Source organism: Xenia sp. Carnegie-2017, unplaced genomic scaffold, assembly GCF_021976095.1.
Source record: "Xenia sp. Carnegie-2017 unplaced genomic scaffold, XeniaSp_v1 HiC_scaffold_14, whole genome shotgun sequence".
NCBI classification, from domain to species: domain Eukaryota; kingdom Metazoa; phylum Cnidaria; class Anthozoa; order Malacalcyonacea; family Xeniidae; genus Xenia; species Xenia sp. Carnegie-2017.
Genome location: NW_025813447.1, coordinates 5,669,859 through 5,798,135, shown reverse-complemented (window position 1 = coordinate 5,798,135; position 128,277 = coordinate 5,669,859). Strand labels below are relative to the sequence as shown.

The following is a 128,277-nucleotide window of genomic DNA, read 5'->3' as shown; positions in this document are numbered from 1 at the left end:
GGGAGCATCCTGGCAAAAAAGTTATGGGCAGATGGGTTATGGTCTTGGTGGTTTATTTCGTAGATTGGCTAGAGCTGCAATACCTTTGGCAAAACCGGCGCAAAGCTCTAGGTAATATTGCCCTCGATACAGGTGCAAAAGTTTTTCGTTGGATTCTTTATGTTTCTGTTCTTCATAAGAAGTTTTGCAGTAACAAATTCTTATGATAAGTCATCTGCTCTAGATTCCAATGCTGTTATTAAGCCACTGTACGAATCAAGTAAACTACAAAGGAGTGTCGCCACTTGATCTTCCTCAGAAACAGACTCACCCAATGCTTCCAACTGACTTGCAATATCCTTCATCTTGTTGAGATGTTCGGTCATGGAATCATTAAGACCCATACTTGTAGTGAAATATTTCTTTCGCAAGAATAACTTATTGGCCAAAGATTTGACTTCATAATGACTTTCTAATTTCGCCCAAGCATCTTTTGCAGTACGCGCTGATCGAACGAGAGATAGCTGTTCATCGCCAAAAGACAAACATATTGTTGCAAATGCCTTCCTTTCCCGCTTTTGATATTGTTGACGTTGAGTAACAGTAGTTCCTTCACCATTAGGTTCTACCTCATCGACAATAACTATTTGCCAGAGATCCTTCTCTCCAAGTATCATCTGCATCTTAAACTGCCAAAGGTGAAAGTTTTGGCCATTGAAATTTTCGATCTGTGTAAATGCTACGTCATTTCCCGAAGTCGCAATATTCAATATTTCGCACTTATGTAAGTTACATTCTCATGAAATCGCGATATCTCATATAGTTTCCGTATTTGCCGTCATCAACAGAAACTCAAACGCTCCTGGGCCCATAACCTGTTAAATTATTCGAGATTCGGCATTAACGTTCGGATAATATGTGAAATATTATGATTTTTATTGTGGAACAAAATAACAACTTACGTTTAAGCAACAACGATATTACAATAACAAGTTCTGAATGCCACTTCATCTGACATGTGTCGTCTCTACTTAATTATGTTTTTCGCGTGATGTTTATATCTCAACAATTATTCCTTAAACTTTCTGATATTTTCGTTACTTCATTCGATAACTTCCATTCTTCCTTTGTTTGCTTTTTGATTGCGCTGCGTAATAATCGTTTGCGTATCGCAAAGCTATCTTGGTTGTTGACATTTGGTAGTGGAAAGCAGAGAAACTTTGGATAAACGCCGAGTGAAAGACAATCTTTGAGAAACATAACATCTAGCTCTGCTTTCCTTTGTTTGGTTTGAAGCTTTTCAAACTTTCGTAATTCTGATAAGGAAACCTTTCCTTCGTATTTTTGTGCAACGACTGTTAAGGAAGCTTCTAAAGAAAGACTCGATTAACTACAAAGTTTATAATGATATCTTCCCCACAGGTTCTAAACCCTCACGCTTCCATGACTTACCGAAACTTCACAAGAAACGAGACCCAGAACAATCGCCTCCACTACGACCGATAGTTTCTTTAATTATCTATACAATTATAACTCGTACAATGTTATGGGCAGATGGGTTATGGTCTTGGTGGTTTATTTCATAGATTGGCTAGAGCTGCAATACCTTTGGCAAAAACCGGCGCAAAAGCTCTAGGTAAAATTGCCCTCGATACAGATGCAAAAGTTTTGGGCGATGTTATCTCAGGGAAATGTTTTAAAAAGGCTGCAAAATCTCGTGTTAATGAAGCAGCAAAGGAAACAGGGAAAAAAGGTGTAAACCGTATGCAACAGTTTGCTCAAACAGGATGAGGAAAACCCAGAAGAAACAGGCAAAAAACAGATAAAAAGGGAAAAGCATCGTCTTCTCATGTCATTTACCATTCATCCAAGAGACATAAAGCAGCTAAAGAAGCAGAAGATATTTTCGGTTAAACATGGAGCTCGTTCATCCAAAATCAGCGGAATGTACAAAAAGTGAACTTGGTATATTTTTCGTACCCGCAACACAAACCAGTTTGGAAAAGGGGCTATGGATAGACCATCCACCGGTCTCTAGTGTATCTGAAAGCGGTCCGATTACTTTTTAGTGCCAGGTACAGAAGATTATGTTGACTTGTCTAACACAATATTGATGGTCAGAGAAAAAGCAACGAAAGCCGACGGTGTAAATCTCGACGATGGCGCAATTTCTTGGTGTTTTTCCAGCCAATCGTTTACCTAAAGTAATCAAAAGCTATCTGAATGCCGAATGGGCTTATAGCAAACACCGATATCAGCGGAAACCTGGAAGTCATTGGGTTGCATTTTACTTTCCGTCTGAACGAAAAGCCGAATTTTTCGACAGCTATGGCCAATCACCTGAGATTTATCATAAATTCTTTAGACACTATTTGAAAAATTATGATTGGGATTTTAATACACGCAAATTACAAAGTATTGGGACCGATATATGTGGATAATATTGTATATTTTACCTAAGCCTAAGAGTGCGAGGCCATAGTATGAGTACAATTGTAGGCATGTTTGATGGTAATACTGTTGAAAACGATAAGAAGGTATCGAATTTTGTTAAAAACATATTCAAATAGAAACTAGTGTAATCCCTAATGATGAAAATCAGTATAACAGATTTGATAAGGCATCTGTTATATACCAATATTATTCCAACAAGAATTATGAACAATCAAAGCCTCCACATCATTCTATTGTCACAAATAACGTTAGAAACCTTGGATCGTGTCTCAGTACCAAAAGCAATGCAACATCCAATATACTTCGTTTATCGTGCAAATGCAAAAGAAGTAATGGTCCACGACCTTCAAGATAGAATTTCGAAAAATATCAGACAGTTGGAGCATGATTAGGTTGTAAATATTCATCATTATTATAAATTGACATTGAAAATGTGATCGACATGGTTAACTACTTTTTAAATGTAACGTTATTTTCATCTTCAGACATTTCAATGTCGTGTATAAATGTTTTATCATATTGGTTCTCTGATTCGAAATCCATATCTTCCTCGTCGTAAGTTTCCAATAAACTAACATCGTTTGCGTTTTCATCATTCTCAAAAATCATGTCACCGTCATCGCCATTCTTAACAACATCATTATACACCAAAACGTCTTCCATTTCTTCATCATTACATGTCTCATCGTTAGCTTTGTCATCAACACTGCTATGATTTACTTTACACCCTAGTGCAGTGGGCTGTAGCATTGTATAAAGTATTGAATCAGGAAGACTTATAATGTGATTTACAGACGGACTAGCAGAGTTAGACGCTGGTGACCAATAATATCCGTATGGTATTGTGTTTTCACCAGAGTTGACAATTATTCTTTTGTTGTAGACGATCTGATACTGCTTTACTTCTTTCTTGTTGACAAGCCTACGGGTCCGTTTTTCTCGTGTTATTTTACTGTTATTTACAACATCTATTTTATCTTTCTTATTTTCGACATCTGAACGTGCATAGTTACATGTCATTTCATACATAGAATCAAAATTAAGAATTAGGCTATGTTTAAATTTCAAAGTAAAACCTCTTATCTTACAATGTTTTTTCCCATGCAAATCTTATAATGTAACTACATACCCCATGTTCTTGAGTGATTTCGCTTGTTAAATTACCCAGGTAATCCCTTAAGAGTTGGATTCCCCGGTTTATTTATATAAATACAGCTAACGGTATCTACGTTAGATATAATTATGCTGCAACAGATCCATCACATTGTAAAGTTCTAATCTAGCCCATGCAGTTTTTTAAAATTCCTATGAAGATATTTTCTAGTTTAATTCCTACTTCATAATCATGCTTTATCTTAAAGGCAATTTCGACTAAATCATCATTCAAGATGCAGAGATTGTGCATTTCAATGTCGGCTCCGTTCAAACGTCTGTAGAAATGTAGAGGATCATTAATGAATTCTGTATTTAGTCTATTGCCTTTTTGACAAAATTTACCCCACAAGCTGTTAAGACAAAGCTTAGCCAGTGCTCTTAAGCGTGGATTGTAGTCTATTTTATCATGCCTTAACAGTATTCCCTCGTTTTCATAATAGTCGGCCACGTATTTCTGTCTGTCCTCAGGAGTTTGTATAGGACTCGGAAATCCTGAACTCTCTTGCTTTATACGGAGAAAATAATTCACATAATCCGAAAACAAATCTGAGCTTGTGTTTTCAAAGCGCCAAATTTCAAAATTTCAATAACCTTATATCCTTTTTCAATAGCTTTCAACACTTCAACTGTGGTAAAAGTACCCCAAAAAGCACGCTCATTTTTCGAATGAGTACACACTGAAGAGTTTTGTACAACACACTGTTTACATAGAGGAAAAAAGAGTTCGTCCTTTATTCGTGCAGGTAAAATTGGAAGATACAAATTTCTGGGTGCTAAAACTTTGCATTTTATTAGTCCGAAATTATTCGAAATTTTTTCAAAATTCTCGCGAATAATAGTTGGATGACCTATAGGATAAACTTTTTTGTTGTTAACGTAAGGATACAATTATGTAAAATCAAAATATTCAATTGTTTATTCTTGTTGTTCCTAAAAAGCTTAAACCCATTGACTCTGCCACCAAAAAACGCATCGCGTGGTTTCATGTCTTCCGTTTCCTTAAGTTTGCAACAGTCATGTTCCCAAATCGTCTTAACTTCGTAACCCAATTGTAAAAGTCTATTTTGTCGTCTAGTTGTTTCATCAAATACGTCCGCCATCTGTTTTTCATTAAAAAAGGGAGGATCATTTCTTAAATCGTAACAAGATGGGCATGCATGATAGAGACAGCCATTAAAAGAAAATATAGTGTTTGTTTCTTCACAAAAGCCGTCGACATAGTACACTTTACGTAATTCCGGATCTTCAATTTTTTTTCTCCGCCATTGAGAGTTTGTGTTGTATTTTGCAGTTAGTTTGTGCAGATACAAGTTTAAGCCACACGATTGAGCTTTGAGAGAAGGGTTTATTTGATTTTCGATACATATTTTTCGGTACGATTCCGATTGTGTTTGGTTGAAGTTATTTTGACAGATAAATTGCCATTACGGCTGCTGCAATGGTACAATAACAGAATGGATCAACTTTAGTCTCTGCGAGAAATAAATCCCTAATTTTAAACTACATAAACGCAGTATGGTAACGTTTTGAGAGCAGTATTTAGCCATTTCCTTTTGGAAATCAAAGACAAAGTTATTTTTCTTTCGTTCTTAATGCCACGAAATCAATTTAGTGCGATCTTTTTTGAACTTTGATTCAGGACTGTAATATTTAATATCAGCTATTGGGCCAACATAATTTTGATTTTCTATTGTATTAAACAAAAACAGAAAGTCGCCTTTGGAAAATTTTGTTTCATCGAGTCCAAATGTTTTAGGAAATTTTGATAAAGGCATTTGCAAAAAGTTCAGCGAGTCAATTAAACGGATTTTATAATCTTTTACTGTAAGTTGCACAATTTTCTGTCCCGAATTAATATCATGTATATCAGCAGTCGGTCTGTATTCAATTAACTATCTCTGAATGAAAACACCGTCAAATGCCTAAACATTATGGGCCTTATTTCGTATAGTGATAATTGACTTTTTAACTAAGCTGTCTTTGCTATAGTAGTATAAGACATGGGGGTATCAGCGCAAAAAAGGCCATGTTTCAAAGGGGAACCAACGCAAAAGGCCATGTAAACAAAGCTGCGCAAAAAAGTCATTGTTTCAAAGTAGTGGGAAAAGGCCATGTTTCAAAGGGATACCAACGCAAAAGGCCATATAAACAAAGCTGTGCAAAAAGCCCATGTTTTCAAAGTAGTGGGGAAAAAAGGGGGTAAAAATCTCGAGGTTACAATCTATCGTTTAAAAATATGGAATCTATATGTTTTTGAAATATATAGATGCGTTTAAATTTTACAAGCAGTCTTTACAAATAAATGTTAACATAGCATCGTTTCGGAGGGGCTCGGCAGCGCAGATCACGAAGTGATCGAGCAGGGGATGGAGCCCCGAGAATCCTCAGCGACGGTGGGTGATTCACGAAGTGAATCAGGAGCGAACCCGTAGTGTCCGAAGGACGACAGACATAACACATGCTCTTTACAAAATTTAGAATCTATATGTTTTTTGAAATATATAGGTGCGTTTTAATGTTACAAGCAGTCTTTACAAATAAATGTTAACAAAGCATCTTTTCGGAGGAAATTCGGCAGCGCAGATCACGAAGTGATCGAGCAGGGGAATGGAATTTCCGAGAATCCTAGGGCTCGGCGGGGAAAATTTTCACGAAGTGAAAATTCGGAGCCCGAAGTAGTATTCGATGAATTCGAAGAATTCGAGAATGGCAGAGGCTTAACATATGCTCTTTTAAAAAATATGGAATCTATATGTTTTTTAATTTGTCTGTCAAGCGCGTGTCTTAGTGCATGTTTTTTTTAATAATGGTTGTTTAATGTAACCAGCACATGTAAATATCAGCGCATGTTTTTTAATTTAATGTTTTATATAATTTTTGTTATAAGTGTTTTTTACTAATTGTTTCAGGATTTTGAATTTTTTTGTATATCGCTTTTGTATTAATTACTTATTACAAACATGAGGATTATTCTTCATCTTAAGTTTTAGATTGATAGTTATCTTTAATAAATTCTTTTAATTTTTCGATTTCATCATTTACAAATTTTTTAGTTGCTAGAATATTATCTTCTATAGTAGCCCCAAAATTTTGTGAAAAACCATTAGATGTCATAGATAATGTAGATTGATGTTGTGAATAAACTTGTATTTTCGTTAATCCATTAAATGCTTTAAGCCATTCATTATAACCTAGTGAAGCTGTAGATTTTTTTGGTTCAATAATAATATAAATATAGTTGAAATCATCATCAACACAGTATACATAATATAAATCTAGTAATGCATTAACTATCTTTTTTTTAATATCATTTGTTAGTTTAATGATAAATTTTTTTTTAATCTTATCTACCATAATATCTAATTTAATTGTTTTAGATTTATCAGATGGATTTATAAATAGAAGTGTAAATTCAATAAATTTAATATTATTAAAAATAATTCTGATAATAGTTTGTAGGCTATTAGAATTTGTGTTATAATTTAATTGATTACTATGGTATACTATTTTACCATTTACTCTGCTATCAATCTCAGTTTTACTATAGTGGTTATTAAATTTATTATCAACTTGAGTTTTACTAAAGTGGTCATTAAATTTATTATCAACTTGAGTTTTACTATAGTGGTCATTAAATTTATTATCAACTTGAGTTTTATTATAGTGGTCATTAAATTTATTATTAACTTGTGTTTTAGTAAAGTGGTCATTAAATTTATTATCAACTTGAGTTTTACTATAGTGGTCATTAAATTTATTATTAACTTGTGTTTTAGTAAAGTGGTCATTAAATTTATTATCAACTTGAGTTTTACTATAGTGGTCATTAAATTTATTATTAACTTGTGTTTTAGTAAAGTGGTCATTAAATTTATTATTAACTTGATTTTTAGTATAATAGTTATCTGATAGATGTGTTTTATCTACAGATCCTTGTATATTTACATTAATATCTGTTTTATCATGCCCATAAAATAAGCTCATTTATATTATTCCTCAGATTTTATATCCTGTTTATTATTTTTATGTTTGTAAACATGTTTAACGGTTGTTATACCACCAGATAAAAACCCTAAAAGAGGTAAAAATGGTGATACTTTTTCTACTAAACTGTACACATCTCGTTTTAAAAGGTCGTCTGATTTAAGCTGTTTTGTTAATTCTTTGGGATCTTCAATAGCATCAAACCCTTTTAATATATCTGAAAATTTTGATATAACTAAATCAGTTAAAAACTCATTAGCTTTTTGTAATCGTTTTTTCTCGTATTCAGTGTACAATTTATCAATAATTTTTTGACTACATTTTTTAATGTAAGCAACTGACTTGTCTAAATCACCATCTTCAGCTAGTTTAAGTAGTTGATCTCTTTTATTAAAACCCTCTTGCAGTTTATCTTGTATATTTTCATCACATACCGCGTCTTTGATAATATCATTTGCGGAATCAATATCATTAATTATATCATCAATTGTTTCAGGCTCTTTACGCTTTGGCATATATATATATAACACATGTTTTATTGCAGAATAACTATTTTCCATTGGTATGGGTATACAAGTTGGATTTCTAAATGTGCATACTTATTATTTTTCAATTTTTTGGTTATTTCTTCTATATCATCTTTTTCAACACCATAAAGATAATCATCAAATTTGGTTTTCATATCATTGCGGTTTGTATTATAAAATGTAACTAAATAACTTATATTTTCGCGATAAGGTTTAGAAATACTAGTCAATTGCTGTGTCACCACAATAGTAAAAAGCCCATAATGACGAGCACTGAATGCTAAACGAACTAATTCAGAAGTCCTATTTTTAATATCTAAGCAACTTGCACAGTCATCAAGTATAATAAGACTATTGGTGCCTTTATATACATCACTAACATATTTTAAAACAATATCTACCTGATCTTGGTCACATTCTACCTTAATTAAATCAGAATCATTTATATATTTCCATTCTTGATAGGTTTTATTATATGATAGCGTTGGACATAATAAAATAATATAATCAAAATGTCTATTAAAGTTTTCTTCTAACATTTTGAGAAGGTAATAACTTTTGCCACAATTTGTCATGCCTAAAATAATCATATTAAAAGGTGTATTCATTTATATATTACTGGTTATTTTAGTATTGAATACTTTGTAAATCATTATTTACAAATTGAACAAGAGTATCACTAATAACATAGATGTGACAGTTTAAATCTTTTGTATATGCTCTTTTTTTAGCTTCAAGCAAAATGCCGTTCTGAGTATTAATAATTTTTTTATTGTTACCAGCAATATTTTTTTCTTGAAAGGTGCGTAGATCGATAACTAATGCAAATTTATCCTTATAAAATTTTTCAATTGTCATGAAGCAATCTATCGGAATAGTTCTATCAAAAAATCTTCTTGCTTCTTCATAAAATTGTTTTTTATTCATACCTTGGGCGAAAATCGTATTAGGAACTCCCTCTATAGTTATTGAAACTGTATCAATGTTTGGGAATATAAATTTTTCACTATCACTAATTGAATTTTCTGTGAATAGATGTACAATACCTTTCATGCTTTTGCGAGGGACATTTACGTTTATATTCTGTAATATACTTGACTTATCCCATTTTTCCTTTTTTAAGAGGGTTATATGTTCATAAAATAGACTCCTTCCTATAGCATATAGATTTGTCACCTCATCTGAAATTTCTTGATTTTCAATAGTTTGATATTCAAGCTGAATATTATCTAATTCATAATTACCTATAGATTGACCGCTTTGTGCGATAAGGACTTGATCACTCGGGGGTAATGTTATTATGTATTGAGGGTTATTATTCATATTGAAAGGGCAATACAAACCGTGGTCTTGAATAATATTATCAATATTAATTTTCTGTCGTGTACCATAAATATCATACATTAATTTATCTTCTACTTTTTGTGAATCTCTACTTGTTTCACCACTATCATCCTTTGAAATGAGTTTTCGTAAATTTTGGCTACTAATACCATATTCAATAAGACCTTGTCGATTACTTTTGGGTAACCACAGTTGTTTGTATATACTTATAACATTATGATTATTACAGTCATATAGTGTTTCACCAGCGACTTTAATTTGTAGTCTAAGTAGTATAGTACATGGGGGTAGGGGATCAAAAAAAGTTTACTTTTTTTTATCCCATACGCCCCATGTACTATACTACATATAACCTTGGGTAAAAACTATCTTTATAACAACGTAAAATAAGACCATGGTTCAAAGACGTCCCTCTGGTAAAAGGTCATGTAAAAAAGCTGTGTAAAAAATAGTCATTGTTTCAAAGGGGGTAAAAATCTCGAGGTTACAATTAATCGTTTAAAAACGGTCTTTACAAACAAATGTTAAGAAAGCATCGGTTCGGAGGGGACTCGGCAGCACAGATCACGAAGTGATCGAGCAGGGGAATGGAGTCCCCGAGAATTCTGGAACCCAGGTGGGGAAAATTTTTCACGAAGTGAAAAATTCGGGGTTCCCCCGTAGATTCGATGAATATTCGAAGAATATTCGAGAATAACAGAGGCTTAAAAAATGCTCTTCAAAAAACCGTCTTTAATAATCAAGTGTTAATAATCAAGTGTTATTAAAATATCAGTATCAGCGATAGCTGGTTTTGTAGCGGCGCGCGTGTCTTAGTGCATGTTTTTAACAATGGTTGTTTAATGTAGATAGCACATTTCATCAGCGCATGTATAATAATACAATGTTTTATAAATATCAGTAGCAGCGCGCTTTACAGTCTACGTGGTATATTTGGCAGACTAGTGGCCTTTAACAATGGTCTTAAAACTCAGCGCGTGGTAGAAATATTCTTTAATAATCAAGTGTTAATAAAGCATCTTTTTAAATCGTTGTTAGGGGTGAAGAATTTCAGGCAACTAAGCCTGAAATTTTGAGCGCAACAATGTCATAGATGCTCTTTAAAAAACTATGGAATCTATATGTTTTTTTAATTTGTCTGTCAAGCGTGTGTCACATGTACATGTTTAACAATGTTTTATATAATTTTTGTTAAAAGTGTTTTTACTAATTGTTTCAGGATTTTGAATTGATAAGATAATGACCATAAGCATAACTTTTACATCCATTAGCTAATATATACCGTTTATCATCAAAACAGCTGAGTGATACTTTATTAATTTCATAACTATTAAGTTGATGGTTCACACTTCTGATAGTTTTCATTGTATGATGTATTTGTTTCTTTTCAAATAGTGTTTGTTTATAGTCTTCATGTTTTATTTCGTTTTTAATAATATTTTTCTTAATTCCTTTAGCTTTTTTATCTCCTTTATTATTATCTTTAATATAACTATACATCTTGCTTCTTAAACCAATGAATTCTTTAACTAATATTCCAACGGCTTCGTCTTTCATTTTACCAATAACCTTTTTATTAGTCTTATCATGATATTGTGAATTTTCTGGGTAATCACTAAAATCAAATTTATCTTTATCAGCCCAAAAATCTTTATAAGCATCTTCAGTTTCTATTTCATAACAGAGAGAATCGGTATCAGTGAATAATAATTTAGCTTTATCACCATACCGCTTTTTGATATAATTGTAATGAAAATCATACATCAACGTTTTACTCAAATCTAATATACACATACCCACATATGCAGGTCTGTTAAGGGTTAGTGTTTCTTTGATCTTATGCACAGCCACAAGGTTCTCATTGAATATTTTACTACTTACATAAGTAGGTTTTGAAGTCAACTTTAATAATTTATTTTTATTAGTTACTAGTCTAACATCTACTCTTTTTCGTAAGTTTTCCATAGTTTTACCAAATACCGAATTATTCATTAATTTGAAGAAGTCTTTTTCAAAAGAATTTTTTGCATTAGTTCTTTTTTGAGTATTAAAGTCTATGTATTTTTTCAACCATGGAGATTGATTAAATTCGAGTACTCTATGTACTTTTTTTAATTTTAACCCGAGATCTAAGTATAATTGAAGATTTCTATAATGTAGCACATACTTCTCTTTATTTTGTAATGTAGGTATTAACTTATTAACTAAACCTGTTGATATATTGTAATTAGAAGCAATTGTCTTACAATATTTTGATAACATATCACTAGTGACCTTAATTTTTTCGGGTGCTAATGGATAATCGTTATGTAAATTATGTAGTTCTTCAGTGTATTCTAAATCAACTTCTAAAATTAGACCTTTTTTATTATCTTCTTTATATGTGGCTAAATTTATGTTGTTAATCTGTTTATCAGTTAACCATTTGAAACCGCTAGTAGGTAGGTATTGTGACATAGCCCATCCATATAAATTGTTTGCGTCAAGATACATTATATATTTTGATGGTTTATTCTTATCAAATGTTTCCATATACTTGTTATTAGCTTTACCATATCGATTAGAAATATAAGAAACACCTCCTCTCATACCTTTTTCAATAAATTGAAACATATCAATATCTGTCATTAATTCTAATTTAATATCTGTCATTTTAAGCATAGCATCCCAAGACAACCCGGGTGATGTAAAATAATGACATGGGTCTAAGTTATAGTATTCAAGACATGTTGTTCGAAAATTTTCGAATACATCTGTTAATAATAAAACGTCTGATTTCAGATACAGGTCGTGATAATCACCCATGTTTTTGAGATTGAATGTATTCCACACTTTTTGTGCATGGTTATAAGAATCATCTGAGATATTTTCATTAGTAAGAATACTATAAAAGTCTTTTTTTGAAGGCAACCCCTTATCAAACTTTTTAAAGCTATCCATATAATCATATGGGTATATACCTTTTTTAGTCATTAAATTAAGTTTTTCACCTTTAAACTGCTTAGAGGTGTATTTAAACGATTCTTTAGGTAGGTTACTAACAAGCTTTTCTAAACTAGAGCTCATAAATTGAAAACTATCAAGAAATGTTAAATGGTTACCTAACATGAAAGCCATATATTTTTCCATGTTATTAGGTATAGCATTTATATTCATATGCGTTTCCTCACCTTTTTTGTTTTTGTATGTATGCTTATTAACAATAGCTCCGATCTCTTGCATTATGAAGTGACTGTCATACCCACGTAGATTGTGAAATATTACTGGGATCTTTAATTTATCAGAGTCTATTCTAAGTTTTAAGTTACAATCTTGATGTGCCGAGCCTCTGTATTTGCCAGTGATATGACAATGGTCTCGAACTCGAATATCTTTGTTAGTATATTTTTTGTTACAGATGTGACATTCATCGGCTTTTTTAAATTCTTTTTCATCATCAGAGGTCATTTTTAATGGTTTATTAAAGTGGGTTTTCATAATATTTTTACAATATTTAACTTCTTTTAACATAGCTTCCATAAATTTGTAAACAGCCTTTTCACCTCTATATAGTTGAATTTGTTTAGTAAATTGATCATCATAGCAACAAACAACTTTATATCCATAGCTGCAGTCTGTGTGCTTCTGATAGGCTTCAGTATATGAGTTACCATTATCTTGTTGACAACCAGATATCTTTTCTGTAATAGCTTCAAAATCAGCATATATAACAAACGGAACAGCTTGTTGTTTATGAAAGTTGTTGAATTTAACTATGTTGTTATTTTTATCAGGCATTTTTATTGATTGTATACCATTTATTAATATACAGTTTTCTATGTGGTTATTTAATATTTTTTCAGAACTAAAACATTGTAAGCAGCGCATACAAAAATGTTTTCTTTCTTTATGTTTTGTATGATTATACATAAATGCATTAAAATTTTTTATTAGAATATAATGTTTGTTTTCATTATCAGTTATCAATAGTAGTTCCATATGGTTTTCAAATTTTTCTTTTGAAATGTATAATGGATATGGTTGTTTATCTTCATATCCGAAAACGTTAATGTTAATTCTATTTTGCTTTTCGATTTTATTATAATGTTTAACAGTCACTGGAAATTCAACCCCAGTGTAGTTTAACTTGTTAATATATTCCTTATCAGATTTTTTAATCCTTTGTGGGTATTTATTTTGTGGGTTAATATGTCTAATATGGCACCACATAAAACATTTATTGTCTTTATTTTTCATATTTATCAAACCCTTTTTAGAGTTTTTAAGTTCTTGGGGTAAGTTAATGTATGAAGACCCTTGCAATGGTTTGTATTTAACAACATTAAGATAATGATTATCTATAGAGCGAATAACCCATCCAGAACCTTCTTGTGTAAATTTACTAATCTTATTTAATATATTTTGTTCTGAAATTTGTAGTGATTCAGTAATATTTTCATTATTAGTAATTGTTAAAGCTTGACTGTTGAAATAAGCTGTTTTGTTGAATGATCAACATTACCGTTATATTTTATTTTAAATTTTCAAATGTTACCTTAAGCGTTTCAATAAATTTTAATCCTTTCATTGTTGTTAATATTTCTTTAATATAATATGTAAGATACTTTCTTGTGCTTTGCATTTGTATTAATGGTGCTTTATTGTTAATAATGCTTATTTCATATGATTTAGTGTATCCTTTATAGCATTGTTTGTTACTCTTATTTTAACTCTAGGTGTTGGTACTGGTTTCTTATTTTTATTCTCATACTCTTTAACCATTTCTTTAACACTCTTTCTTGGTTTTGGGACTGGTGTTAATACTTTGATTAATTCGTTTTTTCTAAGTTCATAATAACCTTTAACCTTTTTTTCTTTAGCAATAACTTTTAACTGAGGTACAGTCATTTGTTTGATATTGGATTGTGATAGTACTTTTTGTACTGGTTTGGAAATTGAAGTATTATTACCTTCAACCCACGGCTTTTGATTTAATATTAAATTAATTAAATCGTCTTTAGTCAACTTTTGAAGTTCATCTTTTTTCATATTAGGCATACTATATAAAATACTCATATCTTTAAGTACTTTATGTTTTGTTTTATCTTTATTCATCTTATGCATATTATATAATATAGGTTTGTCTTTAAGTACCTTTCGATTTAAATAATCTCTATTCATATATATACTATATATTTTATTTTATTTTTTTAAACGCACTAATTTTAATTATAGAAATAAATCTATATTTAAAACTTTTTATAAAAATAATTAAATTAATCTATTTAACATTTTTAGTTTTATTTTTTTAAATATTCTTTTAATTCAGATTTTTATGTAATAAATTTGGTAACATATTTGGCATTAAACCATATTCATAATAAGGATTGAACCCTTTCATATGTAACCATATACACTGATTTAATTGTGCACGAATAACAGGATCATCTAAACTTTCTTGTACAGTAGTATCATAATAATACAATAGTTCTTTTTTATGATTATCAGTTTTAAATCTCAATAACCTTAAATTTTTATTATGTTCAACTAATTTTAGACCATATTCAATTGCTTCAGATATTAAGGTATGTTTAAATGTTTCAAAATCTTTACATTTTTTATATCCTGTAGAATCAGGTGGATAATGTAATAATTTTGTTGGTAAAGCATCAACTAGTATATATAAATCAAATTTACATAATAAATAATGGTCTAAAAAGTCAAAAACCCACCCAGATGATATCAATGTTATTAATATCATCTTTTGTCTTTAAGTCTTTTAAGTTTTTTCTATTTTCTATCATATATAATTACTATATATTTAAATTTTTTTTTGTTAAACGCACCTAATTTTTTGAATTTATTAAATGTTTTCTAGTTTTAAGATGTAAAGTTTTATATGCTAAACTATATGTTTTATTACATAAATCACAATGCCATGGTTTTGAGAGCATATATAATGTCCTATGTTGTTTGATTTGTTCTTTAGTATAAATTTTTGGTCTTCCTCGTATTGGTTTATCTGAACACATATATACTAATACTATATATTTTATTTTTTAAATAGTTATTTAATGCGTTTAAGATAGATTCTAATAATACCAGAAGCAGTTATATAAGGACCATATTCATATAAATCAAATTTTATAACATAAACATCTGTATCTATATTGTTGATTTCATACTTAAAATAACAATCATCCCATCCATGATATTTATTAAACAAAGCTTCAGTGATATGTGTAAACTGTGGTATATAAAAATCACTACTAATAGTATATATATTAGGTATATAAAAATCACTACTAATAGTATATATATTAGATGGTTTAAATGTATTTAGTATAATCGGTTCATAATCAATATTCATTGCACACATAATATGTAAAATTTTTGTTATATTTTCAACATTATATCTATTTTTTGAAAAAGATAACCATTCATTTGTATTCAATTCATAATATTTAGTTATATATCTATCAATATCGTCTTTATAATAAAGTTCGTACTTTAATGATTTAATATACATGTTTTTATCTTTCATAATTTCATCTAATAAATCTAAATTAATTTCATGTCCTTTAAATTTATATACATCTGTGTTTTTTATAACTTTAACCATTCTATATAATTACTATATATATTATTTTTTTTAAGATGCGTTTATATTATCCTTTGTTTTATACAATGTTTTTTCAAAATCCTTCAAAACAACTTCTATATTAGAACTAGTTTTTTTACAACATAGAATAAAATTTCTAATCTTTTTTAATAGATCTTTAAGATTCATATATAATTATAAAGGTTTTATTTCTTTGACTGGGCCCAGTTGTTATAATAAGTACAGTTAATGTCTTTATCCCACTCAAGGATTTTACATACTTCACCAAACAATCTATTATCAAAAACTATTTTTGTCTTACTATTTTTCATATCTTTAACAATGTGTTTTAATGCTATACCCCTTCTACTAGCTAAACGTATTATATAATAGTTATACATACTAATATTCTTTTTATTAATTAATTTATGTTTAATCATAGTACTAACAACCTTTATAAAATCACTAGTCAATGTCTCAACATATTGAAAAGTTACACACAATCTAATTTTATTATAAAACCATTTCTTTCTTGAATGAACTGATCGTTGATATTTATAAATCTCTGGTATCCATTCATTAACTATTTTATATGAGTGAACAGAACCACAGTTCTTACAAACATTCCTTGTATTATCTGAAATAATTTCTTGATTTTTGCAGCATAAGTATGTCTTAACAGAACTATTAATATAATTATCACATATCTTTTTATCACAAAAGCAACAATTTACGTAACCAAAAAACTCTTCTAACTCTTTATGAATCAATTTATTACAATACATATACTAATACTATATATTTTATTTTTTAAGTAATTTTATATAATAAATATCCAGATATAACACCAATCCCTACCATTGTAATAGATTCATATTTTTTCATATTCTTCGATCTTTTATAAAAGTCATCTAACTGTGGTTCTCTATGAAATGTTAACCCGTTGTAATGTATCGTTTTTACTTTTCTAAGCGTATCTGAAGCTTTATTCGTAAGTTCTATATCATTATTAGCATATTGAAGTTCTTGTCTTAGCTGTTGAATTTTATCATGCTGTTTAACTTCATTTTCATAGAATTCCTCTTTAGCCTTAGATAGGTCCTCGAGAGCCTTATTGTGTCTTTTAATTTCCTCAGCATAACCGTTTTTATCCAGTTTATGAAATAGCCATCCTGCTAGACTAAATCCTAGGCCATTAACAACAGCTCCAAAAGCTGTTCCAATTCCACTAGTAATAACACTTGTCATATATATTTATACAGATTTAACTGGATTTTCAGGAATCCATTTTTTATCTTGAGCATATTTAACTAATATTGTTGATGCTACAATAGCAATAGCTAGTTTTGCAAAATCTTTGATATTGTTTGTGTCTGTTAATTTTTGACCTAGTAGTTTTCTAGACGTCATAGAAAGACCTACAGCAGTTGTTGTCACAAGCACTGCATCAAAAGCCTCATTCATAAATTGTTTCTTAGTCATAGTATTACTCATATATAATAGGAAATATTTTATTCAAATGAGTCTAAATTATATTGTTTATTTTTTTGTATCAAAACATGTTTTTCACTAGTTGTTTCTTCTCTTGCTTTATCGTTTGTTAATTTTTCCTGTCTCTTATCATTTTTCCTTGTATAATAGAGGCTAGCAATAGCAGTTAATACTCCAATAGTTCCAAATACAAATCCATAATTAATATTAATATTCCAGCTATTATCCTCAATTTTCTTTTTATTTTCTAATTCAATCCTATCTCTCATCTTTTTTTCTTTAGCAGATTTAGAAATAACAGCAAGACGTTTACCAGCTTCGACTCTAATAGGGTCTTTCTCTTTCTTAACTGTAGTAATTTTTAGATTTTCTTCAGACATGTTATATAATACTGTAGATTTTGTTCACAGATAATCTTATAGATAACTCACAGATAACTCACAGATCATTTATATTTTTTGTTATATTTACTCACCATATTATCTATAGTAGTACAATTGTCTGTTATAATTTCATCGACAACTTTTACGTCTGATAGAAATATCACTGGATCATAAGCTAATCCTCTTAAATAAGATCTGATAGTTATAAGTATTTTATCATATAATTTATAAGCAAATTTACACATTTCTAAGTTATTATTAATCTTACTCTTAACCATATAACCTTGAACTAAAGCACCTAAGCCACTAAGGGTGCCTATAACTATCGGGTTCACGGTTATACTACCAGCAATAGCACCAGTCGAGACTAGAAAAATACTCCCCATGTTTAATGATAGTCTAATTTTCTTTAATTTATTATACTTCCATTTATAACAGGTATACATTTTGTGGTAGTACAAATACAACTTTTTCAGCTTTTGAAATTCCTCTTGACTCAACTCACTCGAAATATGATTAAAATCTAGAACTTTTTTCATATTATATTATAAAACATATTTAACTAATATGAATGATGATAGCGTTGATATACTGAGTAAAGCAATCATATCTGTTTGATGAGGATTATTTACTATCATTTTTGTATGTTTATGTACTACTGGTTTTTTATGAACTTCATCTAGGGTATCTAGGTGTTGTGATGGTGTATTATCTTGATGTACTTTTTTCGGTTCTTCCGTTTTAACTCCATAATAATTTATTTTAGAATTAACACCGAATTGTATATTTTTATTAGCTAATGTTAAAATATTATTATACCCATCAATTTTTTTATCTAATATAATCATACGGCTGGGTATTAAAATCATACCAGGGCTGATTGCCATATTCAAAATAACATTCGTGTTTTTTATAGCTTTCCTCATGTTAGATATAAATACAGTTGTATCATTCTGTACTATAGTATCCTCTAATAATTTCCTAAAAACGTTTTGTGTTTGCATGCTCTTAGCTCTATGATTAACTATTGACCATTTTGTATTTGCTTGAGCTCCAAGAATTGTATAAACAAAGCTTTCAATAGACTCTTGCAAAAGAATTTTTCCGACTAATGTAATACCTTCAGAATGATATGCAATGAAGCTCCTATAATCAGTAGTTGAATATTGAAAATTAACATAATACCCATCATTGTTTTTATCAAATTTTAAAATACCTTTATAAGGTATATGCTTTTTCAATTCCGTAAAGTCATATTTGTCTAATAACGATGGATGCTTCATAAATTTTTTGATCTGATAATACAAATGATATTTAACAAGGCTTTGTATAATTCTACTTTTATCAAAATTTAAATGATTAAGCCCGATACCGCATAAAAAACTAGCAACATAAGCCCCACAAATCATAGCATAGTACGCTTCTTGTTTATAATTTAAATGATTTTTAATATTGTATCTTATACCAGTAGGTTGTTCTTTTTTACTTTTAATTTCACTTGACCATATGGCTGTTATAGGTGGTAAACTACTCATAAAATAATCATTTTCAGTTACATATAATCTGAAGTTACAGATATCGACATTTACCGGCCTTTGAAATGTAGGTTTTACAATAAACTTTGAGGTCCATCTATGTAACATATGATCAAAATAATCCTGACTATGACCTTCATCACCATTAACAGCTGCTATTAGATTTGAAAACAAAGGTGTTTTAGTTGTTTCTAAATATATTTTTGGCCATGTTGGTACATTTTTTAAATCATCGCCTAATTTTATAGCATTTTCTTTGATTTGCTTGTCTGACATATAATATAAGCTATGTTATATATGAAGTTCACTGTTTTTATAGACGGAGATCGTAAAAAAATTGACTTACAAGAAAGTATAGTAACAACTAACTATTCATATTTATATATCAAAAAAGCTTATATGTATTGGGAATATAAAAATATAAAATTAAATAATACTTTAGCTTTTACAATAGGCGCTACAAAATATAATATAGATGCTGGTTACTGGACTTTTAAAATGCTTAAAACGTTTCTTGAGTCTGTTAAAGTAAAGCTTGAGATGGTAGAAAACAACGGAACTTGTAAAATAACTAATAATAATGACGAGGTATTAGTATTGTCTGATACTCTTATTAAAATGTTAGGTTTTAATGATAGTATAAAAACTATTAAAAAAGGTATCGTACAAAATGGTGTTTCTAAAGTGGATATAAACATAGGATTAAAGTTTTTGCAAATTTCTTCTAATATTGTAAATTCAAGTTATAATTATAACCCTGAAGGGAAAAAAAGTAATATAGCTTTATCTTTACCAGTGATAACAATACAGTCGTTATTTGGCACTGTATACGAATACAACGATATTGAAAGTAAAATTACAATTATAAAAGGAGCTTTTAACGAGCTAATATTTAATATATTAGATCAAGATGGTAATCCTGTTAATGTAGGTAGTATTCTATTGGAATGTTATCTTGAGTAAGTTAAATGGATGAAGACATTAAAACTGAACAAAGTTTAAGAAATATTTGTTATAATCCTAATACAGGGTATCAATCAGCAGAACGATTGTATCAAAAAGCATTAGAAGAAGGTATAGATGTTAGTAGAAAACAGGTTAAAGAATGGTTAATATCTCAAGATACATACACTAGATATAAACCTATTATTAGGAGGCATAAATTCAGACAAACAAGAGTAAACTATCTTGGTGAACAAATACAAATGGATTTAGTTGATATGGGTTCTTATAAGTATAAAAACAATGGTTATTATTGGATATTAACAGCCGTTGAAATATTAAGTAGATATGCATTTAGTATTCCTGTTTATAGGAAAGACACAAATAATATGACAAAAGCTGTTGCAAAACTATTAAGTCAATTTAAAGATAGATTTAATGACTACCCATTACTAGCTCAATTTGATGATGGTAAAGAATTTTATAATGTAGGTGTCAAATCATTATTAGAGAAACATGGAATTAAGTACTTTTCTACTAAAAATGATAAAAAAGCTGCGATTGTCGAACGATTTAACAGAACGCTTAAAACATCTATGTGGAAATATTTTTACAGTAAAGGAACATATAAATGGATTTATATATTAGATGATTTAGTATATAATTATAACAATACAAAACACAGTACAATCTTGATGAAATGATGAATGAAGATGGAATATGTGAACCATTACCTAAGATTAAAATTGGTGATATGGTTAGAATATATTTACAAAGGTTATGAAGCAAATTTTACAGAAGAGTTGTTTAAAGTGACTAAAGTTATTAGAGGAGACCGAATTTATATGAGATAGAAGATTTAGAAGGAGAGCCTATAATTGGTAAATTTTATGAAGAGGAACTATCAGTTGTTAATAAGAAAGATGATGTTTATAGAGTTGAAAAGATATTAAAACGTAAGAAGGTTAAAGGTAAAAAGATGGTTTTAGTTAAATGGTTAGGTTATGATAATAAACATAACAGTTGGATTCCTGAAAGTGAAATACAAAATATAGAGTAATCTATATAATGGCAGAAGGAGGTTTTGATTATATTGAATTAGAAGATAATAAGCAAGAAGATAATAACAATAATAATGAAGATGATAACAATAATAATGAAGATGATAACGATTATAATGAATATTATGAAACATCATTTACTGATAATTTTGGTGTAACAATAAGAAAAAAGACAAATAAAACTAATAATCTTCCTGATGTTCCTACTTCCACCCCTGTTTATACAAATATTAATAGACCTGAAAATGAAGTTTCTTTTGCTGTTGAAAATTTTATTACAAAAATTATAGAGTTTAGATTTAATCAACTAAAAGGTATGGCAAATTATGAAGGTATAAATTTTAGATTAAATTTAGGTAAAACTGATATAAATAATATTACTTACAAACCATTAAATACAAGAAAATGAGCGGGTGAAGAATTGTTTTAACACGTAATAGTAATGGAGTACTACAATACAATAAAACAAAAAAATCAGAAGAAGCTGTTAAACAATTTAAAAACGAAATTAAAAGAATTATCAATTTACAAAATGAATATATAAAAACTGAAGAGAGTATGCCTATGCTTGATTTAAATGATCAATATACAGAAAATTTCAATCAAATAACTAATGAAGAACTTAGAGAACATATAGGTGTTATGACACCATCTGGAACTATTGATAAAAGAACACGCCCTCAATTTATAGAGGCACAAATAAATCACTTTTCTGAAGAGCTAAACAAAACTATAGCTAGAATAGATGAAATAGAAAATGAAAATGGTATTAACAATAATATTGATGAATTAACTAATTTGCATGAAAGGGCCTCGGAATTAGAAATTATAATTAAAGAAGAAGAAGAGCAATTAGAGAAAGAGGATGTACGAGAGAAACAGGAAGAAGACATTACTAGGTTACAACAGTTTAAAGAATGGGTTAAGGAAAATATACCTGGATTATCAGCTTTAGCTATATCTGTGGCTGGTATAATTACAACCATTGTCATAGGAGCTAGAAAAGCAATCCTTCAAGGTGCTCAATCTACTAGTAAATTTTCTAAGGCTTTAGCAAATATAGGTAAAAAAATGGCCAGTGTTAGGACCATTATTGAATATTATCGCTCAGGCTATATCTTGGGAGCTAAAGGTTTAGCATGGCTAGCTTCTAATCTATGGATTTTAGCTATTGCTGCTGCTTTGTTAATATATGATCAGTATAAACAAAGAAGAAAATAAAATATGTTTTAATATATATGAATAGATTATTACAAGAAGAGCTTTTACCTGGTTATAAAAAGACTGCTATGACAAAAATTAAAGGTAACCGTACTTTTTATAGTATAACCTTTAACCCTAATAGTCTTAAACCGAATGAACAAGTTTATATTAATATTCCGAAATTGAAAGCAAATAGTTGCTTAGTGCCTGGTTCACTTAATCTATCGTTTGATCTTAAAATAAGTAATACAAAAAGTCACTTTATAAATAATCTCAGTCAGATTTTACAACATAGACTACAAATTAAAGTGGCTGGGGAAACCCTTTACGATTGTAGTGAACATAATATTATAAGTGTATACAAAGACTTGTGGTTACCTAAAAGTGATCGACAAGGCCTTATTGAATATGGCATATGTAGTCAAAATCTAAGAAAACTTATTTCTAAGGATGATAGTGGTGCTACAAGTGGAAGTATAGAAAAAGTAGCAGACAAATTAATGTATGATATTTATGGTACAAGGCAGAAAATTAATATTGATAATATTATTCAAGACCATGGGTTGTATTGCCCTTACTATATGAATAATAACCCTCAATACATAATAACATTACCACCAAGTGATCAAGTCCTTATCCCCCAAAGCGGTCAAAATATAGGTAATTACGAATTAGAAAATATTCAGCTGGAATATGAAACTATTGAAAATCAAGAAATTGCAGATGAGGTTACAAATTTATATTCTCAAGGGAGGAGTCTATTTTATGAACATATAACCCTTTTAAAAAAGGAAAAATGGGATAAGTCAAGTACATTACAGAATATAAACGTAAATGTCCCTCGTAAAAGTATGAAAGGTATTGTACTGCTATTCAAAGAAAATGCAGTTAGTGATAGCGAAAAATTTGAATTTCCATTAATTGATGAAGTTAAAGTGACAATAGAAGGCATCCCCAATTGCCTTTTCAACCAAGGTATGAATAAAACACTATTTTATGAAGAAGCAAGAAAATTTTTTGATAGAACTATTCCGATAGATTGCTTCATGACAATTGAAAAATTTTATAAGGATAAATTTGCATTAGTTATCGATCTACGCACCTTTCAAGAAAAAAATATTGCTGGTAACGGTAAAAAAATCATTAATACTCAAAATGGCGTTTTGCTTGAAATTAAAAAAAGAGCATATACAAAAGATTTAAACTGTTACATCTATGTTATCAGTGATGCTCTTGTTCAATTTGTTAATAATGATTTACAAAGTATTCAATACTAGAATAACCAGTAATATATAAATGAACACACCCTTTAATATGATTATATTAGGTATGACAGCTTGCGGCAAAACCTTCTTTCTTTTAAGAATGTTAGAAGAAAACTTTAATAGACATTTTGATTATATTATTTTATTATGCCCAACGCTATCATATAATAAAACCTATCAAGAATGGAAATATATAAATGATTCTGATTTAATTAAGGTAGAATGTGACCAAGATCAGGTAGATATTGTTTTAAAATATGTTAGTGATGTATATAAAGGTACAAATAGTCTTATTATATTAGACGATGTAGCTTGTTCGCATGATGTTAAAAATAGGACTTCTGAATTAGTTCGTTTAGCATTCAGTGCTCGTCATTATGGGCTTTTTACTATTGTGGTGACACAGCAATTGACTAGTATTTCTAAACCTTATCGCGAAAATATAAGTTATTTAGTTACATTTTATAATACAAACCGCAATGATATGAAAACCAAATTTGATGATTATCTTTATGGTGTTGAAAAAGATGATATAGAAGAAATAACCAAAAAATTGAAAAATAATAAGTATGCACATTTAGAAATCCAACTTGTATACCCATACCAATGGAAAATAGTTATTCTGCAATAAAACATGTGTTATATATATATATGCCAAAGCGTAAAGAGCCTGAAACAATTGATGATATAATTAATGAGATTGATTCCGCAAATGATACTATCAAAGATGCTGTATGTGATGATAATATACAAGATAAACCGCAAGAGGGTTTTAATAAAAGAGATCAACTACTTAAACTAGCTGAAGATGGTGATTTAGACAAGTCAGTTGCTTACATTAAAAAAGCTAGTCAAAAAATTATTGATAAATTATACATTGAATACGAGAAAAAACGATTACAAAAAGCTAATGAGTTTTTAACTGATTTAGTTATATCAAAATTTTCAGATATATTAAAAGGGTTTGATGCTATTGAAGACTCAAAAGAATTAACAAAACAGCTTAAATCAGACGACCTTTTAAAACGAGATGTGTATAGTTTAGTAGAAAAAGTATCACCATTGTTACCTTTTTTAGGGTTTTTATCTGGGTGTATAACAACCGTTAAACATGTTTATGAACATAAAAATAATAAACAGGATATAAAATCTGAGGAATAATATAAATGAGCTTATTTTATGGGCATGATAAAACAGATATTAATGTAAATATACAAGGACCTGTAGATAAAACACATCTATCAGATAATTATTATACCAAAAATGAAACAGATAATAAATATGCTTTAACTGCTAATTTGAATAAATATTATACCAAAAATGAAACAGATAATAAATATGCTTTTGTTTCAAGATTAGCCAACTATTATACCAAAAATGAAACAGATAATAAATATGCTTTTGTTTCAAGATTAGCCAACTATTATACCAAAAATGAAACAGATAATAAATATGCTTTGACTGCTAATTTAAATAAATATTATACCAAAAATGAAACAGATAATAAATATGCTTTTGTTTCAAGATTAGCCAACTATTATACCAAAAATGAAACAGATAATAAATATGCTTTGACTGCTAATTTAAATAAATATTATACCAAAAATGAAACAGATAATAAATATGCTTTTGTTTCAAGATTAGCCAACTATTATACCAAAAATGAAACAGATAATAAATATGCTTTAACTTCTAATTTAAATAAATATTATACCAAAAATGAAACAGATAATAAATATGCTTTAACTTCTAATTTAACTAACTATTATACAAAAAATGAGATTGATAGCAGAGTAAATGGTAAAGTAGTACACCATAGCAATCAATTAAATTATAAAAATTTTAATACCCGACAAGATATTATCAGAATTTATTTTAAAAATGTTAAATTTATTGAATTTACACTTTTATTAATAAATCCATCTGATAACTCTAAAACAATTAAATTAGATATGATGGCAGATAAGATTAAAAAAAAATTTATCATTAAAGTAACAAATGATAATGAAAAAAAGATAGTTAATGCATTAATAGATTTATATCACGTATACTGTGTTGATGATGATTCAAAAAATATTTTATTAATTATTGAACCAACAAAATCTTCAGTTTCACTAGGTTATGACGAATGGAAAAGAAAATGGCTGGCAGTATTTAATAAATTAACCAAAATTAAAGTTTATTCACAACATCAATCTACATTATCTATGTCATTTAATGGTTTTTCACAAAATTTTAGGGCTACTATAGAAGATAATATTCTATCAACTAAAAAATTTGTAAATGATGAAATCGAAAAATTAAAAAAATTTATTAAAAATAACTATCAAGCTAAAACTTAAGATGAAGAATAATCCTCATGTTTGACTAATAACTGTTTGTAATAAGTAATTAATACAAAAGCGATATACAAAAAGATTCAAAATCCTGAAACAATTAGTAAAAACACTTTTAACAAAAATTATATAAAACATTGTTAAACATGTACATGTGACACACGCTTGACAGACAAATTAAAAAAACATATAGATTCCATAGTTTTTTAAAGAGCATCTATGACATTGTTGCGCTCAAAATTTCAGGCTTAGTTGCCTGAAATTCTTCGCCCCTAACAACGATTTAAAAAGATGCTTTATTAACACTTGATTATTAAAGAATATTTCTACCACGCGCTGAGTTTTAAGACCATTGTTAAAAACATGCACTAAGACACGCGCGCCGCTACAAAACCAGCTATCGCTGATACTGATATTTTAATAACACTTGATTATTAACACTTGATTATTAAAGACGGTTTTTTGAAGAGCATTTTTTAAGCCTCTGTTATTCTCGAATATTCTTCGAATATTCATCGAATCTACGGGGGAACCCCGAATTTTTCACTTCGTGAAAAATTTTCCCCACCTGGGTTCCAGAATTCTCGGGGACTCCATTCCCCTGCTCGATCACTTCGTGATCTGTGCTGCCGAGTCCCCTCCGAACCGATGCTTTCTTAACATTTGTTTGTAAAGACCGTTTTTAAACGATTAATTGTAACCTCGAGATTTTTACCCCCTTTGAAACAATGACTATTTTTTACACAGCTTTTTTACATGACCTTTTACCAGAGGGACGTCTTTGAACCATGGTCTTATTTTACGTTGTTATAAAGATAGTTTTACCCAGGTTATATAGTATATACACATGTATGGGATAAAAAAAAGTAAACTTTTTTTGATCCCCTACCCCCATGTACTATACTACTAGTCTATGTTGTAAAATCTGACTGAGATTATTTAGAAAGTGACTTTTTGTATTACTGATTTTAAGATCAAACGATAGATTAAGCGAACCAGGCACTAAGCAACTATTTGGTTTTAATTTTGGTATATTTACATATATTTGTTCATTCGGTTTAACACTATTTGGGTTGAAAGTAATACTATAACAAGTTTTATTTCCTCTAATTTTTGTCATAGTAGTCCTTTTATAACCGGGTAAAAGCTCTTCTTGTAATCTGTTCATATATATATTAAAACATATTTTATTTTTTTCTTTGTTGATACTGGTCATATATCAACAAAGCAACAGCAATAGCTAAAACCCAAAGATTAGAAGCTACCAATGCTAGACCTTTAGCTCCCCAAGATATAGCCTGAGCGATAATATTCAATAATGGTCCTAATACTGGCCATAATTTTTTACCTATATTTGCTAAAGCCTGAGAAAATTTACTAGTAGCTTGAGCACCTTGTAGGATTGCTTTTCTTGCACCAATGACAATGGTTGTAATTATACCAGCTACAGATATAAATAAAGCTGATAATCCTGGGATATTTTTCTTAACCCATTCTTTAAACTGTTGCAATCTAGTAATGTCTTCTTCCTGTTTATCTCGTACATCCTCTTTTTCTAATTGATATTCTTCTTCTCTAATTATAATTTCTAATTCCGAAGCTCTTTCGTGCAAATTAATTAATTCATCAATATTGTTGTTAATACTATTTTCATTTTCTATTTCATCTATTCTAGCTTGAGTTTTGTTTAGCTCTTCAGCAAAGTGATTTATTTGTGCTTCTATGAATTGTGGTCGTGTTCTTTTATCAATAGTTCCAGAGGGGGTCATCACACCTTTATGTTCTCTAAGTTCTTCATTAGTTATTTGATTGAAATTTTCTGTATATTGATTATTTAAATCAACCATAGGCATACTCTCTTCAGTTTTTATAAATTCATCTTGCAAATTAATAATTCTTTTATTTTCGTTTTTAAATTGTTTAACAGCTTCTTTAGCATTTGTATTTTTATTATATTGTAGTATTCCATTACTATTACGTTTTAAAACAATTATACTATTACCTCGATTATTTTTTGCATTTAATGGTTTGTAAGTAATATGATTCGACTTAGTTTTATCTAAATTTAATCTAAAATTTAAAGCTTCAGAAGCTGCCATACCTTTTAAGTTATCAAATCTAAACTCTTTTTTATATTTTTTAATAAAAGATTCAACAGCAAAAAAACATTATTTTCAGGTCTAACAATATCTGTATAAATAGGAGTGGAATTAATAGGAACATCAGGAAGAGTATTATTTTTATTTGTCTGTCTTCTTATTGTTACACCATAATTATCGTCGGTAAATGATGTTTCATCAATAAATTGAAAATTTTGCCAATCTTCTTGCTTATTATCTTCTTGCTTATTATCTTCTTGCTTATTATCTTCTAATTCAATATAATCAAAACCTCCTTCTGCCATTATATAGATTACTCTATATTTTGTATTTCACTTTCAGGAATCCAACTGTTATGCTTATTATCATAACCTAACCATTTAACTAAAACCATCTTTTTACCTTTAACCTTCTTACGTTTTAATATCTTTTCAACTCTATAAACATCATCTTTCTTATTCACAACTGATAGTTCCTCTTCATAAAATTTACCGATTATAGGCTCTCCTTCTAAATCTTCTATCACATATAAATTCGGATCTCCTCTAATAACTTTAGTCACTTTAAACAACTCTTCTGTAAAATTTGCTTCATAGCCTTTCGTAAATATATATTTATACTTTGATATTCTAACCATATCACCAATTTTAATCTTAGGTAATGGTAAATAAGCAAATTCATGACCGTATAATGTATTCCATACTTCATCTTCATTATTTTTATTAACATCTTTAGGCTTCATAAAGATTGTACTGTGTTTTGTATTGTTATAATTATATACTAAATCATCTAATATATCAATCCATTTATATGTTCCTTTACTGTAAAAATATTTCCACATAGATGTTTTAAGCGTTCTGTTGAATCGTTCGACAATCGCAGCCTTTTTTATCATTTTTAGTAGAGAAGTACTTAATTCCATGTTTCTCTAATAATAATTTTACACCTAAATTATAAAATTCTTTACCATTATCAAATTGAGCTAGTTTCGGGTAATCATTAAATCTATCTTTAAATTGACTTAATAGTTTTGCAACAGCTTTTGTCATATTGTTTGTGTCTTTCCTTTAAACAGGGATAGTAAATGCATATATACTTAATATTTCAATAGCTGTTAATATCCAATAATAACCATTGTTTTTATACTTATAAGAACCCATATCAACTAAATCCATTTGTATTTGTTCACCAAGATAGTTTACCCTTGTTTGTCTGAATTTATGTCTCCTAATAATAGGTTTATATCTAGTGTATGTATCTTGAGATATCAACCATTCTTTAACCTGTTTTCTACTGACATCTATACCTTCTTCTAATGCCTTCTGATACAGCCGTTCTGCTGATTGATATCCTGTTTGTGGATCATAATATATATCTCTTAAACTTTGCTCAATTTTAATGTCTTCATCCATTTAACTTACTCAAGATAACATTCAAGTAGAATACTACCTACATTCACAGGGTTGCCATCTTGATCTAATATATTAAATATTAGCTCATTAAACGACCCTTTTATAATTGTAACTTTAGATTCAATATCGTTGTATTCGTATACAGTACCAAATAACGACTGAATTGTTATTACTGGTAAAGTTAAAGCTATATTACTTTTTTTTCCTTCAGGGTTATAATTATAACTTGAATTTACAATATTAGAATAAATTTGCATACACTTTAATCCTCTGTTTATATCCACTTTAGAAACACCATTTTGTACGATACCTTTTTCATAGTTTTTATGGTATCATTAAAACCTAACATTTTAATAAGAGTATCAGACAATACTAATACCTCGTCATTATTATTAGTTATTTTACAAGTTCCGTTGTTTTCTACCATCTCAAGCTTTACGTTAACAGACTCAAAAAACGTTTTAAGCATTTTAAAAGTCCAGTAACCAGCATCTATATTATATTTTATAGTGCCTATTGTAAAAGCTAAAGTATTATTTAATTTCACATTTTTATATTCCCAATACACATAAGCTTTTTTGATATATAAATATGAATAGTTAGATGTTACTATACTTTCTTGTAAGTTAGTTTTTGTACTATCTCCGTTTATAAAAACAGTGAACTTTTTCATATATAACATAGCTTATATTAAATGTCAAACAAGCAAATAGAAGAAAATGCTATAAAATTAGGCGATGATGATTTAAAACATGTATCATATACAACATGGCCAAAAATATATTTAGAAACAACTAAAACGCCTTTGTTTTCAAATCTCATAGCAGCTGTTAATGGGGATGAAGGTCATAGCCAGGAGTATTTTGATCATATGTTACATTGATGGTCCTCAAACTTTAATGTAAAACCTACATTTCAAAGGCCGGTAAATGTCGATATCTGTAACTTCAGATTGTATGTGACAGAGAATGATTATTTTATGAGTAGTTTACCACCTATAACAGTCACATGGACAAGTGAAATTAAAAGTAAAAAAGAACAGCCGACTGGTATAAGATACAATATTAAAAGTCATTTAAATTATAAAAAAGAAGCGTACTACGCTATGATTTGTGGGGCATATGTTGGCAGTTTTTTATGCGCTATTGGGCTTAATCATTTAAATTTTGATAAAAGTAGAATTATACAAAGCCTTGTTAAGTATCATTTATATTTTACTATTCAAAAATTTATGAAGCATCCATCGTTGTTAGACAAATATGACTTTACGGAATTGAAAAAGCATATACCTTATAAAGGTATTTTAAAATTCAATAAAGACGGTGATGGGTATTATGTTAATTTTCAATATTCAACTACTGATTATAAGAGCTTCATTGCATATAATTCTGAAGGTATTACAAAAATCGGAAAAGTTCTTTTGTTAGAGAGTATTGAAAGTTTTGTTTATACAATTCTAGGAGCCCAAGCAGATACAAGATGGCCAATAGTTAATAATGGAGCTAAGAGCATGCAAACCCAAAATGTTTTTAGAAAATTAGTAGAGGATACTATAGTACAGAATGATACGACTGTATTGATATCTAACATGAGAAAGAGTATAAAAGACACGAATGTTATTTTAAATATGGCAATAAGTCCTGGTATGATTTTAATACCTAGCCGTATGATCATATTAGATAAAAAGATTGATGGGTATAATAATATTTTAACATTAGCGAATAAAACTATGAAATTCGGTATTAATTCTAAAATAAATTATTATGGAGTTAAAAAGGAAGAACTAAAAAAAGTACATCAAGATAATGCACCCTCACAACACCTAGATACTCTAGATGAAGTGTATAAAAAACCAGTAGTACATAAACATAAAAAAATGATAGTAAATAATCCCCATCAAACAGATATTATTACTTTACTCGGTATATCAACGCTATCATCATTTATATTAATTAAATACGTCTTATAATATAATATGAAAAAAGTTATAGACTTTAATCATATTTCGAGTGAGTTGAGTCAAGAGGAATTTGAAAAGCTGAAAAAATTGTATTTATACTATCACAAGATGTATACCTGTTATAAATGGAAGTATAATAAATTAAATAAAATTAGACTATTATTAAACATGGGAAGTATTTTTCTAGTCTCGACTGCTGGTATTTTTGGTAGTATAACCGTAAACCCGATAGTTATAGCCACCCTGAGTGGTCTAGGTGCTTTAGTTCAAGGTTATATAGTTAAGAGTAAGATTAATAATAACTTAGAAATGTCTAAATTTGCATATACATCATATGAAAAAATACTTATGGCTATAAGATCTTATTTAAGAGGATTAGCTTACAATGAAGTGATATTACTATCAGACATAAAAGTTATCGATGATATTATAATTGACTTTTGTCCTCCTATAAATGGTATGGTGAGTAAATATAACAAAAAATATAAACATCTGTGAGTTATCTATAAGATTATCTGTGAGTTATCTGTGAGTTATCTATAAGTTATCTGTGAACAAAATCTACAGTATTATATAATATGTCTGAAGAAAACCTAAAAATATTTACAATTAAAAAAGAGAAAGACCCTCTTAGAGTTCAAGCTGGTAAACGCTTAGCTCTTATATCGAAAGCTTCTAAAGAAAAAAAGATGCGAGATATGATTGAATTAGAAAATAAAAAGAAAATTGAGGATGATAGCTGGAATATTAATTACGGATTTTTATTTGGAACTATTGGAGTATTAACTGCTATTGCTTTTCTCTATTATACACGGAAAGATGATAAGAGACAGGAAAAATTAACAAACGATAAAGCGAGAGAAGAAACAACTGGTGAAAAACATGTTTTGATACAAAAAAATAGACAATATAATTTAGACTCATTTGAATAAAATATTTCCTATTATATATGAGTAATACTATGACTAAGAAACAATTTATGAATGAAGCTTTTGATGCAGTGCTTGTGACAACAACTGCTGTAGGTCTTTCTATAGCGTCTAAAAAACTACTAAATCAAAAATTAATAGACACAAACAGTATCAAAGATTTTGTTAAACTAGTTGTTGCTGTTACAGTATCAACAATGATAAATAAATATGCTCAAGACAAAAAATGGGTTCCTGAAAATCCATTTAAATCTGTATAAATATATATGACAAGTATTATTACTAGTGGATTATCAACATCTATAGGAGCAGTTGTTAATGGGTTAGGTTTTTCCCTAGCAGGCTGGCTATTTCATAAACTTGATAAAAACGGTTATGCTGAGGAAATGAAACGTCACAACAAGGCTCTAGAGGACTTATCTAAGGCTAAAGAGGCGTTCTATGAAGATGAAGTCAAGCAGCATGATAAAATTCAACAGCTAAGACAAGAACTTCAATATGCTGATAATGATATAGAACTTACGAACAAAGCTTTAGATATTCATAGAAAAGTAAAAACAATACATTACAACGGTCTAACATTTCATAGAGAACCTCAACTAAATAACTTTTACAAAGAATCTAAGAATATGAAAAATTATCAATCTATTACAATGGTAGGGCTTGGTATTAAATCTGGATATTTATTATATAAAACTACTTAAAGATATAATATTATATTATATTATATGTATTGTAATAAATTGATTAATAAAGAGTTAGAAACGTTTTTTGGTTACGTAAATTGTTGCTTTTGTAATAAAAAGATATGTGATAATTATATTAATAGTTCTGTTAAGACATACTTATGTTGTGAAAATCAAGAAATTATTTCAGATAACAATAAAATGAATGTTTGTATACACTGTGGTTCTGTTCACTCTTATAAGATAGTTAATCAATTTATACCAGAGATTTGGAAGTGTCAAAAATCAGTTCATTCAAGGAGAAAATGGTTTTATGATAAAATTATATTGTGTGTGACTTTTGAATATGTTGAGAAATTGACAAATGATTTTATAAAGGTTGTAAATACTATGATTAAACATAAATTAATTAATAAAAAAAATGTTAGTATGTATAAGTATTATATAATACGTTTAGCTAGTAGGAGGGGTATAGCATTAAAACACTCTGTTAGAGACATGAAAAATAGTAAAACAAAAATGATTTTTGATAATAGATTATTTGGTAAAGTATATAAAATCCTTGAGTGGGATAAAGACATCAACTGTACTTATTATAACAACTGGGTCCAGTCAAAGAAATAAAACATTTACGATTATATATGAACCTTAAAGATCTATTAAAAAAGATTAGAGATTTTATTCTATGTTGTAAAAAAACTAGTTCTAATATAGAAGGTGTTTTGAAGGATTTTGAAAAAACATTGTATAAAACAAAAGATAATTTAAACGCATCTTAAAGAAAATAATATATATAGTAATTATATATATAATGGTGAAAGTTATAAAAAATAATAATGAAATTCTAAGCTTATCTTATTTCGGCGCTGGGTGGCATTTCAAAATTGTTGATAAAGATTTATATTCTAAATTTGGTTTTTTTATATATGTTGATGCTTTACCAAATTTACAACATTATCCACCTGATTCCACAGGTTATGAAAAATGTAAAGATCTCCCAACATTTATACATACACTAATTACAAAAGCAAATAATCGTCAATTAAAATTAGTTGAACATCATAAACATTTAAGGTTATTAATATTTAAAACTAATGATCATAAACAAGAACTTCACTATTATTATAACACAACAGTACAACAAGCTCTCGATGACCCTATTATTCGTGCAAAATTAAATAAAGTTGTATGGGTTCACGAGCAGGGGTTCAACCCGTGGGAAGTCGGTCTTAAACCTGGTATGTTGCCAAATAAAATAAAAACTGAAGCTAAATTAGAAGAATATTTACAAAATATTTAAAAACATTGTATAAAACAAAAGATAATTTAAACGCACCAAAAAAAAAATATATATAGTAATTATATATAATGGTTGAAGTTATAAAAAAAAAAGATGTATATAAGTATAAAGAAAATGAAATTAGTTTAGATTTATTAAATAAATTAATGGAAGAAAAAAACATGTATATTAAATCATTAACTTATGAGCTTCATTATAAAGAAGATCAGGTTAAATATAAAAAATATGAGTTGTATACAGAGGACTGGTTATCTTTTTCAAAAAATAGATATAATGTTGATAATATCAAAAAAATTTTACATGTAATGTGTAGTATGAATATTGATACAGAACCTATAATATCAAAGACATTTAAACCTGATTTAATAGACAAAAGTAATACTTATGTACCATGTTTTAATCTAATAACATATGCTCTGTTTAATAGGTTCCATGAGTGGCAAGATTGTAAATTTGAATATGAAATTAAAAATACAGTTACAGATATTCATGTTATAAAATTTGATTTATATGAATATTGTCCTCATATAACTGCTTATGGTATTATTAGAATCTATCTTAAACGCATTAAATAACTATTTAAAAAATAAAATATATAGTATTAGTATATATGTGTTCAGATAACCTAATATGAGGAAGGCCAAGAATTTATACTAAAGAACAAATTAAACAACATAGAACTTCATATATGTTGTCAAAACCATGGCATTGTGATTCATGTAATAAAACATATAGTTTAGCATATAAAACTTTACATCTTAGAACTAGAAAACATTTAAGAAATTCAAAAATTAAAAATAATATAGTTTTATAAAAAGTTTTAAATATAGATTTATTTCTATAATTAAAATTAGTGCGTTTAAAAAAATAAAATATATAGTATATATATATGAATAGAGATTATTTAAATCGAAAGGTACTTAAAGACAAACCTATATTATATAATATGCATTAGATGAATAGAGATGCGCTTCAAAAGATGACTAGAAATGATTTAATTAATATAATATTAAATCAAAAGCTTAAGGTTGAAATTAATAATACTTCAATTTCCAAACCAGTACAAAAAGTACTATCACAATCCAATATCAAACAAATGACTGTACCTCAGTTAAGAGTTATTGCTAAAGAAAAAGGTTTAAAACGTTATTCAAGACTTAGAAAAAACGAATTAATAACATCACTTAAACCAGTCCCCAAACCAAGAAAAAATGTAAAAGAGATGGTTAAAGAGTATGAGAATAAAACAAAGATTCTATCAGATAAAAATAAAAAACCATTACCAACACCAAGAGTTAAAATAAGAGAAACAAACAATGCTATAAAAGGTTATACAAAGTCATATGAAATAAGCATTATTAACAATAAAGTACCATTAATACAAATGCGAAGCACAAGAAAGTATCTTACATATTATATTAAAGAATTATTAACAACAATGAAAGGATTAAAATTTGTTGAAACACTTAAGGTAACATTTAGTAAAAAAGAAACAAAGGATGGTGGTACAACCAACTTTATAACAAAAAAGGCTTATTTTAACAATCCAGCTTTAACAATTACAAATAATGAAAATATTACTGAATCACTACAAATTTCAGAACAAAATATATTAAACAAGATTGATAAATTCACTAAAGAAGGTTCTGGATGGATTATTTAATCAGTAAATAATCATTATCTTAATATTGTAAAATACAAGCCATTACAAGGATCTTCATACATTAATTTACCACAAGAACTTAAAAATAGTAAAAAAGATTTGATAAATATTAAAAACCATGATGATGAATGTTTTAGGTGGTGTCATATTAGACATATCAACCCACAAAATCTGATAAGCAATATATTGATTTTCCTGTGACTATTAAACAATATAATAAAATAGAAAAGCAAAACAGAATTAACATTAACGTTTTTGGTTATGAAGATAAACAACCATATCCATTATTCATATCAAAAAAAAAATTTAAAGACCATATGGAACTATTATTAATAACTGATAACGAAAACAAACATTTTGTATTAATAAAAGATTTTAATAAATTTATGTACAATCAAACTAAACATAAAGAAAGAAAAAATTTTTGTATGCGTTGCCTTCAATGTTTTAGTTCTGAAAAAATATTAAATAACCATATAGAAAACTGTATATTAATAAATGGTATGCAAGCAATAAGAATGCCAAATAAAGATAATAACATACTGAAATTCAACAACTATCATAAGCAACAACCATTACCATTTGTTATATATAGCGATTTTGAGGCTATTACAGAAAAGATATCTGGTTGTAATCAAAATAATATAAAATCATATACAGAAGCCTATCAGAAACATACTGACTGTGGTTATGGGTATAAAGTTGTTTGTTGTTATGATGATAAATTCACAAAACCAATTCAACTATATAGAGGTGAAAAGGCTGTTTACAAATTTATGGAAGCTATGTTAAAAGAAGTTAAATATTGTAAAAATATTATGAAAACCCACTTTAATAAACCATTAAAAATGACCACTGATGATGAAGAAGAATTTAAAAAAGCTGATGAATGTCATATCTGTAACAAAAAATATACTAACAAAGATATTCGAGTTCGAGACCATTGTCATATCACTGGAAAATATAGAGGGTCAGCTCATCAAGATTGTAATTTAAAACTTAGAATAGACTCTGATAAATTAAAGATCCCAGTAATATTTCACAATCTGCGTGGATATGATAGCCATTTTATTATGCAAGAAATCGGAGCTATTGTTAAGAAGCATACATACAAAAACAAAAAAGGAGAAGATATTCAGATGAATATAAATGCTATACCTAATAACATGGAAAAATATATGGCTTTCATGTTAGGTAGCCATCTCACATTTATTGATAGTTTTCAATTTGTGAGTTCTAGTCTTGATAAGCTTGTTAGTAACCTACCTAAAGAATCATTTAAATACACCTCTAATCAGTTTAAAGATGAAAAACTAAATTTAATGAGAAAAAAAGGTATATACCCATGTGATTATATGGATTCATATGAAAAATTTAATGAGAAGTTACCTTCAAAAAAAGACTTTTATAGTGTTCTTACTGACGAAAATATATCAGATGATTCTTATAATCATGCTCAAAATGTTTGGAATACATTCAATCTCAAAAACATGGGTGATTACCACGATTTGTATTTAAAATCAGACGTTTTGTTATTAGCTGATGTATTTGAAAATTTTCGAAAAACATGCTTAGAATACTATAACTTAGACCCATGCCACTATTTCACATCTCCTGGGTTGTCTTGGGATGCTATGTTGAAGATGACAGATATTAAATTAGAACTAATGACTGATATTGACATGTTTCAATTTATTGAAAAGGGTATGAGAGGAGGTGTTTCTTATATTTCTAATCGATATGGTAAGGCTAATAACAAGTATATGGAAACATTTGATAAGAATAAACCCTCAAAATATATAATGTATCTTGACGCAAACAATTTATATGGATGGGCTATGTCTCAAAACTTACCTACTGGTGGTTTCAAATGGTTAACTGATAAACAGATTAAAAACTTAAACCTTGCTGAATATCAAGCAGATAGTAAAAAAGGTTTAATTTTAGAAGTTGATTTAGAATACCCTGAAAAACTACATAATTTACATAATGATTATCCTGTTGCACCAGAAAAAGTTAAGGTAACTAGCGACATGCTGTCAAAATATTGTAAGACAATTGCTTCTAATTATAATATATAAACAGGTTTAGTTAATAAGTTAATTCCAACTTTAAAAAATAAAGAGAAGTATGTATTACATTATAGAAATCTTCAATTATACTTAGATCTTGGGTTAAAGTTAACTAAAGTCCACCGAGTATTGAAATTTAATCAATCTCCATGGTTGAAAAAATACATAGACTTTAATACTCAAAAAAGAACCAATGCAAAAAATTCTTTTGAAAAAGACTTCTTCAAATTAATGAATAATTCGGTATTCGGTAAGACCATGGAAAACTTACGAAAAAGAGTAGATGTTAGACTAGTAACTAATAAAGATAAATTATTAAAATTAAGTTCAAAACCTACTTACATAAGTAGTAAAATTTTCAATGAAAACCTTGTGGCTGTACACAAGATCAAAGAAACACTAACACTTAATAGGCCGGCATATGTAGGTATGTGTATATTAGATTTGAGTAAAACGTTGATGTATGATTTTCATTACAACTATATAAAGAAGCAATATGGTGATAAAGCTAAACTTCTTTTCACAGACACAGATAGTTTAACATATGAAATCAAAACTGAAGATGTCTATCAAGATTTTTGGGTTGATAAAGATAAATTTGATTTTAGTGATTACCCAGAAAATTCTCAATATTATGATAAGACTAATAAAAAAGTTATTGGTAAATTTAAAGATGAAGCCGCTGGAAAAATAATAAACGAATTTATTGGTTCAAGAAGTAAGATGTATAGTTATATTAAAGATGATAAAAAAGGAGATAAAAAAGCTAAAGGAATTAAGAAAAATATTATTAAGAGCGAAATAAAACATGAAGACTATAAAAAAACATTATTTGAAAAGAAACAAATGCATCATACAATGAAAACTATTAGAAGTGTAAACCATCAACTTGGTAGTTATGAAATTAATAAAGTATCACTCAGCTGTTTTGATGATAAACGGTACATATTAGATGATGGATGTACAAGTTATGCTTATGGCCATTATCTTATCAATTCAAATAACTAAATATTAACAAACAGTTATAATGTGTAGTAAGTATGTAGCGTGGGCCTCTGTTAGAGTAAAATCATACATACCTGCTCCTCATGTTTGTAATAAGTAATTAATACAAAACGGTTTACCACATATACATTTTGTAAAATTTTGAGACAAAAGCGATATACAAAAAAATACAAAATCCTGAAACAATTAGTAACAAACACTTTTAACAAAAATTATATAAAACATTAAATTATTTCCATTAAATTATTAAACATGCGCAGATATTTACATGTGCTGGTTACATTAAACAACCATTGTTAAAAAAATGCACTAAGGACACGCGCCTGACAGACAAATAATATAAAAAATGCGCCGACTTACATGTGCTGGTTACATTAAACAACCATTGTTAAAAACATGCACTAAGACACGCGCCTGACAGATAAATAATATAAAAAATGCGCCGACTTACATGTGCTAGTTACATTAAACAACCATTGTTAAAAACATGCACTAAGGAACACGCGCTTGACAGACAAATTAAAAAACATATAGATTCCATATTTTTTAAAAGAGCATATGTTAAGCCTCTGCCATTCTCGAATTCTTCGAATTCATCGAATACCACTTCGGGCTCCTAATTTTCACTTCGTGAAAATTTTCCCGCCGAGCCCTAGGATTCTCGGAAATTCCATTCCCCTGCTCGATCACTTCGTGATCTGCGCTGCCGAATTTCCTCCGAAAAGATGCTTTGTTAACATTTATTTGTAAAGACTGCTTGTAACATTAAAACGCACCTATATATTTCAAAAAACATATAGATTCTAAATTTTGTAAAGAGCATGTGTTATGTCTGTCGTCCTTCGGACACTACGGGTGCGCTCCTGATTCACTTCGTGAATCACCCACCGTCGCTGAGGATTCTCGGGGCTCCATCCCCTGCTCGATCACTTCGTGATCTGCGCTGCCGAGCCCCTCCGAAACGATGCTATGTTAACATTTATTTGTAAAGACTGCTTGTAAAATTTAAACGCATCTATATATTTCAAAAACATATAGATTCCATATTTTTAAACGATAGATTGTAACCTCGAGATTTTTACCCCCTTTTTTCCCCACTACTTTGAAAACATGGGCTTTTTGCACAGCTTTGTTTATATGGCCTTTTGCGTTGGTATCCCTTTGAAACATGGCCTTTTTCCCACTACTTTGAAACAATGACTTTTTTGCGCAGCTTTGTTTACATGGCCTTTTGCGTTGGTTCCCCTTTGAAACATGGCCTTTTTTGCGCTGATACCCCCATGTCTTATACTACTTGCTATAATCTAAGACTTTTAATGAAATAGAATATTTTTTACCGGACCCTGTCGGTTATCTTACAGCAACCACATCAACAGTAAACGATTAATCCAGAAGGATGTTTTCATTACTCTGCAAAACTTTCGTTATTTCGGACATCCCCCGGTTTGAAGTCATTTGAATCAGCAGCTTGAACTTTTCTTCTAGTAGCTTGGCAGATTTTTCTTGCCAACGTAAAACTTCATTTCCACCTATCGCACGAATCAACTCGCAGCTCGCTGCGAGAACTCGCAATTTTTCCCGTCTGTTTCGAGTACTCGTTGTTTCATAACTGTTTTTCAGCGAGCTAAGAAAAAGAAAATGGCGGACGCTTAAGGAGTGAAGAATGAGTCCTTTGACTAGAAAGCAAATAATTCTTTTACTCTATTTGCGAAGTCGAAGAAGACAGCGTGAAACTTAACGCAAACGTTTTTGGATCAGGCCAATATTCCAAAAGAGATCATAACATAGCGAAATTTTCACTTTATTGAAGGAATTACGAGATGGAGACCACGAAGGTTATTTTCACCATTTTAGGATGTCACCTGATCAATTCGATTATTTACATGGCCTTGTAGGCTCCCTTATTCAAAAGAGCGATGTAAGTCGTGATGTAATTAGTTCAGAAGAACGATTAGCGTTGACACTTCTCTATTTAGCATCAGTAGACAGTACACGAAGTTTGTCTTTCAGTTATAGAATAGGAGTGACAACTGTACACAGAATAATTTCGAAAACCTGTTTGGCAATTTGCAATGCTCTTTTGTCAAAAGGATTTTTGAAAGCTCCCAGTTCACCGTATGAGTGGTTAAAAATAGCTGATGAATTCAAAAGAATCTGGAACTTCCCTAATTGTTGTGGGGCCATTGAGGGCAAGCACATAAAAATACAAGCACCAGCAGGATCAGGGAGTTTGTACTATAATTATGAACACTGGCATTGCATTGTTCTCATGGCTATTGCTGCAGCAGACTATTCACTCATATTAGTTGACATTGGCGATAATGGTCGTCATATTGATGGAGGTGTGTTTCAGAATTCTAAATTAGGTATTGGGTTGCTGTCAAATTCTCTTCAACTTCCTGAACCATGCTGCATAAGTAATAGAATGAGTACTTTTCCCTTTGTCTTTGTTGGTGATGAAGCATTTCCATTGATGAAAAATCTGATGCGTCCCTACCCTGGCAAATTTCTACCACAATATAAACAAATTTTCAATTATCGCCTTTCCAGTGCCAGAAGAGTTGTTGAAAATGCATTTGGCATTGCTGCCTAAAGATTTCGAATATTGAGAAGGGAAATTATTGCCAAACCTATGAAAGTTGAGAGGATTACCATGGCTGTAGTTGCACTTCATAATTTCCTGATAAAGTCGGAGGCAAAACAACCAGCATGTTCTAGACAGTATTTACCCCATGGTTTTGTGGACAGTGAGGACAGGTATGATTAGATTCCTTAATTTTTTTCAAAAATACCATATTTCAAAAATTTTAATGAATCAATTTTGATGAACTCAAACTGATGTTAAATATTCTGGACTTCTTAGACAAATTTGAGAAGAGATTTCATTTTCAAGAAAATTACACTGGTCAACAGCAAATTTGGTGTCTCAGTTTTGTAAACTGATTTTGGACAATTTTGATGTGCTGAGTCCAAAAATAACACTATTTTTGCTGGGTCAGGTCGAGATTTTAAGCTATCGTTAATTTTTTATTTTTTAACTTTTAAATACCCGAGAAAGGTACAACAGAAGTACTAACCATTTACCTTTTAAAGTTCTATTATCTGAACAAATTTAAATTTTTTAGCACTAGCAATAAAAAGAAGAAAGCATTTGAATAAGCAATTTTTGATTGAATATCAATTAGGGAGTTTAGGTTTTGCGATTATTATGTGATATTTAAAGATAAAATAAGGCCCATACTGGAATTCAATGGTAAAACTTGTTAAAACACACCAACATATTAATGTAAGTAAAAAATAATAAAAAGTAGAAATAATAAAAATAAGCCAGATGTTTTTTGCTATGTTTGTGGTGAATACACACTTGCACCAAATCGCAATATTGTCACCACCTTTATCAAGCGCGTTTACTATGCATATTTTGGCATGAAACTCGGCGATCAAGACAAAGGTTGGACACCTCACATGGTTTGCAAAAGATGCACAGAGCATCTCCGTCAATGGAGCAAATGGACGCAAAAGTCCATGAACTTTGGCATCCCCATGACTTGGCGAGAGCCTTAAATCATGCAACCGATTGCTACTTTTGTGCTATGAATGTCATGGGAATTAACAGAAAAAATCGCACAACACTGGAGTATCCCAATCTACCGTCAGCTATGCGCCCTACTCCTTATAGTGAAGAAAATTCCGTACTTGTATTTGAAGATACAAGTATTGAAGAAAGCAGTAGTAGCCAGGATGAAACTCAAAGCATTGCCACTACCGATGATGCAACCTTTCCCGATGACAATGATGAGTAGCCAAAATTGTTTTCCAAAAACGAACTAAACGATCTTGTTCGCGATTTAAATTTGCCAAAAGACTCTGCCGAACTTCTTGCATCTCGTTTAAAGGACAAGAACATGCTAAATGGTAAAGTTAAGGTAAGTTTCTTCCGTACCAGGCACCAGGAATTTTTAAGATATTTTGCTCAAGAAAAAGAATTAGTCTATCGCAATGACATAGTAGAGCTACTGAAACATCTCGTCGTACCTGAATACAAATCAGAGGACTGGCGACTTTTATCGACAGCAGCAAAGGTCCTTGAAATGTGTGTTGTTACACAATGGAAATCAATTTGCATCTGTGCCATTGGCACATTCCACAACATTAAAAGAACAGCATGAAGCAATTAAGTACGTCCTAGAAAAATTTCTTATGACCAACATAAATGGCTGATTTGCGTTGACTTAAAATGGTCAACTTCTTGCTTGGTCAACAGTCTGGATTTACCAAATACCCATAATTTTATGCCTCTGGGAGTACGCATCATTACGTGAAAAAGAATGGCCAGTACGTGAAGAGCTTGCAAGTTGTAGAGCAAAAAATGTGATAAACAAGCCTCTAGTTGACAGGGGACGTATTTTATTTCCTCCACTGCACATAAAGTTCGGTTTGATAAGGCAATTCACTAAAACTTTGGATAAAGATGGACGGTGTTTTCAGTTTCGTTGTAAAACCTTCCCCAATTTGTCAACTGAAAAATTAAAAGCTGGTATTGATCCCGAAAATCTTTGCTCTTTAAGCGATGAGCAAGGAGAGCGCTTTCACCATGACTTAAGAGAAAGGTGATACATGGTGATGATGGCGGACTACTGTTGGAATTTAAAAAAAGATGTGCAAGCACCAAAACATTCGCGACAATCAAAAAAAACGAAAATTTAGACTGTAATAATGCAAACATTAAGTTTTCATTTTTAGTTACATGTACTGTATATGAAGTGTACATGATTCTTTCTTGGAATACTGCAATTTTATCATAAAAACTGACATTTTGTTTTGAAACATCTTGAAAACATGTAAATCTTGAAAACATTGTTTTGAAAAAATATAACTAAAGTCGCATAATTTTAAATTCAAATTTTCAAAAAAATTTGACCTCCGAGAGCAAAATGAATGTTATTTCTAGATTTAGCATAGCAAAAATATAGTAAATCAGTCAAAAAATATCAGACACCTTTTAAAAAGTTTCTTTTTGTTGACCAGTGTTATTATCTTTATCCCCTTATTTTAGAAATGGAAAAGTTTCATTGGGCTCATGGAGAGCCTCTGTGGAGAATGCACAAGGCTTAAAGTCAATTGGGAGACAAGGCTCAAATTTTTATAAGAAAGATGCCTCAGAAGTAAGAGATCAATTTAAAGAGTATTCCATGAAACCAGAGGGTGAAGTTCCATGGCAGCAAAATCATATATCTTTTAATGGGAACCTTGAATGACTATGATTTATTCTTTCAACATTCTTTTCCTCTTTGCATGGGTATTTTTCATTCTTACAAGTTTAACTATTGCTAATGTAAACTCAGTTTTTTTCTTTAAAGAAAAGGACATTTTAAGTAAATTTTATTAAATTGGATGTAGTTTATATTAATATAGTTTGGAAAAAACTTTGTCTTGATTCTTAAAACCAAAGCTGAAAGCAAATATATAGAATATAACATGTGCAAACAGTAAAACAGCTCTCCTTTACAATTACATAATCATTTACAAAGAAATTCAACTTTATAACAATGTTTTAAGACAGTTTATGATATAGTTGATTTATTCTTTGTCTTTTTGGTCAAGGACTTGTGAAAAATTTGTCAAACTGGATTCCACCTCAAACAAAACTTGTGCTATCTTCATTTTGGCTAATGATTTGTGATAATTATCAAACTTCTTAAATGTGACTCCAACATATTTACCATATGCCATACAATCATCCTCTACTGAATTGCCTTAATTTCCACAGGCATTGCCATTCTTTTCATCTGTTTTCAAAATTTTTAATATTTCTATGTCAATTTTTCGATCCACAGAAGTTTTTCTTTTTATGGGGGAGTGCTTTAATTTTTTTCTTCCAACTGGACTTAACTCCAACTCTCTCTTGTTTTTCTCTGTAGTTGGAGTTGATGTTAGTGCTCCAATGCTGTGTTGCTCAATTTCATTTGAATCACTCGTAACAATATCTTCCTCATCAATTTCATAAAATGTTTCACTGCTTTGGTTGCAACTGAGGTTGCTTGAAGTGGCTCTGTGCAATATGGTTTCCCTGATGAAATCCATGCTTCTAAGCCATTTCCATCTTATTTCTTTTCCACGGCTTTTTACCATGTACAAAACGTGAAATTTTGTCACTGTTTTGATTAAAAGTTTGATCTTTTTATCGCTCCATCTTTCGTTTCGTTCTTGTCTATCCGACATTTTGTAGTTTGTTTTTTGAAAAAAATGGGGAAAATAACATAATGCTAAAAAACGATGCCACGTGATCAGTAGCCTTTCTTTCATTGGTGAATTTTTTATTTGAAATGGCTGCAAGAAAAAAACAGTTGAAAAATGTGAACTATCTGCGAGGTCATAAAAAATACTAGTTGCGGGTTTGCGAGTTGTCGCAGCGAGCTGCGAGTTGATTCGTGCGATAGGTGGAAATGAGGCCTAAGTCCGATTTTGGCTTAGCCAATTCTTTCTGGATTTTTCTTATAAGACGTTTTGCCTTCGCATTTTTACGTTCAGCACGTTTCTTCAACCGCAGGTCATATGAATCCATATCAAGACAAATTAAGAAACTACTATTGATCACTCTTCGAGCACTTGCCCTACAGAGATCGTCATTGCGCATGTTATGATGTGATAAGCAAAAAGTAGTTTTGAAATTTATATTCATACATAGATTATATTGTAAACACATCAAGATTATATGGAATATAAAAATTTAAAGTTAATAAATTATGTCCTTCGACATCAGTTTTCTTCATCATCGGATGAATTTTCGACAATTATTTTGGAGTGCTTTGATTCTTCAGCTTTTGGTACCTTGGTGCTCTACTCTCTTTTAGGCACTGCTGTTATTTTAGTTTTTCCAGTTCCTTTTAACGATTTGTCAGCCCAATGAGAGAATGAACATTTCTTTTCACTTGCGGTATACTTACAGCGAGAGTAGGGTCGGCCAGGATTGTTGGTCGAGTTCGATACCCACAGACATGCAAGCACTTGGCACTCGCAGAGTGGAAGACGGTTCGGCTTGAATTCCTTCAACACATTTTTATCGTACACGTCTATAAGCTGCATGTACTTTTCTTCGGGCGTGAAGGAATTACATTTTTCTTTGGTGCACTTTAAGAAGTGCAGTGTTTGAGTTTTATACCATTCCACCTGTATATTTTGTTGATGATTAACGAAGATTTTAATTGTTTCCAACTCAAAAATTTATGATTAGCTAGTTGACAGGTTCTCAGCAGACATTCAGAATTATTAGATTAGATTAGAAACCGATAAGTTGAACCGTTTTCACAAAATACAGATGTTTCACCCAAACTACTTAAAGACTTAAATGAGGAACGTTTTTTGCTTGGCGGTGTATGCTTTGTATTTAGCAATTTTGATTTTTTCGAAAAAATACATCCTAAAAAGTTAAGGTTTAACAAATAGTGCATTTTTTAGCAAATTTAACAATGATGCATTGAATTATCTCCTAACAAGTTTATACAAATGAAATGAGAGGTGTACGAATTGACTACTTTTTGTCAGATGTTATAGCTGGCTGTGATTGTCTTTACTGTTTATTCTATCTAAGGTTTGTTTTTCTGCCAGTTTAAACTGTTTAAAGATAATTTTGCGTGTAAATGATTGCTGTTATCATTCCAATGAAGATTTTTTGCTGTGTTAAGCATCATGAATACTATTATAAATGTCTCAATGACTCCATTTTTTCGGCATTTTTCGATTATTTGATTAAGGTTTTTTTTAATAATATTTCCGTCAAATTTCTTTCCCATGAAAAATACAAAAATAATAAGCCTACAGCTTCATAAATATGCGGGCTCTGCTGTGTTAGCCGATTATAATTACCTCAAGGATTAGGTTTTGTCTGCATATTTAGATTGTTTGATTAAGGTTATTTTTTTATCACATTTCCATCAAAATCTTTGTTCACATGAAAGATACGAAAATGGTAAGTCTTAAGCTTCGCAATACGCAGGCTCTTGCTATGTTTAAAGTTTTGTCGACACGTAGACGGGTATTTTCATAAACGAAGGTTTTTACTCCGTTTTGGCCTTACGTCCACAAGTAACGGGCGTTTTCAATGACAAATACGGAGACTTTCGAATACGATAGCATTAAAACTAGAATCCAGGCTACAAACTCTAATGATTTGTGCTTATTCTTGGGTATTTGGGCGATTTAGCGTATTCGTGTGGACGGTAAATACGATTTGAAAACAATACGTGTGGATGTAATTTTTTTCAAGGTCTAAGCCTTATGAAGGCGATTATAATTATCTCAAGGACTCTGTTTTTCAATTGTTTGATCGAGATTTTTTTGAATCATATTTCCGTCAAAATTCTTTTCCGAGGGAAATACCAAAATAGTAAGCCTTGCTTCATAATGCGAGGATTTTAGCAGTGATCATGAAGACGATTATAATTTCCTCAAGGATTAAGTTTTGTGTCTGCATTTTTTGATTGTTTGATTAAGGTTATTGCTTTATCACATTTCCATCAAAATTCTTTCTCAACATGAATGATGTAATATTCTTCTTGCTTGTTTTCACAGTATAATGACAAGTTGAAAATTGCAGAGATAATAGTTGTTAAGACTCATGGCTATAACTTTTCAAGACAGTTATGATTCATAATATTTTTTCCAAACCAAAACTGGCAATCACCTTGAACGTCATTTCACAATCTTAATTGGTGGTGCATGAAATACATTAGGCCTGCAGACAAATGAGGCAAATTACTGTTTTAATGCTTTAATGCCGTCATTCACTCTGAAACGCACGCATGCGGAAGGAACTGTGCAATCCATTAGAAAATTATTGATAACAAAAGAGTCAATATTTTGCATGTAAAAGCACTTACGTCAAAGTCTCAGGCAAGCAAACAGCAAAGTTGTCAGAGGAATAAGGACGAACAGTACAGAGTCATGGCAACGTCGCAGAGCATAACCCCAATTTTGAGGAAGTTGAATTGGAATTCTATTTCAACGTTAGATATGACTTTAGCAAATTTAAGTTGTCATTTTGTTCATTATTTTAGGCCAGTGTGAACACTGTAACTTATGAAATATATGCCCACCAAGCTGTGGACATAAAGTCCACCTCTCTGAGGTGGAGAAGAGGCTTGTGGAGGGTTTTGCCTTTTCAATGCCCTATTTGATTGTAAGTCAAGTAATTCATATGCTTGCTAAATGTTGTATTCATGTTTTATGTAATGTCCATTGTTGTATACTCTAGTTGTTTTGACAAAGAATCAATAGATTTTTAGAAGATTTTTTCCAGTATGTATTTTTATAATTCTTTATTTTTTGAACATTAATACAGTAGCTAGAACCGTCAGTAAGATGGATTTCTTTTTATTTCAGAGTGGTCGTTGCTAGTTTCTTCGAATAAAATGTTTTATTCAATAAAATTTATTTAAGAATATCAACGTCTCATGTTCTAATTTTTTCTTTTTTTCTGTCAAAAATATTTTGCTCCAATCATTGCAAGTGTTCATCATAAGTTCTAGCCCATTTACTATCGGAGTCATGTCTTGTAAACTATCAAAGAAGGATTTCATGACTTGAAGCCGATTTTAATTACCTCAAGGATTAGGTTTTGTCTGCATTTTTTGATTGTTTGATTAACGTTATTTTTTTATCACATTTCCATCAAAACTCTTTCTCCACACGAATGGTGTGATATTCTTCTTGCTTGTTTTCACAGTATAATGACAGGTTGAAAATTGCAGAGGTAATAGTTGTTAAGACTCATAGCTATAATTTTTTAAGACAGTTATGATGCATAATATTTTTTCCGAACCAAAACTGGCAATGACCTTGAACGTCAGTAAGTTGAATTGGAAATCTATTTCAATGTTTCATATCACATTAGCAAATTTAAGTTGTGATGTTGTTTATTATTTTAGGCCAGTGTGAAGAATGCAAGTCGTGGGTAATTTGCCCACAAAGCTGTGGACATTAAGTCCATCTCTCTGAGGTGAAGGAGAGGCTTGTGGAGTGCATCAATGTTCTACTGTATCAATGTTCAAATGATAATTCATTATCTTTTAAACATTGATTCAGTAGAACAGTCAGTACAATTGATTTCTTTATATTTCAGAGTGGTCGTTGCTGGTTTCTTTGAATGAAATGTTTTATTCAATAAAATTTATTTGAGAATATCAACGTCTCATGTTCTAATTTGTTCTTTTTTACTGTCAAAAATATTTTTCTCCAATCATTACGAGTGTACTTGATAAGTTCTAGCCCATTTACTATCGGAGTCATGTCTTGTAAACTATCAAAGAAGGATTTCTTGACTTCTTTGTTACGTATATCTTACCATGCATGTCTTGTAATTTATAAGCTGGATCTTTACATTTTCTAGGGCTTGAAAATTTTATGCCCTCTAAAAGTTCGTTATATTAACTTCGTATTTCTTTTTTTTATGATAACAGTCGAGTATTATAATTTCAACGATATTGGCGGATTATTTTACTCAATAAAAATACCCATAACTTCATCTAATGTTCTAATTGTGACAGTAAGCGCTAATCCAAACTTGCTGCCTATTTTTGTGCAATTGACCAAATGGGTGTATCACAAAGTATAACTTACAAACTTCAAGTATGTCATTTTCAAATGCATTTTACAATAGACAGCACTCTTCAATCCAAATTATCCAATAATATCTTGTAAATGACAAGTTAACAACATATCTAGTTTTGTCCAAATAGTTACTGAATGGCTAATTGAGTTCAAACACTGTAGATACCTATAGAGCTATATATACGGTTACTAATTACAGAACTATAGGGTTGATGCGTATAAAATTATAGGGTGAAGATATATGTATAACAAACACAAATAATTAATTTTTACAGCCCTAAGAATATATTTTTGGGGTAACAGCAGCGAATGTTAATTACAAGAGCACTTTCAAGTGTGCATATACAGAAATAAAGAATCCGCGAGAATTCATTATAAACTATTTTTCTACAAACATCGACTTTTAAAAGTGCGAATCTTCCTCAGTTTACCATCCACATTAGGCCTGCAACCTACGACATTTTATAGACACGTTTTTCGGTGATGTTTTAAAAATATTTAGGTTTTACTTTTTGGCACTCGGAACAATTTAAACGAAAGCACACAATGTTAAGGCAAAATGTTTTCATGTTAATTTGATAAACACCGCCCCTTAAAAGGAAATAAAATCGTAAGAAGATCCGTGTTTTATCTCTTCGATCTGTATTTATCCCTACATCCGTGTTTTATCCCCCCATCCATGTTTTATCCCCTCATCCGTATCCGTGCCTTCCGAATCCGCGTTTTATCACTACCCGAAACATATTTGACTTGCTGGATATCTATAATTAATTTTTGCGAAACCTTTTGTAATATATTTACTTATAGTAGTAGCAGTATTACTCAGACTTTTTTACGTCTGAAAATACAACGTTATTGCTGTTCGTGCTAAGTGGGTGGTAATCCATTGTAGGAAAACCCCTGAAATAAGCGTAGTAATGGAACAAGAATAGGGAAACCTATGTCACTTGTGATTTGTGAACGTTTTACGGCCGCTATATTTGGTGGGGATGCCCAAAACACGAGTGATTCAAGTACGGGGATACCCAGAACACGAGGATACCCAGAACACGGGGATACCCAAAACACGAGGATACCCAGAACACGGGGATACCCAAAACACGGGGATACCCAGAACACGGGGATACCCAGAACACGGGGATACTTATATCACTGTGACAGTGGCATTAAGCTTTTTTCTCAAGTATTTATAAAGAACACAGGTCGTTCATTTTCTGAAAAGAATCGTTACTAAACAAATTTTAACAAAAAATCGCGCAAGAATATTTGCTTTCTCTGAGTAATAAGAATTTCTAGAAACACTTACCTGTTCAAACTGCCAAAATATTGTAGTTCCCTGTTGAAAACGCAAACTATGAAAGCGTCGAAAAATTTGAATGATCAAATCGAGAGGAAAATGTGTTTTTAAGAAGTATTTTTCATGTCACAAAAGCACAAACATTGCCAGTATAGTTCAGGGTTGTATTAATAAGAACAGATTCTCTCAAAAAAGAGATGTTCAAAATAGGCATTTTTACAGTAAAAATTACTTCTTAACTTACTTTCATCTTCCATTATCTGGAAGTCAACATTATCGCATCAATATAATACAGTAAGCTGTTTTGGTCTGTCCATCTATATTATTGTTAAAGAGATGGTTGTCTATGACGTATTTGTGTTCACTGCATTTACCATTTTCATTCCGCCACAAGTCCTGTAACGAACTACGCATGTCACTATAAGCAAAGCGAAATTCGTTCATGTGTTGTAAATGAAAATCCACCTATTATTAGGTCGTTTTTTACCAATGCTCGTAAAGCTACATGAAAAGAAAAGACGATAGTATCAGATTCCCATTGATTGAGAGCTATATTTTGTAGGGCAACACCAGAAGTGTAATTTTGTTTGTACATTTTTTTACCAAACTAATACAGCAACACTTGAACTTGAGAGAATTGTTTAAAATTTTAGTTAGATAAGAACTTAACAGTTAATTTGATGTACACATGCAAAATGCAATCTTGTTTCTGCACATCCACCTCATGCCAGTCAAGTTGACGGTTATACATTGTTAATTCAAATGATATTAGTTAAACTAAGGGACGGGGCGGGTGGCTGAATGGCTAATTGCGTGAGCTGTAAGCCAGACGGCGCGGGTTCAATCCCGGCTCGTGGCACATCTGGCAATGTGTCTGTAAACCTAGCCCGGGTTGACCAAAGCCATGTGAGGGAAATTTGGTAGAGGAAACTATGTCCTCGGATGGACTGTATCTGCATCTGCAATGTTGCAGCCTTGTCACACTGTGTCACGCTGATATCAGCATTGTAGTTGCGTGAAAGGTACGAGTGATTGTAGTCTGGTCAGCTGCCTTCACTATAATTTCAGTAACCAGGATGTTCCACTTTGTGGAACCCTCATACGATGAAATCGACGGAGTTCATTAGTTAAACTAACATGGCATGCATGTGAAGATCACAATTACTAGTTTATTGGTATAATCGTTTCAATTTTAAACAGAGCTGTCTGCATGCCTTGTCTTTTCGTTCTGCTATTGTAGCATCAATTCGCAGATAATTCCCTTATCAAGAAATGGTAGAAAGCTAAGACTAAGTGGATACTCTATATGTATATCAGTTTCTGCAGTGTCATGCTCTTCCAAATTTCTGTGTTAACAAAAAAAAAGCGTGTGGCACTTTTCATTATGCCATGTATTATATCAGAGCGCAATACCAAGCCACTAAAATGAACCAGATTTTAACTACGGATGCTGATGTCCACAGTTTTTTGTTCTAACAACACTTTTTGTGTATGATTGATGATTCGTGTCCTTTTACGTTTTAAAAAATGTTTCAGCCATATTTTTTTCTATGATGACACACAAGTATTTATGTCTATTTTAATATAATCAGTGCCATACTTCAAGGCATTGTGTATCGAACAAAGTTACTACTTGACGCCGTTAAATTCTTTTAGTTCAACTCTTACTGTACGTGCTGTGTCTATCCTTAATTGATATAGTGCAAATTCCTCTAGCGACACCATGTTTCAAGACGTTCATTACTAACATTTAAATAAGTACAACTTCATGTTTATTTGATGCAGTGAAATTCTTTTAGATGACTTCCGAGAGTACAATGTCCTAAAAGGTTGCGATTATGTACACTACGTATAACTGAATAATGAGTCCTTTGACAAAATAGACACTCTGACTCTCTCTTTTACCTAATGACATCTAAGACTAAGTACACATTGGAGAAGCCGTACGGGAGGGGAACCTTTTAGTTTTGATGCACAATATGTGTACATCACGTGGTAAAGCGATGTTCGAACTCGTTATCAGAATCGTCATCATCACTAGAGTCGATATCTCCGATATACGATTTTCGCCCCTTACAACAAGAAACCAGTAGTCCAATGAGAAATGCCTGAAAAGAAAGTTAATATAAAATGAAATTGTCTTCTGGGCTGTTTCATACAATCAGTGAAACTTATGAAAATTTACATGAGCATAAAATCATACATTATGACTTTATAACGTACCACAATGAACATCCATGTCCCCCAATAATCACACACACCAAAGAACCAAACTTTGTAGAAAAATCTCGACAACAGAACAGAGATACGACTCATTGTACAATGTTCTGGAAAACAATTTATGCAGAATTAATATTGTAACACAACTTCTAAGAGGTAGATCCAACCTTCCCACGGTATTTTCCCAGGTTGTGAATTACTAGGGTCTTTCTTTACAAAGTAGTGAACTACCAAGGTTATTTTCTCAGGTTCGTATATCCCAGGGTTACGTATGAGCTACCAGGGTTGATTTATTAAAGACACTGAAAACGTATGATCTTTAAAGAGGATCCAGGCTAAATAAATTACAACTGCTCAATTTTAGCTAACGTTATAGACCCATACTTATCGTGCGAGTTTGTTTGAGGAAAAGTTTGCCCTAGCATACGTCACATTTCTTCGCATAAATTATACTGCTTTATTCAAGCTCACATGAACGGCTTTCAAATTTCAACTCTCTTCTGATACGTAATCTATAAAATTTTTATCATTTTAGGTGAAAGGAACTTTACGACATAAAATACAAGCAAAATATACGAAAGACACGCTACCGAGCTGTAAGTTACTCATTTCGCTTTCCAATTCAATACTTGAGAATTAAAATTACAAAGTGTATTAACTTTGTATAAAGCAGTATAATTTATGCAACAACTAAAAACGATGTGACTTATACTAGGGCGAACTTTTCTTCAACATTGCATAGGCTTATAACCAGAAGTATGTGTCTATATATAAGTAACTCAATCGTATATATATTTAAATTTGAAAAATTCCTCACCATCCAACAATTTTAAAAATTGTATTGAAAAAATTACTTTCAATAACGTCAAATATGTAGAAACATAAATCGTGTCTGTAGCATGTTTCTTCATTTGAGTCAGTGATGGATTTCTGAGAAGGGTGTGGAGGGATGCGCTCCCCTAGAGGTAGCGTAGCCATGCGGCATGCAGAATTAATCCCGCTGTGTAAATTTTGAAGGATTACCGTAGTTCATTTTTTTAGAAATTAATTGTGCTCACAGTCAGTAAACACAAAAATATTTCCATAGCGGGAGTAACAAGTCGGTCTGGTTACGCTACAAACCCCTAGTATCCTAGGGGATGCAGGAGGGGTGCCGATTCCTCTACAAAATACTAATTTACGAAAAAATTGAAATACTGAAAGCAATTATGATAAGTCTTAAACGGAGCACACTTTCTTAAATACACCAGTCATGATAAAAAGGCAATAGAACGAAAGGTAACAAAAAAAAGCAGAAGTGATCCGGCAAGAAGTAGTCACCAAAATTCAATCCAAACTAGAACACTAATCAAAACAATTTGTAAGTATGATTTTCGTATATTGTTTTATTTTCGTATATTGTTTGGAGGCTCAAAGTTGGAAATTTTGGACATTTTTAATATTTGACCACCAGTAAAAAAGAACTGGCAACAAATGTACTTCGTAACGTCTCATCGGGAACTCGTCCATTGTAGTTTGATAAGAAATAGATTGCTTTTGACATCCACGACAGAACATGGCACACGTGTGTAATTCAAAAGAAAGGTTTTCCTTTGAAGGAAATTACGTAAAATATAGTTTTTTCGAAAATTGTGTTCCCAATATGACGTCGTATCGAAGAACTTACCCCAGTTTTCCAAGGTCACGGTCAAGTTAAAAATTACCAATTTTGAGCTACAGTTACTCTACAAGGTTCAAATTTGGAATTAGAAAAATATTCCAAATGAATTAAAAATCGTGTAATATATCAAAATTGCCCAATTTACAAGAACATACTTAATAAAGGCACTTTAAAGCAAAATTCGAACTATTTACTTTGAACATTTCAAAATTCGTTTGAAAGAATCGATAAGACATATTTTATTGAATGGAAATTTCTTAACAATAGTTATAAATGTAATATTATTGTAAAATTACCTTGCTATAAAGTATTTTAACAAACCCTGACACTGTCGCTATTACTTCAAATCGACATTATTAATCTGATATAGTGGAAAGTCACATACCATTGGACACTCGAGTGGAACAATCCTTGGTTATGAAGGTGTAGTTTTGGCTCCAGGTTGTATTGGCGAGAGAACTCGTGTTGCTCACATTGTGTACCTAGGTCATTATATACATGTTATTGCCAACAGTTTATGTCCCACTTTAGAGGTAAGTTTTTTAAATATTACAAACTTGAATAAAAGAAAAAAACTTACTAAACATTAACAGAAAGGAAAAAATTATAAAGCATAAAAGTTAACGTTGTATAATAATTTTTGTGCACAACTGCTGAACCTTGGTGTTGTGCAACAAATGAAGACAGGTCAAAACCATTGAACTAAATATAACTGGTAGTCTACCTCTTGCCAAATTTCATAAAGAGTATTTCAACTAGTCACAGACTTCCAACACACGACCCAAAGAAAGTTCACAATAAGAACAACCGAAATATGCGTGACTGAAGGAAAAACTTAGCTTCATGCAAGTGCAGGTATGCTTACCAACCAAAATGCAGCCTTCCAGTCGTATATTTAGTTAAAAAGTCAAAAACAAAAAACCTTTTCTTGATATTTTTGATTGCCATACATGACGTATTGAGGAGCTAGCGTCATGAGAACAACATTGACTGCCAGCACAACGTACATTAGTATAAAAACAAAGAAAAGCAACGCTTGGGGCATTGTCTTGTGTGGTTTTATCTTGTATAACTGATCAACTCGTTAAGAAAAAAACTGACCATGAGGTAAATGGAATTATTGTGAACCAAAATAATCGATGAAAAAGGTAATTAGTTGTGACCTACACCCCAGAAAACTTCGGCGATGTTCAATAACCCTTCAAAAAAACTTCACTACAACAACAATGCAGAAGGTAAAAAAATTGTTGAAAGTTCTGTTAGAGTTATAAGACCGATCCATTAAAAGTAAATACAAAAGGATACTTTGATGCAGAAGAAACGAATTCCGATTTTCCTCATTCCGACCATTGTACAATACACAAAATAAAAAACGATGGCAAAAAACAGCAGATAATCAAGTGGAAACACCTGGAGACAGAGAGGAATCGACATCAGTCTTAGTGTTTGTATGTTAAATCTCCAGGCTTTTTTTCCATTACTTTCTGTGCATAAAGCATCACTTCATTGATTGGATTGACAAACTTTGGATCTGGTAGTGAGTATCCATATTTGTAGCCAAAGGAATGCAATGCTTTGTCGATGCTAAAAAAAACAAAAGTAACAAGTAAAGGTTATCTATTATTGATCTAATGTTACTAAAAAAAAAATAACAGGAGAAGCAAACAATTTTAAATAAAACAAAATAAAACAGACTCCGAAAACAGACATCTCGTTTTCATCATACTCAAGATGATACAAGAGTTTTAGACGAAATATTACGCAATCTGTGGTCCAAAACTTTTGTATCATTTTGAATATCAAGAAAACGAGATGTCTGTTTTCGGAATCTGTTTTATTTTGTTGTACAGAAGAAGCATAAACTAAAGTACGTAACTTTATTTATACTAAATATCTCTTTCAGTTCCAAACAGTTCTTGCTAAAGATCATCTGTTATTTATCCAGTGTTACTACAGAAGGAAACCTAAACTAAACTAATTCATTAATTCTAGAACCACTGGTTGTGGTTATGTCATGTTATCCTATAACAATTCCTTCAGAAATTCGTACCTAGTAATCACCAATGAAACAACAATTAATAAGGCCAAAAAGAAACTGATTATTCCAAAAACGATATGAAATGGTCGACATAGTACAAAACAGTTCTTGCAACATTTGTCATCGGCCTTTTCCAAGCGACTCTGCCTCCTGCTTAGCAGCCTCTCCTCGTCTTCAAGCTTCGTCAACCTGGAGCGATGACGTGAAGGCACGCGTCGTTTTCCAAAATACTTGTCCGTCAGTAAAGTAATCTGCGACTGGAGATTCTCTCGTTTCGCATCCAAAGTGTATCTTTCATCCTAGAGAAAAACAATATAAACAGGGTGCGGTGTAAGTACATCTTTCATCCTAGAAGAGAGTGATAGATGTGTTTAAAGCTGAAGACAGCGGGAAGGTGTAAAAATTATAGACACAAATTATACAAAAGGAGACAAAGGGAGACAAAAATTATAGATTGTGATCTATAGACATTATAGATCACAATCGCATGTGATCAATAGCATTTGTAACTGGCGAAAATGTTGACGATAAAAGTATTTAACGAAACGCAACAAAATCAAGATTAATTTCACTAACTAAATAAAAGAGTACGTATTTGCTGACCTTGATACTTCTGTAGCCTTTAATGAGCTCCAAAGGAAATGCTGACATACCAAAAGCCTGGGAACGAAAAGATGAAATGAATGAGAGCACAAACTTTCCACAAAAGTCGAAAGACTCATTCAAAAAATTTAAAATGTTTTTGTTAAAGTGCATATAAACCTTACGTGGTTTTTATACTATCCAATGTAAGTGGTGTCAAAGGCCATATTCCAAAATTTCGCTTAAATGAGACAAATAGTTTGCGCTGTAAAGTCCGTCAAATTTGCGAAAATACACCATTTTAAGCGCCCGGTTTTACCGCTAAGTGACTGGGCCTGCGCGTCCAGCTGATGTCATGTAAGTAACACGTGTCTCAATTGTCGTAAAAAGACATATGAAAGTATAGCAAGCTGTTGTCATATAAGGCTACGGTGGCCCACAGCAGCAATGCAGATATATAAATTAGGAATAGAAATCAAAGTATTTTGCATGAAATGTTTTCATTATTCATCATATATATTAGTGGAGCAGCAAATATATATTCATTGAGCAGATATCTCTATCTTTCGTACGCAGATATATTTATAAAGTGCGCAGATATATATTTTCAGTGCGCAGATATAAATCATTCTTTCAGTGCGGACATATATTTATGGCAAGCAGACAAGCAGAGACATATTTTCACTCCGCAAGTATATATTCATAGTGTGAATTGTAAATATATACAAAAAAATGTAGAAACGTTTCAGCAACAAAGGAGAAACTGCGAGAAAATTTGCATTAAAGTTACAAAATATTGCCAATATGGTTGACATTCCTTCGCATAATTCTGATACAAACAATGTAGAAAACGAGCGAACTCTGATTGAATATTTTTTTACTAGAGTATTCGAATATACGAGCATAGTTAACTTCATGTCAAAAAAACCCACGGAGTTCAAATGTCGGAACGCACGTTACGAAACCGTTTTAAAGAGTACGGTTTACGTAGACGATTGCCAGAGTTTAATATAAATGAAATTCGCCGAGTCATTCAAGAAAAATTGAACGGTCCTGGTAATTTGGGATTTTAGTGTTGGATGTGGCATGCAATCAGAACAGAAGGACATCAAGTTCCAAAAAGTGTTGTTGAAGAGTTGTTGAGAGAGCTTGATCCCGTTGGTAGCGAAACAAGACGTGCGAAGCGCTTGCGAAGGCGAACATATCGAGTTCCAGGTCCTAACGTCTGTTGGCATACAGACGGCTACGATAAACTAAAGCCGTACGGTTTTCCGATACACGGATGTATCGATGAAGTTGGAGATAATATGGTTGCGCGTTGCACAATCAAACAACAAACCGGAGATACCTGCATCGTTTTATCTTAAAAGCATATAGGAATATGGATGTCCTGTTAAGTTACGTAGTAACTGCGGAACTGAAAACGGGATTATGGCGGCTATTCAATGTGAGTTTCGCATAAGCGTCGATGCTCATTTGTTTGGTACCTCTCCAGCAAATCAGAGAATAGAGTATTGGTGACTATAATGCCCAATATCAACTATGTGTAGTATTTGCATATCACACTTAAACCCAAGAACTTGACTAGGCGCTATATTTTAATTTGCAAGACAAGCCAGCTTTGGTAGATTCTTTGTTCCCAGTCATTGCTGACCGAATCTTCTACGTATGGGGCACAAAAAGCGCCTGTTTATATGAGAGCCGGGATGGATTGAGTCCCGAAATAGGAGATGAATGAGACAATGGATTTTATAAAATTTCTATACTTAATTGTCAGTTGTTTGTATGGAACCGGGACGTTTCTAGTCTCGTGCCGCTTGGTCGGGATCGATTTTTTAACCGTGATCTTGGTCAACACGGGACAATTTTATGGTCATATAAATGGTAAAATTTTTCAATATCCAGTTACGAAATCTGTCAAAATCAAACGGATATAAATAATTGTATCAATGTTTTAACAAAATCACAACAAAATGTCGAACAAAACAACAGATGGCAGTCAAACTGTAAATTCTTATTGCAGTCAAATACAAAGAAACATATATGCAATGCTCAAAGCAAAATTTGTACTGTCGAAATTGAATACAAAGCCCACAAGATGAAGCACGGATGCCGGCTAACGACTAAGTCTTCGGAAAATCAAGGCTGAGGAGACGTGATATAATGGTTTCTCATCCTAAGTTAATTTTTATTTTAATGTAAAAACTCATATAAACGAGAGATCTATACAACCCGTCTTGGAAGACCCCGTCCGGCCTTCCTATATAAATAGGTAAATATTATGCGGCGAGCGTTTTCTGCAATCGAGACAAGTGTTGGACCTGAACACTACTGTCGAAGTCTATGTCATATATTTCATCTTCTGATGAATCCAATGATGAAGATGCCAACCTAGTTAAGGCCAATGTTTAAAAAAAGGACGCTATGGATAATTTACAGTAGACAGTTTGTCTTGAATTAAATAGAGCCGTGCGGACTGTATTCCTTACATGATGTCACGACATGCACTTGAGACCAGACCCCTTAGTGAAAAATATATACAGTAAATTTGGATTTTTAACAGCGATTTCCCAAGATAGATTTAATGTAAATCAAAGTATTTTTTTGAATTTGTTAATTTCATGAGTTGTTCTTTCAAACAAAACTAAAATCCTGTAAGGTTTATATGCACTTTAAACACGAAAAAAGAGACAAGCAAATTGATCGAGGTTTTAAATTTGGTGTAATGTAAAAACACATTTTAATGTCCTCTAAAGACTCAAAATGAAGATCAGTTAGTAAAGTCATCTCTTACTGTATACGTAATTATTGATAGAAGTCCAACAAACGTAAGAAAACCAATTGTAAAGGTCAAAGCTGTTTCTCCATCTGTAAATTAATAGAATAAGTAAGAAATCTTTTCAAACTACAAAATATGTTTAGTTTAATCTCTACAATTCTAAAATCAATAACATTTTCGTTTCTAACAAGACAGACATTCTAAAAGCTTCTTCATATTTATACTCACTGAGTGGGGATTCAAAATCACATCAAATTTTTATAATGACGGTAATTTCCAGCCATCCATAAAAATGTGTGTTTCCCAATCATCTGTGAGACAGCGAAAGCGCAATTTTTGTGTCCCAGTCAGAGAGTGAGAGTGAATAGTTTCAGAATACAAGCGAGAGATAAAGGAGTAAAAATAAAATTTTGCCGCAAAGAAAGGCCGCTGCGCATGCGTATTGTCTGGTATAAAGTCCAATTCGGTATTATTTACATTGCTTATACATTTTTCGCTTTACTCATACAGATTTACAGTACTCTGCTGGTGAATTTAATCAAACGCTGATAGGAAAATACTGTTATTTTCAGAAATATTAACTAAAAACATCACGGCCCAAAAATAGACTTGTATATAGTTGTACGATATTGCCTGTTGTCATCTATTCAAGCGGAACTAAACATGAGATCGATTTATGGGATGTAAAAACGAACAATTTTTCTTCACAAAACTTCATAATAAAATAATAAAGAAAAGTCAAGATCTTATTCAAATACTTGCTCACAAGCGACCACAAAAAAGAATTATATCTCGTTCTAGCGTCAGGTATTAGCAACTTGTACTTAGTAAGATGTACTGTCTGGTATATAAATAGTCGAATTCGGTATGATACATTGCTTATACATAGTTCGCTTTACTCATACAGACTCACAGTACACAGCTGGTGAAGTCAAACGCTGAAAGCAAATGAATCTATTTTGCTTTCGAATATTTTAAAAAAAAACTAATATTATTTCTATGGATTTACAATTTTACATCAAGTGAAATATGATACGTGTCAAACTATGACCAAGAAATACTAAAGACTTGCGAACATTTGCAATGCGCAACGCAAAGCGTTTACTCTCAAATGTAATCTAATACAAGTCATAAGCGTGTTGTGTTGATTTATCGTTTATAGGATTGACGTTTTCTGAACGATATCTTAGACACGTCAGAAAACTTCTTTGAAACAAAATTATAGCAAAAATGCTTTTCGGCGAAAAAAGCTTTTAAAAGTCGCGAGAAATCTAATTGACGTTATACTTTCCTTGACGCGAGGCATGAGCACAGTCACATGCAATCTGCGCTAGAGCGTTCAAAAAATGCATATAGGGTTAGACAATTAACTGGTCACATAACTAAAGAACATATTCAAATTTTAAACAAGTTTGACGTAAGTAATATTAAATATATAGTTTTATTAGAATAAGGCTCATATGATCCACTTCATTTAGTAATAATATACATGACAAGCTACCCAAATGTACGCATTGCGTACCTATTTTTATATTTTAATGGCTTTCACTTTTTTAAGACTGAAAAATATGATTCATAATAGGAGGGACGATAAAGTCAGGAAAATGTAAATAGAAGAAAACATACGAGATGCTTTGATTTCGTCTTTTAGGTAATTCATCTTATCATTCCAATCAGTAACATTCTTTGGAGGACTTTTGAGTGGAACAAAACTTCTATCAAATAAATTTTTACTTTTATTCTACATCTCCCTTGATGCTATCAAGAACCATTGAAATACTACTGCACAACCACTTAATAGCGGATCTAGGGTAAGTCAGCGCTTATTTCAAATTTCAAATACCATAGCAACAATCATAATGGTTGAAATATTTTTAAGAATATTTTGAACCCAAAATTTTACCAATAAAATTGATGAAGTATTTTGAATTTTTAATACAATTTTTTAATGCACAGAGTATTTTGATATATCATATACCCACCAATGCAATCACCCACTGTACTATCCGTGTACTACCCCTTTACAATCACTGTAGTACCACTGTGCTACCTGTTTACTGTCAGTGTACTACCAGTGTACTTCAATTGTACTACTGTTGACCATTTTCCTACCATTCTTGAATAAATGTTCAACATAAACAATTATCATTTACCCAACAAGTAGTATCACCGAAGCAGCAATGATGAAAATCATTGTGTATTTTACAGCGCCACAAAATCTCTGTAAAAAAAAGAAGTGGACTATGCAATCATGGTTTTTTGTCTAATTTGTGTAACATATATTCTGCTCAATTTTTTCCCTACATTACCGATAACGCAACTTAACAATCAAAAACATTACAAATATAACATACCGCTTTGCATGAAACATTGTCATCTTGTTCTTCAAAGTAGAAATACATAAACGGCAGGATAAGAAAAAGAAACAGAATCACAATAGAATAAAGACCTAAAATAATAGATGACAAAATCAATTGATATCAGCATTGAATACAATGACTTGTATAAATAAAAAATTGTTGTAATTTCAAGGAAATGATAAAATAATAGGCTAAAAAAGTTATAGGCAATATTCAACCTCAGAAATGAAAAAAACCCAATACTATGATAATGATAAAGTTTGACTCTAAAACAGTCTAAAATAAATGAGAAGCATGAAACTATTGCAAGGTGCCAATTAACATGGCACTAACTTGCCAAAACTGCGATACACAAAGATAAATGGCTTAATTAGATGAAATACATTTTAATTGCCAGGGTAATTGCCTTTATATACTCCAAAGATTTTCAAAAACATGCAAAGTGTATACCCTTACTAATAATAAACAGTTTCATCACAAATGGTTCAATAAACCACAAAAATAGCAAGAATTTAAAGAGGTTTATGTGTTGAACAAAGGGGGAAAAGCATCAAAAGGTCATAATAATTGTACCTTTACATCTCTTTGGTAGTCAATTAAAGCTAAATCATGCAAATGTTAAATATCTGCTCATTTCAAAGGTTGCAGTTTAGATATACCCTGTAGCAACAAATGAGTTTAGTACATTTTCATGCTTTCATTACATATTTCAACCATAATGTTGATTCTTTTTTGTGAAAAGCTTTTTTTAGTTATATGCAAGCCTTGTGTGAAACAAGACATTACTTTGCTAGAGGCTGATTAGAGGGACGTCATAATACTTCATAAATAAAATTGTGGATGCATACTTTCATCCTTAATTAGGACCCTGCTATTGTCAAGTAACCACAAATAAACACAGAGAAGGATTTACATGAGGTAACAAAGGTGGGGGTGAATCCCTCCAGATATTTAAGGTAAGAGGACATGCATGAGAATGTCAACTATCAAATGATAATATAAAATGATAATATACAAAGTAATTAATCAAAAGTAACTGTGATTTGAGTTTGATAGAGTCGTAAGTACACTTCCAAAAAAACAACCACCAATCATGGCTAGCCTAAGACATAGATTTATATCTGTCTTATGAGTCTAAAAAATATTTAAAGAAAGCTTGACTCTACATGTGTCACATCCATTTGACCTTCTGCATAAATTATGCTGCTTTTTTCAGGCTCAGAGGAGCTCAGCTTCCAACTCAGTTTTGAAATCATCCTTATAAACACTATATCATTTTCGGCATAAGAACTTTGACAACACAAAATATAATGCAATCATTTTTCAAATTAGTTGTACATAAATTTGAATTATAAAGTAAACTAGTTTTGAATGAAACAGTACAAATTATGCAATAATCAGCTTAAACAAATGTGATATATGCACTGCAAGTTTTCCTTTAGTATTGCATAGACCTTTAATCATAAGAAGTATAAATTTTAACATGTAGGATAAATCATGGCATAAGAGTAAGAGGTTTAACAAAATTAGTCTAACAAGACATGTAAAATTATGAATGACCATATTTCATTATAAAATACCATTTATACCTAAGTTTACATAAGCCTAAGTAAACCAATTTGAACTCTTAACAATTAAATCAGTCAAAGAGGATTTACATAACTGTTTCACATTATTGTTATTTTATAAAAGGAATAAAAGATTTTTTTCGTGTTTGCACAAGCTTATGCAAATCTCAGAGACATGGTGAGAACTCTCATGCACGTGCAAACATTCTATCTTTGGTCTCAGGTAGGCACTTATCTTCTCATGAGTTCTCCCTAAGGTCTCCTTGGTTTCAAAAGCCAGTGCAAAAGCAGTAAACATCTTTTATTTCATAAATACTAACCATAATATGCGTAACTGATGTTGTCTTCAAATGAGCTTCTATCTGTGACATTGGTTGCCCAAATCTGAAAATTTAGCACATTCTCACAGCTTATCATTTGCCAAGCTAGTAGAATTATACTAACCAAAATCTTCAACTGGGAATAAAGGAGTAAAATACAGCACATACAACAGAGGTTTACCTTAAAGGAGCCATTGGGATTCTTCATGTATGAAGCTAGAAAAATATCTATTGGTACCAGAGCTGATGTGATCAATGTTACACTGAAGGCAAGGATTGAAGTCAATGTTGTTGAAAGCTCAGACTGCAAACGATCTTGGTAATAACGTATATATATCCATGAAAAAATCAAGATTACCTACACCAAACATACGTATCAAAACATCATTGAGTTATTAAACAAGAAACATTCTTGTGATATATTGAACTTGCAGGAACGAGACTTCCTTCGAGGGAAAGTGCTATTTATTACACAATTTATTTGCATATGTAAGAAAAAATATGTTCCTAAAAAGATATGATCTTTATGAACTACAGTTAACGGTGATATTTCGACTTTCCTCCGAAGCCATTGCCAAACTTTCTATTTAAAAATATTATTCGTAAATTACTTACAAAAATCACAAAAGAAAATGGTATCCAGCCATGTATCAAAACCATATGCGGTATACCCATATTTTTCAAGGAGTTTAAACTGTTTAATGCAGTCAATCTAATAGTTTTGAGAAATTTTCGTTGATCTTTCCAAAATACAATCCTTGTAATAAAATAAAGATTTTGAATCGAAATTCGAAAGTTCTTATGCCGACCGGTGCTTAGTACCCACAATATCCAACCCATTGAGTTCTATAATAACTGGAGCACAGAATATATGCAACACAGAAGGCCACTCTTGTCGGGAGTGACCACAGAATGATCTGCAGCACCGTCAGAATGAACACAAAGATGGAAAGAAGCAGAATGGTGAAGGCATCAGCACCAAAAATCAACATCGAAGGACTGCTTCAGAAGAGGGAAGAATTTCAAATTGAATTAAGCAACCGTTTTGAAATTCTAGGAAACGAGATTGATGACGTTGAGGAAAGCGCCGCGCAACTAAGCGAACCATCCAGCGATGCGCAGAGAAGGTTGCAGGAAAAGTGATAAACAGGAAAGAGGAAAAGCTGAAGTCAGATACCAAAGCCTTGCTTAAGAAACGGAGAGAAATGAAAAGAGTGACAACAAGAGAAAAGATAGAATATTCAGAACTGTGCAAGACAATCAGGAAGAAAACAAGACAAAATCTGAGAGAAGCAAACACCAAGAGAATCAGAGAAGCAGTTGAAAGTGGCAAAGGGTTGAAAAAGAGCACAACAGGAGATGGAAAGAAGGCTCTGATTCAAGCACTGAAGGAGAAGGATGGAAAGGTAACAACAGACAGAAAAAGAATCCTCGAGAGATGTGCAGAATTCTATTAGGCACTGTACGAAGTTCCCTCCCAAAACATTCAGTTGAGACCAGCAGAAGAGACTCCAGTAATCATGAAATGTGAAGTGGAGAAGGCAATCCATCAGATGAAAAACGGAAAATCACCCGGTGAAGATCTTGTGGTAATAGAGATGATAAAGGCCGGAGGTGACATCCTAATGGAAAAACTTCAGCATCTTTACAACAAAGCCATTGAGACGGAAAAAGTGCCAAAAGAGTGGAAGAACGCCATCATTATTCTACTCTTCAAGAGGGGGGAGACAAGAAAGATCTTGCAAACTACCGCCCCATCAGTTTGTTATCCCACGTCTACAAGTTGTTCATGAAAATCATCAAGAACAGAATCAGTGGCACTCTGGATGAACATCAACCCCCAGAGCAAGCAGCATACAGGAAAGGATTCTCCACTGCAGACCACCTGCATGCTACAGGACAAATACTCGAGAAAACCAACGAGTACCAACAACCACTGTTCATGGCATTTGTACATTACGAAAAGGCATTCGATTCCATCAAGCATGCCCCAGTATTCCAATCACTTGCGAAACACGGAGTACCAGGAAAGATCATAAACAGCATAAAGGAAACATACAGAGAAGGCACAGCACAAATAAGAACAGAAAAGCTGAGCGAAAAGATCAAGATAAAGAAAGGTGTCCGCCAAGGAGATACACTGTCACCTATCATGTTCACTGCTGCCATTGAAGAGATCTTCAAAAGAATATCATTGGAAAAAGCCATCAACATCAACGGAAGAGTAATGAACAACTTAAGATTCGTAGATGACATCATCTTGTTTGCAAACAAAGAGGAAGATCTCCAAGAACTTTTGACGAAACTGAATGAAGAAGGAAAGAAAGATGGTATGAAAATGAATAAGAAAAAAACCAAGATCATTTTGCAATGACATCGCAAGGAGGAAGCAAAGAAGAGGGATCGCAGTTGACGGAGAGAAGTTGGAGGAGGTGGAGGAGTAGAAATACCTTGGAAAAATGTTAACACCAAGAAATGAAATCAGTGTTGAGGTCAATCAAAGAATCAATGTCGGATGGAGAAGATTCGGGCAATACAGTCACTTTCTAAAGGAGAAGAACATCCCAAACAGTTTGAAGAGGAAAATAATGGACACTGTCATTTTACCATCTATGACATACGGAGCAGAAACATGGGCGCTTACAAAACACCAATCAAGGAAGCTGGCAGTCACACAAAGGAGCATGGAGAGGAGCATACTAAATATCAGGCTAAAAGACAAGATCAGGAATGAAGTTATCAGAGAGAGAACCAGGGTGAAAGATGTCATCCAAACAGCAAAAGAAATGAAAGGCAGATGGGCAGGCCATGTGGCAAGAATGGAAAACAACAGATGGGCCAAATTGACAACAGAATGGTACCCAAGAAACTGCACCAGAGGAAGAGGAAAGCCAAAGAGAAGATGGAGAGACGAGATCCAAGAGGAAACTGGAAAGACCTGGATGAGGAGAGCTAAAGACCGAATCGAGTGGAAGAAGTTGTGGAGGCCATCTGCCAGCAGTGGCGTGAACGGCTGATGATGATGATGATGATGATGCATGCTGCTTCGCGCATCTCGGCCGCCTTCTTCCTAGCCAGTCAATTTCTGACAAACAATATAAGGATTGTAAAGAGAAGTAGAAATATTTGCCTGTATCTCTTCAATAAGGTCGTAGATTTGTTCCTAGCGAGAGTTTGACAAAATTTAAGGTATATTCTATATCGTTCTTTTTTTACAACCTAATTAAACGTGTTGTAAAGCTCGAAATCTTACATTTCGTTCTGTGACTGTGACCGCTCCTCAGCTTTGTAAACTGCAGTCAATAGAATTTTTCTTATTTTGCCTCGTTAATGACATTAAGTTTGAAATCTTGGCTGCCATGAAAAATCTTGAGATTAGATAGGAAGTGAATAGCTTGCTCATAAAAGTTGAGGTGTGGAGAGGTATTGGTCAATGCACATTTTAAAGACTTTTGTGAATGTAATGTTGAGACGTTCACAGAATCAAACAGAGAATCAAACTTCAAAAGGCATTCTGCAGTGCCTATAGCTGATGATGGCTGACATCCAACACTTACATATGTGCCTATGGATGCTGCTACTGTGTGGCTTAAGACTTGGGTAGCATATTTCACCTTCATCTTTGCAAAGTTGTTTGGTGCAATGTGCTTATCAGTCAGTTTATGTGCTGCTCTTATTGACAACTTTTTATCTTTATTGTAGAAATCCACAATATCCTGCCACTTGGCTGTGAACTGGTTGAAATTGAAAGTGTATTTCATCAAATTATTTCTAACACATTTGATCAGATGTGGTGGATTAAACATCAAATAAATCTTTCTTTGATTGTGCATAAACCAAGGACTCTCTGGACTGATGTTCAGGTGCTTAGCCAAACTTTGAAAATTGCTCCCCAAATCAGACATTACTACAACAACATTCAACCCAATTCCTTCAACTTTGTCAATTGCATCCTTCATCAGCTCTTCCATTTCTTTTGTAGGACATCCTCCATTTACCAATACATAAACAAGTGGTTGCTTCCATTTTCCCGAAATGCTTCTGAGCAAGAAGACAAGTGCTGAATTTGACAGTTTATTCGTTCTTGTGCCACTTCCATAATCTTCAAGGCCAATTATTTTGTCATTGGCTATATCATAGAATAAGTTGGTTTTGAGAGATATCTCGTCCATACACAAATTACATAATTTCTCATTTTCTCTCATATGGTCCACTTTATGGTCTTTACGATATTTAGTGCTCCCTGAGATATTCCAGTTGCAGCTGGCATCTTAGAGATGTATCTGCGCAATGATGTTTTGGAAGGAAGAATGACTAATTTCGAGAGCATAAGATAGGCTCTTCCACTAGCATGATACAAGGACACAGCAATGGACTTCATCTGTGGTGAGTATCGTCTCCCTTTCTTTTTTCTTTCACAAAGCTTAATTTGCATTTGCACAAAATGAGCAAGGTTTTTAGGCAGCTTTTCCAATGCTTTTTCCAAATTTTTATGTGTTGATGGATTTTTCTTTGCATGCGTAAAACGACTTATTTTCCTTGCCTGGGTTTTTATTAACTTTCGTTGTTTTTGTTTTCTAGGTGTATTGTTGGATTGTATAGCACTTGTTTGGCAAGAAAAATCTGAAGTTTGGCTTTCTGTACTAGGCCCACTTTCATTAACTTCGTGCATCAACTGGTGGCTCTAAACATAAACTTAAGAGTAATAACTAATTCAAAGTGGTGACCAAAAGCTTGAGATGGAAAATAAAATGCAAAATGAATAACTTTAGCTATAATTACATCTCACCAATACTAATGGTCAAGAATTAGAACTGAAATAGTTTCCCATGTATTTTTGGACTCAACAATGAAATCATACAATAGAACTTCTCATACCATCTTTCCTTTTTTCCTGATCTTTATCCATTTTAGATTTTTTGGCTGTAAAATAAATTTGTTAAAATTTGTCTAATTTCATCGTGAAACTAGGTTTGGTGTTTGCCTTGTTTATGTGATTGGTCCACTCTTTTAATTGTTTTCCGTTTTGTGCCAACAGTGGGGGGTGCATTTGGAATGCTAAATAGAGTGGGTTTTGCATCAGTCTTTAATCGATTTTTCAAATCATTTGCAAACATCATATCTTCAAAATGATCAGTGCATAATCGACAATTTTTGTAAAGGTAGTTTGCATCCTTGTTCATAAGATCCTCTCTGCTGAGAATCACCCATTCCTTTGATCTGGAAAGACAAATGACTAGGGTATGAAAAGGTTGTTTTATTTGATTTCTAGCAGCAAAATTTGATTTGTGTTTGAAATTTCACCTTTTGGGATCTCTTGGAAATCTAAAAAAACTTAGATGTGGATGTGAATGACTACCGTGAAATTGGCACCACATTGGCCACCACATTCAACACAACGCTCATCACAACGGTGAAGGCTATTTCAGATATGGTAGAGCACCTTGTGCCCGGGCCCTTTAGCTTTAACTTGTCTACTTAAAGCTATTAATAATTAATTTTCAGCATATTTACATATTACATCGCGCTTACTCTTTCGCAACATGGAAGATTATACTTTATCTGATTTACATATTCCAAAAATTGACAATATTGTCAACGAAGAAAATCCTTTTTTCGGTTATGTAAGTTCTTTGGAAAAGCGCTTGAGCTCGTGAGGGATTTTGAAAACGCGACCACGACAAAATTCACAGTCTTCACGAAAACAAAGAGCTTTGGAGCCACCGGTAAAATGCGTTTTGAGCGCGAATATTTGAAATACTCTACCGTGATGATGCAATCATCACACATTAATAAGTATTTATTTTAGTAGAATGTCGAATACATTTGTTGAACCAAGTATAAATCAATAAAATCAGTAGGTTTAAAATGTAATGTTTATCTGCAGCTAAGTATTTACGGAAGTTGTTAGGATTCATCTTGTGCATTTCCTGCTGTATAATATCAATATAATAATCGTACATGGTCATGGCCTGTTTTAATTTATTAAAAGTGCACCTTGTTAACGAAATTAAAATCTCCTCATCTTCACGTAACATATTATATTGCTTCGCTGTATGTTAACATAATCTATGAAAACTACTGTTACAATGGTTTTTGTGCGTTAGACCAAAATGACCTAAAACCACACCGTATTTGGTGGGAATCTAAATCCGGTACTGAAAAGCCCATCCCTTTTGATGGAGTACCGTTCTATTTGGTTGGAACGAATGTCTTGGAATGCCAACACGGTGTAGACAGAAACGTTTATCAGAAAAAAAAACATGAATCAAATCTCCTGGTAATTATTCTAGATGACACCACTACTCTTCATAAATTCTTTAGGTAATGAAAGTAAATTGGACTTAAAAATTAAAGTTTTACTCATATTACAGGGCGACCGTGGAGATCATACTATAAAACAGAGACGTTTCTGGAAGCAAGATAGTAAAAAACTTGATTGCACAGCCATCATACAAATGAAAGAAGTAATAAAGTTTCCAGAATACAAGGTATATTACTAATAAAAAAGAAAATTGCTTATACTGTGGCTTTATTTTTGTTCATAGTAAATCGACAAGTATACACATGTTAAATTGGTTTTTTCTAAAAGATTAGAGTGCAATATTTTTAGGTGCCACATGACGCTAAAAGAAGAAACGTGACACGACCTCTGCTGATTTGCGAGCCCATTTAATAAACCCCAGCTCCTCAGTAAAACTGAACGCAGAATCTATATTTCATTTCCGCGGCCAGAAGATCACACCACGCACAGACTTGGAATGGTATATGCTCTTGTTTGACATGCTCGTCTTGCAATCTGTAGACAAGAACATCACAATCATTTGTGGCATCTGCATGATAAAATTCATGACACTAACTAGTTTTGCCTTTGCTATTTCAGCACAGCGGAATGACACAACGACTAGATGAAAAGGTTATTAGAAAGATAGAAGAACTTGTCAGTGAAGGAGTGCGAACTGTTCATGAGATGAAACGTCATTTGAAAATATACATAAAGGATGAGCTTTTCGAGGAAAAGAACAACCTCTGCGTGACAATCGACGATACTTTCCCAGAGCTAAAACAATAAAAAATCACATGTACAACGCGGCAATGAGAGCCAGGCTTTCATTTATGGACCAAGACAACGTCACTCGACTGGTTGAAAAATGGAAATGCGAAAAGGCTTCGAGCAACGATAGATTTTATTTCCGTCCATACGTTGAAGGAAGCGGTGAATTCAAAATACAGACTTACAAAATGAAGAAGACAGCGATGACGACATAAGTTTAAATGAAGAGGTTATGACGACTGCAAAGGAGCAAAAAGGGCGACTTTTGTTTATACACCAAACGGCTTGGCAATCAAGGTTACTTTGTCGTTATGGTCAGGAACTAGCTTTCCTAGATGCCACATACAAAACCACAAAGTATTCCTTGCCATTATTTTTTGTTGCTGTGAAGACTAATGTTGATTATGCTATCGTTTCATCCTTTGTAATACAAGATGAAACAACAGCTAGTATAACAGAAGCTCTCAGTATTTTACATCAATGGAATCCACGATGGAACCCACAGCATATGATGACCGATCTTTGTGAAGAAGAAATAAAATCAATTGAGTTTGTTTTTCCAGGTATGAGGCACGAGCTGCAAGAGGTTTTGACCAAAACATCTGGCATTCTTTATTGCACTAAATCAACCATGTAACACCTAAATAATAAAAGCAATGAACAGCAATTCACAAGTTATATTTCTTCCATCGCTAATCAAATATAATAATAATATTAGAAAACTTTGGACATGGGAAGGGAAGAAAGGGTTGATCAATTTCTACATGCAGATTATTTTATTTTACGATATATATGTAATCGTGTTGACAAAGTTAAACATCCTTTTAAAAAGTTCTATATACCATGGCTACGTAGCTCTGCAATTCATCATGGAGTGTAACATGTGGGTATATTTTCAGACTGCAAAGTGCTGCTTTGCGATTTTCATCGAGAGCAAGCATGGGAACGTTGGACATCTAAAAAAGATAATGGAATCGCAGACAACCGTGAATTTATATTGGCTTTGATGAGACAATTGGCACGGGCAAGAACTGAGGATGCATACGAAAATGCCCTGCAAAAAGTTAAAGACACTAGCGAGTGGAAGACCAATAACAGCTTTAAAAGGTGGCTGGAAAACACGTGGATAAGACACAAAAGGTAAAAAAGAATACAGACTTAGCAATTGCACGGCCGCAAAATGTACTGCACAAATAACTACCACAAGCGTTTACACGAAAAGTGGAAAAGTACGTTTCATTGTACTTTCCTTCTTCGTCAGGTCAATACAAGTAAAACCTACAACCATTTTTATACTTTATTGATATTTAACTTTACAGAGATGGGTATGGGCATTCAGAAAAGAGCGTCTGCTTGTTTATGTTAGCACAAACAATGGGTTGGAAAGACAAAATGGGGCTTTCAAACACCAGTATTTACTGACTTTACGAAAGTATTCTCTCAGCGCAATGTTAACAATTCTTGTAAATGAATTTCTTCCTGACAAATACGAAAGGTAAGTCTGGCATTCAATTAATAGATGATCTAAAGCGACACAGTTTTTCTTTCTGAATGAGAGGCAGATCCTGGCTAGCTTACGTATATTATTTATATTAAAGCCGAGAGTAAACCGTAAAGTGAAGTTGCATGAATCTCATGCATACTGGTTTTAAAACCAAAATTTTTGTATTAAATTTGTGTGCTTGCACCAAAAAGTTGTATGTTATATTTTTTATTTCAGCTACATCAACGAAAATACAAAATGCTCCACAGCATATAAGCGTTATAACAAACAGATTCCAGAATTTCTGCATAATCGTCCTAACTACCTTATCGACCATTGCATGAAACGTCTTGTTTATGCTGAAGATGTACGTTCAATCTCTTTGGTGGATGACTCTATGGGTGCATTTTTAGTAACCAGTGAAATGGGAAAGCACAACTATCATGTATATTTTAGGGCACCTCATGACACAGAAATACCTTGCTGCGAGTGTCTTGACTGGCAACGAAACTATTTACCATGCAAGCACTTATTAGCGATTATTCAAAATAAAAAATTTACAAGTTGGGGATGGAAAAACCTACCAACAGCATATAAAGATTCTCCATTTCTGACCTTAGATGTCGATATATTGTTCAAACCAATTGATTATATTTTGAAAAGAGTTGACGATGCTCAGCAAGTTTGTGGTGCAGAAAGTTTTCATGACCAAGAAAAAGAAACAGAAGAAGCTGACATAAAACAAACTATGACAGCTGTTCTACCTAAACCAGTGTTCCCAAAACGGACAGCTATTACTAGGTGTTGTGATCTGTTATCTAGAATAAAGAGTTTGGTCCACGAGTGTACTAATTCAACTTCACTAGCCAGCCTGGAAAAGAGTCTTCAGTCTGCACTTCAGGAATTTGAGAATAACAGCAATACTGATTCAGGACTAGCACTTACAGCTCCTGACGCCGGGAAAACGTCAATGAAACGTAAAAAAAGAACATCAAATATCAGCAAGTCAACAACCAGCAATCCTAAAAGAAAGCCAGATTATCTAATCTACCATCTGCAAAATTAAAGAAGATACACCCATACAATAGAAGAGTTGGCCAACATGCTGCAATGATGAGAAAATTCTATAATAAAGACTTATCTCTAGAGAAAATGGAAACGCAATCATCCAGCAAAGATACACAAACAATTCCTTTCATGCCAACTCCTCACACAGGTTTCACACCTCTCATTACAGAATCTTCATCAATCACCGCAAAACTATTAAGGAATGGACCACATTCTGTATCTCTGCTAGAAATTAAATCATTAGAGCCATTTTTGCACAGAGAAACACAGATTTTACTTAGTAGCATGAGTGAAAAACCTTTCATACCTGGCTGGTTGTATGATGAAGTAATCAATTCATTTTTCTGGTGTCTACAGGAAGATCATGAACATGTTCTTTATGCAGCATCCACATCAATGCTTTCCTTGCAAAATGGTGGTCAGGGAGGAAGACTTTGGTCTGAAAAGAGCAATGAAAAAAATCTCATTATAGCACCTTGGAACCCAACTCACTGTCACTGGACATTGATTGCCATAGATCTGCAACAGAGAAATATTTTTTATGTTGATCCATTGAATGCAGCTGATGATATTAAAAACAAGGCACAGATGCAGATTATAGCAAAATTCATCCCTTTAATTATTGAAAACAAATTTGGTCTGTCAGAATTTCAGATCTCCTCACCGCCATACTCTTCAACAAGATACTTCAAGTTGTGGTGTTTTTGTTTGCTGGTATGCATCACAGTTTGTGCAAGGAAAGTCAATGAGTGATGGCTGTGATCCATATAAGATGAGGGTTAGAATTTACAACAAAATAAGAGGAACTTGTCTAAAACAACACTCACAACAGCCAGAACTTTCCAAATGCCCACTATGTGGAGCACCTGTTTTGAAGAAAACTTAAAATGTATCTGTGCTGTCAATCCTACCACATATTATGTATTGACTCTGAAAATCATCCTACAACAAGGAATCCTCACTTTTATTGCCCACCATAAACTGAAAGGACTCTTCCTAAAATAAATGACAGGTGATTGGAAATGGAGAAAAACATGCAAATAGAGAGTAAAAATTATATGCCCCAAGTGGCCCTCATGTCAATTTTGATGTTTTGACACAAAATTACTAATAGGGTAATGATTGTCTAGGTAAAGTTAACACACAACAACCATTCCCATAAAACAGTCTAAAGGATGGGCATGTGTAAATACATCCACCAAAACCAATCATCACCCATTGCCTATGTAATTAGTAATACTAGTTTGTGTATCATATACATATGTATAGCATACTCCAAGTAATATGGCGATTGCTTCAACACCTAAACCAATGTATAGCCTATATAATAACAAACTTAGCTTGTGCTTTACACGTTTCCAGTGCAGTATTTGTTGTCTTATATTTTAACTGTGTTGCATTTGCACTGTAATTACTTCTTGTGTAATGAATTGGGCGAAAATATCATCATCAAGAATGTTTGAATTTAATACTAACATAACACAATTGAAAATTGAGTATTTACTACCATTTATCGTTGATAGAAATGTGCTAAAAACCGTCGCTGCAATAATTCGCACAGTGCAAGTACAGCACTACAAATTACAAAATATCGGTAAATAAATTAAAAGTATACAATACTTGCTCACCTAGTCACCTTAGTCATCTTTATCTTTGAAATGATGTTTGAATAAAACCCGCTATTATTTAAGATATTTCACTATCCCACTATCTTCTGTAAAGCGACTAAAGTATAAAACGCCATGGCAAGTTGCAAGCACGTAAGAAATAGGAATGTTATTATGATAAGGAGGGAGAATATCATTTACTCACGTGCGTGTCAGGAAAAGAAGGGCCTGGGCACAAGGTGCTCTACCATATCTGAAATAGCCTTCACCCATCACAACATTCATCACCTCATTCAACTAAAACCTATCATTCAAAATGATAAATCGAAAAATCGTCTTTAAAACACGTTTTCCATCAAATACAACAGTAAAAAACAATTCTTAACTGTTTATTACTATTTTACTGTCCTTAACCATCATAAAGATAGTATAAAAGTCAAAAAATTGAAGAAAACACTAAACTTTAGATTACAGTGTACTTTTCATTTCCCTTAATTAGCGTATAATTTAAAAACTACACGGTAGAATTTTTTTAAACTTGGCCATATTGTAAATATTCTTATTGTCTATAACATATCCAAAATCTGGAGAGTGCACAAAAAAATAAGTTGTAGAAAGTTATCGACATAGTTAGGTGACACGAATGCGCGTAATATGATCTTATGTAATTAAAGTAAGAATTTCAAGTCACTGCTAAACAAAGGCCTGTAAATAAAAAACTACACGGTAGAATTTTTTTAAACTTGGCCATATTGTAAATATTCTTATTGTCTATAATATATCCAAAATCTGGAGAGTGCACAAAAATATAAAAGGAATAATATTCCTTGAGAATGTACTCTGGTATAAACTGTGAAGTTGGCACCACATTCGACAAACAGCTCTATAGCTAAGAAACTACACCGTAGAATTTTGTTAAACTCAAGTGTATTATATATTGTATTATAAGTTTTTAAAAAGGTAGTTTAATATTACAGGCCTTTGTTTTTGACTTGAAATTCTTAACTTAAATCATTATTCATGTCATTAACTATGATGACTTTCTACAACTTATTTTTGTCTTCAGATTTTGAAATGTTATAGAATAATAATATTTACAATATGGCCCAGTTAAAAAATTTTACCGTGTAGTTTTTTTACAGGCCTTTGTTTAGCAATGGCTTGAAATTCTCAACAATTATATAAGATTTATGTCATCAATTATGTCGATGACTTTCTACAACTTATTTTTGTGCACTCTCCAGATTTTGGATATGTTATAGACAATAAGAATATTTACAATATGGCCAAGTTTTAAATTGTAAATGTACAGTTTTTAAATTATACGCTAATAAAGGGAAATGAAAAGAACACTGTAAACTAAAGTTTAGTGGTTTCTTCAATTTTTGACTTTTTTTGTGATTTAAGGACAGTAAAATATTGTAAACAATTAATTGAAAATGTTGTTTTGACATGTTTGACCAATTGATCTTAATTTAAGTAGAATTTTAAATGAATTGGTGAATTTGAATGTTGTGATTGTATTGAATGTGGTGCCAATTTCACGGTAGTAAATTGTTGCTTGTTGAAATTGGTATTTAATGAACTCCCTTTAAACTCAAGGAGAATTTGATGTTCTACAAGTTGAGACTACTTACAGACTTTGGAAATGACTTGGTCAGATCTGATGTGGGCGTACCCAAAATCTTGTCAATGTCGTAAGCATGTTTTTGATGATCAGGCTAAAATGTCAAGATCAAGATTTGATCCTTAAAAATTGTCTGAGTTTTGATGGGGTCAAGTGAAGGAGCAGTTGATCTTGGTGGGCCGACCAGAGAGTTTCTTCGCCTAGCAATTGAAGAAGCTTTCTCATCTAGATTTTGTAGAGGTATCTTCTGGCAAAGTTATTGTTGTTAATCAAGAAGGTAAATTATATTACTCTGACTAAGAAGTGATAGTTTTCAAATATTTTTGTGCCATTTATTAAGTATATAAACAGCAGAATTGCTTTTATCACAGCTAAGCGAAAAATTTACATATCCATATTGACGACTTCTGGCCATCTCTTTGTGATGAAATTGTGGTGGTGCTGGACGTTGTTGCTTTGAAATTGGTATTTAATGAACTTTGACTACATTGAAGGAAATGTCTAACTGTTGAGATACTACTCACAGCATGTTGGACTTGAAATGATTGGTAGCCATCTGAACCCAAGAATCTTATCAAGTTACTTTTGATGATGGTTAGTCAAGATCAAGATTTGATCCTTCAATGCCTGTCTGTAAAGTGTACGTGTTGAAGGATGCATAAGTGCAGGGCCGACCAGAGAGGCCTAGCAATTGAAGAAGCTTTCTCACGTTGTTTCTAATATTGTTGTTAATCAAGAAGGTAAATTATATATCTGACTAAGAAGTGATAGTTTTCAAATATTCCTGTGCCATTTATTAAGATAATGTGCTGTGATCACAGCTAAGCTTTAATTACATATTGGACGACTGATTTGTGCCATGGACGTTGTCTTTCTCCTTGCATTTTGACTACATTGTTGGCTGTGCTATCATGGAATAACACTTGTAGAAGTAAGCATATTTATATCACCTGCCTCGTTAAATAAGTGCAGGACTGATGAAGGTCACCTGTTACGTTTTTCTAATTCAACTCCAAGCAGTGCCATCGATAAGTTCAAATAGAAGGTTTGCTTTGACCAAGCTGGGTATCATGGACTACCAGAGAATTTGCAATGAAAGAGCGACTCGTTAAAGAACTGAGTTATTACTTTGTTGTCCAGTTCAAAGAAGGTTTATGTACGTTAGATGTTTTGGCCCTTCTTAAGCAGCAACCCTCTCTTTTTCGTCAGTACTTCTATCACTTGCCAATGTCATTAACGGCCCTAACCATTGACAACATCTTTCTCCCCAATTATTCGGAAGAGGGCTGCAGGATGCGAGATAGAGAGGAGTTAGTAATGATGCATTGGCGTGATTACCTGCAGGACTGTGAAGGTACGTATATCGTATTATGGTATAGTACATTGCACTTTCACTTGCACAATAAGAATGCATATTTCATTTCATTTTTGTACAGAATCTACGAAAGAACATTCAGCATCATATTCAGTCACCTTGCCTGAGATTTTGATATTTGCAACGGGGTCAAAAGAGATTCCACCTCTGGGATTTCGACCAAAACCACAAATCTATTTTTGGGATGAAGCTCGCCCAAGAAGTAATACATGCGCGAATATTTTGTACCTTCCACTTCATTTACAAAAAGATGATTTAAGCTATGATTTATTCAAAAAATTCATGGATTTTAGCATCCTGAATTCTCCAACATTTGGATTGGCTTAATAGTAAAACCATATTACCTGCAATGTAAGTATTTTTGCTTTTTTGTAGGAGTTATGTTTGCACTATTTTAGTTATTTTAAATTTTGTCAATATTGAACGATATAATTAGATGAGTACTTGCAATATTATCCAGAAACACATGTAATTTAGAGATTTATTTGAGTTTCTGGCGTCCTTAAAAGCTTCGAGACGTTTGCTTGGCGATTTTACGTGTGAAGCCTCCGCTTTCAAAGATCATACACTTTTTACAATCGTCGGAAATATATTTGTACGAATCGTGCATTTGTTAATTGAAACAAGTCATAAGAGTATTGTTCTAGTCAAACAACCTTTTTAAAACAAGTTTATAACGATACGGTATCTAAAACTCGGTTTCTATACAATCGTCGAATCGTCATTCGTGAGAAAAAACTCGATTTTCTAATTAGGCACACTTGATAAGCTGTCAAACAATTTTGAATACCCGTGATTTCTATATGATCGCCAATCGTCAAAACACTCAAAAAAGCATGGGTACTAGACAAAATTTGCGCGCACTTATATAGCGGGACCAAAAAAAAATAGGCAATTTACTTCTAAGACACAACAAATATATATATATTGATCTTATAGCATGTACGCGCCAGTTGGTTATATTGCTTAAAAAATCTGTATAATCTAAAAGCTTCAACAAAATGTTTTGAGCTGCTCTTGAGCTTTTAAGCATAAACGTCAGTCATAAATCATTGAAGGATGTCCGTTACAAGAGCAACCTTCGATGATTGATGCTTATTTGTTAGAAAAATTAGAAATGCAATGCATATTTTGGATTTAGTTTAGTATCAATTCATTATATGAATAATTTTATCAGGAATGTTTATCGACGATCAACATTCCTGATCGTATAACCATGTTTCCATTTAATCGCTTCACCAAAAATAGATATTTTTTCGAAGATTATATGGAAACAGAGCTTAAGGCAAAATGTTGAGGGCGGCACTTGTAAGATTAAAGCACAGTCACGTGATATGGATAGACATGCAATCTAGTAATGGTGTTCAGTTTGAATTTCATGCAAGTTTTGTTTCAATATTAACTTTACAATTTTTTAATTAGTTTTTTCTACTTATGTCCATAACTTTCACAGGCTACACACACGTACGCAATGCGTACAAATTTTTAAATAATGTTAGAGCAAAACCTACATCATTTTCTCTGCTACAAAGGTAACTAAATCTCTATAAGCATCCATTGCATTTTGACCATTTAGTGACAAGACAAAGTCACATACAGACTGGTCATTTCCCGATGGATTTGGGGTGTCTGGAACACAAACATGTGGCAAATCACTTGTTGAAAGCTCTTCAATGCCTGGCTGGTTTGGATGCTGGGGTAAGGCTCCTTCGTACGTATGTGCAAGCCCTATATTGCACCAGAATAGTTGCTCAGGTGTTCGGTTATTTTCAATGGAAATTTTATGTCTGTTGTGTGCTGCAACGAATTCTTCAATGGCATTATTAATGCGAGAAATGTAAATACAATGAAGACAAAAGATGTCAGTATCATTATTTACATCAAGAGCGCCTTCACTTTCAAGACCATAAAACTGTTGTCGAAACGTAGACAACACTTGCTCATTGAGAGCACGGTTGTGTCGTTCTATGCGTTGATTGTGGACAGACTTACCGACTAGCACCGGAATGCTGGCTTTCCCTCTAAATGCTGTCATATCATGCCAAATGTCAACGTTCTCTCCACCAAGATTTGTGCGGACTTTTGCAGGACGTACATATTTTGATATAGACTGAACAAAATGGCTATGTGCAGTTTCCGCCCGATTATTTGAGCTACATTTTGCAAAAATAACCATGCGGCTAAACCCGTCTATTGCATGATGAATCACCATCCTCCACCTTACAAGTTTATGGCTGCCATCAATGTGCCACACATAGTTTGGGAAAGGGTTTGTGTAGACTCTTCGCTTAATTGGTTTACGCTTTCTACTTTGCACACGTTCTGGATCCACAGCATGTATTGCCTGCCTAACTTTTTGTCACTGCACATGCAATCTCCTAGATGCAAGATGACCTTGCACCATAATTTCTCCAGCATTTGGATGGCTGTTTTTAATTATTTGTATTTCTCTCTCAATTTCAGCTTCTGAAAGTTGTGAAAAGCGCTCATAATTTATTCCATATTCCTCCATATATCTATAAATGGTAATTCTTAACACTGAAAGATGTCTTGCAATATCACATATAGGAACTTTCAGTTGAAGAAGGTTCAACAAATGTTCTTTGTTAACTCTCTTCCTAGGTCGGCCAGCCCTTCTGTTAACATCATTTTCACCTCTGAAAGAAAAGAGGCACAACTTGCATTTTATATGTCCTTTCTATACCAAGATAATTTTCAATAAACTGACTATTGAGGATACTAACTCATATGCTGAGATATCCAACATTAAAATGCACAAATTTATGTGCATAAAGAAAAAAGTATATCTCAAAGGAAACATGATTTAGAGGAATACAATGATATCTTTCATGGAAATCTTGTATATTTTCAGTCATTACTATCTAAGCAATCAAATGAAACATTGACAATCATAGCATCAACCCTAACCTTGATGCCAAAACAAATTATAAAAAGGTAGCTTGAGCTGGAATTTTTTGCAACACATTGTGTATATCCCAATTATGTTTTGCTCCTTTTAATAATGTGAAATAAAACTTTGAGAAATAAAAAAATGTTAACAAAAGAGTGTCTCTGGACAGCATCTCTAGTGACCAGGCACATAGTAAGTTAGTAACCCAGGGGTCAGCTGTAAAAATCAACGTACCTGGACAGGCTGGACTGTAATAGAACTAGAATTAGAACTGATTTGGCTGGGGATGTCATCAGCCGTTGATGCCTGCTGATTGAGAAAAATACTTAAAATCTGAATCAACGAAACGTCTTTGATGTTATGTAGCAAGCCACAGGTTTCAATGACCAGTGCTCATTTGTCTCGTGCTCAATGCTCATCTGTTAAATTTGTTTCAAATCAACAAAGACAGACTACTGTTGGATTGATATAAACTGCATGCGAAATAACTCGCTCATTTACCTCTCTTGTACCCAAAGTTTGCGTGATTACCCTTCCTATCGCTTCTGTCAGCCTTCTCGAAATATCATTTGTATTATCCGCCATGCCTTGTTTTGCGCGCTTTCTGCTTAAATCAGTGTATAATATTGAACCGGAAGCCATGCTTCATACTTTCCACAGCGGGAGAGTGTAAGTAGAACACGAACGTTACGTCATCTTAAGTGTGCCAAGTGTAACAACATTCTTTGGTTATTTGATATAACCAAGGTTAGCACTATTTTCCACCCAGCAAACCGCCTTTTATTTGAAATATAATATTTACACAATATAATATTTTACACAATCTAACATTTTACACAATATAATATTTTATATAATATTTTACACAATCGTCGAAAAACGACATATTTTCCAGCCTGGATTATAAGTTTATGACTTAAGGTGGTTGCATGAAAATTTATACTGCAACATTTATCTGTAAATATTTTCATATGTTGATATTAAAAACTGTATTATAAAAATATAAATTACTCGCCATCTCAAAACAACCTAGCACCAGTGCATGCATGGTTTCCTTTTAGCTTTTGGTTCCTTCCCATTAGCCGCCATCTTTAATTTATTAACGATTGTGTAAAGTAAAGGGCGGTTTGCTGGGTGGAAAATAGTGCTAACCTATAACCAAATCGGTACCGAACTAAAAATGGTTATTTAATAAATAACCAAGTAGCGTACAATTGGTTATTTAATATAACCAATTTGATTACCGAGCTAAATATGGTTATTTATTAAATAACCAAGTAGCGTACAATTGGTTATTTGATATAACCAAATCGGCGCCGAAATAAAAATGGTTATTTATTAAATAACCAAATTTTGTCAATTGATTGTTTGATATAACCAAACTTATGCTAGTCCAATAAATGGTTATTTGAAATAACCAACCTATTACGTTTGGTTATTTAATAAATAATGAAATTAAACATTAAAAATTCCGTAAATAATAAAGAAACACTTCGCGCCCCATAACTAACGAGCCGCCGTTTTTGCTGAAATGTTCAAGCGGTGTTGTGCGAAATTCAGCACAGATTGAGATTGTTGATAGCCGAGGTTTTTATATTGAGCTTCAAAACCAACAATAATAATGAGAAGCATGGCATCTATCACTGATCGAGTCGAAGATGCTTTTACGAGGAAAGATGAGACTTTTATGGCTCAACTCTACAGAGAGATGTTGGATTGCCTGAAAGTCGAAAGCATTGTTACCAGCGATGGTTTGTTGGATCGTCTCGGTGTTGATATTTTCAGAAATATCAATGCCGAATTTTACATACCGCAGAGTGCCAAGAAAAAGAACACAAATTTGGCTGCCTTAAGGTTAGAAAACGTATGACATGTTATGCATGCATGCTTACACAAGAATATATAAGCAAATATAAATTGATGTGATGCCCAATGGATTTGTCATTTGTGGTTTATTTATGTGATTCAAAGCAAAACAAATTTTCGAATTTCGATCATATTTAAAACGTTTCTATTGATTTATTTCTTGATGTGTTCAATGGTATACTAAAGATAGGATATACAAAAATGAACTGAAGCATGATATTTGAAATTTACATAACATTATTTCAGGCATCTCAGATCTGCTACAAATGGCAACTGCCTCTATATAGAGTTATAGTTAACTATATAGTTAATTGCCAATTCTGCTTGTTGGTGACAACTCTGTGGTGACTATTTTGAGGCTGATGACCTCTATAGAATTATTTTTATATGATGATTATTATGCAAAACATCCATGTTTTTCAAATCTTTTTGAAACTCAGCATAACAAACACTTTGATTCTATCTCAAGCATGGTGGCCATGTCAGTCTCTTTTGAAGCTATTGATAGTGCTTGAAGTGGTTGTTCTGTCGCTGAACTGGTCAGGGCAGAAGCTGTGTTAATTGCATAAGATATGGCATTGACTGGGTTTGTTTGTTTGTTGGCACTCTCTTCAGTTACATCCTGTAGCATTTTTTCTTAGGCCCGTTTACACGGTAATCAATTTTGGCACGGTACTCCAAATTTTAGGTACGCGAACCTGTTTTCTTGAGTGCGGCTCTCCAAACTTTTCTCATGTAAACGGATAGCAGGCCTAACATTTAAGCGCCGGGTGCCTTGAAATTTTAACGTGCCGGGACCTCCGAAAGAGGTAGTCTCGGCCCGTTAAAAAAGCGGCACCGTGCCGAGTTTTTAGCTATATCAGCAAAATGAGCAATAATAAGCGCGAAAAGGAAATGGCGGGAATTAAAATAAACAAAGATGGCGGCGTCACCAAAATGGGAAACATTACATCCCGGGCGGAGAGAGAGGGTGCGTCTGCGATGCATTATGGTCAGTGTAGTGGATCATAGTTGATAATTATTGATAATCTTTGAAAACCCTAAGCATCTTTCACGATTAATAATCATTGATATGAATATTGGCTTTTCCCTTATTCGTTTAAGTGGCTTTTCCCTTCGAATAAAATCATGGATGAGATAAATGCAATGAAAAATTTGGAGATTTGTTTCATTAATGAACATTTCGATGGCGTGAACATTGAAAATGATTATTGTTTATCGTACTTTGATGGGAAAGAATTGGAGGCTGTTTTGCAGAAACTTCAAGCAATTAATTCTATTAGCTTTGTTACCGTCGAAAATCATACGAAAGAGATGAGTAATAAGAGATTTACTCAAGCAAGTAAGTGCGTACGCCAAAAAGCCGTAAACTGTATGTTTGACTTCGTCAATCTTACATCCAAGCAACTTAAATGAGCACGGATAACATGAAACCAATCATGCTAATGTTAGTTAGGCCGCAAGCAAGGTTTACAAATACGTGTCTGAGGATGACTTTGAAATAAAGTCAAAAATTTACAGTTCACTTCTCGTCTTGTTTTGATTGATATTTTGCAATCTCAAAAAGTCACAAAAAAAGACCAAAAAATATTGAAGCCTGGCGTAGGATTTCTACAGCATTAAATGCACCTGGTAAGTTATTCACAAACGAGCTTATACATGATAATGCCATAAGGCAATAAACCCGGTAATGAACTTTTCTTGTCGCCCAGCGAATATAATACACAACTACTGAATATAATAATATCTTATTATATTCAGTAGTTCTTTTGTTGAAGTAAATATTATAAACTACACTGGCTATTAAAATAACTGCTCACCTACATTTATTAGTTTAACATTTGGAAGAAGTGGCAAAACATTACATATAACTATATAAGTCACTCAATAAAAAAGAATAGTATATGTAATAAATAGTGGATCCTCCTTTTGTTTTAAATACAGCATTGCATAAACCATCAAGATGCAAGCATTACCTAGACAAAAACTGAGCAGTTCTATTTGACTGCATGTACATTAATGTTCTTGATACTACTTTAAACAGCAATCATATTGTTTACAACAACTATTGATATTATATTTGTTAATTAACAAGTTAATTCTGTATTCAAAATTGTATTTGGCTGTAAAGTTTTCAAACATTGGTACTGTAAAATCTACATGTGTATAGGTTATAATATAACATTAAATTTGAAACAGTAAATTTTGTGAGCTGTTTATTTATGAATATTTTACTTTCAAGTTAAAAAGTACATTAAACAAAGAATTTGACAGACCGAAAGATAACTATCGTCGATGCATTCGAAAAGAGAGCAATTAACTCGTTCTAGAAGTGGCTCTACTAAAAATTGCCCACCTGTGATTATTTTGTGGAGCTATCATTCTTAAGGGATGTAATTAGTGGGCAGAAAACTGAAAGTAATGTTGAATATGAAATCATTTATCCTGTGAAGGTTGCTGAATGAAGTAGTTTGTCATTGGATAATCAATCAAGTGAGCAGGTTTTTGAACCCAAAGCTAATCAGAAAGCATGCAAGCGAAGATCAGATCAAATTGATGACCTTATAGCCATCAGTCTTGCTAAAGATTTGTCCAATGTTAGCAAAACTGGTAGCTGTGAGACAAGCAATCAACAAGATGAGGATACACTATTTTCTTAAGCTTAGTGTCTAGTTTCAAAGGGATGAAGGGAAAAACTAAACAAATGGCTAAGATAAAGGTGCTACAAGTTCTATTTAAGTTTGAAGAAGATGAATGAAATTCATTAGCATCACCGACAAATGTATTACAAAACATTCAATTTGCTTTATTTAAAGTTTGTTGTAACAAGTTACTTTAAGTTTTTGTTTCTGTCTTATAACATATTGATTTGCTCAAATATGTTTAATAATAAGTCTGCCTTATTAGTTATTTTTGTCAAAACATTTTTCAGTAGCATAAACAGATTCCCAATGCCATACAACTTGCCACTCGTTTGACATAAAATACTTTTTAAAAGCTTCTCTAACTTTTTTGGCATTACGAGAGTAGTTGTTTGATCCATCTCTGTAGATTTATTGCAAGTTTTTGTCAACTTACGTTATCTCTCTCTACCGCCCTGGTTGTGTGCCATGTTTTGTATTTTCGTCAAATAGTTCAATGAGAAAATAACTCTCTCCATGAGACCATGCACCTGGCCTCATTAGATAATTACATGAACGTTAAAATTTGTTCATGTGTCATGCTTACTGGTTATGATAAATATCTTTTCATATGATCAAAGCTTGTTTAAATGTAAATCAGAAATAATTTAGTTTAGAAATTATAATGATCATCAGAAAAATTACCTAGTGATCATGAAAAATACTTTGCTGTTTTGCCAAATTTCAAGGTTTATCTTCATACATAGAAAGACATTTTTACTGTATAGAAAATGTTTTTCATACATCAATAGCCCTTTGGAATTTATGGCAGACAATCTGGTATGAGCCCTAGATTAACACACCTTTACATCTCTACATGTGGTGTTCAGTTAGAAAAGGGGACAATATGTGACATGCTACAACATTTCATGTATGTGAAATACTCAGGTTTAATCCCATTCAACTCAAATTGTCAAATTAAAAGCTTCATGGATCAGAAAAGATTCAAAATCACAGGTTATAGTAAACAGCTTCGCATGTAATCAATGTTAGTTTTCTCAAATCTTAAACAATGTGTAGTATAACTGTCCAATGATTCAATGATTAATGATGATCAATTGAAAAGCCCCAAACATTTGTTTATGATAATGTAAATCATAGTATGGCGCCTTATGGCTACAGATTTTTTGTCCATTGAAATATACTTGCAGGATTGTAGGATTTCGCTGCCATACAACGGCCACGATTCCCCAAGCACTAAAGAAATCATAGTTAAAAGTCCTTCTGCAACAACAATTTTAGAAGCATCAATCTGCTTACCATATGCCATATTGACATAAATCGCATCACATACTCGCATAAATTGACTTTGATATTTTACATTCATGTATACACTTCACTTGTCCTTTACTTACGATTTTAGATGTAAATTTCTGCTGAGAAAGCTCAAAACAATGTTGGCTTGCTTTTAAACATCAATGACTGAAACGTCGTTGGCGAGATCGTCTTTGCCAAGCATTTACAATTCATCCATAAATTTTTCACTCTCTTGAAAAAATTCACAAGTTTGGACAGCATCATTTATGTCAATATATGAATTTGTAAAAGATTTCCGTAAATTCCATCTGATTGTAGTTTAGTTTCTATCATGCTTAAGAAAATTACTATGAAACGATCAAACATTCAATTCAGAAAGTGAGCTTGACTATGTTGGTTCAATTGGCTATCAGTCGAAATCGGTCAAACCAATCATAGTAAGACAAAAGTTTAAGCGAACAAATTACACGACAGCAATTGGACACTCTTATCGGTCCGGCCACCTCGTTTATCGGTCGAGATTATTCCAGATAGTCCACTGATCTGTCTATTGACCAACGGAATGGTTTAAATAAGCTTTCATGAAATCCGTTATCAGTCGAACCAGTCGAGCCACCCCGCTTATCAATCAGCCAGTTAATATTATCCTAGATATGTTTTTATCTACTGATCTGTTTTTTAAGGTGGTATTTGAATAGGTTTTCATACATAAAACGGAATTTTGACGATGAAATCCAAACGATTACAGAACGAAAATTTAATGATCAAAAAAATTGTAATCATTAAATTTGATAAATATTTTTTGAACTATAAACATCAGTCGCGTGATTGATTTGACATACCCTAGATCCGCCCCTGGATCTAAAAAAATTGATCAGTTTAAGCCGCTAAAGTCTGAATTTTGTTTTTGAAAATGATAAAATGGGTATATTATTAACATGAAGTTATCACCATGACAAATTAGATGTCAACATATTGTATTTTATTTAGTTTATTATATAGCATGAGCAATTCATATGTGTCATTGTATTTTTTATGCAAATTAGGTGATCCTTCTCAACTCATGCATAAAAATTGTACGCACTCACCAACCATGAAGTAACCATATTAAAGTCAAAGTCACTTCACTATATTATGTCTATTAGTATTGTTAAATAAACGGTCTATTAAAGTTACCTATTTTCCCAAAGTTTTTGATGTTTTTCCATATCGAGAAGGAGGACATTGTTTTCATTTCTCAGTCCAGTATAACATTTACAATGCCATCCTCATGTAATAAATATCCGAACGTGTTTGATATTTGGACATGAAATCCCTTCGCCGTTTGCTTCGCCATTTCGTCAATTAATATTTTAAAATATATGAAACAACGATGAAATTTAGTTTTTGAAGCTCACTTAAATATCATTGCTATATATTTATAAAATTAAACGAGACTTACCTCGAAGTCGAAGTTTGATTGGAATTCTATCTTGGTCATCAGTCCGGAACGAAGGAGTCACATGAGATGCGCATGCGCATTTTAGTAAGATATGGAACGGGAGGGTATATTGGGCATGTGACTCCTTCGTTCTGAACTGATGACCAAGATAGAATTCCAATCAAACTTCGACTTCCAGGTAAGTCTCGTTTAATTTTATAATTCTATCTTGTCATCAGTCCCTGTTACGAAGGAATCCCATGAGATTTCAAAGTCCTGTGCTACGAATCACAAAGAATGCCACATTGACCACATTGGTGTCATAACCTCATTTAACAACTTTAACAATTTTAAGTCAACGGACAAAAACAAGTATTTCTATTTTAACACAATATTGCCAAAATTCTGGTGTTTATTTTCAATTGGTTTTGACTAGAGTGTTGCAAATGTTCCTGCTCTTGACCAACCTGCAACTTTCAGAGAAAGGCCTTTGGCTTTACAGTTTGATGTTGATGCTGCACGACTGCTGTGCTGTGAATTTTGAAGAATTAATCCCCGTAGAATTGAGAACCGTTTTAACCCAATGAGCAATTGTCTCTTTAGAAACGGGTTTAAAAGGTCTGATATAGCTAAGTAATAGTTGTGAGTGTTAAGACCTGTGCTGCAATGTTCTCAGTAGATATATTTTTAAGGTCTTCACAGCACATATGCTTTCGTCTTCGGGGAATTCATACAAATCAATTGGTTCCAAGTGTTTGCCAGGTTTGGTTGTCTTGAGATTTTCACTAATCGTTATTCTTTATCTGTGTGGTAATTCTTGTATCTCACGAACATTCATCTTGTGAATTGTTTGTCCTCTCTGTCCAGTTGTCAAGCATAGCAACATCGTCAATTTTAGTGTGAGTTCCTTAATTGTTATTTTGTCAACTTGGTTATAAGTTTTTAGGTAATTTAACACCACATTAACATCACTTATTTCTGAATATTTTGGTAACGCTGGCCTTATCTCGAATATTCACTTCATGTATAGTGTAACGAAGGGGTGTTCTCCGAACTTTATACCATTTTCTAACGTAAGAATACTTGACAACGCTGATCGTGTCGTGTTAATTGCACTGTATTCATTCCCTTTTTGTACAGCGTAACTAAAATTCTATTGCATTCTGCAATCCAGGATGCAATACATCCAATCTCTCTTCTCTACAATAAATCTCCCATTTATCTAATATGTTTTGTATTGTTTTGAAGTGCTTAGTCTCCACGATGCCATATTGACGTGTTTGGCATCTTCAGATAGGTCATACCTATCTAGGTTTTCCCAGATAAGAGGCAAATTTTGAGCTAAATTTTCTTGGTAGGTGTAGGAGTTCTTTGCTGGCTTTGATATATTGGTTCCTTTATCATCATTTGGAAGGCTTTCGCATACCAGAACTGCGTTAGTAGTTATGGCGCAGGTATGGTCCCGGAAGTAAACTGAGCTCTTACCCGTGTCAATTAGTTTCCAGTCCTAGGAAGTAAACAGGGCCCACGCGTGTAAACCGGAAACGACATAAAATGAACGAAGGTTGCTACTGGATGACATGATTAATTGAAACACGATAAAACTTAATTAAAATTGTCAATTGTTTTCTATTCTTAAAGTAATATTAGATCCGTTTTCTTGTTTCCTTTGCAAATATAAAAAAGGAGAACACGTTACAATTTTATTGAGTTAAAATTATTTGATAATTTTTGTCTAACTAAAACGAAAATGGCTTTAAAAGTAGACATTGAGCAAGCAATGAAAGTGAAGGAATCGTCCTTCGAATTTGAAGGCAATATACAGAATAAATTGTTAAAGTGCTATGCTACTGAAATTGATTTTAAAATATACGAACTTGTGGCAAAAGACTATGACGGTTGTCGTGTTGATCAGCCATCCCAAAGGCTACACGATTTTTTGATGATGCCTAATGATGAAAGGGTATAGACATACTTTGATGATACAGTATCAGAAATTGATGAGGAAGAAGTCATGAAATCCTTCTTTGATTGTTTACAAGACATGACTCGATAGTAAATGGGCTAGAACTTATAAAGTACACTTGCAATGATTGGAGAAAAATATTTTCGACAGAAAAAAGAACAAATTAGAACATGAGACGTTGATATTCTTAAATACATTTTATTGAAATAAACATTTTATTGAAAGAAACTAGCAACGACCACTCTGAAGTAAAAAGAAATCAATCTTACTGACTGTTCTACTGTATCAATTTTCGAAAGATAAAGAATTATAAAAATACATACTGAAAAAATCTTCTAAGAAGCGATCTACTTCTTCGTAAAAACATCTAGAGTATAAAGCAATAGACATTACATAAAAAAAAGACTACAACATTTAGCAAGCATATTAATTATTTGACTTACAAGCAAATAGGACATTTGAATGGCAAGCATTCAATCAGTCTTTCTTCCACATCTGACAAATGGACTTTATGCCCACAGCTTGGTGGGCAAATCACCCACAAGTGACAGTGTTCACACTGGCCTAAAACAATGAACAAAATCACAACTTAAATTTTCTAAAGTCATATCTAACATTGAACTTTTATTCCAATTCACTTATTCAAAATTGGTGTAATGGAGTTTTGTGTAGCCATTCTTAATGTTGGTTTTCTTCGTCGTTTACTGATGACTTTGCCTGAGACTTTGGCGTGAGTGCTTTTACATGCAAAATATTGACAAAGGCTCTTTTGTTTGTAGTAATTTTCCAATGGATCGATTATTTCCTAGGCATGCGTTCGTTTCAGATTGAATGACGGCATTAAAGCATTAAAACAGTAATTTGCATCGTATGTCTGCAGGCCTAATGTATTTCAAGCACCACCAATTAAGATTGTGAAATAACGTTCAAGGTCATTGTCAGTTTTGGTTTGGAAAAAATATTATGTATAATTACTGTCTTAAAAATTATAGCTATGAGTCTTAACAATTATTATCTCTGCAATTTTTAACTTGTAATTATACTATGAGTCAATTAGATAAAGTAGTCAATTCGTACACCTCTCATTTCATTTGTATCAACATGGTAGGAGATAATTTAATGCATCATTGTTAAACTTGTAAAAAAAATGCACTATTAGTTAAACCTAAACTTGTTAGGATGTATTTTTTGAAAAAACTCAAAATTGCTAAATACGAGGCATACACCAAAAAGCAAAAAACGTTTTCTCATTTATGTCATTGAATAGTTTAGGTGAAACATCTGTGTTTTCTTAAAACGGTTCAATTTATCGGTATCTAAACTAATCTAATAATTCTGAATGTCTGCTGAGAACCTGTCAACTAGCTAATCATAAATTTTTGAATTGGAAACAATTAAAATCTTCGTTAATGATGAACAAAATATACAGGTGGAATTGCATAATAACTCAAGAAATGCAGATCATTTGCATTATATCGACAAACGTTTTGCAGCCAGAAATAGAAAACGGCGGTCTGAAACGTTTTACTTCCAAAATGTAATTTATTCACGCCCAAAGAAAAGAACTTGCAGCTTATAAACGTGTACGATAAAAATGTGCTGAAGGAATTCAGGCCGAACCATTTTCCACTCTGCAAGTGCCAAGTGTTAGCATGTCTGTGGGTATCGAACTTGGCCAACACTTCTGGCCGACCCTACTTTCGCTGTAAGTATACGGCAATTGAAAAGAAATGTTCATTCTTTCATTGACCTGATGAATCGTTGAAAGGAATTGGAAAAACTAAAAAGCCAGCAGCGCTCAAAAGAGAGTCGAACGCCAAGGTACCACAAGCTGAAGAATCAAAACGCTCCAAAATAATTGTCGAAAATTCATCCGATGATGAAGAAAACTGATGTCCAAAGACATAATTTACAAACTTTAAATTTTTATATTCCATATAATCTTCATGTGTTTATAATATAATCTATGTATGAATTTAAATTTCAAAACTATTTTTTTTGCTTATTACATCATGACATGCGTAATGACGATCTCTGTAGGGCAAGTGCTCAAGGTTAGCACTATTTTCCACCCAGCAAACCGCCCTTTACTTTACACAATCGGAAATAAATTAAAGATGGCGGCTAATGGGAAAGAACCAAAAGCTAAAAGGAAACCATGCATGCACTGGTGCTAGGTCGTTTTGAGATGGCGAGTAATTTTATATTTTTATATACAGTTTTTAATATCAACATATGAAAATATTTACAGATAAATGTTGCAGTATAAATTTTCATGCAACCACCTTAAGTTATAAACTTATAATACAGGCTGGAAAATATGTCGTTTTTCGACGATTGTGTAAAATATTATATAAAATATTATATTGTGTAAAATATTAGATTGTGAAAAATATTATATTGTGTAAAATATTATATTTCAAAGTAAAGGGCGGTTTGCTGGGTGGAAAATAGTGCTAACCAGTGCTCGAAGAGTGATCAATAGTAGTTTCTTAATTTGTTTTGATATGGATTCATATGACCTGCGTTTGAAGAAACGTGCTGAACGTAAAAATGCGAAGGCAAAACGTCTTATAAGAAAAATCCAGAAAGAATTGGCTAAGACAAAATCGGACTTACGCAAAGTCTTACGTTGGCAAGAAAAATCTGCCAAGGTACTAGAAGAAAAGTTCAAGCTGCTGAAAAAAACAGATGACCGTTTGGCTGATGTCTCCGGAGACACAATACACTTCAATATGGAGAAGATATCCGAAAAACACATGAAAAAGTTTGGTGCATCAGCGTGTGTTTTCAGGGCTACGATGGAAAGACCTAGAGATGATAAAGTGTACAAGATTAAAGATATTATTAAGGAATTAAATTAACTTTTTGCCAATACAATTGATCAGGTATAAGAAAACACTTCTCTATTTTCATGCTTTTCCCTCACATAGCTCAAATCAAGAATATGTTGTTTTTTCGCCCACTGGTAAAGAAGGCATGTGATTTAGTCAGACCTCTAGAAGACAGAATGCGATTCATGATCCACTCGAGTGAACTCAAGACCCTCATAAGCACACAACTGTTGCCTGCAATTCAAATGACTTCAAACCGGGTGATGTCCGAAATAACGAAAGTTTTGCAGAGTAGTGAAAACATCCCTTTGGATCATGCGTTTACTGTTGATGTGGTTGCTGTAAGACAGCCGACAGGGTCCGGTAAAAAACATTCTACTTCACTAAAAGTCTTAGATTATAGTAAAGGCAGCCTAGTCAAAAAGTCAATTATTACTATACGAAATAAGGTGATTTCTGCTGTGCTCGTGCTGTTGTTGTTGCAAAGACCATAGCGGACAAGAATCCAAAACTCAAACAATTTAAGCAGGGTAAAGCTATTCAGAAGCGAGAAGCTTTGAAATTGTACAAGAAGGCCAATATTTCCTATAGACCTTGTGGACTCCGTAAATTTTCTCCGTGATTGACTTGCCATCAATGTGTGACAAGTCGTTTCGATGTCAAATGTGTTCATCTATAGTTGACAAAGACAGACAAACCTAACATCGCTGTGGAGAAATTTTTTGTCATATATGCAATAAGTTTCTACTCGATGATCATTTATGTTTCATGCAAACGGAAAAAACAAAACCCAACAATGATAGTCTAAAATTTTACGATTTTTAGACAGATTGTTCAACCGGAGATAATGTGGTTAATTTTGCAGTTGCGAAATATTTAGACGGCACAGAATTTGTTTTCAAGGGTTACAACGTATTGAACGAGTTTTGTTCCTTCTTATTTTCAATAAAACATAAAGGTTTTACAGCAATTGCCCATAATGCTTAAACATTTGACGGTGTTTTCATTCAGAGATGGTTAATTGAATACAGACCGACTGCTGATATACATGTTATTAATTCGGGACAGAAAATTGTGCAACTGACAGTGAAAGATTATCAAATCCGTTTAATTGACTCGCTGAACTTTTTGCAAATGCCTTTATCAAAATTTCCTAAAACATTTAGACTCGGTGAAACAAAATTTTCCAAAGGCGACTTTCTGTTTTTGTTTAATACAATAGAAAATCAAAATTATGTTGGCCCAATACCTGATATTAAACATTACAGTCCTGAATCAAAATTCGAAAAAGATCACACTAAATTGATTGCGTGGCATGAAGAGCGAAGAAAAATAACTTTGTCTTTGGTTTCCAAAAGGAAATGGCTAAATACTGCTCTCAAAACGTTACCATACTGCGTTTATGTTGTTTGCAATTTACGGATTTATTTCTCGCAGAGACTAAAGTTGATCCATTCTGTTATTGTACCATTGCAGCAGTCGTAATGGCAATTTATCGGTCAAAATATCTTCAACCAAACACAATAGGAATCGTACCGAAAAATATGTATCGAAATTCAAATAAACCCTTCTCTCAAAGCTCAATCGTGTGGCTTAAACTTGTATCTGCGCAAACTAACTGCAAAATACAACACGCTCTCAATGGCGGAGAAAAAAAATTGAAGACCCGGAATTACGTAAAGTGTACTATGTCGACGGCTTTTGTGAAGAAACAAACACTATATTTTCTTTTAATGGCTTTCTCTATCATGCATACCCATCTTGTTACGATTTAAGAAATGATCATCCCTTTTTTAATGAAAAACAGATGGCTGACGTATTTGATGAAACAATTAGACGACAAAATAGACTTTTACAATTGGGCTACGAGGTTAAGACGATTTGGGAACATGACTATTGCAAACTTAAGGAAACGGACGAAATGAAACTTTTTTTGGATACAAATGACATTATAACGAATCTTGAACCACGCGGTGCGTTTTTTGGTGGCAGAGTCAATGGGTTTAAGCTTTTTAGTAATGCCCAACAAGAATAAACAATTGAATATGTTGATTTTACATCTTTGTATCCCTCCGTTAACAAAACAAAAGTTTATCCTATAGGTCATCCAACTATTATTCGCGAGAATTTTGAAACAATTTCGAATTATTTCGGACTAATAAAATGCAAAGTTTTAGCACCCAGAAATTTGTATCTTCCAATTTACCTGCACGAAGAAAGGATAAACTCTTTTTTCCTCTATGTAAACTGTGTTGTACAAAACTCTTCAGTGTGTACTTATTCTGAAAATGAGCGTGCTTTTTGGGGTACTTTTACCACAGTTGAAGTGTTGTAAGCTATTAAAAAAGGATATAAGGTTATTGAAATTTTTGAAATTTGGCACTTTGAAAACACAAGCTCAGATTTCTTTTCGGATTATGTGAATTAATTTCTCCGTATAAAGCAAGAGAGTTCAGGATTTCCGAGTCGTATACAAACTCCCGAGGACAGACAGAAATGCGCGGCCGACTATTATGAAAACAAGGGAATACTGTTAAGGCATGATAAAATAGACTACAATCTAGGTTTAAGAGCATTAGCTAAGCTATGTCTTAACAGCTTTTGGGGTAAATTTTGTCAAAAAGACAATCGACTAAATACAGAATTCATTAATGATCCTCTAGATTTCTACAAACGGGGCCGACATTGAAATGCACGATCTTTGCATCTTGAATGATGATTTAGTCGAAATTGTTTTTAAGATAAAGCATGAGTATGAAGTAGAAAACAAGCTAGTAAATATCTTCATAGGAATTTTTACAACTGCATGGGCTAGATTAGAACCTTACAATGTGATGGATCTGTTGCAGCATAATCATATCTAACGTAGATACAATTAGCTGTATTGATGTAAATAAACCGGGGGATCCAAGGTCACTGTTAGGGGATTACCTGGGTAATTTAACAAACGAAATCACTCAAGAACATGGGGTATGTAGTTACATTACAAGACTTGCATGGGAAAAAACATTGTAAGATAAGAGGTTTTACTTTGAATTTTAAACATAGCCAAGTTCTTAATTTTGATTCTATGTATGAAATGATATGTAACTATGCACGTTCAGATGTCGAAAATAAGAAAAATAAAATAGATGTTGTAAATAACAGTAAAATAACACGAGAAAAACGGACCCGTCGGCTTGTCAACAAGAAAGAAGTAAAGCAGTGTCAGATCGTCTACGACAAAAGAATAATTGTCAACTCTGGTGAAGACACAATACCATACGGATATTATTGGTCACTAGCGTCTAACTCTGCTAGTCCGTCTGTAAATCCCATTATACGTCTTCCTGATTCAATGCTTTATACAATGCTACAGCCCACTGCACTAGGTTGTAAAGTAAATCATAGCTGTGTTGATGACAAAGCTAACGATGAGACATATAGTGATGAAGAAATGGAAGAGGTTTTGGTGTATAATGATGTTGTTAAGGATGGCGATGACGGTGACATGATTTTTGAGAACGAAGAAAACGCAAACGATGTTAGTTTATTGGAAACTGACGACGCAGAAGATATGGATTTTGAATCAGAGAACGAATATGATAAAACATTTATACACGACATTGAAATGTCTGAAGATGAAAATAACGTTTCTTTTTATCGAAGGTTTAACAGTAATTAATAATTTAATGCTTATTGACATCGTATTTATATTTTCAGAGATACATTTAAAAAGTAGTTAACCATGCCCATTACATTTTCAATGTCAATTTATAATAATAATAAATATTTACGCCCTAATCATTTTCCAACTGTCCGATATTTTTCAAATTCTATCTTGAAGGTCGTGGACCATTACTTCTTTTGCATTTGCACGATAAACAAAGTATGTTGGATGTTGCATTGCTTTTGGTACTGAGACAAGATCCAAGGTTTCTAACATTAGTTGTGCCAATAGAATGATGTGGAGGCTTTGACTGTTCATTATACTTGTTGGAATAATATTGGCATATGCCAGATGCCTTATCAAATCTGTTATACAATGCTGACTATTGTTTCTTTAAGTTGAAGAAACCCAACTTTTCACAACGTCTTGCCATGTGAACGACATGATGAACCAATCAATTGATGAAAGAAAATGTTTGCGATTGCTTATTTGCTCAGTGTTGTAGAGCCGAACATCCAATCAGCTTCTTGTTGATTAAGTATTTAACTTGTTTATAGAGTATATTTAATTGATACATGCAAGATGGTATATAGTTTGTTGTAAAACAATTCTGTTTTCAATTCTGTTGTAAGACAATGGACGTGCGTTTTAAAACACCACCCAACTTTTATATTTGCGAACAAAGCCAATCTGGTAAGAGCCAACTCGTTAGGTCGATGCTTTATAATTTGAATGAGCTGTTTCAGCCAGTTCCAAGTAAAATCATTTACTGCTACGGCGATGGAATTTGACGAAATGGTTAAAAGGATACCGAATGTGACTTTTGTTGAAGGGTTCCCTGACAACTTGACTGATATTTTGGAAGGATGTCAAAACTCTTTAGTCATTGTAGACGATCTTATGTCAGAATTTTCTAATGATCAACGAATGTTTGATTTATTCACCCGTGGCTCACATCATCGAGGGACATCTGTCATGTATTTAACGCAAAATTTATTCCCTCCGGGTAAACAATCAAGAACGATAAGCCTTAACTCTCATTATTTGATCATTTTTAAAAACACGAGAGATTCTCTAGGTATTTCAACTTTGGCCCGCCAAATGTACCCTAAAAATGTCAACTACCTTTTGGACTCGTTTCGAGGCGCATATGGTTATCTCATGCCCGATTTAAATCAATTAACTCCTGACAATTTGCTTGTCAGAACAAACATTTTGCCTGATGAAAAGCACATTGTGTTGTCCAAAAGAGATAAGCATCGACAGAGGCACTCATAAACGCATCATGTCGAAACGAATGACGAACTCAATTTCTTACCTTCAAGTTCTAGCTAAATCTAACCCAAAAGGTCGAAAGGTGATAATAAGAGGATGGACCCTCCGACGTTATTGTGTGCATATGTGAATGTGCTATCGGTGCTTTAAAAGGAACTGTCCCAGTATCTGCCAGTCAAAAGCGACTGTTGTCAAGGTACAAGAAACACCTGAGAGCGCTAGCTAACAGAAAAATCTCACGAGCAAAGAAGAAAAAACTTTTGAATCAGAAAGGAGGAAATTTACTGACTGCTTTACTGCCGCCTGTTATAAGTGTATTGGGAAGTTTGTTCACAAAATGAAACATGTCAAACGTATGATTCTTGTTTCTGAAGATGTATTTAACAGATACGAAAAAAACAAAAACTTGAAACTAGTGCGATCATGATGAATATGAGGAATAAAGATTCACAGCTCTTACATATTCTTCAACAAGACGATTGAGTGACGATCAAAGAATAAAACATTTTAACGCAAACTTTGACAATTCCTTAAATTGAAGCAAAAGAAAGATAATCAGACACCCATGGTACGCGTGGTAGACACTGTTGATGGAAATGAGCAAAACTCAATAAACGACAATGAAATGCAGACTTTAGCTGACTCTGTCATTGTATAAAGTGTGCCAAAATCTATGCATGAGCGGACGTTAGCAATATTGCAGCGTCTTAGAACACAACCGAGTATAATATCTTGTGACGGTTCTGGACAAGTCAAACTTGAGGGAGTCACCATGCCGCAATCAAACATAACAGATCTAATTAGCTATGCTGTGAGAGGAAGGAAAAATTTCAATCCTGAAGGGACTAAAGAATTTTTTCGTGTTTTATCAAAAATAAACATTCCTCGAGATTTGGTTCAAATGGAAACTTCACCACGTGAAGAAAACGAAACAGTTTATAATATATTTTGTAAAAGATTTTTTCTTTAAATAAAAATCGCAGTTGATATCAATTTCCTGATTATTGTCAATTAGAATATGTAAATACAAACGCAAGCAATTAAGTTATACAAAGAACTTTTTTTTTTGATAATTAACACTTCAATCTTTTACATATAAGTTTGTACTTGACTGATTTCCATCGTTAGGGATTTTACACTAGTTTCTATTTGAAAATGTTTGTTTACAAAATTCGATACCTTCTTATTGTTTTCAACAGTATTACCATCATTCATGCTTACAATTCTACTCATACTATGGCTTCGCACTCTTTGACTTAGGTAAAATATTCAATATTGTCCACATACATCGGTCAAATACTTTATAATTTGCGTGCATTAAAATCCCAATCATAATGTTTCAAATAGTCTCTAAAGAATTTATGATAAATCTCAGGCGACTGAAAGTAAAGACGGAAAGTAAAATGCAACCCAATGACTCTCAGGTTTTTCGCTGATATCGGTGTTTGCTATAAACCCATTCGGATAGCTTTTGATTATTTTAGGTAAACGATTGGCTGCAAAAACACCAAGAAATTTCTTGCTTGTAACAGGATCCGATCTCAAATCAGAAGATATTTGTGAGGTGTCCATTTAACCAATGTAGTCATTGACATCATTCCTCTCATAATCGATAAAGATTACATTCTCAAACTCTCCATAGGAGACAAGACTAACAACATTAGTTGTTGCTGTTGAGAATTGTGTTTCAATGGCAAGATTTCTTTTTTGCACTGTATTAAAATGTTCTCCCGTACTACACATATCAGGCGTCAAATCAAAACAGTACAAATCAAAACCCTTTAGAAACTTGTCACGATCAATTCCATTTCCGGCGTTCAAAAAGATTTTTCCAGTGCCAGCAAATTGTGATAGAAATGCTTCTATGTACCTAGGATTGTTACCAAACGACAGCTTGAAAGGCTTAAAAGGTAGAGATTCGCCGTTTACAGAAATGCCTCAAGATGAAACGTTGAAATGCTGGAAATTGTATGGGTTTAATTTGTAAGCACCATTGAATGCAGCACTTGCAACAAGACCGACGACAAGTGATTTCGGTACCAAACCGTTGAAAAGATTATCTTTTTTGCAACGATGTGTTTCCTGATGGAATGATGAGGCTTTTGCAGTCCACACGCCTTACAGAGTAAACGGCTGGGTTTTTTTTCAGTGCAACTTCGTGAGACATAGCTCTACTAGGATTCACTTTAACTTTGCGAACTTTTAGATAAACATCCACCAGTTTCACTTTAAAGGCTGCATCATTCTCGGATGCCATTACGGCAAACTCGTCACTGGCACGGTTCAATACCACTTTCAAATCAACATAGCTAAGCAGGAGGCGTTCACCGAAGAAAACATCACAAAATATAGGGCCTCCCATTTCGACAATTGCACTTGTCGCGGTAAACTTACTTTGGGTTTTCAAGCCTTTGTTTGGAGTGGCGTTTGCTGGGTCGGCAATCTCCATTTTTGAAGCTTCGTCCTTGTAAAACAACGCAGCTGTCAGCTGGGTTGTTTAACTTATGGACCATAATTCAAAAGTGTATTGATATATGCACGATAAGGATAAGTTCCTGTTGCTTGGGCTACTAGCTTCCCTTTCAAAAACACATCGACTTGCTCAAACAAACTATGGAAGAAATTGCTCACCGGCCCTACTTTAGCGCCATCCTCGAGATTTCCACCGTCAGCTTTCGTTACTTTTGCTCTGACCATCATTATTGTGTTAGACAAGTCAACATAATCTTCTGTACCTGGCGCTAAAAAGGTAATTGGACCGCATTCAGATACACTAGAGACAGGTGGATGGTCTATCCATCACCCCTTTTTCAAACTGGTTTGCTTTTGGGGTGTACGAAAAATATATCAAGTTCACTTTTTGTACATTCTGCTGATTTTGGATGAACGAACTCCATACTTAACCGAAAATATCTTCTGCTTCTTTAGCTGCTTTATTTCTCTTGGCTGAATGGTAAATGACATGAGAAGACGATGCTTTTCTTTTTTTAGCTGGTTTTTTTGCCTGTTTCTTCTGGGGTTTTCCTCTTCCTGTTTGAGCAAACTGTTGTATACGGTTTACAACTTTTTTCCCTGTTTCCTTTGCTGCTTGATTAACACGAGATTTTGCAGACTTTTTAAAAGTTTTCCCTGAGATAACATCACCCAAAACGTTTGCACCTGTATCGAGGGCAATTTTACCTAGAACTTTTTTGTTCCCGTTTTTGCAAAAGGTATTGCAGCTATAGCCAATCTACGAAATAAACCACCAAGACATTAACCCATCTGCCCATAACCTGTTTGCCAGGATGCTCCTCTAAAGACAGGTTGTGATCCGTATCCTTTTTGCTGGTTGAGATAATATTGAACATAACGGTTTGTTCTACTCATATTTTTTTTCTTATGTAAAATAAGATAAGGCTTGTTTACTGAAATGAAGTGTCACTATCAACTTCCCTCGTTCAAATGCAATGGGATTTCCTAACACGTTCCTTAAGAGAATTTCGATATCCTGAAAGGTTTTTGTTTGCACGGGTAAATATTGACGTCTCGAACAACTTGCGGTTGTACAATGTTGTAATATACATACATCATGACGGATCCGTGCAAATCAGAAGCATAAGGACTTTCGGTTGTTTTTGAAATCTCTACGTCTTTTCCGCCAAAACCGAGTAAGACCGACATTTGTTGATTAAATTATATTCTGTAACCCTGTCTTACATGCACTTTAATTTTTTCTGTTCAGGGGTCAAAGCTCAATTTGATATTGTCTTTTACTTCTTTTTCAGGGGTATATATCCCTTATTTACTGTTTTTACTAGGTCGAAGGCTTTTTCATACAAACCATAGTCGATAAATACCGGAGTAGATAGACCGGATTTGTAATTTACATATATATGTGTATCCAAACCTTTTTTCAACGTGTACCATGTATGAGGATATGTAATTGAATACAATCCTACTTCCCAATTACAATTTAAATTCACAACGTGAGGTAATTTTACACGATAGCCTGAAACTTTATTATCTGGAAATATTGGCAGAGATGCATTACTAGGTAATAATGTCAAATAAAAGTGTGTTCCGCTCATCATTGATATAAATTGTAAAATGAAAGAAATCAAGCACACAGTTACGTTTTATACATGTATTTCTGAAGCAGGTACCCAAGGATTAAATTTATTTGGGTAACCTGACCACTTTACAAGATATTGTACATTACCCCCTCTGCCCCGTTTCTTAAGTATTTTTTCAATGTCGTAAACATCGTCTTTCTTGATGACTTTTTGAAGTTGTTTTTCATAAAACGTTCTTAAAGTTCTCCCCCATCATAATCCTTCAGCCTGTATACAGGAGGATTGCGTGGTATATTTTGAATTACGGTGAAAATCTCCTTTGAAAAATTTGGTAAATACCCCTTCTCAAACTTTCGTTTTATTTTACTTATTCGTACTTGATCGCCAATATCAAACTTATATTTTACATGTATATGTTTATTTAGTTTGCTATCCCCGTATAGATTTTGCCAGATTCTATCTTCAATTTCACTTGTAACGTTGATCGGTTTTTCCTTGATGCTACGATGCATACTATGATTATAAGAATACATAAGATCTGGAAACATGACGATGTATCTCATCGTTTTATTTACGGTAAAGTAACGCCACATTTTTGCTTTCAGTGTAAGTATCAAACGTTTAACAATCAATGCCTTTGTCTCGTTAAATGTGTTGAACAATGTAATGTAAAGTGGAGAAACTCAATTGGAGAACCCAAGTGTAGAACCCAAGTGGAGAAGCGGTTCTTGGACCGGTTCTTGCGAATATTTTTGTTGGCTATCATGAATGCAAAATGCTTGCATCGTCAGATTGTTCGGATGTGCTGTGGTATAAGCGTTATGTGGATGACACCTTTTCTTTGTTTCATAACTATAAAAATCGTGAACTTTTTCTTAATAAACTTTGCTCTCTTCACCCTGCTCTAAATTACACCTCTGAACTAGAGGAGGTTCTCATTTAGCAGACGTTGACACCTGAAGAGTGGTCTGCCGAAATGCATAGTGTCTCTTTCTAGCTGTAAATAACGGTTCCTTTGAATTGTTGGATTAGTGTTCTGGTTAAAACAGTTCTTTTAAGAACTATTACATTGTTATTATAACCATTCACCATGGTATTTGCTATTTTGAAATCCATCTTTAGATAATATTTCTTGTCACCATGTTTCTTGTCACGTTAAATTTCGAAAAAAATTTTTTATTTGAAAGAAACTGTCACTACCGCTGAAAAACGCCAATTTATTTTGTCAATTGTTTCATTTCCCCTTATTATGAGGATCTATCACATTCAACATTCCCCCGCTAAGTTCATATACGGCTTACACGCGCTCCCTGTTTACTTCCTAGGACTGGAAACTAATTGACACGGGTAAGAGCTCCGTTTACTTCCGGGACCATACCTGCACCATAACTACTTGGGCTGACCAGTTCGGTAGAAAACATATTCCTAGAGCTCCTTCCCTTTGAATCTTTGACAAAGAGAAACTTAGGTCTTCCCATGATAAGGAAAATGCGTTAATTGCACAAGCGTTAGAGTCTGGGCGGTATGCCGCATATTTGGGAAATTGCTTGTTTACCCGACTGGCAAATTAATCTTTCTCTGGGGCAAATTCTAACTTTGCTAGGGCCTTCAAAAGCACTGCTTTATTTAGCATCCATTAAAATTCCCTCTCTTGTCCCCTAAATTCGAAATCAGCGACAATATTTTGGTATGTGAGCAAGGCTAATCCTGATGTCTTTATTTATTCACAACTCCCAAATCTTTTGTGCCATAGTATTACATATGTCCGAATGGCTTGTACCCATCTGATTTATTACGTTTATTGCGACTGTGTTGTCACGCAGTATTCTGATGTGCGTGTGTTTTCAATATGTTTTGCAAAGGTTTGTAGACCTAGGTAGACTGCTAACATTTCTAAGTAGTTAATGTGGTTTATATCCTCTGATTTAGTCCACACCCCACATGTGGATGTTTCCTTATACTCTGCTCCCCACCCTGAAAGGGAAGCATCAGTTGTAATTGTATGTTGTGGTTCTTTCCTTGACAATTTCTGAAATGAATTTTCAGCATTAGAGACCCACCATTGTAATTCTGTTCGTGCACCCTGTGATAGTTGCATATTAGTGTCAAAATTTCATTTTGCATCGTTCAAGGCTTTAGTTTTATTGTTTTCTAGTTCGCTATAGTGTAAAGGCCCATACATTACCCTGCGAAGCTTGCTACTATTTTTCCAATTACTCTTGAAACCTCTCTTATTGATTGTGGTTTAGTTGCATGTAGTAACGCTTTACAAACCTTCCTCAAGTCAGTGGCCTTTTCTGTAATTAGCCTTAGGGTCATTGTCACCAAGTTAATAAGAAACTCCAGGGTAATGATTTCCTGTGAGGGAATTAGACAGGATTTGGTTGGATGTATGATAAATTCTAATTTCTCGAACATTATAAACGTATCAATAATGTTAAGGAAACATTTCGTAAATATTTGCCCCTGAAGATAGCAGTCATCAATGTGTGCTAACGAAATGTGTCCTCCTGAGTGCAAATTTGTTGAAACCGGTTTCAAAACTTTAGTGAATATCCTAGGTGCACATGAAAGCCTATTTGGCAAGCATGTTAATTGATAAATTTTTTCACGTCGTGTAAATCGTAAAAATTTCATTTAAAGTCCAGTGATGCCATAAAGCAATTTTTTGTAAGTAGCTTGGTGACACAGTGAATAGATTCCATCTTAAAATGATGATAGACCACTGACTAGTTAAAAGCTTTTAAATTCATAATTAGTCGGTGTGACCCATCTGAGAATATACTCGAGAGGATTTTTCCAGCTTCATCATGTACTTTCTATATTAAACCCTTTTTAATTAACTTTTGTATTTCCTTATCAAGCAAGGAGCATTCCTGTGGGGAAGTTTTTGAGGGTATAGCTTATGTTGTGCTAGTTCCTCAGCGCATTCGATTATAACTCCTGTTATGTGTGACAAGATTTCCTGGTCATTAGTTATTTCAGTCCATGCGGGGAAGTGCTGTGCAAATCTCCCACCACTGAAATTTTTCATAAATTCTGCAAGTAATTTTGAATTTTAGGTACAAATTCCTCAAACTTACTTACTGATTTTTCAATTTGATTTAAAGTCTCTAATATTTTTCGCTTGTCCCACTTTCCATTGAGGTTTTTTCCTTCTGTGCGGCTCCTCTGCTGGCTTTGCCATAAAAATTTTTTGTTGCTACAAGAATGTCCCTGTTTGTAAGAGGGCATTGGTTTTTTCGCAGTAAAGTACGTTCTGTGATTTCCAGTTCTGATAGAGGAGCTGATGTGACTCGCCTCTTTTGCCTCTTTTAGATTTTTGTCCAAGTTATTTCCAAACAGTAATTTGCTGTCGAGTGCACATATTGCTGCATATTCCTGTTTAATTGCAGGTTTGATCTGCTCTTTTCGCGCCAATGATATATTATTGTGTGCAATGGCCATCAACGCTATGGCATCAACTAAGTTGGAAAATATCTGAGAGTTTTCTCTGCTACAGCCTGTAACGACCAACGAGTATTTTGTTTGTAAAATTGCCAACGTGGCTTTGAGTACTGTTTGTTAATGTTGAAAATTTGTAGATTTGCCTTCTTTTTCTTTGTATTTAACAGTTGCCATATCTCTGGATTAATCTTCTTGCACCACATTCCTGAGCTGTTTTCAGAACGCGTGTATTTCTCTAGATTAGCTTTAATTTTCGGGGTTAATTTGTTTGCCCCATCATTTTAGCACTATATCGGCCAACTTTTGTGTTATATTAGGTACTTTACTTTCCTCGTCTGACAAACCCATAGCGAGGTCGTCTAAGAAGTCATGCTCTTGCGAGTTGGGTTAATTTCCACGCGTTTTTGTTATCTCACCGTCGGTATTCTTGCCAGCAGTGCCCACAAGATTTGCTAACTCGTCCTTGCTATCGCCAACAAAAATGCTTATACCATCAGGAGACTTTTCGCGACGTTGTCGCTAGCCTCTTCTGCTCCCAGAGGATGTTTCTGACTCTAGCTCGCTATCAAAGTCATTGTCATGCTCTGTTGATTGTCGTTTCCAACTGCCCGTTGGGCTCTCACCTTGTGAAGGCTTTTTAGCGAGTATATGTTCAAATAACTGGGCCATTTTGCCAATCGTAAGTTCAAGTTCAGTTTTGATTTTATTTCCAATTATACACCCTATCTAAATGGATGTATTGTATTTAAAAGAATGTTCTACTCGATAAACTCACCCGTTGTAACTTTTCAGCAAACTGCTTGTACTGATCAGCAAATGCGCTGTGCATCTCATGGGATTCCTTCTTGACACAGCTGATGACAAGATAGAATTATAAAAATTAATCGCAAATTTATATTTTTTCTATATAGTATATTTCAGCAATCTAATTAATGCTTTAAATTTATAAATGTAGTTGAACGCGGAACGTCTGTAAGAATAATTATATATTAATTATTCAGAAACTCGACCCATTCTTCTCTAAAAATAACAGGCGGTTTGTAGGGTGGAAAATAGTGCTAACCTCTCATAACACGCTGAGCGGGCGGTAATAACAACATGAAGTCAGTTTTTATTTTATCACCCATATCCATTTTTTGTTATTTTCTTCTATTTATTTTTCTACTTCTTCAATGAATTTGATTTTTTCTTTTATTTCTTTCTGTATTTTCTTGTTTCCAATGCAACAAAAGTTTGCATGAAAATGAATACTTTCTAATATAGTTTTGGCTAATAACATAACTTTTTCTCTAGTTTTTTCTTGTGTATTATAAAACTTTCTTTCAACACTTTTACTAGCTTTACTATTTTCTTCTATTTGTTTATCAACTTCTTCAATGAATTTCACTTTTTCTTTTATTTCTTTCTGCATTTCCTTGTTTCCAAATACAACAAAAGTTTGCATGAAAATAAATATTCAGATGGTGTTTTTGGTAAAAAATGTGAAAATATATATTTTATTTGAAGATCGTGACATTTTATACATGTAAAACAATATTTATAAAATAGTTTTCTGTAATTTTAATATGCAACAGTATTTTTACTTTCATTCATTTTTGTGAATAAACAAATAAATCAAATTGGTCATAAAAAAGCATATAATAATGTGTTTTTCTTTTTTCATTTCTTTAATTTCTTTTTCGTATGTCCTTCTATTTCTTTTTAGTTTTCCTTCTTCTTTTATTAATTTAATTTCTTCATCAATTTTTCTCTTTAATTCTTTTTCTTTACATCAAACGTTTACGTGATAGTCAATACTCTCTGCTGGAGTTGGTGCTGGTAATTTTTTAAAATGCAAATTAAGTTTGTAATCAAAACATAATCCACAATGAAAGCAATATTTATAAAACAACTTGCTGTATAGTTTACTGATGGAAGTATACGGCATATTGGCTTTAATATATTTTTTTCTTTTCTAAAATAAATATCTGAATAATAAAAGTTATATGAAATTAAGATGTTTTTTTAATTTCTTTTTCTTTGAGTTCTTTCTTGTATATATTTTTTTCCCTTTTTCCTTCTGTTTCTTCGATAAATTTAATTTCTTTTTCAATTTTTTTCTTTATATCTTCTTTTGTTTTACGGTAAAACTCTGCATGATACTTGATAGATTCTGCTTTGGTTAATGGTGCATGACCAAAACATTTGGACATTAATTTGCATAATAACTATTCTACACCTCTCCCCAAACTAATTAAATATATTTTTTTTTGTATTTTGTATCTATAAGTTCGTTTATGAAAATATTAATTGTTTCTTTTATAGCTAAATAACTTTTATCTTTAAATTAACTTTCAACTTGTCCGTATCGAATAGGGGCTTTTCTTGTACGCAAAGGATACCGCCGTTCTTTTTCCTTTATACTTTCCTCAATGGGTTCTTCTAGACCTTTCCCATTTTCGATCTTCTTGAAAAATGACGAATTACAAGTAAGCAACATTCTATCTTCCTTCGCTGTTACCATTGAACCTTTTCTTTCCACGACTTCACATGGCTTACCATCATAGGGTGTTTGTTGTTTATTAGTGGTCGTATCTTTCTTTACTAAGACCATATCACCTACTTCAATCTCACTTGTCTTTGCGTTCCTGTTATTGTCTGCATGCAATTTCATCTTCAATTTTGCTCTTTCATCCTGTACTCGAATTCTTTCCTCTGTATCTACATGAAATGGTTCTTCAGGTAAACGTACTTTCATTGGTCGACCGAATAAAGCCATAGATGGAGAGATTTTGGTCGACCTATGAGGTGTGGCACGATAATTTCGCAGGAAACTGTGAAACGTACTTTTCTCTGTGATAGTTAGTGCTTTACTAGCGTAAGAAATTATTTTCCTTTTTTCTTCTCCCTTTTTCTTCTGCGCCAAGACTGCTGCAATACCAACTGGACTAGCATCTGTGAAAACCTCCGTATCACTATCCGGATCGAAATACGCACTTTCTGGCCCCTCTGTTAGTGCTTTCCGTAGGGCTTTCATTGTGTCTTCTTGTTCTCTTGTCCACACGAATGGGGCATCTTTCTTGATAAGTCGACGTAACGGCTCCGTAATTGCGGCATAATGTGGAATAAATCGACAGCAAAAATTGGTCATGCCTAACAAACTTCGTACTTCTCCGACATCTTTAGCATTTGTGCATTCCTTAATTGCTCTCACTTTATTGGGATCCGGCAAAATACCATTCTCTGAGAACACATACCCTTGGAATATTAAATTTCTTTTCTTAAACTGACATTTCTCTTTCTTAAGAGTTAGTCCTCGATCTTTAATTCGTTGTAATACCGGGTTCAAATTTGCATCGTGATCTATCTCGTCTACGCCAAACACCATAATGTGTTTAAATGATAAAGGTAAAAGATTAGATAAAGTTTTGATGTATGATGTGAAAACAGGACAAACGAAAATGCTTCCTTCACTTAATCATAAAAGATGTGCATAAAGATAAGTAAAGATAAGTTTTTTATACTGATATTAATGACTCCTCTCAGTCCACTCAACGTTTCTCTGATGGCATTTTGGAATATCTCTGCAGCACAGTTTATTCCAAAATTCAAACGTCGAAATCTCCGTAGACCAATGTGTGTTGAGACGGTTGTCAAATATCTTGATTGTGCATCGAGCTCTAACTGGTTATAGCCTTGATTTAAGTCCAATTTGCTAAACCATACAGCACCATTTAGATCACTTATAATTTCACCGATCGTCGGAGTCAAGTGTCGTTCTCTCTTTATTGCTTTGTTTACTTGTTGCATATCTATACTAACTCGGACCTCCCCTTTTTGTTTTGGTACGACCACGACTGGTGAAACCCAAGGCGTTGGTCCATCCGTTTTCTCTATGACTCCGCGTTCTTCGTCTCGTTTTAACTGTTTCTCCAAGTCTTTTCTCACATGAAACGGCACCCGACGATGAGGTTGTGCGATAGGTTGTACGTCCTTATCTACGTGTAGATGAACTTGAAACCCTTTTAATTTTCCCAGTCCTTGAAAGACTTCTTGATATTTGTTAATTAGCTCTTCCACTTTGGTATCTTCTATCACTTTTTCTTGTGCTTCTTCTTTAATGGGTTCCTGTTTAGACTTTGTAGTGCTTTCTATGGACGCAACTATTTGTACCAGGCCCAATTTTTGAGAACTTTTCCAGCTAATTAAGCAACCCGTATTCCCATTAACAACAAAAAATGTCTCCAACCCATATAGTTTATCGGTTTCGACCACACACTGACATTTTCCTTTAATTGATAGTTGTTTTTTCGACCCATAAGGAAAGATTTTCTCATTTGCTTCCTGCAATATTGGCTTTTTCTTCAATTTGTTAAAATTCACTTCATCCAAGAGATTTACGCTGGAAACGGTATCTGCCATGACTGATACAGGAGTACCATTTATCTTAACTATAAATTTCGGCAGCTTTTGTTGCGCCGTCAACGTTGAAAATACATATTCATCTTCCATACTTGATTCGGACGTTATTTCTTGCACCGTATTCACTTGACGAGGTCTTACTTGATTACGTTTTATCTGTCCGTTGCGCTTTGTTGATTCAGCGCGAGAACTTTGATAATTGTCTTGCATCAGCTCTTTGCCTCTTCAATTCTTATAGCAACAAACTTGAAAATGGTTCCACTTTAAACACTCTCGACATTTCTTTCCATATGCCGGGCAATTTGTTTTCCCTGGACGATGTTCACGAGCACAAAATTTGCATTTGATCTTCGATGAATATCCGAAAGTATTTGTCGTTTTTTCCGTGGGCGTCTTGAACTGCTTTCTTTTATGCCAAATTCGATTCGTGCTTTCGATGCCTTCTGCTTGTGTTTTTGACATCTCCATTGTTTTTCCCATTTGTATTAATTTCTCCATCGTTATTTCTGGGTCTGCTAACGCTTTTCTCCGCAATTTTGTAGACAAACCATTTTGTATGATCTGAGTTTTTATCTCTCTGCTTTCTTCATGAAATTCGCAGGATTTGGCCAATTTTTTCAATCTCGTATAGTACGCGGATATGTTTTCTCCTGGGAGTTGTTTCGCTTGACGAAACTTATAAACTTCGAATTCTATATTCTTCTGTGGAGTGAAGTAATTTCGTAACGCTTTCTCCGCTTTTCTAAATACATCTTCTTCTCTATCTGGCTCGTCAATTTCTAGAGTTTCGAATATCTCATTAACTTCTTCACCGACATAGTGCAGGAGCATCGCCTTCTTTTTTGCGGCGTTTGTGACGTTCATTGCCAACAACAAATTCTCCAATCTTGATACGTATTTTCCCCAAGCTTTTCTAAGGTCTGGTTCTTCTAAGTTGAACGTCGGGAAGCTAGGCAAACCTGTCATGTTGGAAATGTAGTATCTTTCTCAGGATCAAATCGTATTTCTTCGTCCCTTCGTAATCTTTATCGCCAGATGTAATATTGTGAGATTTCTCCCTTTTATTGCTTAGTCATATTACTTATATACAGATCATTACTTAATTATAATATACGTATTATGACGTACAAAATACTAATAATTTGCATAATAACTATACTACAACGTCCTTTCAGGATAAGTAGCCTTTCTTCAAGGCAAAGACGGCAGGTTTTTGGTTTTTGTTCGAAGGTGGAAGTTGTTTGATGAAGCCCCATTTAATGCTGTAGTTTCGTTTGTTTTCTTTTCAGTGTCCACGTGTATTTAGAAAGTTCTGTCTCGTTGCGGTATTTAATGTTCGTAATTGATTTAGTGTGGTTTCGATATCGTGTCTTAAAAGCGCATGCAGTAACACCTATATAAGTTTTTGTTTCATTGTTGTCAGTCATTGTCACGTCGGCTTTGTAAATCACGTTGGGTTTCAGGCAATTGCCATTTGTCGGGCATAGGTGTTTCTGTCTGCAGTTACATTTCTTTGGGGTTTTTTTCTTGTTCTGGGTAGTTACTTGGTTAAGTCTTTTTAAAATAGGCCATCATCACGGTATAAGCCAACGTTTTTCCCGTACCGGTGTTGTAGTTGGTCGAGTAAAAACAGCCCTACAAGCTCGCAAAATTCTGCTCCATCATAGCTGCACATGGTTACATGAAACGTGTTGGTAGCGTTGCGTTTGGTCCATGTTTTGTTCTGTGATTGTTGTGTATTGTTTTGCCCACGCTAGGCATTTGTCCAGTAGGTGTTCGGTGATCGATGGGTAAAAGTCTACTATGTCAAATGATATGAATGATTTTCTTTGTTTTTCGGTGATGGATTTAAACCAAGTGATAGCAAAACTGTTGTGTTGCGCCATTGGTTTAGTTTTAGTTTGGGCCATCTGTTGCGCCATCTGTTTAGTTTTAGTTTGGGCCATCTGTTGCGCCATCTGTTTAGTTTTAGTTTGGGCTATCTGTTTGCGCCATCTGTTGTGTTGCGCCATTTGTTTAGTTTAGTTTAATTAAATGGGACTTCATCAAACAACTTCCACCTCCAAACAAAAACCAAAAAACCTGCCGTCTTTGCCTTGAAGAAAGGCAACATTTTCAATAAACGGTCCGATATGTTTTGTGCATGCCGTCATGTAACTTAACACGTTTTAATCGATGTATATAGTCAGCAAATAATATATAATCTGTCAGTTGCCTGAAGATCGCCCATCGGCGTGAAACTCCGAGTAGCGGCAGCAAACATTTGTCCATTTTATTTCATTTTATATATATATTTATATGTGTCCCAAGTGCAGGAGTAACCATTTTAATATGGTGATAGCCGGGAGGGCACATTGTATATACACTTTGTATATTACGCTCACTGCGCGTGCGTAGTTTGAGCACTGTCGGATTGTGTAGAGAGTCTCATATGGAGACGTTCACCGTGTTCGCGATATGCAAAGCTCACCTTTATAGGTTTGAGCACTGTTGTGACTACAATACAATCCATACAATGTGTAACCGTACGTCCTCTGTCCCAAGTGCAGGAGTCACCATTTAATATGGTGATAGCCGGGAGGGCACATTGTATATACACGTTGTATATATTTTTATATATATACATTTATTACAATTAAACTCAGTTAAAGTTCATAAATTATATCTATTTTATTTATATAAGTTTTATAAGAGTGTTTCTTTTGCTGCTTCTCTTAACTCTATTGATTTAAATTAGAATAAATTCAAAAGAGGAGAAGCATATCTTTCTGAATGGGAAAGAATACCGGAGAAAAAAGAAATTTTTTTTTAAAAGATATGATTATCTGTAATGAGAAATTGACTTTTTCTATTCATAAATATATTCATATATATGTGATATATTTGAAGAATGAACAATTGTACAAGGTTTTAAGAAATGCCCTATGCCATATTGAAGAAAAAAGAAGAGATGTTTCACGATTTATATAAATACGGAGAAAATGAACACGATTTTTTTTAAAGAAAAATGTAAATAACAAAGTATTTATTTAATTGCATGGCTGCTGTTATTAACCTTTGTTGTGAAATTGTTATTTAGTTTTATCAATATTGTCGTTGCTTGATGTTATGTTAATAAGTTTTGATTTTATATTGGATATAAAGATATCAATGGCATCTATTACACATAAAACTTTGGAAATAATAAATAAAGCTTGCATGGAACATAAAAGAAAGAGAAAATTTAATTTGAAAAAATTGGTGTTAGAAGATCCTGTTACATTATTTTTATCAGTTCATGGATATATTGACTTGTTAAGCGATTTTTTAGTTTCTTCTGATTTATATGTTGAGTTAAAAGATGGTATGGCGATGATTCAAAGCATTATGATATTGTTCCAAATTATCCTCAATTGTATGTAAACATTTCAAGAAAAATGATAAAAATGAAATTTATCTAACTTTTAGTTATTCTGATTCCACGTATAAAGATAAATGGACAATTGAAGACATGAACAGTTAAAGAATGGATGAGAAATTTTTTTACTTTTAGACACTGCTTATGCAGGACCCTATTTATATAGAATTTATCATAAGAATGGTAAAAATTATGATTATTATAAAATATGTATGGAATCTATAGACCGTACTAGATATAAAGAGAATACTTGGATTGTAAACAAAAAAAGGAAGATGTAAATACAGTAAACAAATTATTAGAGAAGATAAAAATGTTTTAAATACGGATAAGGGAGATACATGTAGTTTTATACTGTATATGTATAATTTTTTTTATTTGTCTTGTGAAACTACACAACGAATTTGTGAAGGATATTTTGAAGCTGTTAAAGATAGAAAAAAATAAAAATGTGTTAACTGAAGTAATGATGGAAAAATATAGTAACCAAATTAAAATCACAAATTAAGGATTGGAAAAAGCAATCACCGAAGAAATGGTAAAGGAATTGTAAGAAAGACTTCAAATTGCTGAAGAAAAGAATGAAAGCTCTGTGGAAGGAGAAAAAAATGTACTACTAAAGACAACACTAAAAAGCTAGAAGAATCAAAAACAACAAAGAAATTAAATGAATCTTTAAGTGAAGAAAAAAATCAATTGATTGTAAAAAATAAATTATTGATAAAAAAAACTTGAGGCAAAAGATATACCTACATAAGAAAAAAAAATTTATTATAATTTTTTAATTGATATGGGCGATGTTGACAAAAGTTTTACACTTGATGTGTTAAAAAAGTTATGTAAAGATATTCAAAATGAAAATAAAACTTCAAGACAAAAATTTCATATATATTCAAAATTTTGAACATGATGCAGACAAATGTGGAAAACGTCAAGAACAAAGTCATCTTTTAGTCTCAAGATTTAAAGAATCACAAGAAAAAAATTATGAATTAATAACTTTAAATCAAGTATATAAAGCATGAATTCTATGTATAATTCATGCTTCGCTAATCCTTCGAAAGCTTAATTTTCATTCGGTTAGCTCCTTCATCTTTTTTGTAACTGCGCATTTTGCAGCAGATCATTTTCTTCGTAGTTGTTCATACGTTTCGAGAGTTGAAGGTTCTTTTTCTCTGGTGAGAGTGGGGATGGTTTGCTTTGTTTGTTCATTACTCGTTACACTCTTCGCTTCGTTGTTTGATTCAGCCATTCGAACGATCGTTATTAAAAACTGGACCTAGTCGATATATCAGTTGATAGGAATAAATTCTTTGAAGTTCTTTGTAGAATTCAATTAAGGTCTTGACAATTCTCTGCCAAGTTTCTGATCCTTTGAAACGCGCATTACTTTATTTTGTAGAGTCCAACTAAATAATTACAAATAGTTCTAATAAATGCAAAAAAAGAAATAAATTCATGTAATTACTTACAGAATTTAGAGCATTAATAGGCAGAGAAGTTCATTTGATCTTATTCAGACGACAGTTTGATGCCAAATATCCCTCGTCTCCCATCTGATTTTAGATTAGCTCAATAAACTATAATTATCATTTACATATTCAACTAAGAGAACCGGAAACATTTTGAATCCAACAGAAAATACATAAATGTGTTAAATATTTTCTATCCAATAATAGCAAAAATTTTTAATAATGATGAATGGTGGTGTGATTTGGAATTAAAATTTTCAAAATATTTTAATCAAACGGATGTTACTACTAAAATTATTAATAAGAGTTTATAGCCAATTTTTAAGTTTGATTTACTAAGAATTAAATATCGTCATGAATATATAAAAATAAAAACGTTATATCGCTTTTAAATGATTATTTAAATGATTGTAATATTTTTTAATAATAAAACGATAAAAATAATATAATTTCAACAAATGAATATACTTGTTACTATGTTTGGGTGAAAGAATCTTATTCTAATTAGGGTAAAAAATATGATTTTAAACATTACATTTTGACAAAATCCACAATGAACAAAATAGATATATTGATTATGTTACAGGAAATAATACAATGGAATTTAAATAAACTTTTTCAAAAAAATTAAGTTTAATGTTGGGATTAGACAAAAAAGAAATGAACATACACTTGATTCTGGATTTGATTCTAGGAAACGTGAATTTTTAAAAGAAATTAAATTATTCCATTGCTATATCTTCATGATGAGACAGTTGGAAAAAATAAAATGTTTATATATTGTGTTAAAATTGATAGTGAAATTGTTGGTGATTCAAAAAGTGAATTGTTATGTATTGTTCCTTTACATTATGTAATTAGATTGGAGACGATTTATTTGTGTAAAATCCTCCACTTATAAAAAATTAATTAATTCTTTCATTTATCAAAGATTTAACTATAAAAATATTGGATCATCAAAGCAATTATATTCCATTTGATTCTGGAAATATAACGTTGGTATGTCAATATGATTAAAAAATGGAAATTAAATTACGTCCTATGTAAATACCGCAATATAACGATACTTTATCTCGAAATTTTTTATTACAGTGAAGGATATATTATATCCATTGAATTTAACAGGAATTAATAAAAATAATAATATATTATATCGAATAAAGAGTTTAAAACCAAAAAAAACTTCAAAAAAGGGGGTATTAAATTAAATATTTATTCAGCAGCTCCATATAATTTTACTCATCTTACAAGTGGAAATGTAAAAAAATCCCAGAACTTGGTGAAGTAAATAATTTGCAAAATTGCTTACCAAACAGTATAAGATATTCCGATGGCGAAGCAAATATGTTACTTTTTTCATTATTACATAGAATTTTTTTTATATTTAAATGGTGGATTATTTAAAATGGATGTTAGTGCTAATTTTAATTTACAATGAATGCAAATAAAGGAATATAAAAAAGCTCATTCGATTCTATTTTCAAATTATATATTATTTGAATTGGATTATGATGATTCAAATAATCCTATATCACTAACGAACAACTAGATATATTTCTGGACTTAAAATCTAAAGAAAATAATGAATTTCAGTGAAGAAAGTAAAAATCATTTGCTTAAATATTGAAAATTCGAGTATCAAAAGTCAAATTATGAATACGGTTTAATGAGAAATCATGACTTCGACATGAGTGGTAGAATAAAATTAATAGCCGGAAGCTCTTTATATAATAATTTAATCATATGCGCTTATCCAAGACCTTTAACTAGCATGTGGTGTATTATAAATTTATACCATAAGGTTGTTATCGTAAATAATATTAGTAATCATTATAACAGGATTTCCTATTTAAAAAGTATTTTGTATACACTATATAATTCATGTGACAATCTAGCCAGTGTGAACTTAGATACATTGGATGGAGCTGGAAAACTGGATGTTGTAGATAAAATTGCTGCAAATAGTAATGGCAATGAGGAAGGTGATAAAAATAGAAAAATGCACGAGTAGATCTTATAAATAATAAAACTTGCAAAATTATTGATCAACGTGATATGACTTTAATAAATGGCTGTGGTAAAACAAGTTGGATTACATCAGCTAGTGATTTCAAATTTCAATTTGTAAGAACAGAAAAACAAAATTATTTAATGGGATTAGCTGCTGATAATCCTCCAAATTACGATATTTACCTTAGTGATTTTAAGATTAAAACTAGAATGTTCAAAGCAAATGATCAATTGAATAAAGTTTTAAATAATAAACTGATACAATAAAATAAAGTATGTCAATATTTTGTAAACAATATGAGAGTTGTTACAAAAACTCTTCCTATTGGATCCAAAGAAATTAACTGTTATAATGTATTCACAGGGGGTCTACCATCAAGAGCTTTTATAGTTTTTTAAGATACAGCAAGATTTAATTGTTCACATCAACATAATTGTAACCAATACAAATTATTAAATTTCATTTATTGTTTTGTACGTACTAATCGTGCTGTAACCCATGAGTATTATGGACGAAAAGAAGCATATTGGAGTTTAAAGAAAATTTGGAACAAAAAAATGAAAAAATGGATTTTGGCTATCCCCGATTTAAATCTGAATGTGGAATCATTGCATTTGATTTATCCCCTAATCAAGATAGTTTTACAGAAGGTTTATTGGGTCAAAATATTGGTGATTTTGGATTTGATATTAATTTAAAAAAACCAATACTGCATCACATACGATTATATTTTTCGGAGAATTTCGAAATCAAATGAATTATAAATAATAAATACGTATATATTTTAAATATCGATTTTAATTTTTTCATTATTGTTCTGTATTCAATTTCAGTTGTTTCAGTTTCTCGTTGATGAGGTCGGCGGTCATTTTTCTGGGGTCTGCATGGAGAGGGTATGATGAAGGTTCGACGGCACGAGTCGAAAGCTCAATAAAATAAATTTAAACAATCCGGCGAAACTTTTATTTTCATACATATAGAATGCCTGGATTACCAATCTTTAAACATATAAAACATACATATGGGATAGATATTCTCAGAATAACGAGAAAATGGGAATTATTCGCACGCAAAGAGTAATCGACATTGGAACAGCTTCATTTCCTACACAAATGCAAACAAAAACAAATCCTACGAACAATGTAAATATTGCTCAAACTAATACATACGACAAACATCAAAGAAAATCCAAACAAGACACACAGAACACAAAGAAGGGCGGATGTAGGATTTTTCAAACATCAGTCATAAAACGTCCGAGGCGCTCCGCACCTGGGAGGGTCTGAGGCATTCTCCTCTGAGAAGTTTAGAAATTCAGAGCCTTGAAAATGCCATTTCCAGCGTTTTAGAGCAATACAAAATTTATTTTGTAGGCATCATATTTACGTAAATACAACACATTTTGCTTACGTTTTTTTCAAAAAAAAATGAAGTGAACAATACTTGAATGTTTTGCCAAATATTTAGGCTCATTATCATGCCAAATATATGGCTCATTAGCATGTCTAGGAACGTAAAATTTATTTTACAATAATGCTATTAAAAAACAGATATAGTCTTATAATATTTCTACCAAGTTGTCAGGCATAGACCTCCTTAGAGACCCCCATTCAAACCTCTGTGTAAGTTAGAAATTTGGTACTACAAGTGACATTTCATAGATATAGAAAAGCTCACACTTCAAACCATGCAAGTTTATTGTAACCCTTTACCCATCTCCACATCAGTGGCAGCAAATTCACTCTTTGAGAAAAAACTCAAAATTTTTTTCTGCCAAAGATTAAGCAAAAATTATCAGAGTGAAAATTTGCAGTTAAGGACAGCTTAATGCCATAAATGTTTATTATGTATTTCACTAGACAATTATCTTCTCAAGGTGTGCTATATAGCGCTCACTAGTAGCATTATATTTGCAAATACAAACAGAATGTAACCAACATGTCTTTAATTATATAATTACATGAATGTTAAAATTGGTTCATGTGTCATGCTTACTGGTTATGATAAATATCTTTTCATATGATCAAAGCTTGTTTAAATGTAAATCAGAAATAATTTAGTTTAGAAATTATAATGATCATCAGAAAAATTACCTAGTGATCATGAAAAATACTTTGCTGTTTTGCCAAATTTCAAGGTTTATCTGCATACATAGAAAGACATTTTTACTGTATAGAAAATGTTTTTCATACATCAATAGCCCTTTGGAATTTATGGCAGACAATCTGGTATGAGCCCTAGATTAACACACCTTTACATCTCTACATGTGGTGTTCAATTAGAAAACGGGACAATATGTGACATTGGACAACATTTCATGAATGTGAAATACTCAGGTTTAATACCATTCCAGTTAAATTGTCAAAATAAAAAGCTTCATGGATCAGAAGACTCAAAATCACAGGTTATAGTAAACAGCTTCTCATGTAATCAATGTTAGTTTTCTCAAATCTTAAACAATATGTGGTATAACTGTCCAATGATTGAATGATCAATGATCATAAACTGAAAAGCCCCAAACATTTGTTTATGATAAAGTAAATAATAGTATGGCGCCTTATGGCTACAGATTTTTGTCCATTGAAATATATTTGCAGGAATATAGGATTTCGCTGCGATATAACGGCCACGATTCCCCAAGCACTAAAGAATTCATAGCTAAAAGTCCTTCGTCAACAACAATTTTAGAAGCATCAATCTGCTTACCTAACGCCATATTGACATAAATCGCATCACACACTCGCATAAATTGACTTTGATATATCTATTTCATATATACACTTCACTTATCCTTTACTTACGATTTTGGATGTAAATTTCTGCTGATAAAACTCAAAACAATGTTGGCTTTCTTTTGAACTTCAATGACTGAAATGTCACTCGCAAGATCGTCTTTGCCAAGCATTTACAATTTATCCATAAGTTTTTCACCCTCTTGAAAAAATTCACAGTTTGGACAGCAGCATTCATGTCAATATATAAATTTGTAAAAGATTTCCATAAATTCCATCTGATTATAATTTAGTTTCTATCATGCTTAAGAAATTTACTATGAAACGATCAAACACTCAATTCAGACAGTGAGCTTGTCTATGTTAGTTCAATTGGCTATCAGTCGAAATCCGTCAAACCAATCACAATAAAACAAAAATTCAAATGACCAATTGTAAGATAGCAATTGGACTCCCTTATACGTCCGGCCACCCCTCTTATCGGTCGAGACCATAAACAGACTAATCGACATACCATCATATATTCACAACTTAAGATAAAAGACAAAAGCACTAAAAACAATACTAAGACTACAACAACACACTTTAATAATATTGACACCAATCATATTCACAATACTCCAAAACCCATGGCAACTTATTTCACATCATCCAATCACATTAATCCACCCGCTAATCCAATTGGACGCTGTAAGCGTCTACATACTAGAAAAACTGTAAGTAGATAACTTCCTCATTCTGATGAAGGCTCCAAGCAACAAGTCGAAAGCACAATAAAATAATTTTAAGCTATCCGGAGAAAGTTTTATTTTTATATATATATGTTTAAAAACGCTCACTGCGCTTTGCAGTTTGAGCGCTCTCGGATTGTGTAGAGAGTCTCATAAAGAGACGTTCACCGATTTTGCATTATGCAAAGCTCGCCTTTATAGGTTTGAGCGCTCAAGTTACTCTACAAAACAATCCATGCAATGTGTAACCGTACATCCTGTGTCCCAAGTGCAAGAGTCACCATTTTACAATGGTGATAGCCGGGAAGGCACATTGTTATACACTTTGTATTTATATGTATATATTAGATAACTACTCACTTATTATTTTGACATCGGGCATTTAAAGAAAAGTTTGAGCATTCTATGTTTGTATTGATAGCAATTATGTGGATATATCAATCTAAAATGATGCTGCTTTAATAGTAATGTAATTTGTGATGAACACAACTCTGTTGTGTGAATTCATGACAGAGAAACAGAATTTCAGTTGTCTGTATAATAGTTTGTATATTAAAAAAATTTGAAAATGTGGTACCTTTTTTTGTGTCTGTTACATAAATCAGAAGGAACTCTCCAAAATTGGTAAAGAAAAGGATTGTCAGGGTATGACAATCCTTTTCTTTGATCCAGGGTTTGCCATGGATCAAACCATGCGCAATTTACCTGTAATGGAGTAATACCTCTACATGGTGATGGGTTGGTGATTTGGGCTAAATTTAAGTCTTTTTTGAAGCACATAGTGAACATTCGTGTAGAACAAAATAATCCATTGTTTGACAGGTGTGCTGATGAAAGTGACAATCAGCCTAGGAACTTGTTGACAATTGATATGTTGTCGAAAATATATAATTATTATAAAACTAGCTATCATATATGACAAAGAAATTTATTAGTAATTGCCACACAATTGTAGCTTCACCACTTGATATAGAAGTGTGCACAGCACTTACAAAAAAAAATTTGTAAATGGAATCAAGAAAGCTTCTCCATTAGCCCAAAACAAGTTCAATCTAAGCTATCCCAAATTCAAGAAAGAAGAGGCAACATTTCGCAATGTTTGAGTTGCCCAGAATTTTGGTAAGTTGTACATTAAAGTATACTTGCAAAATATACATAAAATTCCATTAAAATTATGAATAAAATGCACACAATATGCCTAAATAGAAATGGTGTTGCATATTCCCTTTTTAGCTTATGTAGATGAAATATTAATTTATGTAGATGACAAAATTAATTTCTGTTTTCGTCAAAGTACTAGAAATAATGTAGGGATTCCATTTTGTGAAAAAATTTTGCCTTTATGAGCACTTTAAGTGTCTTGATTTTTAGATGTGTTGGTGTCTAAGTAATAATTATAAAATCTTCAAATCAAAGTATTACTGATATATTTAAGCGCGTTGTAGATTTTGATGAAGAAAAAGATTTAAGTCAAATTTGTATGAAATCAGATTATATATCTCATTTCATTCATAATTGTGGGTTGGTGAGTTTTAATTCTCATATTAAAGATGAAAGAGAATTTAATTTCAAATTGTTTGATGAATGGATGATAATTAGAGAAAAATAGTATTGACATGTTTCTTGTAAAAATGGATAAATATTTTTATTATAATGATGAAAAAAGTATATATATTCGAGAAAAAAGTAGATATATTGTACTCTTAAAAATAGAAATATATTGTACTCTTATATATATTCATCACTTACATAATACTCCTTGTTATATTGAAGATGGCATCATGAGATGTTGAAACATGTTTATTAAAAAAAAATACTTGTCGTTCTTATTAAATGGGCATTATAAATAGATAGTTCAAATTTTCTTACCAATGATACCAAAATGGTGTCAAGCACTTTAATTATTTCTTGTACCTTGTTTGTTTCCCACCTTTTTCGCTAAAGTGATGTGGCTTCCCTTGGTGAAAATCCGAACGTAGGCTAGCATCCAAATTTGACGCCCTTGTCCCTGACGCCAATTCCGTTTATCTCGGTATTTCGCGTGATAAGAATGTTGTAAATAATACGAAATGTGTCGAAACGGACTATTATTGACAACTTGAACGACATTACTCGTCTCTTTATAGCATCATTTAGGCGCTTGGGTAAATCATCCCCAAAAAGAAACTTAGTTTGTTGGCCATGGTCAGAACATCTGGGAGCATACTCTGGTTTTAAAACAGACTTTATATTATGTTTGCAGAGACTTGCTAGCTCGTGACTAATATAACCAAGCAGAGCTATACATGTTTGTAAATGATGATCGTCCAGGTTAATAAAGTCCTGAGAAGGACTGTTTTTGTTGTTGTTGACTGACGTTTCGACAACCTTAGCGGTAGTCATCTTCAGAGTCAAAAGTCAGAGTCAGAGTCATTTTGACTCTGAAGGTGATTACCGTTAAGGTTGTCGAAACGTCAGTCAACAACAACAAAAACAGTCCTTCTCAGGACTTTATTAACCTGGACGATCATCATTTACAAACATGTAACGATACTCCCGGGTTCAAACCATTTATTTTATCAGAGCTATACATTCGACTTGTTGAGTCAATAGTTTCTTTATATCAAGCTTGCTTGTCTTTGTGTCGCTTCAAGCTTGAGCCATTTCGATTGAAATGAGAGCAATCTTCCTAACTGTCTCTTGAATATTCGCGACATTCAAATCAGCTCGTTGCTGATACTATGGAAGCTTAGACCATATTTCAGCATTTATAGTCCTCATACATGCCTTTGGGCAGTTGGCAGATCGTTTATGCTTGTTCTAAGTCAATGCCAATTTTTCATAACCGAGCTTTTTGTGCCAACGTTTTTTTACTATCTCAGCCAGCTGTTGTTTGATATCACCACATGTAGGCTCAGCTTCTTCATACCCTTCACCAAGACATTTGATTTGAGTGTGTCCTCGGATTAATTGGAATGTATTTTATCGGTGTAGGAATTGCCAACCAGTAATGCTGATAAATTGTCATCGACATGATCATCGTTATCATGAGCACCAATTCTGTCCTCGTCACAGTCGCTTGTTTCAAGGCTAGTGTTGCTCTTTCAAGATTTTCTCCTTTGCTAGTCGTTTCGGCTATCGTCTTCGCTGTTATCGTGGTCACTAAAGTACTCAAAGGAAGAAGAGGAAATAGTCCTCCCGCGTTTCTTTCTTTTTCGTTGTGGGTTTCCATTGTCTATTTGTTGAATTTGTGGACTGGATTTTCCCTAAGATTGTTACCACATGGCTTTCAGCACTTGTGACATTTTCCCCATGGTCTGGTTTATTTCAACTAATGTTTGGGCTATAGACAAGGTTTCGGACTGTGTAATGTTCTGTGATAATTTGTCATTATCGTTCAGTCTGGTCGACGACGAAGAGTTTTTATCGTTATGAGCCATGATTGCTAATGAAGCCATGAAAGGAAATTCAGTATGATTATTAATCACTTCATTGTTTAGTACACCGATTCACTTTATCTGACCTATCCCCTTTTCCACCAAATCTTTCAAGTTGATCGCAAGGTATTCTGTTCGTCTTTCCTGATCATCAAATTCGCTAACATTGATCAGTGAAGCACGAGCTTCTCGAGTGGCTCCGTCGTGACGTCGACTGATGACTTAGTAGAATCATCAATCCTTACCAAAGTACAACAGACTCTGGTATGTGCAAATAGTGCTAGACTACTTAAAACTTTTATGCCAAATGAAACTTTAACATGAAAAAAGTTGACAAAAACTGATAATTTACAGTTCACTTCTTGTTTTGTTTTTGATTCATATTTTGCAATCTCAAGATGTATTGTTTTTTCGGAATTTGTTTTATACTATATTTTTCAAACTGATAATGGTGTTAGATCTTATATTCTTGCACAAATGAGCCTTATAATTGAAGCAATATCACTTGACAATATGTCTTGGAGGGATAAACGTATATATATACTGATTTGACTGACTGTTTAAAAATTATCTAGGCCTTGGAAAAATTTTAATCTTTTAATAGTTATTATTTAAACCAGATGCAACTAATTCAACTTCGAACTGAGTACATTAAAAGAACTGAAATTATTAGAGGTAATTCGAAACATTTGTTAAATAGTTTTTAATACCATAGAAAACACAGAGTCTACTTTGAGATGGCTTGAAACAGTTATAAAGCTGTGGGGAATAAAGGAATTTTTGGATACAATATGAAAAAAATCTTCCGGTATGAATAGAGCATCAGTATCATTGATATGCAAACACTACTGGATAACGCATCGCAATACTAACCGTTAATAAAAGTTGAAGGCGGAAGTCACTGCGTTTTGCGGTGGCGGCCATTACTGTAGTACGCCCTTGGCTGGTATATATATAGTACTTATAAATGATAGAGATGAGTTATATTTCAACGTTCTGCTAAAAATTCTAATGTATTGAGATGTAAATTAAAAAAATGGATTGTTTAGAGAATTGTCGTGTATACTTGGAGTCGCTTGAATAACGAAAAATTGGAAAACATTAAAAATCGCAATGTATTCGGATCATGACTTTGCTACTTTCGACTGAGGAATTCCGTTTTTGCTGGATCTAAGCATGCACAGCTCACGGTAGAATCCTGTAAACTAATGAATCATAAAATCATCGAGACAGGATGGATATGATAGAATTCTACTCGTAAACAGAGTATGTCCATCGTGCATGAAATTGCTTGTTGGCGAAGTATGAACTATTCTAGAATATCTATTGCAATATAATTTCACATCATAAACTGCCAACAAGCAGGTATGCAAAGGCATTTTAGTTATGAAATCCAAACTACAAGAGTGTTTTTAAAATATAATTTGCTCTCAAATCTTTACCAATGTAACCTGAGTTACCTGACCAGACTAGTTGCACTATTTGTAATTTGAGTTATGATTTAATCATGTCTAACTTATACCTCTTATACATGGAAAATAATCATTGAGATGTCAATTTTGCGAGTAAAGTTTTCCTAGATCTTTAATCTTTTCTGAAACCTATCAGTCTCGGCTCAAAACAAGAATGGGAAATAAATGTAATATTTGAATGTTTGTAACAAGAAGGTTGTCAATAACACTTCTAAAAAGATGTTTCTGTGGTATATGTTAAAAGGATAATCCAATGACAATATTTAACTAAACTTCACTAAATCAAAAATCAGAAAGATACACAATATCAAAACGGACTAAAAAAGGCTAATTGAATAGGAATAGAACATGAAAGTAAATCTTGCTGCAGAGTATCGCTAGGTTCAATGTACGTGGTGGAATTGAGCATTGTTCAACTATTCTCAAGATAACAGTACTCAAGGCACTATAAAACTATGGTATAAATTAACTGGTACCTTATTTAATGCATTAATATAGCATGCATCTTGCCAGAAAGCACAAGTACCACTTCTTGTAAACTATTCCTTGATGAAGTACATCAATGGTATTGTAATTATATCAGCAGTCATAATGAGCCGAATACATCAGCAGTCTTGAAGAGCCAAATGAGAGACTTTAAAGCGTTATCAATATTTGGTCCCACTGGAAGTGTATGTTGAAAGTGAATAAACAGCTTATATTATATAAAATATACATAGCTGAGCGATATCAAAAGCGTTTGTAATGCCAAAAAGCTTCCTAATACATGGGCGTTAAGGGAGAGGGAAAGCGGTGGTGGTAGTGGGGCATAATGATCGGGCCCTTAAATGTAAGTACAAAAAAAAAGAAAATGTAATATACGTCGGGTCACAAAGAAGGGCACCCGAAATTTAATTGTGCTCAGGGTTCTTAATTTCTCTGAACGGCCTACTCTATTAATATGCCTTAGCGATGGTTAGCAGTATTAGTCACAAGTTGGGTACATTTACCCTGGTAGGAACGTTGAAGTCTTTTAAACAAGAATGACGTATGCTGGGTATTTACAGCTGCCTATAAAAAAGTAATGTAGCAAAAGCAAGATAAATCAGATAAGGTTACAAACTGGTTAAGTGCGTGGTCCCGAAAGAATAACTATTAATTTTGGTTCTATTTCCACACGCAACAAAGATAGTACGAACCAGTTATATTTCTCAAACAATTTATTAATCAACGCGAATTATATAAGTAGATAAGTGTCTTAATAATAATATCAATAAGTACGAGTAAAACGTATATCCTCTGTCTGAGTAAAACTTAACTCCGACTCCTCACTCTGCATATTTTACAAAGGCTTCTTGAAATTTTTTTGCTGTTTTGAGCACAAGCTTCATTTCCTGTGAAAAAGTGCGCTTTATCTTAATAATAGCTGAAAGGCATGGATTAGTGATTAAAACAGAACGGTCATTTAGGTGTGCAAACTCTCCTCACGTTCACCATTATTCTAGCGAGTTGGTTTGGGTTTGTCACATTTTTTTGCGTCACAAAAAATGGCAAATGAAGTCATTCCTAAATAGTTAGTCTCAAGTTAATGTTTCAAATAATGATACACCTTAGTCAATTTGCCAGATAAATGACGGCTGATTGTAAAGTGTGACACGTGTGACCCTTATGCATGTTCCTTATTTTGTAATAAAAACAAGTCAAATTTACTAAAACTATAATAAAACGACAAAAGTGAACTAACAAGCCACTTTCGAAAGCAAGTCGGACACAGGGACATTAACTTTGTCATATAAATGAAACAACTGCAAACGATTCTTCTTTACTCTTGAAAATCAGAAATGAAAGGTAACGTTCAAAAACAGCGAGACAGAAGAAAGAACGAAAGTTTCGTATCAAGTCAAATAATACTATATGATCAACTTTTCTTGTTTTCACCTGTTAGGTGTTTAGTGAGAAATGTGGAGCAGCTGTCTTTTTGTACAAGCCTCATTAAACGAGCTTAATCTGTACTGGCTTGATAAGACTAAGGTCGGATTTTCTCCTTTGGCGATTCGTTTTCTATTGCTCGTAGGAGCAATTCCCACCATGTCAATAGTGGGATCAGCATTATTTTTAAGTCATCTTTTCATATCGAGTGACTTGGCAAGAGATTGGTCTAGATCAAAGCAAGAATCTTCCATTGTACCGAACAGAGAAACGAATTTGAAGTAGGCGACCATTGCGGTCTATTTTTGCGAACAAAATAAGTCCATTTTCTTTGCCTTTGAGCAACTGTTTCCTTTTTAGGAAAC

General features: G+C 32.6%; 2 protein-coding genes and 3 long non-coding RNA genes across 8 annotated transcripts; 2 read left to right on the top strand and 3 right to left on the bottom strand.

Annotated features, from left to right (window-relative positions):
* Positions 1-25,690: 25,690 nt before the first annotated feature.
* Positions 25,691-52,626, top strand: LOC124433665. Its single transcript, XR_006944555.1, has 3 exons — positions 25,691-25,703; positions 28,001-28,003; positions 52,053-52,626. It is a non-coding gene; the product is annotated as an uncharacterized LOC124433665 (long non-coding RNA).
* Positions 52,627-52,977: 351 nt separating this feature from the next.
* On the bottom strand, positions 52,978-65,564 carry LOC124433659 (probable lysosomal cobalamin transporter). Of its 3 annotated transcripts, none has more exons than XM_046983435.1 (15): positions 65,413-65,564; positions 64,979-65,155; positions 64,798-64,861; positions 62,904-62,998; positions 62,703-62,770; positions 62,176-62,264; positions 60,565-60,638; positions 57,792-57,848; positions 57,201-57,487; positions 56,632-56,734; positions 56,456-56,560; positions 56,073-56,222; positions 55,536-55,632; positions 53,494-53,597; positions 52,978-53,378 (listed from the first exon to the last, which is right to left on the bottom strand). In XM_046983435.1, the coding sequence occupies exons 1-15, from the start codon at positions 65,470-65,472 to the stop codon at positions 53,259-53,261; spliced, it is 1,650 nt and encodes a 549-aa protein (XP_046839391.1). In that variant the 5' UTR covers positions 65,473-65,564; the 3' UTR covers positions 52,978-53,258. The 3 variants fall into 3 exon arrangements, with proteins under 3 accessions (XP_046839391.1, XP_046839394.1, XP_046839392.1); XM_046983438.1 differs by having other exon boundaries at positions 64,979-65,013; XM_046983436.1 differs by lacking the exon at positions 64,979-65,155.
* A 5,748-nt stretch (positions 65,565-71,312) lies between these two features.
* Positions 71,313-72,981, bottom strand: LOC124434535. The gene is made up of 3 exons (XR_006944813.1): positions 72,694-72,981; positions 72,037-72,491; positions 71,313-71,596 (listed from the first exon to the last, which is right to left on the bottom strand). It is a non-coding gene; the product is annotated as an uncharacterized LOC124434535 (long non-coding RNA).
* A 193-nt stretch (positions 72,982-73,174) lies between these two features.
* LOC124435130 lies at positions 73,175-74,400 on the top strand. Its single transcript, XM_046985078.1, has 2 exons — positions 73,175-73,346; positions 73,572-74,400. The coding sequence occupies exons 1-2, from the start codon at positions 73,300-73,302 to the stop codon at positions 74,398-74,400; spliced, it is 876 nt and encodes a 291-aa protein (XP_046841034.1). The 5' UTR covers positions 73,175-73,299.
* Positions 74,401-74,478: 78 nt separating this feature from the next.
* On the bottom strand, positions 74,479-76,193 carry LOC124434536. 2 transcript variants are annotated; one of them, XR_006944815.1, is made up of 4 exons: positions 76,031-76,193; positions 75,314-75,398; positions 74,710-74,841; positions 74,479-74,627 (listed from the first exon to the last, which is right to left on the bottom strand). It is a non-coding gene; the product is annotated as an uncharacterized LOC124434536 (long non-coding RNA). The 2 variants fall into 2 exon arrangements; XR_006944814.1 differs by having other exon boundaries at positions 74,479-74,624; positions 76,031-76,191.
* Between the last annotated feature and the right edge of the window lie 52,084 nt (positions 76,194-128,277).

What these genes read in the sequence shown, in the direction of transcription:
- LOC124433659 (XM_046983435.1), bottom strand. Translation starts at nt 65,472, where the DNA reads ATGGGTATACCGCATATGGTTTTGATACATGGCTGGATACCATTTTCT. An exon ending in GTTTCATTGGTGATTACTAG is followed by an intron (nt 56,735 to 57,200) that starts GTACGAATTTCT and finishes TGTTTTTTTTAG; the next exon opens with CATCGACAAAGCATTGCATT. An exon ending in TTCCACTCGAGTGTCCAATG is followed by an intron (nt 53,598 to 55,535) that starts GTATGTGACTTT and finishes ATTGTTTTCCAG; the next exon opens with AACATTGTACAATGAGTCGT.
- LOC124435130 (XM_046985078.1), top strand. Translation starts at nt 73,300, where the DNA reads ATGTTAACAATTCTTGTAAATGAATTTCTTCCTGACAAATACGAAAG. An exon ending in CTTCCTGACAAATACGAAAG is followed by an intron (nt 73,347 to 73,571) that starts GTAAGTCTGGCA and finishes TTTTTATTTCAG; the next exon opens with CTACATCAACGAAAATACAA.